This window comes from Molossus molossus, unplaced genomic scaffold (assembly GCF_014108415.1).
Source record: "Molossus molossus isolate mMolMol1 unplaced genomic scaffold, mMolMol1.p scaffold_m16_p_7, whole genome shotgun sequence".
Taxonomy (NCBI): Eukaryota; Metazoa; Chordata; class Mammalia; order Chiroptera; family Molossidae; genus Molossus; species Molossus molossus.
This window is the reverse complement of record NW_023425401.1, coordinates 61,586,807-61,730,985: the sequence shown is the minus strand read 5'-3', so window position 1 is coordinate 61,730,985 and position 144,179 is coordinate 61,586,807. Positions and strand designations below refer to the sequence as shown.

The 144,179-nt window shown below is 38.8% G+C and overlaps 1 protein-coding gene across 1 annotated transcript; it reads left to right on the top strand.

Annotated features, from left to right (window-relative positions):
- Nucleotides 1–26,111: 26,111 nt before the first annotated feature.
- On the top strand, nt 26,112–140,367 carry LAMB4 (laminin subunit beta 4). The gene is given in 47 exon segments (XM_036246316.1): nt 26,112–26,124; nt 26,207–26,250; nt 30,236–30,371; nt 37,844–37,917; nt 39,508–39,634; nt 39,637–39,703; nt 41,017–41,072; nt 41,235–41,267; nt 41,270–41,427; nt 42,713–42,749; nt 42,752–42,832; nt 44,064–44,132; nt 44,135–44,243; nt 49,911–50,020; nt 50,023–50,100; nt 53,226–53,339; nt 55,623–55,716; nt 56,259–56,288; nt 56,290–56,333; nt 56,336–56,406; nt 80,976–81,029; nt 81,031–81,104; nt 81,380–81,628; nt 82,700–82,810; nt 90,181–90,284; nt 90,511–90,588; nt 91,708–91,848; nt 93,866–94,065; nt 94,067–94,095; nt 94,531–94,692; nt 97,029–97,223; nt 97,225–97,253; nt 104,650–104,870; nt 107,001–107,073; nt 110,104–110,275; nt 110,277–110,479; nt 112,974–113,092; nt 127,130–127,274; nt 132,501–132,593; nt 132,596–132,707; nt 135,448–135,472; nt 135,474–135,537; nt 135,540–135,584; nt 138,565–138,672; nt 138,675–138,736; nt 140,190–140,245; nt 140,247–140,367. Coding segments are annotated over 47 exon segments (4,590 nt in total).
- Nucleotides 140,368–144,179: the final 3,812 nt, after the last annotated feature.

Genomic DNA, 144,179 nt, shown 5'->3' with positions numbered 1-144,179 from the left:
TTTAACACTCCATTGATATCAATGGATAGATCTTCCAGACAGAGAATCAACAAGGAAATGGCAGCCTTAACTGACACACTGGATCAAATTGATTTAATTGATATCTTCAGAGCACTTCACTCAAAGCAGTAGAAAAAAATTTTTTCAGGTGCACATGGAAAGGTTTCTAGGATAGACCACAAGTTAAGACACAGAACAAGTCTCAATAAATTTAAGAAGATTGAAATCATATCAAGCATCTTCTCTGACCATAATGCTATGAAACTTGAAATCAATCACAAGAAGAAAACTGAAAAAACACAAACACATGGAGATTAAATAACATGTTACTAAACAAACAAATAGGCTAACAATGAGATCAAGGAAGAAATCAAAAATACCCTGAAACAAATGAAAATGAGAACACAACAAACCAAAATCTGTGGGACACTTGAAAAGCAGTCCTAAGAGAGAAATTGATAGCATTACAGGCCTAGCTCAAAAAACATGAAAGCTCAAATAAGCAATCTAACTTTACACTTAAAGGAACTTGGAAAAGAACAACACACAAAGCCCAAAGTGAATAAAAGGAAGAAAATACTAAATATCAGAGCAAAAATAAATGAAATAGAGTTAAAAACCAATACAAAAGATCAAGAAAACCAAGAGCTGGTTCTTTGAAAATAAAAACAAGATTGACAAACCTTTATCCAGACTCAGCAAGAAAAAAAGAGAGGGAACCCAAATAAAAGCAATCAGAAATAAAGAGGAGACAACTGACACCAAAAAATACAAAGGACTGTAAGAAAATATTATGAACAACTATATGCCAACAAATTGGACAATCTGAATGAAATGGATAAATTTCTAGAAACATACAATCTTTCAAAATTATATCAGGAAGAATCAGAGAATTTGAATTGACAGATTACAACTAGTAAAATTGAAGCAGTAATAGGGAAAAAAAAAAAAAAAAATCCCTCCCAGCAAACAAAAACCCTGGACTACATGGCTTCACAGGTGAATTTTACTAAACATTCAAAGAAGAACTAACAGCTATCTTTCTAAACTATTCCAAAAAATGCAAGAGGTGAGAAGACTCCCAAGCTCATTTTATGAGGCCAACATTATCCTAATTCCAAAAACAGATAAAGACATTACTCAAAGAAATAAAATTATAGGTCAATATCCCTGATGAACATAGATCCTAAAATCCTCAACAAAATATTACAAACCAAATCCAGAAATACATTAAAAATATCATACACAATGATCAAGTGGTATTTATTCCAGGGACGCAAGATTGGTACAATATCTGCAAAACAATAAGTGTGATACACCACATTTAAAAAATGAAGGATAAAAACCTACAGAAAAAACATTTGATAATAGCCAGCACCCATTTATGATTTTACAAAAACTTCTCAGCAAAGTGGGAATACAGGGAACATACCGCAATATAATGACCATATATGACAAACCCACAGCCAACTTTGTACTCAGTGGGCAAAACTACAAATTTTTTTTTTATATCAGGAACAAGACAGGGGTGTCTGCTTTTACCACTCTTATTCAACATAGTACTGGATGTTCTAGCCACAGCAGTCAGACAACAAGAAGACATAAAAGGCATTCAAATTGGAAAAGTAAAAGTAAAACTGTCATATGCAGATGACATGATACTGTCTATAAAGAATCCTAAGGATTCCACCTAAAAATTACTAGAACAGATAAATGAATTCATTAAAGTAGCGGGATATAAAATAAATAATCCAGAAATAAGTTGCATTTTTATACACCAATAATGAACTATCAGAATAAAGAATTAAGAAAACAATCCCATTCATGATTGTTTCAAAAAGAATAAAATACCTAGGAATAAATTTAACCAAGGATGTAAAAGGCCTGTACTCAAAAAATTATAAGACACTGAAGAAAAAAATTGAAGAAGATATAAATATTGTGATAGCATATATTGTGTTCATGGATAGGAAGAATTAACATAATTAAAATGTCCATACTACCCATAGCAGTCTATAGATTCAGTGTAATTCTTGTCAAGATACCAATGGTGAAGATCATGTACCATGACCAAGTGGGATTTATCCCAGGGATGCAAGGCTGGTACAATATTTGCAAATAAATGTGATACATTAACAAAACTAAAGATAAAAATTATATGATCATATCAGTAGATGCAGAAAAGGCATTTGACAAAATCCAGCACCTATTTTTTATAAAAGCTTTCAGCAAAGTGGAAATAGAGGGAACATACCTCAAAATAATAAAGGCCATATATGACAAATCTAAAGCCAACTTTTTACTCAATAAGCAAAAACTGAAAGTATTTCTCTTAAGAATAGGAACAAGTCAGGGATGCCTGCTTTCACCACTCTTTTTTAACATAGTCCTTGAAGGCCTAGTCACAGCAATCAGACAAGAAGAAAATATAAAAGCCATCAAAATGTGAATAGAGGAAGTAAAACCATCATTATTTGCAGATGACATGATATTGTATATAGATAACCCTACAGAATCCACCAAAAATTACTAGAATTAATAAATGAATTAGACAAAGTAGCAAGATACAAAATTAATATCCAGAAATCAATGGCTTTTTATACACCATTAATGATCTCTCTAGACGAGAAACTAAAAAAAAAAAAAAAAAACAGCCTGCCCTAGCCAGTGTGGCTCAATGGTTATATCATTGACCCATGGATCAAAGGGTCATGAGTTTGATTCATGGCCAAGGGCACATACCTGGGTTGCAGGTTTGAGTCCTGGCTCTGGTCAGGGTATATGTGGGAGGCAACTAATCAATCTCTCTCTCTCTCTCTCTCTCTCTCTCTCTCTCTTTCTCCCTCACTTTGGCTCTTTCTACTAATCAATGGAAAAAAAACATCCTTGGGTGAGGATTTTTTTTAAAATCCCTTTTACCATTGCAAAAACAACAACAACAAAAGTTACCTAGGAATAAACTTAAGGAGGCAAAAACCTATACTGAGAAAACTATAGGACATTTTAAAAAGAGAGAGAGGAAGATACAAACAAGTGGAAGAATATACTATGTTCATGGATGAAAGAATTAACATCATTAAAATGTCACATTACCCAAAGCAATCTACAGATTCAATGTAATCCTTATTAAAATACCAGTGGTATATTTCACAGATCTAAAAAAAAAATACCTCAGAAATGTATATGAAGCCTAAAAAGACCCTGAGTAACCACAGCAATCTTGAGAAAGAAGAACAAAGTTGAAGAGATCACAATATGGAAATCAGATTATACTGCAAAGCCACTCTAATCAAAACAGCCTGGTACTGGCACAAGAACAGGCATATAGATCAAAGAAACAAAACAGAGAATCCAGAAATTAACCCAAGACATTATGCTCAACTAGTATTTGACAAAAGAGGTAAGAGCATACAATGGAGTAAAGATAGTCTCTTCAATAAATGGTGTTGCTACATTGGACAGGTACATACAAAAAAATGAAACTAGACCACCAACTTATACCATACACAAGAATAAACTCAAAATGGATGAGACTTGAATGTAAGTTGTGAAACCATAAAAATCCTAGAAGAAAATGTAGGCAGCAAAATCTCAGACATCTTATGTAGCAGAATTTTCACAGATACATCACCTAGGACAGGAGAAACAGAGGAAAAAATTAACAAATGGTACTACATCAAACTAAAAAGCTTCTGCACAGGAAAAGAAACCAGCATCAAACAGAAATGGGAACCTACTCTCTGGGAGAACATATTTGCCACCGATATATGTGATAATGCATTAATTTCCAAAATATATGAAATACTCATACAACTCAACAAAAGAAAGGCAAACAAACCAATTTCAAAAGTGGGCAGAGCACCCTGTCCAGTTTGGCTCAGCAATTAGAGCATCAGCCCACAAACTAATGAGTCGTGGGTTTGATACCAGTCAAGGGCACATACCCTGGTCAGGGTTGTGTGGGAGGTGACCGGTCGATGTGTCCCTCTCACATCGATGTTTCCCTCTGACTCTCTCACTCTTTCTCCCTCCCTCCCACTCCACCTGAAGATAAATGAAAAAATATCCTTAGGTGAGGATTAAAAAAAAAAAATGGAAAGAAGACCTGAATAGACACTTCTCCAAAGAGGACATACAGATGGCCAAGATACATATGAAAAAATGCTCAAAGTCACTATCATTAGAGAGATGCAAATTTAAATGACAATGAGGTACCACCTTCCAGAATGGCTGCCATCAATAAATTAACAAACAAGTGCTAGCGAGGATATGGAGAAAAAGTACACTGCTGGTGGAAACAGAGACTGGTGCAACCACTATAGAAAACAGTATGGAGTTCCCTCAAAAAAATTAATAATTGAACTGCCATTTGACCCTGTATTCCACTTCTAGGAATATATCCTAAGAATCCCAAAACACCAACCAGAAAGAATATATGCACCCCTGTGATCATTGCAGTGCTATTTACAATAACTAAGATCTGGGAACAGTTCAGGTGTCCATCAGTAAATGAGTGGATGAAAGAGCTGTGGTACATATACACAATGGAATACTATGCAGCTGTAAGAAAGGATCAATTACCCTTTGAGACAGCATGAAGGGACCTGGAGAGTATTATGCTAAGTGAAATAAGCCAGTCAGAGAAAGACAAGTACCGTATGATTTCACTCATATGTGGAATCTAATTGACAAACTGAACTAACAAGCAAAACAGAGACAGACTCATCAATAGAGAGCAGGCTAACAGCTTGAAGGGGGTTGTGGGGGCTGGGGTGGAGGGATTAAGTTAAAAAGAAAAAGAATTTGTGGACATGGACAACAGTGTGGTGATTGCTGGGGGGAGGGAAGGGAGGTTGGCAGAGATGGAGGAGGGTATAGAGGGCATAAATGGTGATGAACCCAAAAAGAAAAGAAAAAAAAAAGAATACCCCTATTCAGTGACATGAGAAATTTCATAGGAGAAACTTCATATATGAAAGAAGAAAAACTCTTTTTTACTGACTTTTCCCTAGAAGATATGAACAATATGGAAGCTTCCTTTCTAATAAGAAAATTATTTTTGGATATTGAAGGAATAGGAAAAAAAAGCCCTTCACTGAGCAAGCTCTAAAAAGAATGTGTACAGTCATACAGAAACAGATCTACACACCTGTCCTGCTCACTCCAGTACCACAGCACCACAGCCTGGGTCTGCAGTGTCTAACCCAGGACCACCCAGACCACACAGCTAAGAAAAAATGTGCCACTAAGTAGGGTCTCATTAAGTGTTAGCTGCTGTCCTTAGGAGCAGCAGTATCTCTGACTTTTACAGTGTGGAACTGAGAGTTACTTAGGGCAGTGGTTTATTAAACTTGAACATACTCACATGGCAGGCTTATGAAAGCAGAGTGCTGAGTCACATCTCTAGAGATTCTTAATTAGTAGATCCTTGTCTGGGGTTTGCAAGTTTGCATTTCTAACAAGTTCCCAGGTGACACTGATGCTGCTGGTCCAATAGGGTGACCAACATCTGGATTTTCCCAGAACTCAGAGAGATTCCCAGGACCTGGGGACTTTTAGAGCTAAAATCAGTCAAGTCCCAGGCAAATTTGTCACCTTACTAAGTTCATGAACCACTCTTTGAGAATCAATGTTTAAGGAGATAAGATCAAATTTAGATTTGACAAAACTAAAGACTCACACAGGATGAAAATGAAGGAATGGAAAAAGAATTTTCCAGGCAAAAGGAAATGGAAAAAAAAAAAAAAAGCTTGTGTAGCAATACTCATATCTGATAAGATAGACTTCAAAACTAGGGCCATAATAAGAGACAAAGAAGGTCACTACATAATATTAAAAAGAACAATCCAACAAGAGGATATAACCCTGGTAAACATATGCACCAAACACAGGAGCACCAAAATATGTTCAAAAAGACTTCTGCAGGACTTCAAAGGAGACACCAATAGCAACACAATTATAGTGGGTGACTTTAACACCCCACTGACACCAGTGGATAGAAAAATTAACAGGGACACACAGTCCTTAAATGACCAACTAAATCAGCTGGATTTAATTGATATTTACAGAACATTTCACCCTAAAGCTGCAGAATATACATTCTTCTCAAATGCACATGAGACATTCTCAAAGATAGACCACATGATAGGACACAAAGTAAATCTCCACCAATTTAAGAAAATTGAAATCATATCAAGCATCTTCGCAGATCACAAAGGCCTGAAACTAGAAATCAATTACAACAAGAACATTCAAACACATGGAGTTTAAATAGCATGTTATTAAACAACAAATGGGTTACCAAGGAGATCAAGGAAGAAATTAAAAATTCCTGGAAACCAATGAAAATGAACACACAACAACACAATATCTATGGGACACAGTGAAAGCAGTCCTGAGAGGGAAGTTCACAGCACTACAGGTCTACCACAAGAAACAAGAAAAATTCCTAATTGACTTTCTAACCCTACAACTCAAAGAACTAGGAAGTAAACAAAAGAAAAACCCAGAGAAAGTAGAAGGAAAGAAATAGTGAAGGTCAGAGCAGAAATAAATGACATAGAGACTTAAAAAACAATTCAAAAGATCAATGAAACAAAGAGCTGGTTCTTTGAAAAGATAAACAAGATTGATGTACCCTTAGCCAGACTCACCAAGAAACAGAAAGAGAAGACCCAAATAAACAAAATCAGAAACAAAAGAAGAGAAGTAACAACTGACACCACAGAAATACAAAGAATCATTAAAACATACTATGAACAATTATATGCCAAAAAATTGGACAATCTAGGCAAAATGGACAAATTTCTGGGAACACACAGTCTCCCAAAACTGAACTGGGAGAATATAGAAAACTTGAATAGACCAATAACAACTAGAGAAATTGAAGATGTAATCAAGAAACTCCCAGCAAACAAAAGCTCAGGTCCAAACGACTCCATGGAAGAATTTTACCTAACATTCAAAGAAGATCTAACACCCGCTCTCTTTAAACTATTCCAAAAAATCCAAGACGATGGAAGACTACCAAACTCATTCTATGAGGACAACATAATTCTAATTCCAAAACTGGATAAAGACACTACAAAGAAAAAAACCTACAAGCCAGTATCCCTGATGAACACAGATGCCAACATCCTTAACAAAATATTAGCAAATCAGATTCAGCAATACATCAAAAAAATGATTCATAATGACCAAGTGGGATTCATCCCAGGGATGCAAGGATAGTACAATATCTGCAAATCAATAAATGTGATATACTGTATAAACAAAACGAAAGATAAAAACCATATGATCATATCAGTAGATGCTGAAAAAGCATTTGACAAAATCCAGCACTCATTTTTGATAAAAAAACATTCAGCAATGTGAAAATAGAGGGATCATATCTTGACATAATAAAGGCAATATATGAAAAACCTATAGCCAACATTATACTCATTGGGCAGAAACTATAAGCATTTCCTTTAAGGAACAAGACAGGAATGCCCACTTTCACCACTTTTATTTAACATAGTCCTGGAAGTCTTAGTCACAGCTATTAGACTTAAAGAAAACATAAAAGGAATCTAAATTAGAAAGGAAAAAGTGAAAACGTCATTATTTGCAGATGACATGATACTGTACATAGAAAACCCTAAAGACCCCATCAAAAATCTACTAGATTTAATAAATGAATTTGGCAAAGTAGCAGGATACAAAATTAACGTCAAGAAATTGAAGGCGTTCTTGTACACCAACAACAAACTCAGTGAAAGAGAAACTAAAAAAGCAATCCCATTTACCATTGCAGCAAAAAAATTAAGATACTTAGGAATAAACTTAACTAAAAAAGTAAAGGACCTATTCGCAGAAAACTACAGGTCACTGAAAAAAGAAATGGAGAAAGATATAAAAAAAGTGGAAGTATATAACTTGTTCATTGATTGGAAGAAGTAACATCATTAAAATGTCCATACTACCCAAAGCAATTTATAGATTCCATGCTATTCCCATCAAAATAGCAATGACGTAGTTCATAGAACTAGAACAAATACTCCAAAAGTTTATATGGGGAAAAAAAAAGACCCTGAATAGTTATAGCAATGTTGAAAATGAAGAACAAAGTAGGAAGGATCATACTACCAAATATCAGGTTACACCACAAAGCCAAAAAAGTCTGGTATTGGCACAAGAATAGGCATACAGATCAATGGAACAGAACAGAGAACTCAGAAATTGGCCCAAAATGTTATGTTCAATTAATATTTGACTAAGGTGGCAAGAGCATACAGTGGAGTACAGACAGCTTCTTCAATAAATAGTGTTGGGAAAATTAGACAGCTGCATGCAAAAAAAAATGAAGCTAGACTACCATACACAAAAATAAACTCAAAACGGATAAAAGACTTAAATGTGACAAATAAATCCATAAAAATCCTAGAAGAAAATGTAGTCAACAAAATCTCAGACATCACACACAGCAGAATTTTTACTGACACAATGCCTAAAGCAAGAGAAACAAAAGAAAAAATAATACATGGGACTACATCAAACTGAAAAGCTTCTTCACAGCAAAAGAAACAACCATCAAAGTGGACCGGGAACCCACTATGTGGGAGAACATAATTGCCAATGATACATCAGATGAGGAGCTAATTTCCAAAATATATAGAGTGCTCATACAACTCAACAAAAGGAAGACAAAAAACCCAATTAAAAAATGGGCAGAGGAACTAAATAGACACCTCTCCAAACAGAACATACAAATGGCCAAGAGACATATAAAAAAATGCTCAACATCACTAATCATCAGAGAGATGCAAATTAAAACAACAATGAGTTATCACCTCACACCTACAAGTGCTGGCGAAGGTATGGAGAAAAGGAAACTCTAGTATTCTGCGGGTGGGAATGCAGACTGGTGTAGCCACTATGGAAAACACTATGGTGTTATTTCAGAAAATTAAAAATTGAATTGCCATTTGATCCAGTGATCCCACTTCTAGGAATATATCCTAAGAAGCCTGAAATACCAATCAGAAAGAATATACATACCCCTATGTTCATAGCAGCACTATTTATAATCGCTAAGATCTAGAAACAGTCCAAGTGTCCGTCAATAGATGAGTGGATAAAAAATCTGTGGTACATATACACAATGGAATTCTGTGCAGCCATGAGAAAGAAAGATCTCTTATCCTTTGAGACGACATGGAAGGACCTCAAGAGTATTATCCCAAGCAAAACAAGCCAATCAGAGAAAGACAAATATTAAATGATCTCACTTATTTGTGGAATATAATTAATAAAACAAGCTAAGGAACAAAATAGACCTAGATACATAGACGTGGGGTGCAGATTGACAAACCTCAGAAGAGGTGGATGTAGGAGGAGGGAAGAGATAAACCACAGAACTTTTACACATGTATGTGTAAACAAGGACATAGATAATAATTCTGGGGGTGATGGGTGGGATTGGGAGGAGGGTGTCAATGGGGGGATAAAGGAACATCTGTTACAAAAACAAACAAATTTTTTTTAAAATTTAGATTTGAAGAGTGAGAGGAGGAGGAGGAATAAAGGATGGCACTTAAGGCCTGGCCAGTTTGCTCAGTGGTTAGAGCATTGGCCTGCGGACCAAAGAGTCTCTGGTTTGATTCCAGGACAAGGACATGTACCTTGGTTGCAGGTTTGGTCCTGACCCCAGTCGGGGGTCATGTAGGAGGAAACCAATCAATGTGTCTCTCTCACATCGATGTTTCTCACTCACTCTCTCTCTCCCTCCTTTCCATTATATCTAAAAGTCAGTGAAAAATATCGTTGGCTGATGATTATAAAAAGAAAGAAAAAGAATGACCCTTAAGTTTCTGGCCTAAGCACATTGGTCCATAGTAATGCCAGTGGGTTCCAAACTTTGCTACATATTGGAGTGACCTAGGATCATTAGAACATACTGATGCCAGGACCTCACCTCTAGGTATTCTGATTCAATTGATAGGAATGTACCTGGGTGGCAGGAAGTTTGAGGACCACTAGGTTATGTTGTTCTCTTAGAATGGAATCCAAGAGGAGAGCAGGCATATGGGGCAAATTAATGAGTTTTAGGTGTTGGTGAGCCAACCCTGGCTACATAATTAGAATCCTCTGGGGAGCATCTCCTACCCCCAGTGATTCTGACTGAATTGATCTGGGTTGGGCCTCACCACTGGTAGTTGAAAAATATCCCCAGGTACATACCTTAAAATATTATTCAATTTTAAAAAGGAAAGAATGAAACATGCAGGCAGGAGTTCTGAATCCAGGACAACACCAGGATTTGGGATTTCATGTAATCGAAAGTGTAGCTGGGTAATTGACCGAAGCCATATGCTCTGATCAGGGACAAGGCAACAAGAATGCACCACCTAGAAAAAGTGCTCAGGTTCAGGTGGCCCACACAGAACTGAACTCCTAAGGCTCCATTCTGGATTCTCCTATAGGTTTTCACAAGGTTTTTCATGAGATTACTAGACCAAAATTGCAGATTTTTACAACAGATAGAGCTCATTTTCAGATGGAGATGCTTCTCAAGGACTGCTTCTTAGTTGTTTTCTTATAACATTGACATGTAAAATGACCCCCAGGCTATGTAAAGAGCTTGGATCACAGGATGAGAAATTTGTCTAAAATCAGGCATTTCAAAACACTCTTAAAAGGACTTCATAAGGAGGCTGGTATTTCAGTTTAGGAGGGTGGCATTTGAGGCCAAGGAAACAGCAAGAGAGGAGGGTTCGGCAAGAGGGAAGTGGTATCTGAATGCTGGAGAGCAGGGAACGTGAGATCAGAGGGGAAAAGATGTGGGATTAACAGGATAAACAATTCATTAGGATAAGCTTTAAAGGATAGAATGTCAAAAAATAATTCTCACCTATAAATACATAAAAAATATTTCTATACTCACTACAATTCAAATAAATACATTAAAATAGTAATGATGAGGTACAATTTTTTGCTTTTTAAATTGAAAAAGCTTTCAAAATTTATAATACCCAATATTGGTAAGGGCTCAGGCCAACAGTTGTTCCCACCAGCTGTCAATGAGAGTGTAAATTGGGACAAACTTTCTGACTGACAGTTTGACAGAAAAAGCTTTACACACATACACATACATACATGCAGTGTGTATAAATGTATATATGCTTATGTAGGTGTACTCTTTATGTATACATATACATGCCTGTATACACACACACACACACACACACACACACACACACACTTTGATTCGTTATATCCACTCCATTTAATATATCCTGGGTAATAATTAAAGATATAAACAAAGATTTAGCAAAAATATTTATAACAGGAAAATATTAGAAACAAGGTACACATCAATCTATAGGGAATATGTTAAATAATGTTGATTTCTGCATTCAGAGAAATACTATTGAGTCATTTAAAACTGACACAGAAGAGCATTTCACTTTCTCTCCTCCCAACCCACTGAGATGCATGTACACGTTCGTATATGTTAGAGCTCCCACAACAGCGACTGGGGAGGCCTTTATCCAGAGGGGCATAGCTGAATCCACAAAGTGGGGGACACAGGTTTAGTTTATGAAAGCCCCCATGTGATCCTGATGCCCCCACTAGGTTGAAAATTGCTAATGTGAAATATATTGCCAGTACAATAAAATGTCTGAGATACATGGATTGACCAAAGCATATGATATGATATCATTTTTGGAAAATATTTATATGCAAGGAAAAAATTTAGAAGAACATATAACAAGATATTAACCACTTTTCTTTAGGTGGTAGTACTGTGAATAATTATTTTTCTGATTTTTCTGTTTTCAATAATGAGTACATATTAACTATATAATTTAAATATTTTTCTAAATAATAAGATGGGCAAAAATTGGTTAAAATAAAATATCCATAGGAAATTATATTTGTTCCATAATATTTCCCACAAATGATTGTACTTTGTGATTTCAAAATAGAAAAAATATTTGTAAAAATTGTATATACTCTTATTTTTTAAGGAATTGGGCACTATAGATATTTTGTGTCCCTAAAGGATAAGAATCATCAGAAAATTTTTCAAATCATTGACAATTAATGCAATTATTGAGTTTATTACTGACTGATTTAACCTCCTTTTTTTAACCCAGCAGAATTGCACTTAATCATTTCCTGACAAAAGAATGCAATTTAAACAGGCCTTTCTTTTGCACCTTGGTGAGAATTAGTTGTCAAAAATCAATTTTCTGCTCGTATTAAATTGTTCAAAAATATTTAATAGAAATAGTTTTCAAACATAGTCACCTCTTTTTTTCTATACTGTTATATATTTGCATGGCTCTTTCTGTCAAACAACTAAAATATTTCATTCAAATATGTTTAGTATCCACACATAGCTATTTCTATCACTCTTTAGTGGAATATTATCCTCAGCATTTAAGTAAATGAACTAAGAAACTAAGATACTAAAAAAAATAAAATACTTTCAGATTCATAACTGACAACTATAATGCATCTCAATTTTTTTATTAATTAATTTATTTTTGTTACAGATGTTTCTTCTTTTTCCCCCACTGATTCCCCCCTCCCACTCCCTCCCTGCCCTGTCCCCAGCTTTATTGTCCATGTCCATTGTACAAGTGCACATGCATATAAGTTCTGTGGTTTATCTCTCCCCCACCACCCGCTTTTATGGGGATTGTTTCTGTACCCCACTTCCACATCGCTGGGACTACCCCATTCCTCAGACTGTTTTGTTCATTATATTCCACAAATAAGTGAGATCATATGATACTTGTCTTTCTCTCTTTGGCTTGTTTCGCTTAGGATAATATTTTCCAGGTCCCTACATGTAGTCTCAAAGGATAAGAGATCTTTCTTTCTTACAGCTGCGTAGTACTCCATTGTGTATATGCACCACAGCCTTTTTATCCATTCATCTACTGATGGACACTTGGGCTGTTTCCAGATCTTAGTTATTGTAAATAGTGCTGCTACAAATATGGGGGTACATATATTCTTTCTGATTGGTGTTTCAGGCTTCTTAGGGTTTATTCCTAGAAGTGGGATCACGGGGTCAAATGGAAGTTCAATTTTTAATTTTTTGAGGTAACACCATATTGTTTTCCATAGTGGCTGCACCAGTTTGCATTCCCACCAGCAGTGTACTAGAGTCCCCTTTTCTCCACACCCTCGCCAAAACTTGTTGTTTGATGATTTGTCGATGACAGCCATTCTGACAGGTGTGAGGTGATACCTCATTGTTGTTTTAATGTGCATCTCTCTGATGATTAGTGATGTTGAGCATTTCTTCATATGTCTCTTAGCCATTTGTATGTCCTGTTTGGAGAGGTGTCTACTTAGTTCCTCTGCCCATTTTTTAATTGGGTTCTTTGTCTTCCTTTTATGGAGTTGTATGAGCACTCTATATATATTGGAAATTAACCCCTTATCTGATATATCATTGGCAATTATGCTCTCCCATACAGTGGGTAGCCTTTTCGTTTTGATGATTGTATCTTTCGCTGTGCAGAAGATTTTGAGTTTGATGTAGTCCCATGTGTTCATTTCTCCTTTGTTTCTATTGCCTTAGGTGATGTATCAGTGAAAATTTGCTGCGTATCATGTCTGAAATTTTTTTGCCTACAGTTTCTTCTAGGATTTTTATGGATTCATGAGTCACATTTAAGTCTTTCATCCATTTTGAGTTTATTCTTGTGTAGAGTGTAAGTTGATGGTCTAGTTTCAATTTTCTGCATGTAGCTGTCCAGTTTTCCCAACACCATTTATTAAAGAGGCTGTCCTTACTCCACTGTATGCTCTTGCCACCTTTGTCAAATATTAATTGAGCATATTGCCTTGGGTCCATTTCTGGGTTCTCTGTTCTCTTCCACTGGTCTATATGGCTATTCTTGTGCCAGTACCAGGCTGTTTTGATTACAGTGGCTTTGGAGTATAACCTGAAATCTGGTAATGTGATTCCTCCAACATTGTTGTTCTTTTTCAAGATTGCTGTGGCTATTCGAGGTCTTTTTGGTTCCATATAAACTTTTGAAATACTTGTTCCAATTCTGTGAAGTATGCCATTGGTATTTTGATGGGGATTGCATTGAATCTATAGATTGCTTTGGGTAGTATGGACATTTTAATAATGTTAATTCTTCCGATCTATGAACAGGGTATGTGCTTCCACTTTTTTATATCTTCCTCTATTTTTTTTTTTTCAATGAACTGTAGTTTTCTGCGAATAGGTCCCTTATTTCTTTGGTTAAGTTTATTCCTAGGTATCTTAATTTTTTGCTGCAATAGTAAATGGGATTGTTTTCTTAGTTTCGCTTTCTGTGCATTCATCATCGGTGTATAAGAATGCCATCAATTTCTGGATGTTAATTTTGTATCCTGCTACTTTGTCAAATTCATTTATTAAGTTTAGTAAATTTTTGTTAGAGTCTTTGGGATTTTATACATATAGTATTATGTCATCCGTGAATAATGACAGTTTCACTTCCTCCTTTCCAATTTGGATCCCTTTTATTTTTTCTTTGGATCCCTTTATTTTTGCTGTGGCTAAGATTTCCAGTACTATGTTAAATAAGAGAGGCGAAAGTAGGCATCCTTGCCTTGCTCCTGTTCTTAAGGGAAATGCTTTTAGTTTCTGTCCATTGAGTATGATGTTGCCTGTAGGTCTTTCATATATGGCCTTTATTATGTCTAGATATGATCCCTCTATTCCCACATTGCTGAGCATTTTTATCGGAAATGGATGCTGGATTTTGTCGAAGACTTTTTTGGCATCTATTGATATGATCATGTGGTTTTCTTTCTTCATTTTATTTATGTGGTGTATCATGTTTATTGATTTGCGAATATTGTACCAGCCTTGCATCCCTGGGATGAATCCCACTTGATCATGGTGGATGATTTTTTTGGTGTATTGCTGGATCCGATTTGCTAGTATTTTGTTCAGGATTTTGGCATCTATGATCATCAGGGATATTGGCCTGTAGTTTTCTCTCTTTGTAGTGTCTTTTTCCTAATTCTAATTTGGAATTTGAATTGTGCTGGCTTCATAAAACGAGTTTGGAAGTCTCCTTCTTCTTGAATTTTTTGAAATAGTTTGAGGAGAATGGGTGTTAGTTCTTCTTTGAATGTTCGGTAAAACTCCCCCGTGAAGCTATACAGGCCTGGGCTTTTGTTTGCTGGGAGAGTCTTGATTACATCTGCAATTTCTTCTGTAGTTATTGGTCTGTTCAAGTTTTCTATCTCTTCCTCGTCCAGTTTTGGGAGACTATGTGTTTCTAGAAATTTGTTCATTTTGCTTAGATTGTCAAATTTGTTGCCATATAATTTGTTCATAGTAGTTATTAATGATCTTTTGTATTTTTGTGGTGTCAGTTGTTACTTCTCCTCTTTCATTTCTGATTTTGTGTATTTGGGTCTTCTCTTTGTTTCTTGGTGAGTCTAGCTAAGGGTCCATCAATCTTGTCTATCTTTATGAAAAACCAGCTCTTTGTTTCATTGATCCTTTGAATTGTTTTTTTTGGACTCCATGTCATTTATTTCTGCTCTGATTTTTACTATTTCCTTCCTTCTATTTGCACTGGGGTTTTCTTTTTGTTTGCTCTCCAGTTCTTTAAATTGTGAGGTTAGATAGTCTATTAAAGGTTTTTCTTGTTTTTTGAAGTAAGCCTGTAGTGTTATGAACTTCCCTCTCAGAAGTCCTTTCACTACATCCCACTAATTTTGTGTTGTTGTGTCTTCATTTTCATTGGTTTCCAGGAACTTTTTAATTTCTTCTTGGATCTCCTTGGTAACCCTTTTGTTGTTTAATAACATGCTATTTAGCCTCCATGCGTTCCAATGTCTTTGCATGCTCTTATTGCAGTTGATTTCTAGTTTCATGCATTGTGATCTGAGAAGATGCTTGATATGATTTCCTGAACTTGTAGAGACTTAGTTTGTGTCCTAACATGTGGTCTATCCTTAAGAATGTCCCATGTGCACTTGAGAAGAATGTGAATTCTGTGGTTTTGGGGTGTAATTCTCTGTAGATATCTATTAAATCCATTTGGTCTAGTGCTTCATTTAGAGTCTCTTTTTCCTTGCTAATTTTTTGTCTAGAGGATCTATCCAGTGATGTCAGTGGGTGTTGAAGCCCCCTGCTATTATTGTATTGCTGTTGATTTCTCCTTTGAAGTCCTCCAGAAGATTTTTAATATATTTTGGTGCTCTTATATTGGGTGCATATATGTTTATCAAGGTTATATCTTCCTGTTGAATAGATCCTTTCAATATTATGTTGTGGCCTTCTTTGTCTCTAGATATGGCATTCATTTTGAAATCTATTTTATGAGATATGAGCATTGCTACCCCAGCTTTTTTTTCCTTTCCGTTTGCTTGGAAGATTTTTTTCATTCCTTCACTTTCAACCTACATGAGTCTTTTGTTGTGAGGTGGGTCTCTTGTAAACAACATATAGATGAGTCATACTTTCTTATCCAATCAGTTACTCTGTGTCTTTTTATGGGAGCATTCAATTCATTTACATTTAAGGTGATTATTGATATGTACTTATTTATTGCCATTTTTGTTTAGTGTGGTTATATTTTTCTTCCTATTTTTCCTGCTAAGTACAGCAGTCCTCTTAACAATTCTTGCAGTGCTGGTTTGGTGCTAATGTATTCCCTTAGCCTTTTTTTTTTGTCTGGGAAGCTCTTTATTTGACCTTCTATTTTGAATGATAGCCTTACTGGGTAGAGTAGTCTTGGATTCAGATCCTTGTTTTTCATGACCTTGATTACCTCATGCCATTCCCTTTTGGCCTGTAGTCTTTCTGTTGAGAAGTCAGCTGAGAGCCTTATAGGGTTTCCTTTGTAGGTAACCTGTTGCTTATCTCTTGCTGCTTTTAGGATTCTCTCTTTGTCTTTAATTTTTGGCACTTTGATTACTATATGTCTTGGTGTGGGCCTGTTTGGGTTCTTCTTACTTGGGGCTTCTGTGCTTCTTGAACTTGAATGCCTTCTTCCTTCACCAAATTAGGGAAGTTTTCTGTCACTATTTTTTTTAATATATTCTCTAACCCTTGCTCATTTTCTTCTTCTTCGGGGACTCCTATGATGCGAATGTTATTATGTTTCCAGTTGTCCCACAGTTCTTTTAAGCTGTTTTCCTGTTTTTTAATTATTTTTTTTCTTTTGGTTTTCTGATTGGTTGATTTTTTCTATCATCTTGCAGTTCACTGATCCGGTCCTCCGCTTCCTCTACTCTGCTGTTTAGACCTTCCAATGTGTTTATTTCTGATATGTTATTCTTCACTTGTTCTTGGTGGTTTTTAATTTCCAACTGGTTGATTTTCAACATTTCTGTGTCTTTACTTATGGTGTTCATGTCCTTACACATGGTGTTGAGCTTCCTCAAGATCATGGCTCTGAATTCTGGTTATGTTAACTTGCTTAACTGCACCTCATTTATGTCATCTTCAGTAAGGGTCTCTTGTTCTTTCATTTGGCTTTTTTTTTCTGTTTTTCACCATTTTGGCTATCACAGTGGGCTTTGGAGCCTGCCACATTTTCCCTGTGGGTGTTGGTGTTCTGCTGTTTGTGGCTCCCTCTCCTGGGTTTGGATGAGGCAGGGAGGACCCACTTTAAACACCACTGTCAAGTCTTCACTTTCCTGGTTAGAGTTGCTAGCCCAGGGAATGGTAGTTATCCTCTAGCTTTTTTGCCTGGAGGCTATAGGTAGCTGGTCACCTGCAGAACCTTGGTTTCTGAGTTGCCTGAAAAACTCCTTCAGGTGCTCAGTGTAAGAGGATTTCCAGAGGGTGGGGCAGATGCTGGTTGTTAATGGGCTTCAGTTAGCATTTCAATGGCCACTGGGTGGGGTTGAATCTCCGAGGGAGGGGCTGCCACCTCTCCCCAGGGCCCTGGGCAGGAGTAAAATGACCACAGTCCTGCGTGGCTGCACTCAGTAAAAGCTCTGAGCACCCTCCAAATCCCGAGTGTTCCCACACAGTTTTAGTCCAGTCTGCCCTCCCTCTGCTGGGGCCCAAGGTGAGTGGCTGCTGCCAATTTAGCCTCTGTCCGGGCTCTGCACTATGGAGCCACCTGGGACTTTAACCCGGGGGCGCCACTCCCAGCTAAGGTTGGGCGAGGCTGCGGCAGTTTCCAGTCAAGGGCGTAGCACCCAGCCGAGGCCACAGGTCCCAGCCCAGGGCACAGCTTCCACCTGAGGCCGCTGGTCCCAGCAGAGGCCACTGGTCCCAGCCAAGGCGCTGCAGGTCCCAGCCCAGGCCGCTGCAGACCATGGGCTCCCGGCCCCCTCTTGCGTCCTCACATGCCTACCAGGATTGAATCAGTGTCCCTGGTTATGTGGTCCTCCAAGCTGCTTTTTGGATGCCCCTTCCTGACGATTTGTCTTTATTTTCATTGTAATTCCAGTTTGGTCCTTGGATATGGTCTGTGTAGCTTCCATTCACTCCGCTGCCATGTTTTTTCTCCCACATTTTAATTTTTAAAAATAGCTCTGGTTTGAATGTAGCATTTGTCCCAGTGATGTAGTCTCATGAAGAATTTATAGGCAAAATTCCTTCTTCTAAGTAAGCAGCAGCTCTGAGCTAAAAGGCCAAATTCTCCATGCCTCTGCTGTTTTTAATAAACTGAGAATAATTTACCTTAGTTATAGAAAAGATGTTTCCAACAATTACTTTCTTTGATCCTGAGTTTTCTGTGTCTGTAATAGACTTGCTTTTGGTTACTAAGTACTAACTAAATTGCTTAGAATCTTCTCTTCAAAGATTCATGCTGAATTTCTTCACAGCAGCAAACTTTAAGAATCTTGTCTTTTCGTTGTGCAATTTTTAAACCCTGAGGCAATTTCCCAGTTAGATTTGCTTGTAGTGGAGGACAGAACAGTTCTAGATGGGAAATGATTATATGTTCTATGTTGAAAAGCCAATGGGAACAAAGATGTGTTATGCTGCACCCCCAGGACTATGAAGCTTAGATCTGGCCCCAGAAGGTCAGAGAAGAGTTGTTTAATCTACATCTGGCTTGGATGTTCTCTTTGGGACTAAAGCAGCATTCAAAATTAGAAGCAGCCACTGAAGATGACTGTACCTTTTCCCTAGCCTCAATAGAGCATAATTTACACTTTGCTCAGAGAGTCCTCCTTGAAGAAACCCCTGTCTCTGGAGGCAAGGTCTTCAAAACTAAATTAGCTTGGGCAGAAAAGTTCTTGCTGCAGTACATCTTGGATTTCTAAACCCAAGGTACCCTGATCTAACCCAAATCTCTAGGGTTGCCTGATGTCAGACTACAAACCAGATTAACCCCACATCATCCGCTAGGGCATTTACTGGTTTGTTCAACCATAGGCATTTGGATAAATGCTGGAGAATATTTAAACATTTTGTCTTGCATTCTACGGAAAATAAGAAGAAAGAATAATAAAACATGCATTGGCCCAGGTTTGGAGAACTGGATGCAAAGTGAAATTTTTTTTTAAATCCAAAGTGCAAATCTTATCTAATGTGCATTCTTTGTACTTTTTCTTATCCATAATAAATAATGTGTGAGTACATAAATGCATATTTGCAGCCTCTAAAAATCTGAAGTACATAAAAATATCTCACATGTTTCAGAAAATTATAACAATATACAAAATTACTGAAAGATTTTATAATAATGATTATTTCTAAAAAAAAAAAAAAAAAAAGATCCTTTGTTTTACAGAAAATTTGTTGTGCATTTTATTTAAATGACCAGATCTACATTCATTCTTAATAAAATTCGATCTTTAAGTTATTTGTAACTTTTGAGGAATATGTTGATTTTCTAAAGACATAAACATCTTTATTCTTCATCTTTATTGAATTAGTCCCAACCTATGCTAATGTAATAATCTGGCAGCTGAAATCTTTAGCCCAGAAAAATTAATGCTCAGTTTATCTTCAGGCATGAAGCCTTAACTGCTTATGTTTCTAGCCACGTTTTGCCAAGTATTTTAGACTGTGAGTTTATATTTGCACTTAGAATATTACGCAAATAGTAGTTAACTAAGTCTTGGAATACATTTGTTTCTGAAAAGTATACATGTGATTAAAACAAGTTTGGCCAAGTTAAGTTATAAAAGCAGGTTAAATTTCTAAGGCAACAATTCCAATAAAAGGCTTCATGATGGAACTTGTCTAAAGGGGTAAATCCCTGGAAGGGAAGTCTTAGTTAATCCACAGGTAGCATTAGCAGAGATTTTATACCTGACCTTGTTTCAAAAAGCCTCTGTCTATTTCTGGATGTCAATTCTAGAAAATTAAAGGACATCTGTGTTTGGATTATTGGGTGAATAAAGAGTAAATTCATGTTAACCAATCCAGGATCATTTATTATACAATAAAATAAAAAGTGTACGATGGAACTAAATTTTATGTTGTGCTTTTGTTTTTTTGTTTGTTTTTTATCCTTACCCAAGGACATTTCTCCATTTTTTTTGTTCAGATAGAGTGAGAGGGAGAGAGAGGAAGAGAGAGAGAGGGAGAAACATCAATGTGAAAGGGACACATCGAGTGGCTGCCACCCACATGACCCAACCAGGGCCGAAGACAAACTGCAACCGAGGTACGTGCCCTTAGCGGGAACTGAACCTGGGCCTCTCCGAACCACCAGCCAACGCTTTAACCGCTAAGCCAAATCAGCCAGGGCAAGTTTTAAAATAAGAATCTTGCAGTGAGATTGAAGACAGACAATTCCCTGCTCAAACTGACATTTGGTAACCTGTGGGGAAGTAGACATTATCTATCATATTCTTAGTTGTAGATATCTGTGTATTAAACAGATTAAAAGAATAGTTTATGTGGAAAATGTATGCATAAATGAAAGATGAAAGAACATTCTTTTTTTTTCTTTTTTTTAAATCTTCACCTGAGGATATTTTTCCATTGATTTTCAGATAGAGTGGGAAGAAGGGAGAGAGAGAGAGAGGAACATTGATGTGAGAGAGACATATGGATTGATTGCCTCCCCCACGACTCCAACCAGGCCAGGGATGAACTACAACTGATGTATGCGCCCTTGACCAGAATCGAACTCCAGACTCTGGTCTTTGGGACGATGATCAAACTGCTGAGCCAAACCGGCCAGGATGAAAGAACATTGTTTGTCAAAAGCCTATCTTTTTGAAGGACAAGTTGAAGGAAAGAAATTCATTAGATACAAAACAAATAAATAGCCCTGGCCAGTTTGGTTCAGCTGATTCCTGGTCAAGGGCACATACCTGGATTGCAGGTTTCATCCCCCGCCCCAGTCTGTGTCTTGCTGGAGGCAACCAATCAATGTGTCTTTCTCACATTGATGTTTCTCTCTCTTTCCCTCCCGCTCTCTCTTCCACTCTATCTAAAAATCAATGGAAATATATTCTCGAATGAGGATTAACAAAAAATAATAACATAAAACAAGTAAATAAAAAATACTTTTACAATTGAGAAAACCGAAAAGAAACCAAGCTTAATTCATAAAATGATAATTATTATTATTTTTTTTTATTTTAGGCCAATCCTCTCACTCCTGTCTGTTGAAATGAGGTCTTGGCATAAAATGTCTCAAGGGGAAAGTATATAAGAGCAGCTGGAACAGGTCATGTGTATATTATTCTAGATTGTGGTTTACTTAATTCACCATCCAGCAGCTGATGGGGTGATTTTGAGAAAAGAGAGGATTGTTTGAGTTTTTTACTTTTATTTATTTATTTATTTCTATTAGTTTATTTTTGTTACAGATATGTCTTCTTTTTCCCCCACTGATGCCCTCCTCCCAATCCCATCCAGTCCCCCATGGCGTTGTTGTTTATGTCCACTGGTTATGTATACGTGTACATAAGTTCTTTGTTTATCTCTCCCCCCCAGCCCTCTGCTGAGGTTTGTCAGTCTGTATCCTGCTTCTATGTCTCTGGGTCTATTTTGTTCATCAGTTTACTTTGTTTATTATATTTCATAAATAAGTGTGATCATGTGATATTTGTCTTTCTCTGATTGGCTTGTTTCACTTAGGATAATAATCTCCAGGTCCCTCGAGGTCCTCTCAAAGGATAAGAGATCTTTCTTTCTTACAGCTGCATAGTACTCCATTGTGTATATGTACCACAGCTTTTTTATCCATTCGTCTACTGATGGACACTTGGGCTGTTTCCAGATCTTAGCTATTGTAAATAGTGCTGCTATGAACATCGGCATACATATATTCTTTTTGATTGGTGTTTCAGGCTTCTTAGGATATATTCCTAGAAGTGAGATCACTGGTTCAAATGGCAATTCAATTTTTACTTTTTGAGGTAATACCGTATTGTTTTCCATAGTGGCTGCACCAGTCTGCATTCCCACCAGCAGTGTACTAGAGTCACCTTTTCTCCACACCCTCACCCGCACTCGTTTGATGATTTGTTGATGGCGGCCATTCTGGTAGGCGTGAGGTGATACCTCATAGTCTTTTCATTTTGAATTTCTCTGATGATTAGTGACATTGAACATTTTTTTGTATGTCTCTTGGCCATTTATATGTCCTGTTTGGAGAGGTGTCTATTTAAGTCCTCTGCCCATTTTTCAATTGGATTCTTTGTCTTACTTTTGTTGAGTTATATGAGTTAATTAATAAAATCAGTTAATATGAGTACTCTGCATATTTTGGAAATAAATTGCTTATCTGATGTATTATTGGCAATTATGCTCTCCCATATAGTGGGTTGCCTTTCCGTGTTGATGCTTGCTTTTTTGCTGTGCAGAAGCTTTTTAGTTTTATGTAGTCTCATTTATTAATTTTTTCCTTTGTTTCTCTTGTTCAATTAATATTTGACAAAGGTGGCAAGAGCATACAATGGAGTAAAGATAGCCTCTTTAATAAATGGTGTTAGGAAAATTAGAGAGCTACATGCAAAAAAAAAAAATGAAATTAGATCACCAACTTACACCACAGACAAGAATAATCTCAAAATGGATAAAAGACATAAATGTGACTTGTGAATCCATAAAAATCCTAGAAGAAAATGTAGGCAACAAAATTTTAGACATCATATGCAGCAGAGTTTTCACTGATGCAATTTAAGGGTTTTTCATTTTTAATTTTGAGGTAATTGCAGGTTCTCACACAGTTGTAAGAAATAATACAGAGATGTCCCATATACCTTTCACCCAATTTTCCTCATCTTACGTAACTATAGTACAGTATCACAACAAGGAAATTGACATTGATATATAGTCCATTGAGCTTATTCAAATTTCACCAGTTTTACATGCACTCGTGTGTGTGTGTGTGTGTGTGTGTGTGTGTGAATTCTATGCAATTTTATTCATGTGGCCATAACCACAGTTAAGATATAAAAGAGTTCCTTCACCTCAGGGGTCCCCAGTATTACCCTGTTACCTCCACCCCAATCTCCTTCTCTCCCTGCCTCCTCAACCCCCTGACAATCTGTTCTTCATCTCTATAATTTTGTCATTCAAGAAATTGAGTTATGAAGTATATAACCTTTTGAGATTGGCCTTTTTCACTCAACACAACTCCTTTGAGATTTACTGACATTGCTGCATATTTCAATGATTCACTCCTTTATATTGCTAGGTTCTATTCCATGGTATGGATGTGCCATACTTTGCTTAACCATTTTCCCATTGAAGGAAATCTGGGTTGTTTCCAGTTTTTGACTATTATAAGTAAAGATGCTATAAACATTTGTAGACAGGTTTTTGTGTAAACATAAATGTTCATTTCTCTGGGATAGATATCTAGGAGTACAGTTATTGGACTGTATGATAAGCATATCCTTACCTTTGTAAAAAAAAAAAACAAAAAAAAACACCATACTTTTCCCCAGAGTGGCTGTGCCATTTTGCATTCCCATCAGCAGTGTATGAGTGATCGAGTTTTTCCACATCCTCTTCAGCATCTAATGCTACTGCTCCTTGTTTTTTATTTTAACCATTCTGATAGGTATGTAGTAGTATCTTATTGTGGCTTTTATTTGCATTTCCCTAATGGCTAATGAGGTTGAACATCTTTTCAGGGGTTTATTTACCGTCTGTATGTCTTCAGTGAAATGTCTATTTATGCCACTGCCATTTTCTAGTTGGTTTGGTTTTTTAATGTTGAATTTTTTTGGAAATATATTTTTATTGATTTTTTTAAAGAAAGAGGAAGGGAGAAGGAGAAAGAGATAGAAACATTGACATGAGAGAGAAACATCAATTGGCTGCCTCCTGCATGCACCCTACTGAGAATCGAGCCTGAAACCCTGGGCATGTGTCTTAACTGGGAATCAAACGGTCACCTTTGGTGCACGGGCCGACGCTCATCCACTGAGCCACACTGGCCAGGCTTTAATGTGAATTTTGAGAGCACTTTATGTATTCTAGGTCAAGACCTTTGTCAGATATATGATTTATAATTATATTCTCCCAGTCTGTAGCTTGCCTTTTTACTTCAAAAAGTTTCTAATTTCGGTGAGGTCAAATTTATCCATTTTCTTTTCATGGATCATTGTCCTGTTGTTAATTCTAAAAGTTTTTTTGCATAGCCCTCAGACCCAAAGATTTTCCCCTATGTGTTATAGGAGTTTTATAGCTTTATAGTTTTATATTTTACACTTAATCCATGATCCATTTTGTGTTAATATTTGTATAAGTTGTGAGGTTTGGGTGACAGTTCATTTTATGCCTATGGATGTTCAATTTCTTCATCACTATTTGTTGACAATATTATTCTTTCTTTACTCAATTCCCTTGGCACTTCAAAAATCAGTTGGGCATATTTGTGTGAATCTATTTCTTTATTATCTATTCTGTTCTCTCCCTCCACCAATATTACACTCTCTTGTTTACTGTAGCTATGTAGAAAGCTTTAATATCAAGTAGAGTGATTTTCAAATTTATTTTAATTATTCCAGTTCTGTGTCTTTCAATCTATTTTATCTCTGCAAACTCATGTCTATAATTTGAATTGCAATCAAGAGTAAATTAGTGCCTGGATTTCAGCCTTGAGAATCAAACAGAATTCTAACCCTTTAATTAAATTTTAAAAGATACTATATTGTCTTGTTGAAATACACTTTTAAAAGAATAAATAGAACTATTTCTATAAATAGGTATTAATAAAATATTACAGTCAACTCACGTTGTATCTGCATTAACTGTATATGTGTTAACCTTAGACCTCAGCCCCAGTAAGATTCTACTTTGTTTTCTTCAATCTTCCTGACAATAAACAAATCTGTTAATTTGTATGGGTTGCAAAGTGTAACTTTAACATAATAGAGCAAACCATGCAAGCAAGAAATAGTTCAGATCACACTACCCATCCCACATTCACATAGACAGATTTAACAGTTATCTTAACTCCGAATTTAACATTTTTAAACAAATAGAACTTTAAAAATAGCTTTTAAACTGAGACTTAAGAATATTATCTCAGAGGCTGCACATGAAAAATAGATACTTGAGGTGACAACTGAGATAGAGTTGCCCTTGCAATGATGTATCTCTTGTGACCAGCTCCCTTTAAGACAGATCTGTTGAACAACAGGTGTGAAGGGCTGTGTGCTATACAGACTGAACCCCCAACTCTCACTTTGCCCCAAAGAGGCATCATTTGTTCCACAGCTCATCTTATTCCAACAATCCATGTTATAAAGGGATCAATTGAACTTACACATTTTGGGAGAAAATTCTTTCTCAAGGATTTCTTAAATTCTCCAGTTGATTTTGTACAGGATGGAACAACAGGTGTAAGAGGCAAAATTAGAATTCTCCTTCCTTGTGTCTGTGCATTAGTCTTCATTTTTTGCCCTAAAATGATACATGGAGAATTCCCAGTCCAGAGAAGCTGTCTCATATCAAGCTTCTTAGAAGCAAAGCCTGAGATGGGGATCTGTGTGCACGTGGTTTATTGAAGGAGTGTTCTGAGGAGTGAGGGTGAGAAAAGTGAGGGCAGATGTGGTCTCAGCTGAAGTCAGGTTCCAGGCTCCTCCCAGGGAGAAGTTCTGATCATAATTTGCACAGTGGAGTCTATCCTGGCCTAAGGCAACAGAGCCAGCCTTTGAATTATGTATTTACCAGTCATTGACTACAGGCTGGACCAGGTAGGGACATGTACACAGATGGTATAACCCCCCCGGGTTAAGAGATTTCCATCAGACTGAGGACACCATCAGCATCCAGTACAAGGGTCTTAATGATCAACAGAACTAGACAGAGCCCAGAAATACTGCATCCTCGGCTACCTTGAGGTAGGTTGGTTCTTTGTTTATTTGTTGGGACATTATTTAATCAATGATGTAGATTCTTCCAGGTACCTCTGGGACTGTTCAGACATTAGTAGAGAGGGAGACTACATTCCTTTTGGAACATTGGAGACACAGGTGATACAATTCAAAGCTAAGAAACCTTTATAGATCAGAAATTAGGGAAGATCTGCTTAACTTTAAAATTAGCCAGAAAAGTCTTTTGGGTTCAGTCTTTGAAGAGAATTCCTATAAAACATGAGCGCTTAGAGACTCCATTAGAGTAAACATAATTAACTTTTGTAGTAAAGATAGATAGCCCCTCGGGGCCTCTAGGCCATTATGCTAAACACAAGTTCTCATTCTCCTGCCTTAGAGGCAGAAAGGTGTAGAACTTGGAATTCTCTGTGCAGCTTCCCAATGCCACTTGGAAATTGCCTTGCCTAAAAACCATGAACTCACAATGTGAACATATTTTGCGGCCTATTTTTCCCTTAAAGACAGACTAGTTTATTAGAAGATCAAGTTGCTTTACAGTTTTTTCCTTCCTGTGCTCTGGGAGCAGATCAAGTACCCAAGGTCATCTATGCATCATACCTGCTGAAAAGCCCGAGACAATCACGTCAACACTTCAGTGAGAGGATGTTCAGGAAGGAAGTTGGATACAGGGCTAATGTTAGTGACCCAGGCTTTTCCATGTATTGTTCTTTAAGGCAACTCTTGGAGGTCTCTGGGAAATGCTTTGTGTTTGAATTAGTTTCTAGCAAAAGAGGATGATTAGAAATAACTGGAGATACTACCGGAGTGCTTAGCACTGTTCTAAGTTTGGGAACTACTTGTGTAAGAAAGTAAATTCTCTACATTTGCAAGAAAATGACACTCTAGAAGTTTGCTTAACTCCAGGTCAGGTGGGACGAATGACCCCTCAAGTAACTTTACAAGTCCAAGACCTGTGGACAAAGAAGTGGTTCTCAACTCTAATATTGGAAACTTTCTGACCCAGACATCACCCATCTTGTTCTTCATCCACAGGCATTTACTTACTGTCGTCATAGCCAACCCACGATATACTCAAACAATAATTAGAAATTCATGTTCCTGTATCTTAATTTCACACCACTAAAAACAGAAGTAAATCAAACTTCAGAGGCTGTTTTGTCTAGAGCAGCGGTTCTCAACCTGTGGGTCGTGACCCCTTTGGGGGTCGAACAACCCTTTCACAGGGGTCACCTAAGACATAACAGTAGTAAAATTACAGTTATGGCCCTGGCCAGTTTTGCTCAGCGGTTAGAGCGTCGGCCCACAGACCAGGGAGTCCAAGGTTTAGTTCCTGCTAAGGGCATGTACCTAGATTGCAGTTGTCCCTGGCCCCAGTTGCGGTTGTGTGGGTGGCAACCAGTCAATATGTTTCTCTCACATCAATGTCTCTCTCTCACTCTTCATTCCTCTCTCCCTCCTGCTATGTCTGGAGATAAATGCAAAAAAATGTCCTCGAGTGAGGATAAAAAAAATATTACAGCTATGAAGTAGCAACAAAAATAGTTTTATGGTTGGGGGTCACCACAACATGAGGAACTGTTAAAGGGTCACGGCATTAGAAAGGTTGAGAACCACTGGGAGAATTACAGAAATATTAAAGATCTTAGAGCTGGAAAAAATCTCAAAATATCTTCAGGCTGATAAAGCATCACAGGTGGGGCTATAAGTGCGAATCCATCTAAGTGTCATGCAGACTGGAGGGTGACTTCCCATCTGTTATCTGATAAATTGCTGCCAAGCACAGCTTTCTCCCCAAAAACTTCAAGTCAATATGGACCCACAGTATTACCAAAGTGGGACTCCCGCTTAGTCACTACAACTGAACATCCCCTGTAGCCAGCCCCAGCCTGAAATATTTACAGAAGAATAGCCCACAAGCCCTGAATATTAACATTTCCCCCAGTAATTTGTATAGTATTACTGGAAATACGTTGAAGTCTTGAGACATCTTTTGGCAGAATCACAGGGCTTCTGCTGCTCTTTTAGGACAGGTCTGAGTCAAGCCTCCCCATATACAAAATTAATCTAGCTGCCATTGTTCCTTAATTCCCAAAGTGCATTTTGGCTTTCTTTAGGTAGAAGGCTTTTAATGGCCAGTGATTCTAAAAGGATTATATGGTTCTCTTGAAAGGCTGGTTTATTTTTATAGACTATAGCCAAAATAGTTGTTAAAATCATTATGCATTAACCCTGGCTGGTAGCTCATCTGGTTATGGCATCATCTGATATGCTAAGGTTGTGGGTTTGACCCCAGGTTAGGGTAAAGGCAGGAATCAACCAATGAGTGCATGGATGGGTGGAGTGGTAGGTCGATGTTTTCTCTCTCTCTCTCTCTCTCTCTCTCTCTCTCTCTCTCTCTCTCCCCCTTCCTTTCTCTAAAATCAATTTTTAAAAAAGATATTTTTTAAATATCATCATGCATTGATTCAATAAATTTTATTGAACATCTACTATGTTCCAGACACTATTCTAGGTAAAGAGAATACAGCCATAAATAAACAAAGTCCTTGCCTTCATTCAGATTAGAGTCATGATGGCTCTGCTGGTGTGGCTCAGTGGATTGAGCGTTGTATCATGGACTGAGAGGTCCCGGTTCCATTCTCAGTGAGGGCAATTGCCCAGGTTACGGGCTTGATTTCCAGTAGAAGGAGTGCAAGAGGCAGCTGATGGATTTTTCTTCCTCACATTGATGTTCTAACTCTTTCTTAAAAAAAAAAAAAAAAGTGTAATGATGGCAGCAGACAGTAATTCAGTAACTATAAAATATAGTCTCAAGTAGTGCTAAGGGCTTAGAAAATATTGTCAGGCAGGATAAGGGAAATAAACTGGCAGAGGCTATAGGAGTGAGAGGTGGTGATATTTTAGAAGTCAAGAAAAATTTATCTGAGATTATGACATTTAAGCAGAGACCTATAAGAAGGGAAGGAGCAAGAGATAAAAATATTTGTTGGGGGGGGGGGGGGTCAAGGGGAGCCGAGAACAGCCTGTGTCAAGATTCTGAGGCAGAAGAGTTCTTGGTAAGCTCAAGGAAAAGCAGGAAGTGATTGAACCTAGCGCTGAGTGAATCAGGGAAGACAAGCAAGGAGGTGGCCCTGGTGAGATCATGTAGGCCCTTGTAAGCCATGGTCAGGACATCAACTCAATGTTCACTGTTGTAGGGAATTTCCACCACAGGGGATTATAATAAACAGCTTCTGCTTTCTGAAAGTTTTGCAAAAATTCTCCTCCAGGTCCCACATATTAGCCAGAAAAAACTGCAGGTCACTGGCAGTCTTTCAGAAATCTTTGAGGATTTCTTTAGGAGTTTTAAGTAAGTACAACTATAAGCAGGCATTAAATTAAGTGAACTCCAAGACCAATCTTGGCTGTATAGCCTTTGAAAATCTATCTCAAGCAAAACTAGTTCCAGTTCACTAATAAGACCTTCAAAGGTGGGGTTCTCTGTTGTGAGTTTATGAAAATCTTTGACAAAATCCACTCATGTGTTATAAAGGTTTTGGCATTGGAAGCTTTTCTACCAAAAACTATGTCTGAGAGAGAAAGGATGAAAGTTGCAGATAACCTGGATGTCCACTGTTTTATAGCTTCTTGCCAAATATTCTTTGTCTTTTTTACTAAAGGAAATAAGTCCACTCAAAGACTATATTCTAATTATTTCTCTATAGTTTAAAATAATATTCAGATCATCTGCATCTTGTATGAGAAAAAATTAATTCCACATATTTTTGCTCCAAATATGTAAATTCATAAAAACTCTGTCATACTTTAATTTCAGTTGTTATTGTATTTAAGCACCTATTGATGGAAAATTTGATGTCTTGTTATTTCCTCTGCTTTTTATTTTTAGCCAGATTGAATGACAAATATAGTAAGCACAGCTTGTTTTTAAATTTAGGTCAACAATAAGTAATTACAATTCTTTATTTTAAATTTTAGTGGTGGCATTTTCCAGGGGAAACTAATAGGCTTCATTTGTGACTCCAGATTTCCATATGATCTGCACACCCAATCCAACAGCCACACCACTGAGAATGTGATTACAGGTTTTGAATTGAATAGAGAAAACAAATGGTGGCAATCCAAAAATGGTATGATTGAGTTTCTTTCTAATTTTTTCTTTATAGTTTTAATAAGGTGTCTTAATGTATGATTTGAACAATGTCAGAGCTAGGAGTTATGTTGAAATGGAACAATATCCACCAGAATGTACAGCCCCATATAAAAATAAATTTTCTTTTCATTTTAAGGAAGATTATTTTTTTCTACAGAAATAGAAATGTATTTTAAGCACATAACTCAGAAGGTTTCACTTTTTTCATTTATGAGCAGAAAATATATCTGCATTCTTTTATTATTTGTAAACAAAATAATAAGGAAGTTTATGAGGTATTGGTAAATAAAGACTAATATAAAACACACTAAGTGGGGAAAATGGAGGTGGAGTGAATAGAAGCTACACAGACAATCTCCCAGAACCAAAGTAAAATACAACTAAAATAAAGACAAATCCTCAGAAAAAAGCAACAGAAAAGCAGCAGGAAAGGACCATATAACCAGGGACACTGGTAGGATCTGTGGAGGCGTGAAAGGGTGGTGGGCTGGGAGCCCAAGCACAGCAGCAGTCTTAGCTGTGAGTAGCGCCCTTGGGGAATAAAGACCAAGCCTGCTCCACAGTGCAGAGAGCCAGGACAGAGCTCTAAAATAGCCACAGCCACTCACCTGGGGGCTACAGCAGAGGGAGGGCAGACCGGGCTGGAACTCTGTGGGGACACCTGGGATTTGGAGGGCACTCAGAGATTTTACTGAGTTTCGGCCACAAAGGACAGTGGCCAGTGTGCTCCTTCCCAGAGCTGTGGGGAAAAGCAGCAGCCTCACCCCGACCTGGAAATTCAGCCTTTCCCAGGTGAAGCAAAAACATGCAAATTGAGGCTCATTAACAACCAGCATCTATCCCACCCTCTGAAAATCCTCTTATGCAGAACACCAGGGCTACATTCCAAGGCACTGAGTAACTGAGACTACTAGCCACCAGGAAAAAGCTAGAGGATAACTCAATCTTTCCTGGGCTTGCAAATCTACCCAGAGAAGTAAGACTTGACAGTGCTGTTTAATGTGGGCTGACAGAGACTCATCCAAACGCAGTAAAGGAAGTCACAAACAGCAGAACACCAACGCTCACAGGGAAAATATGGCAGGCTCGAAAACCCACTGAGATAGCCAAAATGGTGAAACAAAGAAACAAATCCCAAAGGAAAGAACAACAGAACTCTACCAAAGATGAGCTAAAAGAAATGCAGTTAAGCAAATTATCAGAGGTAGAGTTCAGAGCCATGATCTTCAGGAAGCTCAACAGCATGAGTAAGGACATCAGCACCATGAGTAAAAATATAGAAACATTTCCACGAAGTGGAAATGAAGAATGACATAGCAGAAATTAAGAACACTTGGAAGGACTAACCAGAAGAGTAGAGGAAGCTGAGGACCAGATCAGTGAATAAGAAGACAGGGTAGAAAAAATCAACCAATCAGAAAAACAAAAGGAAAAACAATTAAAAAACAGGAAGACAGCTTAAGAGAACTGTGGGACAACTGGAAACATAACATTCACATCATAGGAGTTTCTGAAGAAGGAGAAAATGGGCAAAGAATAGAGAATATATTTGATGAAATAGTGACAGAAAATTTTCTAACTTGGTGAAGGAAGAAGGCATTCAAGTTCAAGAAGCACAGAGAGCCCCAAGTAAGAAGAACCAAACAGGCCCACACTAAGACACACAGTAATCAAAGTGCCAAAAATTAAAGACAAAGAGAGAATCCTAACGGCAGCAAGAGATAAGCAATAAGTTACCTACAAAGGAAACCCCATAAGGCTCTCAGCTGACTTCTCACAAGAAACACTACAAGCCAGAAGGGAGTGGCATGAAGTAATCAAGGTCATGAAAAACAAGGATCTGATTTCAAGACTCTATCCAGCAAGGCTATCATTCAAAATACAAGGTCAAATAAAGAGCTTCCCAGACAGAAAAAAAAAAAAAAGCTAAAGGAAGATATTTTCACCAAACCAGTACTACAAGATACTAAAAGAACTGCTGTAATTAGTAGAAAAAAGAAACAGAAAGAAAAATATAACCACATTAAACAAAAATGGCAATAAATAAGTACATAAAAATTATCACCTTAAATGTAAATGGATTGAATGCTCTGATAAAAAGAAATAGAGTAGCTGACTGGATAAGAAAGCATGACTCATATATATGTTGTTTACAAGAGACCCACCTCACAACAAAAGACTCACATAGGTTGAAAAGTGAAGAGATGAAAAAAACCTTTCAAGCAAACAAAAAGAAAAAAAGGCTGGGGTAGCCATACTCATATCTGAAAAAGTAGATTCGAAATGAAGGCAATAACTAGAGACAAAGAAGGCCACTACATAATATTGAAAGGATCTATCCAACAGGAAGATACAGCCTTAATAAACATATATGCACCCAATATAGGAGCACCAAAATATATTTAAAAACTTCTGGAGGACTTCAGACAGCAGAAAGGAGAAATCGACAGCAATACAATCATAGCAGGGAACTTCAACATCCTGTTGATATTACTGGATAGATCATCTAGACAAAATAATAACAAAAAAAACAGAGACTCTAAATGAAGTGCTAGATCAAATGTATTTAATAGATATCTACAGAGAGTTACACCCCTAAACTGCAGAATTCACATTCTTCTCAAGTGCACATGATAAATTCTCAAAGATAGACCACATGTTAGGCCACAAACTATGTCTGTACATGTTGAAGAAGATTGAAATCATATCAAGCATCTTCTCAGATCACAATCGCATGAAACTAGAAGTCAATAGCAACAAGAATATGCAAAGACATTTGAAAACATGGAGGCTAATAGCATGTTATTGAACAATGAATGGGTTACCATGGAGATCAAGGAAGAAATTAAAAACTTCCTGGAAACCAATGAAAATGAACACACAACAACACAAAATCTGTGGGATGCAGTGAAAGCAATTCTGAGAGGGAAGTTCATAGCACTACAAGCCCACCTCAAGAAACAAAAACAAATTCTAATTGACTACCTAACCTCATAACTTAAAGAACTAGAAACCAAACAAAAAGAAAACCCCAGAGCAAGTAGAAGGAAGGAAATAATAAAGGTCAGAACAGAAATAAATGACATGGAGACAAAAAAAAAAAATTCAAAGGATCAATGAAACAAAGAGCTGGTTTTTCATAAAGATAAACAAGATTGATAGGCTCTTAGCTAGATTCACCATGAAACATAGAGAGAGAACCCAAATGCACAAAATCAGAAATGAAAGAGGAGAAGTAATAACTGACACCACAGAAATACAAAGGATCGTTAACAAATACTGTGAACAATTATATGACAACAAATTGGACAATCTAAGCGAAATAGACAAATTTCTAGAAGCACATAGTCTCCCAAAACTGAACCAGGAAGAGATAGAAAACTTGAACAGATCAATAACAACAAAAGAAATTGAAGATGTAATCAAGACTCTCCTAGCAAACAAAAGCCCAGGCCCACTTCATGGGTGAGTTTTACCAAACATTTAAAGAAGAACTAACACCCATTCTTCTTGAACTATTTCAAAAAATTCAAGAAGAAGGAAGACTTCCAAACTCTTTTTATGAGGCCAGCATAATTTTAATTCCAAAACCAGACAAAGACACTACAAAGAGAGTGAACTACGGGCCAATATCCCTGACAAACATAGATGCCAAAATCCTGAACAAAATACTAGCAAATTGGATCCAGCAATACATCAAAAAAATTATTCACCGTGACCAAGTGGGATTCATCCCAGGGATGCAAGGCTGGTACAATATTTGCAAATCAATAAATGTCATACACCACATAAACAAAATGAAAGATAAAAACCATATGATCATATCAATAGATACTGAAAAGGATTCGACAAAAATCATTTCTGATTAAAAAAAAATGGGGGAATAAAGGGATTATATCTCGACATAATAAAGGTCATATATAAAAGACCTACAGCCAACATCATATTCAATGGACAAAAACTAAAAGCATTTTCCTTAAGAACAGGAACAAGACAGAGATGCCCAATTTCGCCACTCTTATTTCACATTGCACTGGAAGTCTTAGCCACAGCAATCAGACATAAAGAAAAAATAAAAGGGATCCAAATTGGAAAGGAGGAAGTGAAACTGTCATTATTTGCAGATGACATGATATTATACATAGAAAACCCTAAAAACTCCATGAAAAATCTACTAGACTTAACAAATGAAATTGGAAACATAGCAGGATACAAAATGAATATCAAGAAATTGACAGCATTCTTATACACTAATGATGAACTCACAGAAAGAGAAACTAAAAATACAATCCCATGTACCATCACAGCAAAAAAATTAAGATACTTAGGAATGAACTTAACCAAAGAAATAAAAGACCTATTTGCAGAAAATTACAGGACATTGAAAAAAGAAATAAAGGAAGATATAAAAAAGTGGAAGCACATACCTTGTTCATGAATTGAAAAAATTAACATCATTAAAATGTTCATACTACCCAAAGCAATCTATAGATTTAATAAAATCCCCATCAAAATACCAATGACATATTTCACAAAACTAGAACAAATACTTCAAAAGTTCATATGAGACCAAAAGAGACCCTGAATAACCACAGCAATCTTGAAAAAGAAGGACAAAGTAGGTGGGATCACAATACTGGATATCAGGTTATACTACAGAGCTCCTATAATCAAAACAGCCTGGTACTGGTACAAGAACAGGCATATAGATCAATGGAATAGAAAAGAGAATCCAGCTCTGGCCAGTTTAGCTCAGCAGTTAGAGAGTTGGCCTGTGGTCCAGAGAGACCCGAGTTCGGTTCCCACTAAGGGTGTTACCTCGGTTGCAGTTTGTCCCCAGCCCTGGTTTGGTTGTGTGGGTGGCAACCACTTGATGTGTCCCTTTCACGTCAATGTCTCTTTCTCTCTCTTCCTCCCACTCTATCTGAACAAAAAATGGAAAAATGTCCTCGGGTGAGGATAAAAAAAAAGAACCCAGAAATTGACCCAAAATATTATGCTCAATTCATATTTGACAAAGGTGGCAAGAGCATACAATGGAGTAAAGACGGCCTCTTTAATAAATGGTGTTGGGAAAATTGGACAGCTACATGCAAAAAAATGAAACTAGACCATCAACTTATACCACACATAAGAATAAACTCGTGGAAAAAGGCAGGAGAGTGGAGGTAGTGGGAAGGAGGGCGTCAATGGGGGGAAAATGAGAAACATTTGTAATACATTCAACAATAAAGATAAAAAAAAAAAAAGAATAAACTCAAAATGGATAAAAGACTTAAATGTGACTCATGAGTCCATAAAAATTTTAGAGGAAAATGTAGGCAACAAAATTTCAGACATCATACGCAGCAGAATTTTCACTGATACATCACCTAAGGCAACAGAAACAAAGGAGAAAATGAACACATGGGACTACATCAAACTCAAAAGCTTCTGCACAGCAAAATAAACAACCATCAAAATGGAACGGGAACCCACTGTATGGGAGAGCATAATTGCCAATGATACATCAGATAAGGGCTAATTTCCAAAATATTTAGAGTGCTCATACAGCTCAACAAAAGGAAGACAAAGAACCCAATTAAAAAATGGGCAGAGGAGCTGAATAGACACCTCTCCAAACAGGACATACAAATGGCTAAGAGACATATGAAGAAATGCTCAACATCACTAATCAGCAGAGAAATGCAAATTAAAACAACAATGAGGTATCACCTCACACCTGTCAGAATGGCTGTGATTAACAAAGCATCAAACAACAAGTGTTGGCGAGGGTGTGGAGAAAATGGGATGCTAGTACACTGCTGGTGGGAATGCAGACTGGTGCAGCCACCATGAAAAACAATATGGTGTTATCTTAAAAAATTAAAAATTGAATTGCAATTTGACCCAATGATTCCACTTCTAGGAATATACCCTAAGAAGCCTGAAACACCAATCAGAAAGAATATATGTGCCCCTATGTTCATAGCAGCACTATTTCCAATCGCTGAGATCTGGAAACAGCCCAAATGTCCATCAGTAGATGAATGGATAAAAAGGCTGTGGTACATATACACAATGGAGTGCTATGCAGCTGTAAGAAAGAAAGATCTCTAATTCTTTGAGATGATATGGAGGGACCTGGAAAGTATTATCCTAAGCAAAACAAGCCAAGCAAAGACAAATATCACATGATCTCACTTATTTGTGGAATATAATGAACATAGTAGTCTGAGGGACAGGGTAGTCCCAGAGACATGGACGTAAAGTATAGACTGACAGTCCTCAGAAGAGGGGTTGGAGGGGAGAGATAAACCACAGAACTTATATGCATGTACGAATAACCAATGAACATGGACGACAAATCTGGGGACGGGGCAGCGAGAGATGAGGAGGAGGGTGTCCTTGGGGGAAAAAGGAGAAACATCTGTAACAAAAATTAATTAATTAATTAATTAATAAAAATATTAACTACATGTTGAAATGAGAATATTTTTTATTTATTGGGCTAAACATATTAAAAATTATTTCACCCGCTTGAATGTGGCTGCCAGAAAATTTTAAATGACACTAGTGAGTCATATTTCTGTTGTACACTCCACTTTAGAGAGATCAGGGCTTCTGTTATGTCCAGATTAGGGCCAATCTTCCATGTCCATGCTAGAGATGATGGGAGCTAATCACCTCAGTGCAGAGTTCTGGCCAGGGTATCTCCATCTTCTCCTTTGTGTCTGAGGTTCCAAGCTGTGTTTTATGCTAACAATCAAACTAGTTCAAATGATTGCTAGCAGCCATTGGAAGAATAGGGTGTGTGGATTTTACCATGCTCTGTCTTGCTAGCTCACATTTGTGCCTAATTAAGATTTGAGTTCAGCCCTGGCCAGTTTGGCTCCGCAGTTAGAGCGTCGGCCTGTGGTCCGGAGAGACCCGGGTTCGGTTCCCGCTAAGGGCACGTACTTCGGTTGCAGTTTGTCCCCGGCCCTGGTTGGTCGTGCGGGTGGCAGCCACTCGATGTGTCCCTTCACGTCGATGTTTCTCTCTCTCTCTCTCTTCCTCTCTCTCCCTCCCACTCTATCTGTACAAAAATGGAAAAATATCCTCGGGTGAGGATTAAAAAAAAAAAAAAAAAAAGATTTGAGTTCAAGAAAATGAGCTCTTTTGTTCCACCTGTGGAAAATGTCCTGGAGCTCCTTTGGTGGTATGTAACACTGCCATGCTATGGCCATATGCACTGCCACCAAAACATGGATGTGAGCACAGTCTTGGTAAACCCTTATTGTTCTCATTGTAGACCTTCTCTTGGGAATGGAATGGCATGAGAAACCACTCTAATAGACTAGGAAAGTGTTGCTCACCAGCCATGTAATTTCAAAGGGTTTTATTATAGACAAGCCATAGGGATGGATTATCATGATAAACAGGGGTCTCTCAAAATCATCGATTTTCTTCTTTCTGGATTTTTTTTAGGTCTTGATCATGTCAACATCAGATTGGACCTGGAGGCATTATTTCAGTTCAGCCACCTTATTCTGACCTTGAAGGTATAGATATGTAGGTTTGCTGCTCCTTTTATCTACTTACCAAATGTTGGGCTTACATGAAATTTTGCTTCCTTGCAGAGAACAAAAAGCTGTGTATACCTAGACTCAAGCTTTGTCATTGGGGTTCTTGTTCTCTAATGAAAACAAAATACCACTGCTCATTAATTAGTAACTTATATAGTCAACAACAATAAAAATGTCTTAAAAATAAAGCAGCCCTGGCCGGTTTGGCTCAGCGGTTGGAGCGTCGGCCTGCGGTCCAGAGAGACCCGGCTTCGGTTCCCGCTAAGGGCACGTACCTCGGTTGCAGTTTGTCCCCAGCCCTGGTTGGGTTGTGCGGGTGGCGACCGCTTGGTGTGTCCCTTTCGCGTCAATGTTTCTCTCTCTCGCCCTCCTACTCGATCTGAACAAAATATCAAAAAAATGTCCTCGGGTGAGGATAAAAAAATAAATAAATAAATAAAGCAAAAGGGAAAACACCACACACTGGGGGATAGAGCCCATGAGAATAAAAATTATACATTCAGAAGAAAAGGGCAGGAACTGGAATTATTAGAAAAATATGGAAAGATTGTGATCAAAAGAGGAAGAGATATTAAAGGGCTTTTGCTAAGGTTAGTGAGATGCAACAGAAAACCCTGTGCTATAGTCGTTTCTAATCATTCATGAAGGTTCTAATTTTTATTTCAGGTCTACTGCTAAGTTGTGGTAATAAAAATAATGAATATAAAATAAAAATTTATAAAAATTGAATTAAAAAAAAACACAAGTCTTTGCCCTCAAAGAGCTCACAGTCTAGTCATGAATACAAACACATATATAAATTTAAAATTATAATACTGGGTGATAGATGCATAGACATATGATTAGAATGCTGGGGATTTCATTGACAAGGCTAGACCTGTTCTGGAGAATCCAGATAAACTTCAGGGTAGATTTTCAAGGATGTATAAGAATTTGCCAGAGGAAAAGCATTCCAGGCCAAACAAAACAAAACAAAAAACCACATGCAAATTGCTAAAAAAAAAATAAATAGCAATTACAATAGCTTTTAAAAAATTAATATGCCGTTTTCCTTCAATTAATGTCACATGGTCATAAACATTTTAAAAATGGAATTAGATTCTAGGGTAAAATATGTGCTCATAAATACTTGCTCACTTTGCCTAGGCTAGTTTGGCTCAGTAGTTAGAGCATTGGCCCGTGGACCAGAGGAACCCGGGTTCGGTTCCCACTAAGGGCACGTACCTCGGTTGCAGTTTGTCCCTGGACCCGATTGGGGTTGTGTGGGTGGAAACCAGTCGATGTGTATCTCTCATATCGATGTTTCTCTCTCTCTTCCTCCCTTTCTCCCTCCTGCTCTATCTGAAGATAAATGCAAAAATGTCCTCAGGTGAGGATAAAAGAACAATTTAAAAAAATTATTTGCCTACTTTTGGAAAGAGATTTGGTACATTCATTGTATAGAGATTTTTAAAAATACAAATAAAGTTTGAAAATATAGAATTAGACAATATAAATAGTTGCTGTGAAGTATGTAATAAAATCTCCCTTTGTGAAGCATTATAAGTTTAACTCATTCTTCCATAGACTTTTCGACCGGCCGCAATGTTAGCTGAACATTCCACAGACTATGGACACACCTGGAAATTGTTTAAATATTTTGCAGAAGATTGTGCTGCCATCTTTCCCAACATCACATCTGGCCAGGCCCAGGGAGGGGAGACTTTGTTTGTGATTCTAAATATTCAGATATGGAACCCTCAACTGATGATGAGGTAGCATTTCCTTTCTTGTATTTCTTTGAAGTAAAACAAACCACTTTTGTTGGTGGTGTTAATGGGGTTAATTTGGATGAAAACAATTTGGGTAGAGTTTGCTGAAAAATAACTTGAACTATTTGGTTTTAAGAATGACAGAGTTTAGTCCGACAGGTGTGGCTCAGTGGTTGAGCGTCGACCAATGCACCAAGAGGTCAACTGGTTCGATTTTGGTCAGGGCACATGCCCAGTCCCCAGTGGGGGGCATGCAGGAGGTGGCCAATCAATGTTTCCTCTCATCGATGTTTCTGTCTTTCTCTCCCTCTCCCTTCTTCTCTTTCCAAAATCAATAAAGAATGGCAGAGTTTAAATTGAAATGAGTGCTGAATTCATCTCAGATAAATATGCAGATAAATAATAAATACATTTTAAGATTTTAAGACACAGTGTCCACCTGAAGATGAGCAGAGGCTAAAATCCAGGGTGGACACCAGGGCATGGGAATCCAGAGGAAGGAATACCTGTTTCTAACCCTAGCAAGGGAGCATATAGGCTAGTGCAGATCTGGATTAGTCATCTCATCTCCCTGCTCTATAACCCACCAGTCAGATGGAATCTGCTAGGAACATCCCTTTGAGCAAAGTTGGTAACTGGCAGAGGGTTAGGGTAGGAGTGGGATTGGCAGGTATTATCTTATCAGGGTAGTAGAAAGAATCGGTGGCAAACAGCAGCTTGAGAATTCCCTGCCAAATTCAAATTAATGATAACTTACTGAATTGTGACCCTATAGCTCCACATCAACCCAGAGCAAGAGCCCTTTTGACCTATGGTATCACAGCTTCTTCCTACATGCACCACATAAAGAGCTAAAATTACTGTTTATAATTTCCATTTTCTTTCTTGGTGCTTTAATTCATATGAAAACGCAATGATAACCTGTATCCTATTCTAGCTGGGAGGCAATAGTTCAGCCTTCTTGTAAGATCAGGATCTCTTCTTTCAGAATATATCATTTAGCAATAAAGTTTTGGGGTAAAATACCTTACATTTATCTACATTTTTTTACAGGTTGTTTTAAAAGTTTTGGATCCCAGCCCTGGCTGGTTTGGCTCAGTGGTTAGAGCGTCGGCCTGAGGTACAGAGAGACCCGGGTTCGGTTCCCGCTAAGGGCACGTACTTCGGTTGCAGTTTGTCCCCGGCCCTGGTTGGTTGTGCGGGTGGTAGCCACTCAATGTGTCCCTTTCACGTCGATGTTTCTCTCTCTCTCTCTTCCTCTCTCTCCCTCCCACTCTATCTGTACAAAAAATGGAAAAATGTCCTCAGATGAGGATAAAAAAAAAAAAGTTTTGGATCCCAGCTTTGAAATAGAAAACCCCTACAGTTCCTACATCTAAAGTATGAATTGCTTTATATTTTTCATATGTTTTCTAAAAATCTCATGTTAGAAATATTCCTTGTCATTACATTTCTATGGTACATTAAGGGGGTGCCAGTCAAAAGGGCACCTTGAACCAATACAACCTAAATGCACTTTGATTTAAATTTTTCTTTCTCTAGACCTTGTTACATTAACAAATCTGAGGACAAACTTTACAAACTTTACTCCCTTGGGGATACTTTGCTTGGAAGGAGGCAAAATGATTCCCTTGATAAATACTACTATGCCCTGTATGAGACAGTGGTTCAGGGCAGCTGTTTTTGCAATGGCCATGCTAGCAAATGTGGCCCAATGCAGAAGACTTCTGGAATGGTGACTTACTTATCCAGAAGAGCAATTGATTGTCCTACCTTTCCTTACTGTCCTGGTGCTCAGTATAGATCAGACTTTCTTTTTTTTTTTATCCTCACCCGAGGACATTTTTGCATTTATCTTCAGATAGAGCAGGAGAGAGAAAGGGGGGAAGAGAGAGAGAGAAACATCGATGTGAGAAAGACACATCGAGTGGTTGCCACCCACATGACCCCAACCAGGTCCAAGGCCAAACTGCAACCAAGGTACGTGCCCTTAGCAGGAACCGAACCTGGGACACTCTGGTCCGTGGGCCGATGCTGTATCCGCTGAGCCAAACCAGTCAGGGCAGGTCATACTTTCTATATAGGGATCAACAAAGTGCCAGCCTGTGTCAGGGCAGGTATGATTCAACCTGGCCTGAGAGAGATTCTTGAGAATTCTGCCACATATGGGTATTATTGAACTCATGACCAAAACTTATAACATAATTTTACAATAGCCCATCTTGCTCTCTTTTTGCTATTTGGTGAGGAGGACCCATAAATTCACATACATCTCTCATGAAAATTTATTGATGGTCTATTGTACTCAGTGCCATGATGTTTGAATAATACCTGATATTGTAAAATGCTCACACCAAGTAACAATCTTACACTATGAATGACTGTGTGTTCATAGTGCAAATCTCTTCCTTTGTTGGGACCAGTCTTAAAGAGTGATGTAGTAGAAGAATTGTATTTTCATGCAGAGTCCTGGGGGTGAATCTACTAAATACTTAAACTATTATTTGAATCAGACAAAGCTTAATGTCAGGCTATTGCACCTTCTTACTAGGCCATCTCCATGTTTCAGTGGGAATAAAACTTCTCCCTTAGAAATTGGGCATTGATGGCATTTTGTGGAGAATCACACACCTTTCTCCAGTTTCTTTCTGTTTTCTAATTTCCTCTTTTCCCTTATGCTTCTAAACCACCCTGGACACACACACACACACACACACACACACACACACACCCCATCTTAACCCTCACTTTGCTGAGGGCTGCAATGTGCTGCCCTGACACTAGTGTTGAGAAATACCAAAAAATGTATTGTAAGTGTTTACTAAACATTTTACATTTTTTCATTGTAAAGGCTATTTAAGCAAATAATAAAAGGTAGTCCAGATTGGTATTGTAACTAACATATGGGAACATAAAGATTCAGAGAGGCCTGTGGCCTGATAATTCACTTTCTGTTTAAAGAACTACAGCATCCTCAAGGATGAGCCCTCTCTTAACAGTTTGTTTATCACACAGTGCAGGTTCATGGCCGATGTGCCTGTCAGCACAATATAGATGGTCACACTGTGAGCGATGCAAGGACTTCTTCCAGCATGCTCCTTGGAGGCCAGCTGCAGGCCTCCAGGACAGCACTTGCAGACGTGAGTGGAGAAGAGGTCTCAGCACAGACCAAGTGTGCTCTGTGTTTCCTTACTTTGAAGAACATTTGTTCACTTGCACTGCAGCAAAATGTGGTGAACCTGCAGCTTCCAGCTTCAACTGTGTGATATGCTGATGTCTCCCAATATCTCACATGGAAGAATCACCAACGTCTCAAGCCTTCACACCAAAAGTTAAGATTAATTTGAAAAATGAAACAGTATGATTGTTGGGTGGCCCCTTTCTTGGAGAGAGAAAGAGCCATGTAATATCAGCAGGGATGGTGCCAATGCAGGAATTGGGTGAGCACTAGATTTGGTACAGAGATCCCTACTCTTTTTCTGGATAGTCATACAGTCCATGAACGTGACCTTAAATCCATATGTCAGATAATAGGAGAAATGAGGTCTAGGCTGAGTTTGACAGGCTATTGTAGTTATTATGAAATATTTAGGCTAATAAGGTGCAGGGGGTTTTTTTGTAATGTATTTGCTGCCTCTAAATTTTGATGAACTTCCAAACAAACTTGTTATTCAGTTTTTTTCCCCAGACTTGGGAAAAATAAGATTTGAGGGAGGTCACTAGAAGAGCTCACGAAAAAGCCCCATCCATGAGTCACAGTATACAAGATCCAGCAAATGTTTATAGGGGGAAAAAACAAACACAAGACCAAAGCATAGACATTACCATGAAGACAAACAAATTCCTCCAAACAGACTGCCTTTCCCTGTATTGCTCTGGCTAAGCCCTGAGGGGGATGAAAATGACCGGCAGCCACCCTTCTAGCTCTCCTGCCCCCTGAGGAGAGGTGGGGTGAGGTCCAGTTTTAACATCCTACCCAAGAATCCCAGTGCCTACAGAACATATGATGTAAAAAATTCAAATTTACAAAGCATATCAATAAAAGTATTCTTTACCAAACGACAATAAAAATATTGCTCTTTAGGGCTTCTAGATCACCCAAAGGATTCATTTTTGTTTAATTGATTTTTAAAAAATACCTAAATGTTAAACATTTGAGAACACCTTTCATAGAGAATACATAAGCAGAATAAGAGTCCTAGAAAGACTTTCGAAAGCACCTGATTTAATTGTGTGTGTGTGTGGTGAGTCCAGAAAAAGAAGGTAAAGTGGCTGAAGAGAGAGGAGCAGAGGGTAGGGACCAGTGTGTGGAATGCCAGCTCGGATATTCCTGAGACCTGGAATCTCTCAATAACTCCTCTGCAGTCCCAGTTTGTAGCTGTAACAGCCACTCTGACTGCTGTCACTTCAACATGACTGTGTACCTGGCCGGTGGCAGGGTCAGGGGAGCGTGTGGGAAGACTGCCCGCATAACACCCAGGGACATCATTGCCATCACTGCAGACCCCTTTTCTACAGGGACCCCCTCAAGGCCATGTCGGATCCACACGTGTGGCTTTGTGAGTCCCCAGTCTCTGACTGCATCCTTTCCACTGGTTTGAGCAAATGCTGATGGAGCAGGTCTCACTTGGGCAGCATCTCCAAACTGCCCTCTTAGGGTGAGTGGCGTTTTGCAAAACCATTTCACCTTTAAGAGTGTTTCTTTCTCTTAATAAATTGGGCCAGATAATCCAGGTCCATCCTGGCAGTCTTGCAGCAGTGGCTCATACTGGAGAGTCAGGAAACTATTCTGGATTCAACCAGGAGGGGATAGATGGTTTCAGAAGATGCTGTAGTCACCTGGAGTTTCTGGGAGGACAGCTCCAGCAAGTAACTAGCTACTGAAATTAGCTACATTTGACTGGCTATGGATGATTCAATTTTGTTGTTAAAATGCCTGACCTATTATCTTGCTTCTTGTTTAACCTTTAAAAAGTTTTATTTTGCCCTGGTCAGTTTTACTTAGTGGTTACAGCTTTGGCCCAAGCACCAAAGGGTCTCGGGTTGGATTCCAGTCAAAAGCACATACCTCAGTTGCAGTTCAGTCCTCCGCCCTGGTCTGGGTTGTACAGGGGGTAACCAATTGATGTCTCTCTCTCTTTCTTTCCCTCTCTCACTCTATCTGAAGATAAATATCCTTGGGTGAAGATTTAAAATTTTAAAAAGTTCTATTTTATTTTTAATCTCAACTTCTAAAAATGAACTATTTTAAGCATATACAAAATAACAGAGAATAATATAGTTAACACCCTTATAACCACCACCAGCTTTGTCAAAACATAGTATCTTACCCTATTATCTTCCAGACTTTAATAGAACACTACAGGTTCTAGTGATGTCCTAGGAGCACATCTGTCCCATTTGCCTACCCTTCTTTCTAGGGATAAACTCTAACAATATATTTGCAGTTATCATCATGCTTATTCTCACACTTTTATATATGTTTTTATCTACAACAATATATATTGGCATATTTGGAAACTTAGATAAATAATATTATGCTGTATGTATTCTTGAGTATTTAATTCAACATTATATTTTTAAGATTTGTCCTTTTCAGGTGGGCCTAGTTCTCCAATTTTAATTTATCTGTACAATTCCTTTCTTCCTATAAAAACAACAAAATCTATTTGTCTAGTTGTCTTTTGATGTGGCAATAACCATATATGTAGCCTTGTACACATGCACAAAGACTGTCCTCAAGAGTCATGCTAGGGGTGGAATTACTGGGACAAAATATGAACTTCTTTAAATTGTTTAGATAATGCTGAATTGTCCCTAAGTGGGTCTACCAGTTAACAGCCTCACCAACACTGTATGAGCATTCATGTGGCTCCATATATGCTGGCCAACACTCGGTTTTATCACATTTTGATTTTTGCTATTCAAATAGTATCTGACCATTATTTTAATTTACATTTCCCAGCAGGGATAAGATTAGAGCGAGGCAAACAAATCACCTAGGCTCCAAAATTTAAGGAAGCCATGTAAGCATAGGGAGGACACTAGCCACTTGCACTAACTTGACAGTGAGTGCCTCCTTAAATTCTGTGCCCTCAGCACCTTGCTTGCCTCTCTCTAGTCCCAGCACTGCTGTCAATTATAGCATAAATACTCCAACCTGATTTCAAACACACAGTGCCTGTTACTGGGTCTGAGATCTTAACTGTACTGCAGACTAACAAGTTAACCATTATTGTTTCATGGATGCTGGTGGAGAGCATGAAACTTCTAAGTCAAAGACAAAGGACTTTATTACTCATGGCACAGTAAGCAACAAGATGTTTGTATTAGTCTGAGTTCTCAAGTCCCTAAGCCCCAAGTTCCATGGGACAACTCAAAGGATACTGAGTGGTTTCTGTACAGCTAAAGAGTTTATTTCATAGCCAAGGAACACTGAGCAGAAGATTCATTGCTTTTATATCAATGGAAGCAAGCTTGTTCTTTGCGGGGAAAGGTTTCCTCATTCCTTAAGGTAGCTTACTACAAACACAATCTTGAGGTATGGCCTAGATAAAGAGCAGTAACGGCCTTGCATTTTTGGCACACTCAGCAAAAACATTCAGATGTCCAGGATCCATGGAAGATTGTCTCTCTCAATACCCAGAAATCCTGCTACTTAGGCTACCTCATCAATATAATGTTTTATCAGATTGGGTGCTTGCTATGAAACTACAACTTCGAACTTTACATAACCATAATACACAAAATAAAGTCTTATTTAAAAAAATGAAATTTTATACAAAGTAATTTAGTAGCTACCAGAATACATACAATATTCTAGATTTCAAACTTTAAATTATCGCAATGTAAAAAAAAAAAGTTAATTAATTAATTTTTTTTTGCTCAGATTACTCAGTAGGTGCCTGATTACATGAAATTTTACCTTATATGGCCTGTTTAAAATTGATACAAAAAACTGGATTCTCAGAAAAAAAATCTTTTTAAGTCAGTATCCTAAGTGCCATACATTTTTTACCAGAATCCATAACCACCCCCCCACACACACCCCATTTATCCATATTTTAAAAACTATGTATTTATGAAAGAAGATAAAATTGCTCTCTTAGGTAGAATCAGTAAAATATAATTTTTAAAAGAGATAATGTAAGAATATAAAATGAGGTTGGCAATAACTAAACCAAATGTTTTGAACACATTGAATAAAGTCTTGTTCCTTCAGAACTACTATTAACTAGATGGTGCATTTAAAGGAAACCTGAGAACCCTGGCCGGTTTGGCTCAGCGGTTAGAGCGTCAGCCTGTGGTCCAGAGAGACCTGGGTTCGGTTCCTACTAAGGGCACGCACCTCGGTTGCAGTTTGTCCCCGGCCCTGATTGGGTTGTGCGGGTAGCAGCCACTCAGTGTGTCTCTTTCACGTCAATGTTTCTCTCTCTCTCTTCCTCTCTCTCCCTCCCGCTCTACCTGAACCAAAAATGGAAAAATGTCTTCAGGTGAGGATAAAAAAATTAAAAAAAAAAAAAAAAAAAAAAGGAGACCAAGGAAAGAATGCTAGCCCCCTGATATCAAATTAAGAAGTCATTTTCTGTAAACAAGTTGTTTCTCAAGGAAAGGCAGATGAGGAGCTTGTAAAAACTACCATCATAAGACTCTCCAGTTTCTTTCAGTTTACCTAAATACATGTTTATATGTGCATAAGTGTTTATACACAAATGACGTGTATTAAGACTAGCAGCATTCTCATATAAATTTTCTCTAAGTTGTTTTTGTTTGACCCTAAATATTTATACAATCTGATTTCAGGCATAAGAGTTGACTAATTTTAAGTCTTCTATGATTAAAACACAGTTAGCCTGGATGGTGTGGCTCAGTTGGCTGAGCATCATCTCATGCACCCGGAGGTCAATGTTTCGATACCCAGTCAGAGCACATGCCTGGATTTCGGGCTTGATGCCTAGTAGAGGGTATATAGGAGAGAGCGATTGATGTTTCTCTCTCTCTTTTTCTCTCCCTCTCAATAAAAGCATATTTTAAAAAACAACCACAGTCAAATATGATACAAAATAAAACAAACATTTGATAGACTCAACCACTGATGATAAAAGTTTGTTAGAATTAGGCTTCCATCAGCAAATCTTCAAACAATAAGTGCTGGCAAGGTATGGAGAAAAGGGGACTCTAGTACACTGCTGGTGGGAATGCAGACTGGTGCAGCCACTATGGAAAACAATATGATGTTACCACAAAAAACAAAAAATGGAACTGCCATTTGACCCAGTGATCCCACTTCTAGGAATATATCCTAAGAAGCCTGAAACACAGTCAGAAAGAATATATGTACCCCTCTGTTCATAGCAGCACTATTCACAATTGCTAAGATCTAGAAACAGCCTAAGTGTCCATCAATAGATGAGTGGATAAAAAAGCTGTGGTACATGTACACAATGGAGTACTATGCAGCTGTAAGAAAGAAAGATCTCTTATCCTTTGAGACAACATGGAGGGAACTGAAACGTATTATGCTAAGCAAAACAAGCCAATCAGAGAAAGATATCACATGATCTCACTTATTTGTGAAATATAATGAACAAAACAAGCTGATGAACAAAATAGACCCAGAGACATAGAAGCAGGTACAGACTGACAAACCTCAGAGGAGGGGCAGAGGGGAGGTAAGAGATAAACCAAAGAACTTATATGGATATATGCATAACCAATGGACATAGACAACAGTGCCATGGTGGGAGGGGGTGGGATCGGGAGGAGGGTGTCTATGGGGAGAAAGAAGAAACATCTGTAATAAAAATAAATTAATTTAAAAAAATAGTTTGTTAGAATTAAATTGTGTGGAACCAAGGGATTTTATTGAAATTCTATCTTAAAGGCCATGACATAGGGTTATTTCAAAGTGAAGTTACTACCCACTCACCCAAAGGATGCTTCTGTTTATAATTAAATTATACTCTGGAACTCAGTGCTGACCCTTTGTAGTGGCTCCCAAATAAAGCTGAGCTTTTTCCTTTTGGCTACTTCTATAATGAATCCAGTTTGTTCCTTTCTTTCTAGAAGCAACTGGCTTTAATTAGAAGAAAATTGTGGATTTTCCAAACTAAATAGAGCCCAATGCTATTTTTCCATATTAAAATTTTCTCATTAGTCATAATCCAATTGCAAGCAATTAAAATCAAAAAGTTCTGTCAGACAACAGATTGCTTCAAGGGCACCAAACAACAGGTTTAACTAATTTTTTTCACTAAACTCACTAATTGTTATTATGTAAATATAGCCTTAGACCTGGAGTGTTATTTTTATTATTCTAAAGCAAACATGTATAAATGTGAATATAATTGTTCCTTAGAATTGGGATATTTGTTTTTTAATTTTTATTGTACTCCTTAAAAGTGGAATCCCTTGAAAACACAGCACCACAAAGATACAAGAGAGCTTGGTGATCATCTAACGTCTACCAGTGCACTTGTCCTCTAAACCAAAGCCATAAATGGTATTTTAGCCTCTGCCTGGACACCTCTGCTGATGAGGGGGTCACTACTCTTTTGAGCAGCCCTAACTCTTAGAGAGTTCTTCCTTTTACTCTGTCAGGTTTTACTTTTATAACTTCTATCCTCTGGAATTCTTCACACTATCAGCATCTTTTATCATATAACATTCCTTCCTTCAGCTGTTCAAGTGTCAACTGAAAAAAGTGGAGAAGAGGAAGTTGGAACTTTAATTGCTCCTTTGCTACAGGGGATTATCTCATTTTCCAGAATCTCTTCAAAGTTTTGCCCCACTAGCAGATATCCAAAAAGAAAACAAGGATATGAACATTTCTTGCTCTTTCCCCTTCTTTCTTGTAGGTGCTCCTTCCAGCAACAATTCAGAGTCACAGTGCTATGCAACCACCCTCACTACCTAGCTCCAAAACATTTTCAAGACCCCCAAAGTAATCAATTTATTCTTAACATTCAGTTTTCATAATAGTCGTCTTCCTCTGGTCCTCTTACTTTAGAATCACTTAAAAGTCTTTTTCTTTATTTAATATATGGAATTTTTCAATATTTTCCAAGACTAGAAATCTGGGAGATGTTTCTGAGCAGCCCTTGCCTACTTGTCTAATTATTTAAACATACTTAATGCTTTAGAAAAATATAATAGTTATATCATGAGTAAAATTCCATGCTTACATTTCAGGTTTCCCACAATTTACAGTTAACTAAGATAATGCATATCTGTGTCCTCTGCTTATGAATGTGACCCAGATGGGACCATATCAAGTAGCATTTGTGTGAGCCACTCTGATCCTGCCTTGGGGTCTGTGGCTGGCCCGTGCCTGTGGAAGGAGCCAAGTGCAACCAGTGCAAGTCCAACCACAACAGACTGGACCCCACTGATGCTATGGGCTGCCAGGGTAAGTTAATAGCGCTGGGCAACCAGCCAGGGTGTTTTAAAGCTTGGGGCTGTCTCTGTCAGTTCTAAACTTTGATCATTATAAATACCCAAAGTCCTGCCTGCCTCTCAAGGTATTTTTTTGTTTGTTTGTTTGTTTTGTTTTTTGCTACCAGAGTTATTTTATTCTTTTTCTCTCTTTTTATGAACTTTAATGGGGTGACACTGGTTAACAAAATTATACAGGTTCAGGTGCACAATTCTACATCATTTGTACACTGTATTGTTTGTTCACCACCCCAAGTCAAGTCTTCGTCCATCATCATTTATTCCCTCTCCACCCTCCTCCAACTCCTCCCAATCCTCCTACCCATCAATCACCACATTGTTGTCTACAGCCTCTCTGTTTTTAAATCTAATACAAAAACTCCCATAAATTGTACTTAGTTTAGTTCTCAGTGTTTTGCTGAGTTTGTCATAAGGGACCAGCAGGGGGCACTCACATTTTTTATGCTGGAACAAACAGTGGAAATGCCAAGAAATTTAATGCCAAGTTGTGAAGTCTTTAGAAAAACGCCCTCCTCTAGGGCTCACCTATACAGATTTGTTTAAATCACATTACACATTTCTGAAAAGAAGACTGATGAGTTCTTGGGCAATTTTCATGTGATGGTGTCTTTTTATTTTTTAAAATTACTTTTCTCTTTTTTCTCACATTCCTCCTATTACTTTTATGTTCTCTGACAAAGAAAAGAAAAAAATTAAAAAGCCAGGAGAGGGAATGCAGGGAAATAGAAAGAACCTTAGAGTATTTTTAGGAGGGCCAAATAAAGAGACCCTTGGATTTCAGATCACACACGTTTAGAGCTGCCTGAGGTCTCAACCAGGCAGAATCCTCAAGAATCTGGGCAAATAATGTCCCTTCTTTCACAGCATCATACTGTATATTTTTTCCATATAAAGAACTGTACATTATTTACATGTTTAGAGAGCAGTGTGCTGAATCTTTCTGTAATAAAAATTTCATCTTGAGTTTAATGGCAAAATTAAATTTCAAGATAATAAATTATACAGTCAAGCCAATTTCTCATCACACTTTGCAGCACTCCAGACATTTCCCCTGGTTCACTGACTAAATTATGCTCTCCAAGAATAGGCCAAGTAGTGGTTTTTGTTTGGTCTTTTTCTTTTGTAACAACTTTAGTGAAGTATATTTTACATACTGTGCAATTTACCTTTTAAAGTGTACAATTCAGCCCTGCAGATTTGGCTCAGGAGTTAGAGCATCAGCCCGCGGATGGGAGAGGCCCGGGTTTGGAGTGAGGGGGAGATTTGCAAGGTACCGAATGCTCCAGATCTCTGGACACAGTCTCATTTATTTGCAGGCTGGTACCACCAGGTTACAAGAGGATTTAAGTAAATTATTTCCTTAAGATGGCATTACTGCATACACCCTAGCTTTGTCTCTTGCTTTTTACGGGAAGAGACCTTGAAGCCAAAAGATAACAAACCATTATTCACACACCTGGTGGGGCCGGGTCCCCCTCCCCGTCGCCCCCACCACTAGGATTCCGAGAATGCATTAACACAAGGTTGAGAGTGTTTAACACAAGGTTAAAAAATGTCCATCTTCCAACCCCCCAACTCCACATGATGGAATAGTATTCAGCCTTAGAAAGGAAGGAAATTATGATTCATGCTACAACATGAATGAACTTGAAACAGTATGCTAAATGAAATAAGCCAGAACACACACACACAAAAAACAAATATTGTATAATTCTACTTATTTGAAGTACCTAGAAGAGTCAAATCTATACAAACAGAACATTGCCAAGTGCTGGAGGGGAGGAAGAAATGGTGGGAGATGGTTTTTAATGGGTATAGAGCAGCAGTTTTACAAGATGAAGACTTCTGGAGATTGGTTATGCAACATTGTGAGTTACTAACCGTACTGAAGTATAGAATGGTGAAGATGGTAAATTCGATGTTAAATGTATTCTACTACAAAAAAAAGAAAGAAAAAAACCAACCCATACTCTTTATCTCCTACCTCCCTATCCTCCCATTCCCCCAGCCCTTAGTAGCTATAATCAACTTTCTGTTTCTACAGATTTGCCTATTGTGAACATTTTATAAGCTGGAATCCCATAATTTATGGTCTTTTATGACTGGCTTCTTTCCTTAGCATAATGTTTTCAAGATTCATCCATGTTGTAGCATGAATCAGTACTTCATTTTTTTTTTTTTTGTTACTGAATAATATTCCATTGTATGAATATATCACACTTCATTTATCCATTTATCAATTGATGAGCATTTGGGTTTTTTCATGATCACTGTATTTTTCCCCATGGAAACTATGTGTCTTGTTCTGGTAACATAATTTCTTAGCCTTCATAACATAAGCAGAACTCAGAAATGTCTATGGGTGGAAGAGAAGGAGGAGGAGGAGAATGAAAAGAAAATGTAGCAAGGCAGTAAGAAAGAGGGGAAAGAGATAAGGAAATGATAGATGCACCTGCCAGAGAAGGTGCCATCAGTAATAACCATGATACTCAGAAACCCTTGTGCCTAGTCCACAGCCCAGCCAGCATCACTCAGGATTACAGTGCCAGGTACTCAGCTTGCCTAACTTCCTCCACATTTTTGACTCCTCCTAACTGCCATCCAGTAGGTCTACACGAGGGCTCTGGGCGTGTTTGGCACTGGATTTCCAGTGCAGGGTTGTGAGCAGTACAATAATCATGCAGCCAGGCAGACAATACGCTTCATAGGCCTGGCTGTTCTATGCTCTTGTTGCCACGTGTTTTTTGTTTGTTTGTTTTGTTTTTGGGTTTTTTTTTTTGTACAGATAGAGTGGAAGGGAGAGAGAGGAAGGGAGAGAGAGAGAGAAATATCGACGTGAAGGGACACATTGAGTGGCTGCCACCCGCACGACCAACCAGGGCCGGGGACAAACTGCAACCAAAGTATGTGCCCTTAGCGGGAACAGAACCCGGGTCTCTCCGGACCGCAGGCCGACACTCCAACCGCTGAGCCAAACCGGCCAGGGCGTTGCCACGTGTTTTGCTCAGTGTGAGCTATTAAGGACATTTACAAATGTGGGGAAACAGAAATGAATGACTGTGTATGCTGTGCTTTCAGCCTGCAACTGTAACCCTTTGGGGAGTCTGCCACTCTCGACCTGTCATGTGGACATAGACCAGTGCCTGGGCCAGCCCTCTGCCACCAGACCACACTGTGAGGAGTGTGCTATATGTATTTGCTTACAATTTCCCTTGTAGGTAATGATGCAGATTTCTACTGCCATTGTGTAAGAGAAACTTGGTCTTATTCATTGCTTTCCTTGTCCTATTGTATTTCAATACTCCTGTGCTAAAAATATTTACACTACAGAAATCAGCAAACACTGGAAATCAGCTCCACCCTCCCACAGAGAGCTGTCTGTTAAACATTTACCAGCACACCGTTACCAGGTTGGACTGAACAGACCCAGGCACCCGTCAGTATTTTTTGTTTGTTTCATTTTATTGTGTTTTGCTTTATTGATCTTCACAGATGTTCCTGGTTTATAAAATTGTATTTTTAATAATACCTGACATACAATATTATATTAGTTTCAGATATAAAAAATAGTGATTTGATATTTATATACTTTACAAAATTATTACCACAATTAGTACAGCATAAGGAACATAGCTCATGTCAATAGTTTTATCCTTTGTCTACCTAAAAGTGCCAAGCAGAATATAAGAGCATTTCGCTGTCCCCTCTTTAGGCTCACCAGATCATTGGGTCTCTTCTTCTGTCTACTGCCCATAGTCCCTTTACCACCCCTATCATTCCTTGCCTAAAAATATTTTGGACCAGTTCATTAAAAATAAACAAACAAACAAAAAGCTGGATTTAAATATATTGTTGATTCCTGTGGGAAATAAACTCTTGGATTTCTCATAGACTTCACTAAACATATGAGCATATATGTCTAAAATTAGTCAAATAAAACATTTTTACTTCGTAAGGAATGCATTATGCAATTAGGGAGTTCAAAACCTCTCTTTCCTTTGTTCTGCAATCTTGGCAGCCACCATGACATTTTAGAAAGAAAAAACAAAAACTTAACCTAATAAAAGAACAGTGACCTTGATGCATCTGAAGAAATGTAGCTGATAAATATGAAACATATGCCTATTAGGACATAGTTTTATGCTAATATTTTAAGTAATTTTACTGAAAACATATGAGGATGGCACAGAGGAGGTGGGGAGAGAAAGCATGGAAGGAAGTATAAAAAAGGCACTCTGTGCGATGGCTAGACTGCTCAAAGTTTTACTTAGCAACGTGAGCCACGCCAAGCTCAGTGACCGTGTGTAGGTAACACAAAAAAGCATGCAGATCTGTTTAACAGGCTCCAGAAAGACACCACATCAGCTCATTCCAATATACCTTAGACTCAGGCTGACATTTTGTTGTTGACAACATGACAACAAAATGTTTGCAGTTAACTTGATTGTGTTTGCAGGAGGAAAATAACTGAGCAGTGGGACTTGTGCAGTGTGGCTGAGCCTATGCATCTGCCGGATGCCCCACATCCACATCTGCCCTATGGTGCCCTAGACCTGCATTGAGGTGGCCACATGACAGCATACCCTGCCCAGAGGGGTTTCACAACCACATCCAAGTGAAGTAGTCCATTTCACATTGTTTGTGCTTAAACTGAAATTTGGTTTTGGGAAAAATATCAAAAGTCCTTTGCTGCATTTTGTAACAAATTACATCAACTTTTAATGTTTAAAATAAATCTTTTCGAGTAAAATTTGGCATAAAATTTTACCAAGATAAAAAAAAGTATGGATATTTAAAAAAACCATTTGAAACAATAGTTCCATGCCTAGTAAGAGCTTAATTTTATCTGAGCATGTTTAATTGAGATTTGAGGGGAAAGTATTTTTCTGAGCATTTCATAGTATATCTTAACAGATTTAAGAAATCATTCTTTATTTTTCAGCAGTTGTTTATACTGAATAAAGGTCAAGATGTTGCAACGATGAAAAGTCTTAAATGACAGAGCTGACTCAGGGAGAGAGATTGTTACGCCAGAACAACTTTATTCATAAACAAGTGAGTCTACAAACTGTGATATTCATATAAGAGCTCAAAAATCACCTTAATTTATTTTTTTACCCCAAATTGTTTCAAAATCCCTAGAAATTTTGCAGTTAGGGAATCCCTTGGTTTTATAAAAAGAAGTTGAAGAAATTCTCTTGACTTAAACAACCCAGCTTAAGGCTAAATTGGTTCCATCAGAGGATCTGTGTGGTTTCCATTGCATTTCCACGGGGAGCAATACACAGACAGCTGTCCTGTCCCCTTCATGTCAAGTCATTGGAATGGGAGATAAGTGTCACTGAAGATCATTACGCTACTGTGCTACTGTGTGATTGTTCAGGCTGTGTGGCCATTTGATAGGCGTCAATTGAATTGTAGTGCTTTCAATATTATACGTCAAAGCAGCAAATATCTTCACACATAAATCAACAGCATTTTCTCTGCAGTTTGGATACTGGGGAGTGGGTAATCATCTCCATGCATGTTCTCCCAGTGACTGTGATATTGGAGGTGCTTGTTCTGATGTGTAAGTCAGTAAAATGAATGACAAAGTTCTCTAGCAATATTGCTCATCATTTATCCACATAAAAGCACTTTTTTTTTTTCTGATATGCTTATCATCATAGGTGAAGAAGTTAATTCATGACAAGCAAAGGACATTGAGAAGTGATGATCTGGAGACATTAACCAATTGATTTATTTTACTTGAAATATTTTCAAGGGTGAGATGACAATTCTACTGCCTGGGTCTCCCATGAGATAATGGGATGTCTGCAAATGAGTGAACTGGCCTGCCTAAAACATTTTTTGCCATCCTGTTAAGAGAGATCCTACACTCCTCCTTTTTCTGGTTTTAGAGCAGAATCAGAGCCCTTTGTTTCATGAATCTGGATTTGCTCTCAAGACCAGACTTGTAGAGCACATGGCCTCTTATCCTCCTCCCTAGGACAGTTGATTGAACAAGTCAAAGAATAGATCCAATTTGGGGTAAAGGTAGCCTCCCACTTTCATACTTTCATTTTACACTTGCACTTTCCTTGTTTTTCAGGTGGATTTGTTTTCCCTCAGGTGTTTTTCCAAGAATGGGCAGTGAAAATGCCCCACATGTCACTGGCCTCAGATGCACTGAACCCGCCCCTGGCTACTTTTTGCTTCTTTGAATTTCTATCTCTATGAGGCCGAGAAAGCCGTGCCACTCCACGGACTCGCCCCTTTGGTTTGTATTTCATTTACTTCCCTTACAGACTTCATCTGATGGAATGTCAGTAAATACATACAGCACACTCTTGAGATCATGAGTAAGGTGCCTGGAAAAGAATGATTTTGCCCACAAATGCAGGTCAGAGTAGAGTTTCTTCTGTCATGCAGATTATATAGACTCTTGAAGGCAGAGTCTGCATTTCATTATTTGTGTGTTGTGGGTGGTGGGAATGACACCTGGTGTTAGACTGGTGGGATCAGACTGGACCTGGATTCAGCAACCTTGGTACTTGAGTTCTGGATAGGAAAGAATACAGAGCTAAGACTCAAACTATAAGATAACATTTATTTGGAAAATCACAGAGGTAGAAGTAATGTGCTGAAGAAATGGGCTTAGGAAAAAAGTTATATAGGTAAAGGAAGGGCCCTTGGAATTTCGAAGTGAGAAGGTAATGGTAATGCACCTGGGGGGATAAGGAGAGGGTGGAGAAACAGAAAGGCACTCCCTGGAAGGAGAATGAGCTGGGTCATCCATCCTAAGGGTTTTAAGGGTGGAGATTTTAGGAGAGGTCCCAGGGGAAGATCTCAATAGAATATTCAGCAGCTTTCCAGGTGTGTCCTTTCAGGATGGGGGTCTCCACTGATTCATTGATCAGCACCAGAGCAGGGGGTCATTAATCAATGCAGCTGGTCCTGAGGTCAGCCATGGCATGCTTGTCTGGTTTTGTTGCTTTTCTGGGCCTGGAGCTGAAATACAACTGAGGCCTCTATGGAGGCAAGGTCAGGGGGTACAAACCACAAGACCAGCGATATGCTAGGGGAGAAAAGATCACCCTGGGGACAAAATCCCACACTACACTTGTCCTTTGCTAGGTACCCATGGCTTTTCATGCTGGTTACCTTCTTTGCCTGGCCTATCTTCCTTGCTCTGTTTATGTTTGTTTAACTGCCTATCACATGTGTATCTCAGTTCTAACCCAGAGTCTGGGACATAAGTGTAAATTGGATTAAGTTGTGATAAAACGGACTTGACTTCTGCTCTTTCATCAGATAGAATGTGTTTATTGAGCATCTACTTGTCTGTCTCCCGCGCGACACTATAAACCCAGGACAGGGAAGAGAGGATGTGTGTCCCATTCACCATTGTTGCTCTAGTGCCTGTCACATAAAAAGAACCTGATAGATATTTGCTAATGAATGCAGGAATCAATGAATGAATGAATGAATGAATAAGGTACATGAAAGAAGTATAAATGTGCTCTCTGGACTCCTGAAGCTGCTCTGGAATTAGCTGTTGTCACTAAAGTCAGTGATGTTCACAGGAGCAAGTTATTGCAAGTATCACTTGCTGGTCTACTTCATTTCCCACAAGTCACATTCCTGTGGAATATGTCAACCTGTAAGAATTTTAATGAGTTTATTTGGGCCAAACTGACAATTGCTTGGAAGCAAAATCTCATTGGATTGAGAAAATGTTCCAGAAAATGGCAGTTTTATCACTTAATTTAGACATCAGATTCAAAGGAGAAGACATAGGAGATTACGTGAAATCCATTGGTGATAGATTAGGGAGGTGGGAGAAGCAAAGTGGGGAGATCTCTGGAATTGGATGAAAAGTAAAATGAATAGACACATACTTCTTTTCCTTAGGTGGGTCTAGGATAGTTAACAGCTAACAATTAACCCAGTAACAGTAACTATGCGGGGGTTTCCTGGTCTTACATGCGCTCTGGTGGGAGACTGTGCCTTGAGGGGTCTGGAAAAAGAAGATTATTCTGACATTCCAAAGGTATGTTATCCTAGATGCAAAAAGACAATAGACAGGTTCAGTTGAGGCAAACATTGACCTTTGTCAGGGAAGATGCTGGCCTAGAACATGACTATCCACCATGACCTGCTTTTAGTTAGAAAGTTTTAATTCAGACCATCCTATGTGGTTACTTTGGTCCCTAAATTTGTAAGGCCACCATGAAGGCCTCCCCTGAACTTGTAAGGCTATGTATGTGGTTCCTTTTTGGTCTACAGATATTTTCCCTAAAAACATTTTTCTTAAAGTCTTGTTAGAGACAAAGACACACATATGCCAAATTATTAGAAAAAATACAAATTAGACATCCATAACATTTCTCAAGCATGTGACTCCAGCCATGGACAGGAATATGACAAAGGGAAAGGTAATGTAAGGTGAAAGTCTTCCATGAGAAAAATCATGTGAAAGTTGATTCTGAAGACAGGGCTTGGACAGAAAACAGGGGGAACTCATTCCAGCTTCCAGGGACTAAGTCATTTCCTGACATCTCTTCCTTTTCTGAACACTGATAGAAATTCAAAGACATACAAACTCATAAGAGATAAAAAATGCTACTATGAGTCTTAGAATTTGCTCTTTTAGTGACTGGAAATGGGGCAGCAACAGGAGGCTTTCATTGTCTCTACTTAGACTTACAACTGTGTTGAGTGGAATCAAAATGAAATATTCTATGTCTGCATTCTTACTTATGGTTTTTAACATTGCATCTTTATAATGGTGATAAAAAAAACTTTGAAAAGGAATGTTGATATTTATAGTTAGGCTATATCTATCGTGAAATAATACAGAAATATATGTATATATTTGTCTTGGCCCTGGCTCCTGACACAGAGTGCCTAACTCCTTTGTAATTTCTAAGTGATAAGAGTGCTTAGAACATCTTTTGTTCCAATATTTGGTCTTTGACCTGGCTCCTGATGCAGAGCTCCTAAATCCTTTGGAATTTCCTGAGTGATAGAAGGAGATAGGAGTGTCCTTTGTTCTAGTGAGGCAACTCTTGATGGGCTCCTGGGCAGTTTTGGGATGGGGACTGGTCACCTGAAAAACCAAGCCATTTAATTAGAAGCTTGAGACTTTCAGCCCCACCCTACATCTTCCAGGAAGGGGAGGGGGCTGGATATTGAGTTAATACCTGTATAATAAAGTCTCCATAACAATCTCAAAAGTACTAGATTCAGAGACCTTCCCATGTTGATGAACACATCCATGTGCTGGGAGCATGCTGTACCTCAACTCCAATAGCACAGAAGCTCCTATGTTTGAGACCTTGCCAGTTCTCATCCTATGTAGCTCTTCATCTGATTGTTTATCTGTATATTTTATCATGTCCTTTATTATATAATACACCAGTAATTATAAGTATTTCCCTGAGTTCTGTGAGCAATGCTAGCAAATTGTTAAACCCAAGGAAGGGGTCACAAAAACCCCATTTGTAGCCAGTAGGTCAGACATACAGGTAACAACCTCTACTGCTGATTGGCATCTGGAAGGGGGGAGGGAGGCAGTCATATGGGACTGATTTCATGTTAATGTTATGTGTGGAAGTGGAGTTCTTGGGGTGCCACAGGGAAAAGAATTTCCTTAGGCCCCCATGGGAGGATGGGTTTTGTGGAAAGCTTTATTGATGATGCAAAATTAAGGGGTTTGCCCTCCAAGGTTCCATCTCTGTCCGTCTCGCCATGGAAGAAGTCCAATCTTGTCTTTAGCAGGGCTAGAATTAAGACCACTGTCCAGAGTTTCTGCTCCATATTAAAGTACAGTCTATTCCAGCATCTGGCTAGCTTAGCTTGTGTTCCCACCTACAGTCCATTGTATGTGGGGTCCATATAGCCATGGGCCATGTGGCTCCTTAAGGCCACATGGCAAGTGAGCAGGCAGGTGATGGAGCAAGAGAGAGCAAGAAGAAGGGAAGGGGACCCTTTGTCTGGGGAATTTTAACTTTTCAAGATTTCATGTGTTTGCAGTGGCTTCACCCTTCTAGCCAATGATCTTGTTCTCCAGGCTAGACTGACAGGCAAGTACCTTCCCTATGTCACCCCCAGTTCACTGCACATGTGCCCATCTCCTCCTTTGTCAGATGCCTTCCCCCAATGATCTGCAGGGAATGGACCAGTAGTTTCCTGGGGAGCATAAAGCTGTAGCTTCCTGGTGAAGCTGCCCAGATGACCATGCCTATAATGTCTGGTCTCCCCCTTTCTCTCTTCCCTAATGTTAACATTAATTACAATGATAACACTAACTCCAGGTAGATAGTGTCAGAACTAAATTAAATTGTAGGATAGCCAGCTGGTGTCAGAGATTTGATGGGTATAAGAATACACCCACACATCTGATGTCAAGAGTGTTGTGAGTATGGTAATAGTGTGAGAGTACAGATGAAACACAAGAGTGTTTGTCCTATACAACAATAAATAAAATAGTTCCAATTTTCCAGGTAAGAAGACACAAAACAAACATGATTATTTAAAAGAGATGGACTGTTATTTAACATTTATTCAGTATGCACCATGTGGTAGGTGTTGACAAGCAATTAAATAGGGTCATATCACATATGCTAACACAGCTCCAACTGTGAATAGAGTGACTCACAAGATTCTTTACTCCTCTCTCCACAGTTTAAAGAAAAATATTGAAGATACAGAATATATTTATTTATTATGATTCTCTAACTTTCTTTTTTTAATTAATTAATTTATTTTTGTTAACAGATGTTCGGTAGAATTTTCCTGTGAAGCCTTCTGGGCCTGGGCTTCTGTTTGCTGGGAGAGTCTTGATTACATCTTCAATTTCTTTTGTTGTTATTGGTCTGTTCAAGTTTTCTATCTCTTGTGGGTTCAGTTTGGGGAGACTATGTGTTTCTAGAACTTTGTCCATTTTGCTTAGACTGTCAAATTTGTTGCCGTATAATTGTTCATAATATTTGTTAACAATCCTTTGTATTACTGTGGTGTCATTATTTCTCCTCTTTTTATTTCTGATTTTGTGTATTTGGGTTCTCTCTCTTTGTTTTTTTGTGAGTCTAGCTAAGGGAACTTTAATCTTGTTTATCTTTCAAAGAGCCAGTTTTTTGTTTCAGTGATCCTTTGAATTGTTTTTTGTTTTTGTTTGTTTTTGTTTTTTTGGTCTCTGTGTCATTTATTTCTGCTCTGATCTTTACTATTTCCTTTCTTTTGCTTGCTCTGGGGTTTTCTTTTTGTTTGCTTTCTAGTTCTTTAAGTTGTGAGGTTAGATAGTCTATTAGGAATTTTTCTTGCTTCTTGACGTAGGCCTGTAGTGCTATGAACTTCCCTCTCTGAACTGCTTTCGCTGCATCACAGGGGTTTTGTGTTGTTGTGTGTTCATTTTCATTTGTTTCCATGAAGTTTTTAATTCCTTCCTTGATCTCCATGGTAACCCAATGAAAGTTGAATAACATGCTATTTAGCCTCCAAGTTTTCAAATGTCTTTGCATGTTCTTGTTGCAATTGATTTCTAGTTGCATGCCACTGATCTGAAAAGATGCTTGATATGATTTCAATCTTCTTGAACTTGTGGAGACTTAGTTTGTGCCCTAACATGTGGTCTATCTTTGAGAACGTCTCAAATGCACTTGAGAAGAATGTTCACATTCTGCAGATTTGGGGTGTAATTCTCTATAGATATCTATTAAATCCATTTGATCTAGCGCTTCATTTGGAGTCTGTGTTTCCTTGTTAATTTTTTGTCTCGAAGATCTATCCAGTGATGTCAGTGGGGTGTTGAAGTCCCCTGCTATGATTGTATTGCTGTCAATTTCTCCTTTGAAGTCCTCCAGAAGATTTTTAATATATTTTGGTGCTTCTGTATTGGGTGCATATATGTTTGCCAAGGTTATATCTTCCTGTTGGATAGATCCTTTCAATATTATGTAGTGGCCTTCTTTGTCTCTAGTTATGGCTTTCATTTTGAAATCTACTTTATCAGATATGTACATTGCTACCCCAGCTTTTTTTTGCTTTTCATTTGCTTGAAAGATTTTTTTCCATCCCTTCACTTTAAACCTATGTGAGTCTTTTGTTGTGAAGTGGGTTTCTTGTAAACAACATATATGTGAGTCATGATTTCTTATCCCGTCAGCTACTCTGTGTCTTTTTATTGGAGCATTCAAACAATTCACATTTAAAATGATAATTGATATGTACTTATTTATTGCCATTTTTGTTTATTGTGGTTATATTTTTCTTCCTATTTCTTCTACTAATTACAGCAGTCCTTTTAGCATATCTTGCAGTGCTCCTTTGGTGTTAATATAGTCCCTTAATCTTTTTTTGTCTGGAAAGCTCTTTATTTGATCTATTTTGAATGATAGCCTTGCTGGGTAGAGTAGTCTTAGATTCAGATTCTTGTTTTTCATGACCTTGATTACTTCATGCCACTCCCTTCTGGCCTGCAGTGTTTCTGTTGAGAAGTCAGCTGAGAGCCTTATGGGGTTTCCTTTGTACGTAACCTGTTGCTTATCTCTTGCTGCCTTTAGGATTCTCTCTTTGTCCTTAATTTTTGGCATTTCAATTACTGTTTTTCTTGGTGTGGGCCTATTTTGGTTTTTCTTACTTGGGGCTATCGGTGCTTCTTGAACTTGAATGCCTTCTTCCTTCACCAAGTTAAGGAAGTTTTCTGTCACTATTTCTTCAAATATATTCTCTAACCCTTGCCCATTTTCTTCCTCTTTGGGGACTCCTATGATGCAAACGTTATTACATTTCCAGTTGTTCCACAGTTCTCTTAAGCTATCTTCCTGTTTTTTACTTTTGTTTTTATGATTGGTTGATTTTTTTCTACCCTGTCTTCTAATTCACTGATCTGGTCCTCAGCACCCTCTATTCTGCTGGTTAGTCCTTCCAATGTGTTTTTCATTTCTGCTACGTCATTCTTCATTTCCACTTGGTTGGTTTTCAATGTTTCTATATCTTTAGTCAGGGTGCTGATGTTCTTACTCATGCTGTTAAGCTTCCTCGAGATCATGGCTCTGAACTCTACCTCTGATAATTTGCTTAGCTGCATTTCATTGATCTCATCTTTGATGGAGTTCTCTTGTTCTTTCATTTGGAATTTGTTTCTTTGTTTCACCATTTTGGCTATCTCAGTTTGTTTTGGAGCCTGCCAAATTTTTCCTGTGGGTGTTCGTGTCTTGATGTTTGTGGCTCCCTCTACTGGATTTGGATAAGTCTGGGTGGGCCCACGTTAAACACCAATGTCAAGCCTTACTTTCATGGGTATATTTGCAAGCCCAAGAAAGGTTCATTTATCCTCTAGCTTTTTCCTGGTGGCTGGTAGTCTCAGATAACCAGTGCCTTGGAATGTAGCCCTGGTGTTCTGCATAAGAGGATTTCCAGAGGGTGGGATTGATGCTGGTTATTAATGAGTCTCAATTTGCATTTCTTTGCCTCACCTGGGAAAGGCTGAATGTCTAGTGGGGTGCAGGGGGCAGGGGCTTCTGCTTTTCCCCACAGCTCGGTGAAGGTGCACACTGGCCACCATCCTTTGTGGCCGAAACTCAGCCAAAACTCTGAGTTTCCTCCAAATCCTGGGTGTCCCCAGAGAGTTCCAGCCCAGTCTGTTCTCCCTCTGCTGTAGCCCCCAGGTGAGTGTCTGTGGCTATTTTAGGGCTCTGTCCTGCCTCTCTGCACTGTGGAGCGGGCTTAGTCTTTATTCCCCAAGGGTGCTGCTCACAGCTAAGACTGCTGCTGTCTATGGGCTGCCAGCCCGCCACCCCCTCATGCCTCTGCAGATTCTACCAGTGTCCCGGGTTATATGGTCCTGTCCTGCTACTCTTCTGTTGCTTTTTTCTGAGGATTTGTCTTTATTTTAGTTGTAATTCCCGTTTGGTCCTTGGATATCATCTGTGTAGCTTATATTCACTCCACCTCCATTTTCACATCCTCTATGCCTATCTTTTGTGCAGCTGGGTCGCACAGGCCTCTCTGGTGTTTCAGCACCCAGCAGGTCCCACCAGTAACTGGATGGTACAGTCCCTGCTGGGTCGCACAGGCCTCTCTGGTGCCCCTGCACCCTCTCTGGTCCCACATGCGGGCAGCTGGATCACACCAGTCTCTCTGGGACTCCAGCTTCCGATTGCTCTTGTGAGCTACTGGATGCACAGGCCTCTGTGGAGCCCCAGGTTCTGCAGCTGGTATCTGGGGAGTGCTGCTGCCCCATGGGGCTCAACTCCTGCTCAGCTTTTGCTGTAATTTTGGGGGATGGGTCTCAGCTGCTGGTCTGTGCTCCTGTTGCCTGGGGATGGATATCTGCTCCCCAGCCTCTGTTGCTGGGGGTATATCTCGACTCTGATCAGGCTGCTACTGTGGGGGATGGTGCTGGGCTGTGGTCTGTCTGTGGCTTCTGCGACCAGCACCTTGGGAGCTCCACTACTGTGCACTGATCTGTGTTGACATAGAATGTCCACTGGTCTTATGGTGCCAGGTGTGCTGGTGGGCTCAGGTTGCTGGGCCCTAGCTGCTCCCACTGCCTCCTCCCAGGGAAGACCCAGGATCTTCCAAAATGGTGAGACCTCCCAGTGTCACAGGAATAAGTGCCCTGAAGGGCCGCTTATCAAGGTAGCCAGCTGCTCCCATCCACAGCACAGGAACTTTCTGCTCCATGGCTCTACACTGCTCGGGTTTGGTCGTCCACTTTCACATCCACTCAGTCTCTCACACACTTGCTCACTGTCTCACACACTCACCTTCCCTCTAGTCCTGCCTGCCACCATCTTCTGAAGATACAGAATGTTTTTAAAAGGCAAGAAAAATTGCTTAAAGGTTTGGAAAGTAATACCAATGACAAAGGAAAGGAAATTAAAGGTGGGATCAACATTAAGTGTTTAAAGGTTAATAACATAAATAATTTTTCCCATCATGAATAAAACGACCTTTAATTGTAGTATAAAGGATTTAAGTTACACACCATTTAATTATTTATACATTCATTTAATAAATATGTATTGTGTGCTACTATATAAATAAAACTTCCACTGATTTAATGCTCTATGCTTTGCACTTTATATGCATTATCTTATGCAACTTTCCAAATACATCCTAGGTATTATCATCTGTAATTTCTAGATGAGGAAAAATATTAGAGGTTAAGAAGCTTGCCCAAAGTCACACAGCTGGTGGATAGTGGGGGCTGGATTAAAACCCAAGTGTGTCTGCTTTCAAAATTTTCTCTGAAACCATCAATATGTTGCTCATCCACATACATGATGCTGAGCTCCAGGCTAAGGGTGGCATTGAAAGGGAATAGTTAGAGACCCTGCCCTCCTGGAGTTTTTAACTATAGCTACCACATTTACATAGATTATTCAGGATTGAGGCAGTACCAAATGAAAAGGAGAGTATATAAGTGCATTAGGATGTGGAGCCTTGAGTGATCCTTTATGAACAGGCTTAACACACAGGAAGAATAATTTGGCCAGAGACTTGTAAACAATAAGGGTTTCAATCAGCAGACTAGAGAGAAGGCAGTCCAGCCAGGTAATGGCTCAGAGGAAAAACAATGTAGTTGTAGAACAGGACATTTATATAGGGAGGAAGTATCAGAAAGGAATTAGATTCTCCTATTAAAGAGGCTAAATTAAACGCAGTCTAACCCAAGAGAAGCCTGGGATGGAGGGAGAGCAGTCTGCAGTAGTCTAAGTTAAGAGGTAGCAGGCCAAAGACAAATAATGGAGATGGAGATATGAAAGGGTGTAAATCCTGGATCACATGTTATGAGTAATTGTTGTAATGCTTAAATCAGTGAACTAAGAATGACAACTCTCTTGGTGGGTCTTCAAAAGATTATATGCAGGCATACCTTGAAGATGTTGCAGGTTTGGTTCCAGACATTAGCAATAAAGCAAGTCATAATCTTTTTGATGGTAGAGGGTCTTGCCTTTGATTTGTGTTAAAAAAAAAAGAAAAAAAAGAAAGCAACATCTGAGAAGCGCAGTAAAGGGAAGCACAATGAAACAAGGTATGCCTATAAATATATATTTGTCTTAATCCATTTAGGCTGCTATAACAAAAATACTATAGACTAGGTGGCTTATAAACAACAAAAATACAGTTCTCACAGTTCTGGAAGCTGGGAAGTCACTGGCAGGTTCAGTGTCTGCTGAGAGTCCATTTCCTGGTTCATAGACATCTGTCTGTTTGCTGACTCCTCAGATGGCAGAAGGGGCAAAAGAGCTCTCTGGGGCTGCTTTGATAAGGGCTCTAATCCCATTTTTGAGGGCTCCACCCTCATGATCTTATCACCTCCCAGAGACCCCCATCTCCAAATATATCACATTGAATTTTGGGGGGAGGATACAAACATTCAGTCTATGGCAACATCCTTTCTACTCAAACTGTGGTCTGTAGATCATCAATATTGGCATCACCTGGGAGTTCATTAGCTTCAGAGAATCTCAAGCCCCACCTCAGACCCACTGAATCAGGTCTGCAGCTTAACGAGATCCCCAGGTGATTCATATGCAGCTGAGAAGCACTGGTTTGTTTTCCTATAGAAACTAACTGTGGCTCTGGCCGGTTTGGCTCAGCGGCTGGAGTGTTGGCCTGCGGTACAGAGAGACCCGGGTTCGGTTTCCACTAAGGGCACATACTTCGGTTGCAGTTTGTCCCCAACCATGGTTGGTTGTGCGGGTGGCAGCCACTCGATGTGTCCCTTCACATTGATGTCTCTCTCTCTCTCTCTCTTCCTCTCTCTCCCTCCTGCTCTATCTGAATAAAAAATGGAAAAAATGTCCTTAGGTGAGGATAAAAAGAAACTACCTGTGGTCACAAAAGTTAATATTGATTGAATTTAACATAGCATATAGAATTTAATATGGTATAGTATATAGTTAATTCCATAATGTGTTTTCTGTGTAAAATTAGTTAAACAGTTTATAAGTTTGTGTTACTAGATGAAGACAATTGGTGAGAAAAAGAAAAAATAGAAGAGGACCAATTAATATAATCTCAGTGTTGTTTATCCAAAGGGTCCCCCTCACAGAGGAATAGAGGAGCTGGTAAGAGAGTATGGCTGAGACTCTGAACAATAAACACTAGAATAAAAGGTTTTGCCCAGCCTGTGTGGCTCAGTGGTTGAGCGTTGACCCATGCACCAAGAGATCACCGGTTCGATTCCTGGTCAGGACACATGCCCAGGTTGTGGGCCAAATACCCAATGGGGGGCATATAGGAGCTGGATAGTTCATGTTCTCTCTCATCAATGTTTCTATCTCTCTCTCCTTCTCTCTTCCTCTCTAAAAATCAATAAAGAAAAAAAATTTTTAGTTGACCTCAGGGCTGCATGTCCATGAGGAGCCACAAGGGCACCTGTGAGATTAAAAATCTTGTTTATAAAACAAACAATGAAACATCAACAGAGCAAACACCAATGTCCAGGATATAGTGAAAATTTGTAAATACCAATTAGAAATTCCAAGTGGGTTGGCAGCTGAGTGACTAAGGAGAAGATATAAAAGAGAAGCCCACAAAACCAGAATTTTAAGGAAACCAGTTGCATAAATGTAATTCCTCTGCCTCAATCTGACTGGTGCAATCTGGCTATCCTGGTATAACCTCTTATGGGAATTTACAAGGCCGAGTCCTATAAACTGTGAGAACTAAGAGGAATTGGTCTGGAGTGTGTCAAAAATTACAATAGCCAATTAATCTTTGAATCTTTGTTCCATGCCTATTGTGCATTTTCTACAACTTTCTTCTTGAGATTTCATGTTAAAACATAGCATTTGTACATTTTCTTAAACACCATGAAACCAGTAGATGAGCATAAATATTTTCCCAGTTTAGAATTTCACTAGTATAGCATCTTTTAAAAAGAAACCCCAACACATGGTCTTAGGACCATCAAAAATGTTTTGTTTTCACAGAAAAGCAAAAAATTATAAACTGCCTCCATGATTGCATCCTGAGGCTGTTAAATGAGAGTCATTACTACCTTTTTAATTATGGAATAATCTGAAATTCTTGAACTATGATATAATTGAATCTTTTATCGCTTCTTTTGCTGTCATTTCTTTCCTTTTTAAGATATTAGCAACAACTTTGCCTACATGTAATGTGTATTTGCGGCAACAAGGAAAGGACTTCATAACTGACAAAGGAAGTATAATACTGAAGAGAAATCAGAAATAGAGCATTCATGCTGACGAGCAGGGCGAGGTAAGCCATTTCTTCATGGCCATTGCCTGTCGTGCCATAAATAACTAACCCAGGTGATGCACCTGGAGCTGTGCCTGGCCCATGTAAGTACTTAGTCAATATAAACTCATGATGCTCAAGAACAGAATTGAAGAAAGGAAGAAGCAAGTTCCAAGTAATTAGAGCCCCTGTGGAAAACTTTGATAGCTTTATTTCTTTCCACAACAAAAATTTCTGAAAAGCTGAATTCTGAAGGGTTAGGGAGTCAGGTACTGTGAATTCACAATTTCTTGTCATCTTAGTAAAAAAAGGTACAGGTCTGAGGAATGGCTTTCCTCCTAATTTGAGGGGGGAAAAAAGTGCTGATGTCCTTGGGGATGGTGCATGGCTGTCCCTTGATTCCAAGGTGGTTGTAATTGGTCATGCTGGAGTGAGTGCCAGGATGATGCCACCTCCTCAGGGCCCTGCCTCCAATGGCTTCAGAAGGCTGGAGGAAACCTGAGGACCTACCAGGACCTCACAGTTGGGACTGCTTTAGGCCCATGTTGTTCGTTCATTCATTGCACTGGGGTCTTTACTGAGAGTTCCTGTGTGCATGTGCATATGAGCATGTTGGAAAGGCACACAAGAACAGACATTGGCTGTCTTGTTTACAATCTAGCACCTGAAACAGTTCATTTCATATAAGATACCTTTTTATGTGAATGAAATGGTTAAATGAATGGCAACAGAAATATTTAACCATGGAACCTGTCCTTAAGATTTTTGTTGGGAAATGAACCATGTACACAAACAACTCACGTGTGCCAGGTAGGCCAAGTACCTAAAAGAGGGCACATATGTGATATGGACTTCAGGTTAGGGAGAAGTACCTCCTGCCCACAGGGTCAGTGAAGGCTTTGTGGTCATGGTCCTCCTTCTGCAACCCTGCACACCAGTCACGGGGACTTTGCTCTTTCTCCTGTTTCTCTTGCCATGCTGCATGCCCACAAAGCCTTCTCTGGCTCTCTGGGCTTCTCAATCTGAAGTCCACCTGAATGAGAAGAATGAGGAAGGAGTCACTGCTCTCCTCCCGTGTTCCCTGTGACACAGATCAGTCAGCCTCAAGTATTACTGTGTGTAAGTATCACCCTGGGAGTTCTTTTCGAATGCATATTTTAGGACAGGGGTAGGGAACTCTGGCCTGTGGGCTGTATAAGGCCCACAAAATCATTTGATCTGGCCCTGCCAAGGCAACCACAGGTGGGACTCAAAATTCAATAAATCTAGGAGCTTTTTTCATAGCAACATGAATTTATATTTAATGAGTCATAATAATAACATAAATTTTGAGGGACAAGCAAGGAATGTCCATTACGGGATAGACAGGACACATGAGTACATGACAGGACAGACACACGTGCCTCTCGTCAGCTACCCACAGCCGTTCTGCCTGTATTTCGGTGACTCAGAGGACAGTCAGTGCCAGCCAGACTGGAAGTGTAGATGTTGCAAAAGTGTTAACACACTGTGTGAAAACTATGGCGATCCGGTGATGATGAAACAAGATGCAATGAGTTGATTCCTCTAGACATCGATGACCTTGCCTCTAATTATTGAAGACAATGTTGTCATCACAGGTGATAGCTCCAGTCCAGCCTTTATCCACACTTCCACGATCAACAATCCTTGCAGAAACTGAATGTCAGATGAAGGTTAAGAAAATTTCCGTGCACAGAAAAGACCTCAAGAGTTGATGACACAAATGTTGGATATGTTCCAAATCCAAGATACAAGTTTAGAACAGTGATCAAAGCAAAATAATCATGTCACTGGTAACACACACACTGGAATGTTAGTAAAACTTAAGTGGTGCGACATCCTACAAATGGTGACGACAAAGAAAAGTTGATGCAGAGTGTCAGTCTGTCCAAGAGAAATGGACAAATGATTATTTTTTTGTTGAAGTCAACAGCAAAGCTCTGTGCCTAATTTGTGGCGATGCATTAGCAGTAATAAAAAAAGCCAATCTGGAGTGTTGTTACAGCTCAAAACTTGCTAAAACCCAACGACTTGGGTGGCCAAATGCGTCTGGATAAAGTCAATGCTCTTCAGCAGAATGTTATCACAACAAGCCGCTTTCACTAGGCCTTGTGACAGAGAACATTATTCAGACGAATTATGTAGTGAGCAAGCTAATCACAAAGCTGAGGCCTCATGTACAGGCAGAGTTCATGAAAGAGTGCACGAGTCATTAGCACCAGACAAAGTAAAATTTTGTCAGAGTGTTAGTTTGTCTCAGAGAACCGCCTCAGATTGGATTACTGACTTAGCACACGATATCGAAAAAACACTGAAGGATTCTGCAGGAGATTTCTAATTTTTCTCTCTGGCTGTGACAAGACAACAGACATGACAAATACTGCCCAACTGACCATTTTTGTTCTTGGGATAACTGCAGAGTTTGACACGGGAGAAGAACTGCTGTCACTGGAAGTCATGCGTGGCATTATAAGAGGTGAGGACTTGTTTGAGAAACTTGTTTTATCCATGAGAAAACTTGAGCTAATATTTGAAAAATTATGTGGCCTTACTACAGATGGAGCTCCAGCCATGGTTGGCTCGAAAAAGGGTTAATTGCATTTGTCAAGAAAGAATCGAATCGTCTCAGTCTTGATCCAGGTGATTTAACTATATGCCTCAACCTCATATACCAAGAAAGTCTCTGTGCACAGTCATTGCAGCTCAACAATGTGATGTCAACAGTAGTGTCATGCATAAATTTTGCCAAAAGCAGAGGGTTTAACAGCCATCATTTAAGGATTTACTGAATGATCTTGACACTGAGTACAGTGATCTTGTTTATCATTGTGACGTGTGGTGGATGAGTCATGGGAACATGCTCATGAGGTTTTCCAAACTGTGGGATGAAGTCAAGCAGTTCATGGAGGTGAAGGGAAAACCTGTCAGGGAACTCAATGATAGCAAGTGGCTGTGTAATTTAGCATTCATGGTGGACATTACCAAGTACCTCTCAGAGCTGAACATCAAGCTGCACGACCCCAACCAGCTTCTCAGCTTCCTGCTTTCAAAACATAAAATTATTTGAAGCTAAATTAAAGCTGTGAAAAGTGCAAGTCAAAAGGAATAACGTGGATTTTGTCCCCACTCTGGAAGGACAAAATCCTTCTACGACACTCAAATATGCTGGCGAATGTGCAAAACTAACTGAGATATTACTGAAAGATTCAGGGAAGTGTAAAGTTAACAAATGGAATTGAACAACTTTTGTACACCACTCAATGTGGAACCAGCTGATGTGCCTTATAACTTACAACATGAAGTCATTCAGCTGCAAAGCGATGATGAGCTGAAAACTAGGTACAACAACCCCCACTGCTTGAGTTCTATAAATGTTACATAAGCAATGATGAATTTCCCACTTTGAGGAGACATGCATTGAAATATGCATCTGTGGCCCTGGCCGTTTTTCTCAGTGGTTAGAGCATCGGCCTGTGGTCCAGAGAGACCTGGGTTCGGTTCCCGCTAAGGGCATGTACCTCAGTTGCAGTTTGTCCCTGGCCTTGGTTGGGTTGTGCGGGTGGCAACCACTTGATGTGTCCCTTTCACATCGATATTTCTCTCTCTCTCTCTCCCTCCCACTCTGAACAAAAAATGGAAAAATGTCCTCGGGTGAGGATAAAAAAAAAATCCTCACCCGAGGATAAAAAAAAAAAGAAATATGCATCTGTGTTTAGAAAAATTTACTGCTGGGAGCAGTTCTTTCGAAACTTACCATTGCAAAGACTTGACTGCACTCCAGACTGACTGATGCAAACCTGGAAAAGCAGGTGCGAGTAACAACATCACCAATACCAACTAATGTCACGCACCTCACCAAAGAGAAGCAGTTCCATCACATTAGGGGTGAGTTAATTAAAGGTTTGACTGAATATAGTAGGCTAATTTTTTGTTTTTTATCCTCACCCGAGAACATTTTTCCATTTTTGTTCAGATAGAGTGGGAGGGTAAGAGAGAGAGAGAAACATTGACGCAAAAGGGACACATTGACTGGCTGCCTCCCTCACATCCCCAACCAGGGCTGGGGACAAATTGCAACTGAGGTATGTGCCCTTGAGCAGAATCGAACCCTCAATTCATTGGTCCGTGGGCTGGTGCTCTAACCACTGAGCCAAACCGGCCAGGGAAGCAGGCTAATTTTTAAGTTGATAATTTTGTATAGCCCATGAATGATGTTATAAATATCCAACTGGCCCTTGGCAGAAAAAAGTTCCCACTCCTGTTCTAGGACCTTACCTTTGAGATACTGAACCAGGGAATCTGAAACTGGTCAAGAAATCTACGTTTTCGCCAAGCACCCCAAAGTGATTCTGCCATGACGGTCCATGACAGCACTCTGAGAAGCACTCCTCTAAGCCTTCATAAGCTGCTCTCCTCACTCTTGACTGATTTGCAGACATTCTATCCATCCCCCTAAGAACCAATTCATATTTATCTTTCTCTGACATTCCCTACCATGACATCTAGACATAATTAATTGCTTCCATCTCTGGGTCCTATAGATCAATAATTTTCAAACTGTAGGTCATGCCTATTAGTTAGTAGGTGATTAAATCAATGAACAGGGTCAGTTTAGCACAATAGAAGAATACAAAACAAGGGCATATTTTTTGTGTAAAGTTTGTTTCATTTTTATGTAAATGTGTGCGTGTGTGTGCTTGCTGATTTATTGTTTTAGGTTGGGTTCCCTAGAAGCAGGGATTACAACAGAGATTTAGGTGAATGTGCTTCACTGAGGGAGCACTCATCAGGAGAAACCTGCAAGAGAGCAAGGGCAGTAGGCTGGGGAGGGGGAAAGTGAGTCAAGATGGGGTCTGGTGTAGTCTAACCTGGGCCTGGTCCCCTGGGGAAACTCAGAAGCATAAATTGGCACCACAGAGCTATCCTCCCTCTAGGTCCGAGGGCTGGCCTGTCTCATTCCCGTGTCAGTCATGGCTGTGGACTGCCAGGGCAGATGCAGGTAACCACTCAGGTGGGGTGGGTCTCATTAGCCAAGGGCAATTCTCAAGAGAAGGGAGCAGCAGTGAGTGATAGCCACCAACAGTCACAGGAGCTGGTGGTGGATAGTGGCATCAACTGAAGTTCACTCCTTGGATGTTCAGAGCCACATACAGGCCCAGAGAAAATAGAAATGCAGGGCTCCTTCTTCAGAAATTAGGAGAAAAGGCACTGAAGGTAGTAAAATATAAAGCTATTTACTTTCTTCTATAGTATCTCTCATCAAAATGTTTTTTATTTGCTATTTAATGTTCTATGTAAAGAAATATTAAACATTTTAATAACATGATTTATAATATCCATCTCTATATTATGTAATACTAATTGATCTGCAAGTATAAGAGCATTTAACTCATATGCATCATCACTGAAATTACATAATTTGTAGTTTGTAGTTATGTATGCATTTGTATTTGTATTCCTCCCAGAACAAGGGGAATGCTACACAAAGCTGACTCAACAGTTTTTATTTCACTTCTCAATATGTGTTCTACCAGCACTCTCTTCCTTCATCTTACTGATGAGTACGGAAGGACTGAAAGCAAGAAACTATGAGTTGCCCCATCTTTCTCTCCTTCTAATTATCATGTTCAGTGTAAGTAGTTAGCTAATACAGGGAAGTAAAATGAATAATGTGTTTCTTGGAATACCTTTGCCTTCTTTCCACTTTCAAGTTCTGGTTGAAACAGAAAGCTTGGCTTCTTGGAGCTGTCAGTGCCCCTTCTTACTCAGTCACAGATATAACATGCTTTCTTTGTACTCACTTTGAGTCTCACTGAATAGCTGTGTATAGTAGGTCCACTTGAATCATATGCTCATGGGCATCACATGCACTGTGTGCAAATGGAGCAGCAAGCAAGCAGACACATACTGTGCTTGTCTCCTTCTCCTGAGCTCCATTGTCCTAAGAGATTCCACTTAAACACAACTTGAAAGATAAAATTATTATTTAAAATGATGGTGACAATAAGGCATTAAGCCAAGCGTGGGCCCTTGAGAGTGGGGCCCTGTGCAACTACACAGGTTGCATGCCCTGAGGTGGACCATGTCCATTTGCTTCTTCTGTTATGTTCACTCCATGTAGGCATAGCTTCTCCAGGATTCTCACTGGTCACAATTCCTGGGGAAATTTACAAAAAGGAGATTAGCCTCCCACTGCTACAGTTGATCCCAAGGATGTAACTGATACTCACTGTCTCCCTCCCTCTTCACCACCCATTCTAGACTCCCCTCCTTCTCAACTAACATTGTTGGGTGGGATGACCCAGACCCTCATCCCTCCAGGGTTTGAGGCCCAGGTTACCATGCCCTCATCAGGCCAAATGTATAGGAGCTCAAAAGGTGCTTCAGTGGCTCACCTCAGTACCATACATATTTCTTGTACCCCATTATACAGCAACAGCCCTACCAATTATGGGTATTACTTACATGCCTGCTAGTCAATAGGCATGAGGAGCCCAAGTAACCATGGAGCAGTCATAGCTTTAAGGTCAGTGAAATTCTTTGTCCCTGGCCAAGAATCAAGATATCTAGACCCATAGAACTTAATGTTGCAAGGACAAGAAGCCCACATTGTCGTGGTCACTCCTCTTTGGTTCCCAAACCCATGTTTTCTCCCATTTGGGGACACAGAATCATATAAAGGCCATTGATTCAAGAAGTAAATAACATTCTAAAGAATACTGCCTCATCTCACAGGGTGCCATTTCCAAGCTAGTGAAGCTGATGCATCTTTAAGGGCCCCATTCCACTGCCATTTCAGTCAGCATCTTCTGGATGGCATGGTTTGTGTAGGAGTAGTGGCTCCCAAAGTCAGGTGACTACTGGTACACTTCTTTTGCTATAAATTGGGTCCCTTGAGCGAAGGAGATGTTATGTTTCCCTACATTGGTGTATCAGATACTCTGTGAGCCCTCAGAGAGTGCTGCTGACCAAGTCCATGAGTGTCTGATTCCTAGACCACATAACATCACCATGAACCAAGGGATCCACTTCACTATCCCCCATTATAGAGGATCAGTGTACAGTAAACCCTAGATTTTGTGGCCCTCAATTTAACAGACTTCGGATATAACAGATAAAACTTCTAGTACATATGTCATATGTGAAAATCAATACCCTGTTCATTTAAAAATGCTCTTGACCAAGACTTGCTTATAATTAAATTAACAGGTTATTTTTTTGTTATTAATTCACTGTTATTTTTAACAAATTTTAGTTAATAGACACTGTAGTAATTTCACCAACATAAATACATATTACATCTCTACAACGGTAGTCTACATATTTAAATCCAAGGGCCACCGCTTATAAACAATGTTTCGTAAATGATTAGCAAGTGATTACACCCCATTGAGCATGGCAATTGGTTCTGTTGTCATGTGTCAGGACTTTCTGCAGCAGTTTTAACACCAACCAGTGTATATTCGAATGTGCGCTAAGCCATGTCCTAGGCATGTGCATTTGTTTACTTGTGGTCTGGTGAATGCACACATTTACTAGACCTATTCAGTGTAAATTTAAAATTACAGTAATACATATAGAAAACTTTTCTGTAAAGTTAGACTTTTCATACATACTTAATTTTAATTACACAAACATGTAAGCTAACTAATATTGTCAATTTCTCAGCCTACACATTCAGAAAACCTACTTTATTATATAACAGACCTTCAGCTTTAACAGACATCCCCTTGCCTGAATCAGTCCATTATATTGAAGTTTTACTCTACTATTTTGCAGACTGGACAGTCCATATCCTTTTGCGCTATACTGCTACAGAGAGCAGGAGAATTAATAGCCTTCGTGCAAAACTGAATAAACATGACAACACATTCCAAGTAAATACCAATTGTTTCTGTTCCTTCTACTTCATGGGGATGAAAAAGAACATATTTTGCATTTCAATAGCTGCATATCATAGATCAGGGTGGTGTTAATCTACTCTGACAAAGATACTCCATCTAGCACAACAGATACAAACAGGGCTACAACTTGGTTATGTTTGTGTTAAGTTTGTAAGGGGAATATAATTGAAACCACCACCAAGTCTTGCATGTTAGGGTTGCTGGAGACATGGGCTGTGGAAGAATTCACAAAGAAGAAATGCCAGTGAGGAAATTTATTTTACTTTCCAAGATAGAAAAGGGCCAAGCATTTATAGGACAATACCGGTGGTGAAGAAAGAGTGGCTTGTACTTTTAAAGAGCAAGCAGCTGCTGTTGCTAAGCAACAAGAAAGGGAGGGGCTGGGTTAAGTTAGCCAGATGCTGAGAGTTGCCTTGAAAAAGTTTGTTTGCTTTCCAGGAGGTGTTCAGGCAGATGTGCAGAGGACATGCCATATCAGCATCTTCTCATCTCTGTAAAACAAGCTTAGAACAAAAGTTATAAAGAGTTCAAAGGGGAGAAACCTGTTTGGAAAGAAAGGGAAAGGATGGGGGAGCTGACAAGGAGGAATTCTAATTCAACTTCTTGCTAACCAGCCTGAAACTGCTAAAACAGCAGGAGGGGGGGGGGGGGGGGGGGAAGAGTGCAGCCATATCTTATCCTGCTGTTTGAACAGAGGAGCCAACAATCTTGGGGTTTAATTACCAGCTGCTTCTCATAAATTATGGAAAAGCCACAGCAAAGAGGAGAGTCCTGTTTTCTGTCCTTTCATTGAGAGTGGCACTTTGCCTCTGATTTGCAATATTGTTTGTTATTTGCTATCTTGGTTGGTATGGGGTGGATGTAGGTTGGGCATGTTACAAGCTTATAGTTGGCATTTCCTACTATAAGAGCTTTTACTGTACAGGTCAAGGGACCAATGTCCACTGCTAAGCAAGTCCATTCCAATTATTTATTCAGGAATTGGAGGAAACGATCAGTGTGTGGTTCAGTAAACCCAAGGAACCTACTGTGAAAAGGACCCGGGCCAGGACTTCGTTTATCACCTGACTTTTATATTCTAATAAGGGGGCCATGGTGGCACTTCAGGTACCTGATTGTCAGCATCAGCTCTGATCCTGTATCTACCAACCCTTAAAAATTCTAGATATTTTCCCTTCCCCAGTTGCTTCAAGTAAATAACCACAGATCTCTTTGGGAAGTTAGTGAGAGAATTACACTTACTGTGGTGTTGAAGACTTGGACTCTCATTCAGCCACTGGGTTCTGGATCTGAGAAGTGGCTCACACCTAGAAGCTTGGCAAAGGATCATGTATTTACATTACGGCAGCTGACCCCAGTCTTCTGCTATTTCATATTTGATCACTTTGGATTATGTATATTAAGCAATACTTTTGTTGACTGCTCATCTATCTTGCTCCTAGGAACACCATGTTCTATTAATCATCTCCACAAAAAGATTCTTGTGGGTCAGGCCCCCTTGTCTCCCATTCCAACCTTGCTGCCCATGTAATTATACTCACCTTGCTTTTGAGAGTTAGGTGCTACCCAGCCTTTGATAGTCTGAGGTCCTCTTCACCACCTTAATACAAAGGAGCTCAGGTTTGTACTGGTTTATCCTACCAGCCTGTGAAGGATGCCCAATACTCAGCTCCTCAGTGATGCTGGTGCCTCCTCTCACCATTTCATTACTTACTGTCTTGATAAATGGAATGTCCTCCCAAAACATAGTCAGTTGGTAGGTTTTCCAGTCTTGTATCTTAGATCCATTCTAGCATGCCTACTTTTTTTTTTAATTTGAGAGAGACAGATTTTTTAATTTGAGAGAGATTGTTTCACTATTGCACTTTATGTATGCATTTATTGGTTGATTCTTGCATGTGCCCTGATGGGGAATGAAACCAGAAACCATGGCCTATTGGGACAGCACTCTAACCAACTGAGCTACCCAGCCAGAATTCATGCCTACTTCTTTGAGCCTTATATTCTTTCCTCCACAGCCTGATACAGCAGTTCTGGCACCTCTACTTCTTTAGTCTGTGCCACAATTTTTGCCAAGATTCTAAGAGTTACTCTAGCAACATATTAGATCTATTTCCCAGGGCTCCAGGGCCCTTGCCAGGGTGTTAAATCCTAGCTCACTGGTGACTCATGATCAACAAACTCTCCTTACCTAGTTTCATATTTTGTCACCTTGGTTTAGAACCCTCAGGATCTGTACCCAGCCGTTCTTTCCCACTTGCTACGGGTAGATATTATCCATGTCCCTCTCAGAGATCCAGCACTTGCCTAGTTAGATCATGCTGAAACTTGACCCTAGTTGTCAGGCAAGTGGTCAGAAGGAGTAATACAGGCAGATCCTGAAGATGGTACACATTTTTTTTAGAACACCTGCAATCATTTTAGGTTTTTGCATTGTCTTCACATGTGTGAGGAATTGAGCAGGGCTTTCTCCATTTTCCAATAAGAGTAAGTGGATTACTTCTACAGTCCAAGGGTGCTCAGAACATTAGGGTTCAAGGTTCTCTTGTGTATCACCCATGTCTCAAGATCCCACTACTTACCTGTGAAGGTCCTGACTTTGGGATAGGTGACTTACTTAAGCTGAGAATTCAGCCTTCTCTGAAGTTCTACAAATCTTACAGTTAAGTCTTATGCCTGGTCTTCATTTCTTTTCTCCTCTAGCTAAACGAGATGAGAATCTCTTTAAATGCCTCTAAGGAGGCCATCTGATTCTCATACTTCGCTCTAAATTAGTGATTGATTGCCCTGAGCTTGTCATTTTCTTTCATCAAAGCATCTATGACCTCCAACAATGGGTATCCAATACACTCCTTATAATTACTATTTCCCCCATATCTCTCAATGCCAGAAATATTACTTATGTCAGTGCCTCCCATACCCTTTATGCTGCCCAGGTTCTCCAGAGATGAGGGTTTTAGCAGTTGCTCAGCTACTGCACAACAGGGATCATCAGTTGTGTTACTCACGGGGGTTCTCATTGCCAGCTGAACAGTCAATGAGCCACCTCCAGAACTGCATCTTAGAGTCACTTTTAGGTAAATTGATACCAACTTTTTCATGTCAGGTGCCATGAAAACAGAGCCTAAGACTGAATTCTGGTGCATGTGATTTTTTAAGAAAATGTTTTTCAGGAAAACTTTTTTAAAAAATTATTTTGGAGAGAAGAAGAGAGGGAGAGAGAGACAGAGAGAGAGATATTGATCCATTGTTTCACTTTATTTAGGCATTCTTTGGTTAATACCTATGCTCTGACCGGGGATCAAACCCACAACCTTGGTCTATGGGTTTGAGACAATGCTCTAACCAACTGAGCTACCAGGCCAGGGCTTCAGAAATACTCTTTAAGAGAGTAAATAAAACAAGAAAGAGAGGAAATAAGAGTAAGATGTGGTCTCAGGTGAAACAAACCTTGGGTTGATCCACAGGGCACTCAGAAGTACACACTGTAGACACAGTTGTCCTGCTCCTGCAGACAACCAGGCCAGCCTTTGGGAGTAAAAGTGGGAGCTAATGGGGAGTGTGGGAGGGCAATTCTCCAGAGAAAGGGGACAACACACATAGCAATTGGTTGTTGGGTACACCAGCCAGGTAAAGGGGATCCCAGAGAGGTACTTATGGCATCTCCTGCAATTGTGATTGTTTTTATAATGTTTGAAAAATGTTACATATAGATGAGTTTACATATACCACTGTCTATAGAAACTTGGGGGTATAATTTCTTATTCACATTTCTGTCTCCAGTGCAAGATCCTAAACTGCTCTGTGGCAGGGACTCTGTCCTACTCATCCTTGCATTCCTAATTCAGAGGCTGACATTGAATTGTTATTAAATAAACATTTATCAAATGAAGAGGAGTTTGAGGTAGAACACAGAGCAAGTTGAACTCCAGGCTAAGTAATTTGGGCGTGATTCTGTTGGCAGATAGAAAGAGTTTGAAATGCTTGTTGGCAGTGGCGTGTAATGTGTATTGGACTTGGAAGAGAATGGAGAGAACAGCCAAGAGACTGTTGCAGCAATACACGCAAAAGCCATAGGAGGTTGAATTCCTGTGGAGGCGGTGAGTGTGGAGAGGCAGATGCAAAAGCCATTAAAGAAAAATTATCTGCAGTATCCAGATGGCCCTAGGCTGACTTCTAATATAGAGTCTTTCAGGGAGTTAATTAATCAAGTGAGTTAGTTTTGTACTTATCTGCCCCCAAGCAGATAGAAAACCATTTCTCATGTTTGCATGGAAAAAAATATCTAAATAATAAATCCATGTGGGTTTTCTTATTGTCATCATTCACATTTAGGCAAAATCCATGAAGTAGTCATAGGAATCTTTTCTTTCTCTCCATATTTTGGCCAGGATCCTACAGTTATATCTGAGAAAACCCAAGGTCATTAATGTGGAATTTGCACAATTCATTAGCACATGGAATACTTAAAATTAAGGTGGTTTCCAGGGACATTGATTTCAAATTAATCACTCTGTACATAACATATGTTCCAAAGCTGCAGACTGAGCACATTCTTGGTTGTATTCTGGACAGAATAATTTATCCATGACTCAAATGGATGATATATGCATCAGGAAATGCGTGGGTTTTTCCTTTTTCTCTGAACTCTTTCGGGCCTTGATTGTTGGCAAACCTTATGTATATTTCTCTCTGATTTTAGAGCTCAGTGACTTTTGGCCCCGTGCCTGCTGTTCACATTGTTTTCTGAAAGCCATTTCCCTGGGATGCTTGTTACATGGACTGGACCTGGATTTGCCAGTGTTCTCCCTGGGGCTGGCTTAAGATTTGCTGGCCCTGGCCGTTTTGGCTCAGCGGTTAGAGAGTCAGCCTGCGGTCCAGAGAGACCAGGGTTTGGTTCCCGCTAAGGGCATGTACCTTGGTTGCAATTTGTCCCTGGCCCTGGTTGGGTCGTGCGGGTGGCACCACTCGATTTGTCTCTTTCACATCGATGTCTCTCTCTCTCTCTCTCTCTCCCCCGCCCCCCCTCCCCCCCATCTGAACAAAACAACAAAAAAACAAAAAAATGTCCTCAGGTGAGGATTTAAAAAAAAAAAAAAAGATTGGCTGTCACAAAATTCCTTCTCCCATGGACTTTACCATGGCCATTTGCTATGAAACTCAGGTAACATTTAAGTCCAACACTTTCAGTCATAAAAAGCTGAAATACATTCTTGCACCAAATGTTTCCATCCCAGTCTTGCTAGATATGTTTATCATAAAATTATTTGCAAAAAGTAGAACATCTGGAGACCATTACACACCCAAGTGTTTCCTAAAGATATTAAAGCAACATAATGAGGAGCCATTTGCTACGTGCTTTATTCCAGGGAGAGAAGCTAAAGTTGGAGTTATATATTTAAGATACTAGGTCTAAGGAAGTGGTGATGGAATGTTTGTATAAGAATAATAAATAACTAAAATAACACAAATCTTGCCTCTCCTGGGATTTTTTTTCTAAAAACTTAATAAACTAACATGTGCAGAGATTCAGACTCAAGGGATGCAGAAGAGGTATTTATTTTCATTTGAATTTTCCCTGAAGAAGAGAAAAACTAAAAGCAGGCTACTCTCTTGCCTCCCACTGCCTTACTACCCTTCCTCAGCCTTTTGAGAAATATCTAAAATAGAAGAGAAAACAAATTAGAAAAATCCTTGATCTAGAGCAGTAGTTCCTAATCTTTTCTTTATGTAAACTTTTATTTGGTAATCTGAAAGCCCACAGACCATTTCTACTGAAAAATATTTTCTATAGCTCGGGGGGAAGGCACTCCCAAAGTCCCTCTAGGGACCACATTCTGTAAGTGCTCACTGTGTGTTACATGACCAGAGCTGCTGATTCATTTTGAAACTCTTGATATGATATAATTCTCTATTTCCCCCTTACAAATGAAAGCCATTTTGTTTATCTATCAATAATTTGTATCCAGAAGCTAAGCATGAGAAGAGATGTATTAGAAGACTAAAGAATATTCCTTTCCCATTCTCTCTTTAGTCTTGAAATGTGAGAAAATGAAATGCTATAAGAATAAGATTTGTGGCAAAATAAAACAGAGACCCTGTAGATATTAGTATGGCAGATAAGATGAAGGTCATTTGCATTATCTTTTTCCCACAGTACTCATGACAACCCATAGCCAATAGTTTCTAAGGCTTTGCTATTTGCAAAGTGCAACCTATGGAAGAGCCATTGGAATGTGAGCATTTACTTACCATCCAGTCCACCTAGACCTTACCTCTGCTCCACAGCGGAACCCACATCACAGCAGAGGCAGAACACTACCAAACACTGTGGTCACTTTGGTTATATAACTGTACTTTTTGGTCACTGAATTTTTGCTTTATTTCTTTTAACACAGAATTTTTGCTTTATTTCTTTTAACACAGAATTCTCACACCTATCTGTTTAGAACCAGATGTATAACATTATATAGATGTCTATTTTTCCCAGCCTTTGGAAGGAGGGTCTCACGCTCATTCACACATCCTTGTTGATTCTGTAAGTATCACAGAGCTTTGTGGATGCTTCCTTCTAAACTGAGCTCCATTATAATTCTACTTTTTTTACCCTCACCCGAGGACATTTTTTTCCATTTTTTGTTCAGATAGATGGGGAGGGAGAGAGAGGAAGAGAGAGAGAGAGAGAAACATTGACACGAAAGGGACACATCGAGTGACTGCCACCCGCACGACCCCACACGACCTATCAGGGTCGGGGACAAACTGCAACTGAGGTACGCGCCCTTAGCGGGAATCAAACCCGGGTCTCTCTGGACCGCAGGCCGATGCTGTAACCGCTGAACCAAACCTGTCAGGGCTATAATTCTACTTTTAAACTCTCTGGTGAAATGTGTCTTGAGAAGTGTAAATGTATTTGTGTCATTATAGAAGTCACCTATTCTCTATAAAAGTTACCTGATAACAATTGCAAATCTTACAGAATGACAGCATGTGCCAGTTAATGATTTGAAGTGTTTTATATATTTGATTATTTAGTCCGATGGAGCCAACAACTCTATAAGGTAAGTACTATTTTTATCTTCATTTGTAGATGACAGAACAGAGGCACAGGGTCACAGAGCTAGTAGTGAGGAGTCTGGAATCAGAGCTAAGCTGCTCGGTTCCAGCGCACTTGCTCTGAGCCATGACAGCATATTGGCATTACCAAGAGTTTAGAGTAAAGTCCTACCACTTTAATTATTAGTCCTTGCAAGTTCCCATTTATACATATTATGCTTTTATATTGTAATCAGAGTGCTCATAGAAGTCTGTATTATGGACATTTTTCACTTCACATTATATCATAAGCATTTTATGTTTATGTAGTCTTATTTTTAGAAACAAAGAATAGTATTTCTTTGAGTGACTTTTTAAATTTTATTTTTCAACTACAGTTTACACTTAATATATTTTTGTATTAGTTTCAGGAGTGCAGCATAGTGGTTACACAATCATATACTTTACAAAGTGATCCCTAAATATTTCCAGTACCCCCTGGCACCATACAGAGTTATTACAATATTATTGACTATATTCCCTATGCTGTATTTTACACCTCCATGACTATTTTTTTTAATCCCCACATGAGGACACTTTTGCATTCATCTTCAGATAGAGCGAGAAGGAGAGAGGGAGGGAGAGAGAGAGAGAAACATCGATGTGAAAGAGACACATCGACTGGCTGCCACCCACACGATCCCAACCGGGGCCAGGGACAAACTGCAACCGAGGTACGTGACCTTAGTGGGAATTGAACCCAGGTCTCTGGACCATGGGCCAACGCTCTAACCGCTGAGCCCAGGGCCCCATGACTATTTTTTAACTATCAGTTTGTACTTCTTAATCTCTTTACCTTTGTTACCTAGTCCTTCAACACCCCTCCTCTCCAGCAACTATCAATCTGTTCTCTGTGTCTATGAGTATGTTTCTATTTTGTTTTTGTTTTTTGTTTATTTTGAGTGACTTCTTTCAGGATCTTTCTCCCACAGAGTTGAACCACAGACAGGCCTTCCAAACATCTCACTCTGTGCACAACTTCAGACCCAGACTTGTTACTGGGCAAAGTTTGGCATTGAGTAAATTTATATAATTTAATTATCCATTCCTCTACCTATGAAATAGTTGCTTCTATTTTTCACTATGTATAATTGGTGCATATTTTTCAATATTTTAAAATATAGTCCTATTGGCCCGGTCAGTGTGGCTCAGTGGTTTGAGCATCGTCCCATGGACTGAGAGGTCCTGGTTCAAATGCCTGGTCAGGACACCTGCCTGGGTTGCAAGCTCTATCCCCAGCAGGAGGCGTGCGGGAGGCAGCCAATCAGTATTTCTCACATCGATGTTTCTATCTCTCTCTCACTTCCTCTCTCTAAAAAAAAATCAATAAAAACATATTTTAAAGGTTCTATGGTTCTTGAAATAACTTATCAAATTTATTTCTGGAAGCTATTCTCCAATTAATTTTCAGGATTATCAGTAATGTATAAAAGTACCAGTTTCGCCCTGACTGATTTGGTTCAGCAGTTAGAGCGTTGGCCTGTGATCCAGAGAGACCTGGGTTCAGTTCCCGCTAAGGGCATGTACCTCAATTGTAGTTTGTCCCTGGCCCTGGTTGGTCGTGCGGGTGGCAACCACTCGATGTGTCCCTTTCACCTCTCTCTCTCTCTCTCTCTCTCTCTCTCTCTCTTCCACTCTATCTGAACAAAAAAATGGAAAAATGTCCTCAAGTGAGGACAAAAAAAAAAATTTTTTTTTAAAGTACCAGTTTCATCCATTTTCAGCAGAATTGTATAGAATTGTTTGGGATATCTTTAAAAGTAATTTTGCATATAAAAATCAAATTGCTTTCTTTAAATTGTATTTTTAAATATTTATGAGAATCTTCTAATATCTTGATTTAATTGACAAGCAACAAACTACAAATTATATTGGAACACAGACATGTCCTTTGGTTTACATATTATCCATGTCTGCTTTCAAGCCAGAAAGGCAGAGCTGAGTAGTTATAACAGAGATCTTAGGGCCTCAAAGCCAAAAATACTTACTCTCTGGCCTTTTATAGGGGGTTATAGATTATTTAATTAGCTGTGTATCCATATTTTGTGAATTGTGCCTTCAAAGTTCAATTTTTCACCATTGAACATTTCAAATTTATACCCTGGAACTTTATTATTTCATCATCTACTATAAAATTCAATATGAGGCAGATATAGCTTTAGTTTTATTCAACAAATTCAGCTATTATAACATTTAAAAAGCCATTGTTTTAAGATTATTTTACCAAATGTATATTGCAAGATTTATCAAAAAAAAAAAAAAAAAAATGGAAGGAGGGAAGGGAGGGAGGGAGGGAAGGAGGGAGAGAGGAAGGAAAGAAACAGGACACCCAGTTAAATTCAGTGTGGTATTAAATATGTCCCAAATATTCCCTCAAACATTACATGACACATACTATTCTAAATAAAAATTATTCATTGTTTCCCTGAAATTACTTTTTAACTAGGTCATTTTTATTTTATATGGCAGTTTTAACCAAAGGTGGTCTAAAGCCTACACCTGGGGGGTGGGAGGCATAGAATATTGTGTTGAAGGTCTACCATATTATGGTAGAAATGAAGTAGAAAGTAAAAAAAAAAAAAAAAAAAAAACCCTCTTGAATGGGAAATTTAAACTATCATGGTCCCCCTAGCCACACAATTTATATTCTCTAATGGGGAGCTTTAAATAGAACTGTGCTCATGAACGAACATATGAGTTACAAAGAAAAAAAATCATATCCAACAGGTTTAATTCAAGGGGAAAAAAGCTAAAAGTTGGGAACTCAGGCAGAGTAAAGAAAGTTACAGGAAGAAAATAAATCACAAAGGGATGTTATTATTAATAATAATAGTCATGAAATTCAAATTTATAAGAGCCAACTCCTCACTTTAAATCCATATCCTAAATATTTCTGAACTTTGTAAACTCCAGAGATTATCAGTTGATGCTGTGTTAAATGCTTGCATCCAAATTATACATTCCTCACCTATCCACTGAGTGTGTATGGGCCAGGCCCTGTGCTGGTCCCTGGGGTGTAAAATATGATGATTCTTGCCCTCTAAGGGTTCTCAGCCTGATACAGATGATAGCGTGTAAACAAAATCATGGCAGTGATGTTTGATAGATATATAAATAGATTATATTGAAATTACCTTAATATATCCATTTGATCTGTTTTCAAGCAATTATTCTCTTATATAAATATGAAAATCCCAAAACCTAAATAAAAATTAAGAGAGTAAGCCAATCTTGGCAAACTGTCAGAAATCTCAGAAGAGGCCGTAGGTCGTGTTCTATGTCAGATTCCTTAGAAGCAGAAGCTGAAACAGGAACTCAGGCACACCTGATTTATTGAGGGCATGTGGGTGGACAGGAAAGGACCAAAGCAAGGATGTGGTCTCCACTGAAGTGTAGCTGCAGCCTGATCCCACAAGGAGCTCTGGATTACACCACAGAATTGTTCCAACTAGAGGCACAGTGGTGGGTCTGTGTGTACCCGAATCATTGGCTACAGGCTCACCACCCCAGCCCCCTGGCCCCCAGTGAGTTCATTAACTTCTGGACAAGGTGGCAGACTCCAGTTTTCTGGAGAAAGGGACAGCTATGAGCTATTCAATACCATAGCAGCTGGCAGGCAGGAAGATCTGAGCATGGTACAGTGTGCCTGACCCGGGATGTCCAGTAGGAGAAAACTGGTACACAGTTTATGATTACAGCCCAATGTAGTTATTTCCACACCACCAATTTTGCTGCTTGGGAAGATACTTGACTGCTTGGGTCTTGGTCCTTTCAAAGTTTATTATTCTCTGCAGCCAGATTCACATTTGCAGCAAAACTAAAATGGATTACCAAGAAGACCAGATGAAAGTTCTATTCATCCCTGGAGGCTCCTTCAACATAAATTCCTTTTGTTTGGCAAGCATAGTGAGACAGTTAGATTTTTTTTAGTCTCCCTGATTACATGATATGTTCTTTTATAAAAGTGTGTTTAGAGCCAAAAGTATATTAGGTATCCTAGAGTACAAAACTGCTATTCTTCTTTTAAACTGTGGAATGGACCGTACTTGTAAATATAAAGTGCTTAGAAGTTTCTAGAAGTGAGTCATGGCTTTACAAAATGCTACAGCTGACAAGGACTCTTGTTATTTGGTCCATCTGTTTGATGCCAAGAATGGCCAACTCTAAACTGGCTCAGACCAATAACTTTGAATAATGAACCCCTAGTTGGCTGCCCTGATCCCCAACCCTAGCCCATATGGCCTCCTTCTGCATCTCTCCCCCCTTGGTTTGTGTTTGGAGAAAGTAGAGTTATTTAAGTATCAACTTAAAGATACAATACTAGAAATATACATATATTTCCTATTGAACAAATTTGTATGCAGCACATACTATAAATTAGACACTGTGGTAAGCACAAGTATGAACAAAACAAGCACCTTCCCTGCCAGGCCGGGGCTTACTCTCTAAAGAGGAGATGCGGACAGTAACAGGACATGACATGGTGTCGGAGGCGCTGGGAGTTGTGAGAGGGCTTGAAACTGAAAAGTTCATGTGGTTCAAGCATTGGTTCTCAATGTCACCTGACCCAGCCTCTTCTTTTTTATTACAAATATTTTACAACACTCTTCACTATCCTGAATGAAATTCATAGGCAGTATAGCCTACCTGCACACAGATCTTCCAAGAATATCAATGTTATAATGCAAATACAAAGGAGAAATAAAAGCAAAGTTATTTATAAAGCAATAGTATGTACTGTAATATGTGTATGTACAAGCATGAATGCACAGAAAGCACAATGAAGTCCATGATGCTCACACATGTAGAATTATTATGTACATGACAGCCATGAAAGCAAGTGTGTTATAAACATGTTTAATGTGTTTTAAAAACATAGAGTAAGGCTTTCAACTCATAATTATAATCAAGGATTTCTTCTTCATGGATTTTCAGTGGAACATTTAAAACCTACTGTATAAGGCAGAAATGATTCTTCTTTTTGTGAGAATGTATAGCATTTTTTACCCCCCTCCCCCCCACTAGATGCTAGTAACACACCTCACCCAACTGTGGTGACATCCAAACCACTCCTTGGAATTTCCAAAATGCTCCCTAGGGTTCTTCCGTATTGCGAATTATGGAGCTGAAAGGAATGCATGCATGAATGAATGGATGGATGGATACGAAGCTTGGATTTTATCCTGAGGCAATGGGGATTATCTTGACAAATTGCCTTTTAAAGGATCACTATGACTGTGCAGTAGAATATTGATGGGGAAGGGAGGACAAGAGTAGAAGATGAGACATCTGTTGGGACATCTATTGAGCTGCCAACTATTGGATAATCTAGGTGCCCCAATTAGAAAAGTGACATGGGAACAAAGAGCAATAAATACATCCTAGACACACTTAAGGAGTCAGATTGACCAAGCTTGTGATGGAGTAAGAAACAATAACATATGCTGAGAGTACAGGAAAACCAAGGTTAGAGTTGGAGGAGCAGAGACGCTTTGAAATAGTCGTGCAGGGTTAAATTCCACCCTCAGGTGTGTCAACAGACAAATAGAGAAGGACTGGAGAGGGTTAAAGTTAAAGGACCATGGAATGCAGTTTCAGTATGGACAAAGAAAAAGATCAGAGGAGATTTACTTGTGCTACCAGGTTCATTCTCCTAACACAACCTGCTGAATTAAAACTTATTTTCAACACTGTTTTTCATTCATTTAAAATGACCAACTTGGTGAGATTAATCTTCTATACCAACACATTCTCTACTATATCATTTAAGCTGTAAATTAACTTTTCAACTAATATTAGGCTATAACTTAGATAAAATATTCTAAAAAAAATGTAATTGGAAAGCTTTTCTTCACATAGATGTTATAAGTGATCTCTCTTTGAGAATAAACTTATAATGCATTTGCCCCCATAATAACTGTATGAGCTAAGCCAGCAATTCCCAAAATGCATCTTGGATTGATTCTATGAGATGTTAGTATTATTTGAATATAGGACCAAATGGTTAAATAAGTTTGAAAATACTGAGTTTAAAGAGTATCTCTCTTGCAGGACTTCTCAGAGCCTTTAATATGTTAATCTGTTTTGTGAATTTCCAAGAGGCAGATATAGTTTGATGTAGACCACTTTCATAGGTAATTGAAAAAGACAAACTTTTAAAGAAGAATTCAGTGGAATTAGAGTTCCACAGTAGCACTATGGAATGCCCTAAGTCATAATTTCTTATTACAAGTAGCCTAGTTAAAAGTCTTTCAAATTTAAGACAAATTTATTAGCAAGCTAAAAATATAGTAATAGCCCTGGCCGGTTTGGCTCAGCGATTGGAGCATTGGCCCGCGGACCAGAGAGTCCCAGGTTCAGTTCCCCCTACGAGCACATACCTTGGTTGCAGTTTGTCCCCGCCCGGTTGGGGTCCTGTGGGTGGCAACCACTCTATGTGTCTCTCTCACATCGATGTTTCTCTCTGTCTCTTCCTTCTTTTCTCCCTCCCACTCTATCTGAAGATAGATGCAAAGGTGTCCTCAGGTGAGAATTAAATATATATATATACACACACACACACATAGTCATATAGTAATAAGGACAATAAAAAGAAACAGGCCCATTTATTTTCTTTGCCATTGGTCAATAAATAAAAATATTTAGATGAAGACTTCTTAAATAAGTTGAAAATCTTAAAATATTTAGTCATAAGCAATTCAAAGAACTGACTTCAGTCCCTTTTCAACCATTATTCGCATATATGGACCTGATTTTTTATAACTGGAATCTGAACAGTTATGAACATGTCTTTTTTTCTCATTATTTTAAAAACTTGGTCTTCTTCCCCAAATCAGTGCATTGCAGGGTTTCTGCAGCAAGCAAGATTTAGATGAATACCAGCTGCACACCTGTGTTGAAATTGCCTCGGGCCCTGGCCAGTTTGGCTCAGTGGTTAGAGCGTTTGGCCTGTGGTCCCGAGAGACCCAGGTTCGGTTCCCGATAAGGGCGCATACCTCGATTGCAGTTTGTCCCCGGCCCTGATTGGTCGTGTGGGTGGCAGTCACTCAATGTGTCCCTTTCACATCGATGTTTCTCTCTCTCTCTCTCTCTCTCTCTCTCTTAAAAAAAAAAAAGAAAGAAAGAAATTGCCTCGGAACCAGGGGCTCAAGTGCTCCCTGATGCATGTGAATGGCTTATAGTCAGCATGTCTGCCAGGCTGCACAATGCACAGTGAGTGAGTATCCATTTAGTAGGCGCTACTGAAGCACTGCACCTATAAAAATTCTTTTGGAGACATGAGTAAATTGACTTAATTTATTTTCATATCTATTCCAGACAAGCAATAATTTGCCCAATGATTAGGTACACTGAGCGGTCTGTTGATGTGTTGGGATCCGAATGTGCAATACAGGACCTATATAGAAAGAGGAGCCTTGCAGTAGCATTAAGATGCTAGATTGCTGGAACAATAGTCCTAAAAATTTTATATAGAATCCTGGGATTTTAGGTCTGAAATAAACTCTAAACAATTTCTTTCATCCTCAAACCTTCATTTAATACATGAGACAATTAGGGTCCAAATATATTAGGTAACTTGCCCATTGCACTAAGCTGTAGAGAAGCACTGTTTCTCACCCTCAGCAGTTTCCAAATTTTGGCCTGCATAATACTTTGTTGTGGGGATGGGGGTGGGGTCTGTCCTGTGCATTATAAGATGTTTAGCAACATCCCTACCGTCTCGCCACCTGATACCAATAACCCCTCTGCCCTGGTTGTGACATCCAAAAATGTCTCCAAACTGTGTCAAATGTCCCCTGGGGGAAAAATTCCCCCCAGTTGAGAACCACTGCTATAGAGTGACAGTTGCAATGGGAGCCTGGTCTTCCTAAATTCTGGGCAAGTGCTTTTTCCACCAAACTGAAGGACTATGGCTTTAGGGTTTCCACAATCTTATGAAAAATATGGAATAAGAAAAACCAAAAGTATAGTCCAGCATCAACATAGATCATCAGGAATTAAACTAATAATATCAATAATAATTAAATTCAAACAATTAATTATTAAAACATTTATTTTAAGCCTTTCAGTTAGGTAATGTTTATTGTGGTTTATATTTAAGTAATATTTATTGAGCACTTACTACATGCTAAACGTTATTCTAAGTACTTCACAGGCATTATTATCTTTAATCCTTATAATCCCATAATGTAGATCCTATATTATCCCCCTTTAACAGATAAGGGATTAAGGACTGGAGAGGAAGCAAATGAAAGAGAGGTGAACTAAAGCTACTAAGAGGATGAGGTGTTTCTCTGTCATTTCCTTCACCTCTACCTTCCTTGTTTTATTCTGTGGAGGCTGCAAGTGTCACCCCTAGGGGTCGGTCGAAACCAGCTGCAGTGCACTTGGAGGCCAGTGCCAGTGTAAGCCTCATGGTGTGTGCCGTTGTGACAGGTAAGCAACAGGAAGCTACCGTTTGGGGCATCATGGCTGTCACTGTGTGTAACAAAAAAACAGATGGCGGAAATGCTCCTATGCACAACCTTGGAGTTTCAAAGGTAGGAAAGTAGTGTGGGGAGTCTACAAGAGGAGTGGATTGGGAATTTGACTACATTACTCAAACTGTCTATATAGATAAAACGTACCGAAATTTTTTCTACCGTCCTTTATTCACCCATTCACTGGGCACTGACTGTGCAGAGTTTGTTAGGAAGGGTGAGTAACAATCAAATCATGGTCCATGCTGCTGGGATTTGCAGTCTCTATCAGATATGTGGCAGTCCAGGTAGGCTGTGGGAACATCATGAAGAGAGCTGGCTGTGCAAACCCACCTGTGTGATCTGGCCCGTAAGCCCCAGGACTGAAAAGGCCAACAGAATGATGGACTGGGAAGTTAAGAAAGGGGCCAACACTATGACCAGGACATTATGCTTTCTGATGCTGGGGTCATAAAGTCTCAGAACTCATTTTATAAGTCACCCGTTAATAAGGTCTTTGTCCGATGGCCTGGGGAACTGGCACCAGGCAAAGTGCTCGACCATTGTCTCCTTGCTCAGCCTTGTCTCCCACCCTGAACGGCCTGCCTCTAGGCTATAGATTAACTCCCATCTTATCTATTCATATTCCAGAGGCTCCATGCATAACCCCCGCAGGGCCAAACCCTAAGGGACAAATTCCAGCTGCAACAGGCAGATATAAAAGACACAAGCCCCTACATTGAGCACGGCTTCTAGGCTTCTAGGACTCGACCCCGGAGTCTGTGAACCCGCCCGGAGTGCACCCAATAAAGCCTAATCCCTGTTTATTCAGCTGATTGGCTTTCCAGTCTCTTCTCTGTTTTATTCGGCGGCGCCCCCGATTCCTTACAGTCTTAGATGGGGCTTCATCCACAGCTATCAATCCAGTTTTCATGCTGTCATGTCAGGGTATATAGTTTTCTGTTCATGATGTAAAGCATTATTGAAAACACTGTTCCCCAAAGAAACCTGCTTTAGGACTATAAAAACCACCAGGTACATTAATTCTCCATTCAGGTAGGAAAACATACCTTTTCAGTCATGATTCAGATAGATGGCACACCTTCCTAGTCATTGCCTATCAATAGCCCACCAAACAGCTTAGGTTCATCATCACTTTTCCTTTTTCCTTTTCTTTAAAAAAAAAAATTATGAAGTGCTTGAGATACACGAAGGGATAAACATAAAAGAGCAAACATTTCTTCCATGTAGCACCCTGTCAAACAAACAAGCATCACTTTTCTTTTCTTTTCTTTTCTTTTTTTTTTTTTTTTTTTTGTATAGGGAAGATCAGCTCAAAGAATTTAAGAATTTAACAGAAAAGAATTGAGCGCTTACCATTTTGTCCAGGAAAAAGAAAAATCTAACCATCTTGAGGGGTGCTGGGTCTTAGATTTTTTTTATAGTCTTGAAGTTTGACTCCCAACATACATGAAAGTTCATTGTTAAAGACACATTACTTGCCCTGGGTGGTTTTGCTCAGTGGTTAGAGCATCAGCCTGCGGACCAATGAGTCTCGGGTTCAATTCCAGTCAAGGGCATGTACTTCAGTTGCTGTTTGTCCCCGGCCCTGGCCAGGTCATGTGACATGGTGGCAGCCAGTCGATGTGGCTCTATCACATCAATGTTTCTCTCTGTCTCTCTCTCCCTCTCTCCCTCCCTCCCACTCTATCTGATGATAAATAGAAAAATATCCTCAGGTGAGGATTAAACAAAAAAAAACAAAAAAAAGACACATTACTTGTTCAGTTCCTCTGTATAAACATTTATCAGACCCAATTGTTCACATATTACTGTTTGTAGTTGATGAATTACTATTTAATGAACTTCTCATGGTACTAGCTATATGCCAGGCTCTGCTCTAGGCACTGTAGAGACTCACTCTGTCCTCCTTGACTGGGATCAGACGGTAAGGTAGAGACTACGAAATTAGAACTATGCCTCTTTCACCAGCATGCCACTTCCCCCCGCACAACATGCTACTCTTTGCTTCATCTAGCATGTCACTGCCATCCTCAAGACTCAAAGGGCACTGTATGTGACCAAATAACAGGACAGTGCCTCTTCTGGGAAGCAGTGGCTGGCCACCGTTGTGATGGGTGCCTGCAAGGCTCTTGTGGAGTTCCCAATTGCCGCCCTTGCATTTGCCATGCCTTTGCTGAGCTTTGTGATCTGGAAGCAGGATCATGCTTCAACTAGTTGTGAGGGGTTTACAACTGGAAGAAGCTGAAAGGTATAGAATTCATATGTTCATTTATTTATTTATTTTTTCTTTTGTTCTGATCTCATAGCACTCTCCAAAGGACCACCAAATAGAAACTCAACAGCAGAATGATTGCTTTGGGTGGGGAAGAAGGAGTGTCATTTCATTATCCTCTAAATCCTGTTATAAGCCAGGCAATGCCTGATTAAACCACTAACAAGCATTTGCCTTGTACCTTGCTTTTTATATTCCTGAAATAAGATATATAAATTAAGTGCTATTACATTGAGTTTAATGACTATACCATGGAACATTCCATAGTCAAAAATCCTTTTCCAGAGCAAATAAGCATCTTCTAAAATATTGAGTTTTCAGAGCTTCATGGTCCTAATGCATAGCAAATACATATTGACTAACATGCAAGCTTTGCCTGAGAACACTTTGGTGAAAAGAAATTGCATTGACAGATGCATCAATGGTTACTATGGAAATCCTTCTTCAGGACAATCCTGCTGTCCTTGCCCATGTCCAGATGTTCCCTCGAGTAATCAGTATTTTGCCCATTCCTGTTATCAGAATCCCTGGAACTCAGATGTAATCTGCAGTTGTTCTCAAGGTTATACAGATAGGCAGAATACTTCATAATGGTTTTTTTCCTTCTATTTCACACTGCAATCTGAAAAAATAATCATATATTAATCATTTATCTGCTTTGGCCAAGTGAGCATTTCAGAATATAAGTTAATGGTAAGAAGACACAATTTGATAAATTGCTACCTTATAAACAAAGAATTTGAATTATTCAGAAACCAATGACAATTTTTTTTTATCCTCACCTGAGGACATTTTTCTATTTTTTGTTCAGATAAAGTGGGAGGGAGAGAGAGGGGGAGAGAGAGAGAGAGAGAGATAGAGAAACATCGATATGAAAGGGACACATTGAGTGGCTGCCTCCCACACTACCCAACCAGGGCCGGGGACAAACTGTAACCAAGGTATGTGCCCCTGGTGGGAACCAAACTTGGGTCTCTCTGGACCGAGGGCCAATGCTGTAACCACTGAGCCAAACTGGCCAGGACACCAATGACAATTTCAAACCCATCCCACTGAGCTATAAATGTAGTACTGTCTGGAAAACTAACTGACCAAATAAGCTTAAAACAAATTAATTTCTTTAAGATAAAATCATCACATGTAAGATATATATGTGGTTAAGTAAATTTATGAGATATACATTACATATAACATAAGCAATTAAAAAGTAAAAGGATTTAACCAGTCAAATATTTTCTTTGTATAATTCTGAGCAATCAATTTGACTGGTATTTCACAAATACAATAAATTTTTTCAGAAGTCTGGAAGCACTGATTCAGGCATTGAATTGTGGGAGACTTTTTGCATGGCATCCATTTTGTTAAAATCTGCTCTGCCATCTCCTGCCCCAAGGCAGGATATCTCTGCATTCTGCATTTCTTTATCTCTGCATTTTGCATTTCTTTAAGTAACCATTTACTCAACAAGCCAGTCTTTGCTGACCTTTTGTTCCTCTTGTGGTATTTCCTGGAATTGCTTCGGGCAGTGGTGCTTGACAAAAGGTGCTCCCTGTTTTTCTTGCCCTATATATTGTGTGAATTTCCCTTGAATAAATGAGACTTGATCAGAATCCTGTCTTGTCTCCATTTCTCATGTCTCTTGTCCCTCCTCATCCTCACTCCCCCTCTAGAGTCCTCGTTGCTCGACCTGCGGGACGGGTCATTGAATAGAGACTGCATCAGTCCATTCAATATTTGTATCTGTTGCGCAATCAAAATTTTTATTTTTCATAGTTTAAGCATGAGTATAAATATGTTATGTAAACAAGGGGGAAAACTTATGAAGTTCACTTGATTTAATCACACTTAGAAATACGGTGCTCTTATTTTCTTCAGTGATAACGACCATCATGATAATAAATTACCTGGCTACCTGGCCAGTGTGTCTTAGTGGATTGAGCATGTCCCATGGACTGAGGCATCTCTTTCGATTCCTGGTCAGGGCACATGCCCAGGTTGCTGGCTTGATCTCCAGTAGGGGGTGTGCAGGATGCATCCGATCCATGTTTCTCTCTCACATCAATGTTTCTATCTCTCTCTCCCTTTATCTCTCTCTAAAACAATCAATAAAATTATTTACAAAATAATAATAAAAATTAAAAATAAGTTACATGGCTAATACTTTTAATATTTGTTACCTCTAAGATTACACATGTCTCTAGTCACCTCTTTTATAGTCTCTTCTCCCTGTTTACACTTTGGCATGGTTGACCAGTTTTTAAGAACTGAGACCATGATTGGGCTGCTAGAGCATTTCTAAATGGGATGAACCAAAGTGTGGCGAGTGGACCCACCGTTTGGGCACCTACACAAGTGCTGCTTCCTCATGGCTGGAAGGGTAAAGAGTATAGAAGAGAAGGGATGGTTTCTTTATACAGTGCTTAATAACAACACTGTCTTGGGCTCATACATCAAGGAAACTACTCTCAGCCATCTTCGCTTCTAGAAATATATGTCAGGCTGCTGCTCTTTCACCTCTAGAATTAGATGAGGGTTTGACCCTGGAGAGAAGAGGGGCTGAAATAAACTATAGTCCTGGAGTACACTTGAGCGACCCTAGTTCTATAAGAACCCAAGGGTCCAGTACCCATAACTCTAGGTTTTTAAGAAAGATTAGAATCCATTCTTCACCAAGGACAATTTAGCTCTGAATAATCATTTTATCCTCTGAATAAATAATAAATTAAGATAAATGTTTTGTTTTAAATTAGAACACATTTCCTTATTCAGCCTCAATGGGTGACCTCTCATTACTCCTAGAGGACCCCAATTATTCTCTGTTTATACCAATCTCCATCTCCCCTCTGCCAACACACAGACATACACACATCCCTCATCCCATTCCCTTTTTCTTTCTCCATCTTTTAGGTAAGCAGTGTGGAGAAGGCTCTGCTGGTTTCTGTGGAAATCCAAGAATTTCTGGAGCACTGTGCCAGCCATGTGCCTACAACAACAACATTGATGTTACCGATCCAGAGTCCTGCAGCCTAGTAACAGGGGAGTGTCTTAAATGTCTGCACAGTACTCAGGGGCCCAACTTCCAGTTCTGCACACCTGGTCACTGGATCAGCCCTCAATCAAACCTGCAGAAATAAGTATGCAAGGCTCCTGGGGTGGGGGTGGGGGGAATATGGAAGCTCTCCTCTGCTCATTTCAGTTAGGGCAGGAGGGTCAGCACCCACTGGGTTATGGGCTGGGGCACTGAACTCATAAGCAGAAATGGGTGCAGCTACAATATACTCACTGGTGTTATTAGTTTGCCTTTTCTGGCTGTTGCTCTAGTGGATTTTGAGCATTGCTTCTCAGTGTATGGTCCAAGGTACAGTGTACCAGAGTCATCTGAGATGGGAATGAGGTATTAAAATGCAGATTCCTGGACAATACCTCAGATCTATGGAACTGAATCTCTGAAAGTGGGGCCCAGGAATCTGCACTGTGACAAGCTCATCAAGTGACTTGAGATCATAAATACAAGAATCATTGATGTACAAGTAGATACAAGGTAATTCTTTTTTTATATATAATTTTGTAAATTAATTATTTTTGTAACAGATGTTTTTCCTTTTTCCCCCACTGATTCCCCCCTCCCTGCCCTCACTGCTCTATCCGCAGCTTTGTTGTCCATGTCCACTGTTCATACATATCTGCATATAAGTTCTGTGGTTTATCTACTCCCCACCCCTTCTTTTGGAGATTGTCAGTCTGTATCCCACTTCCACGTCTCTGGGACTACCCCATTCCTCAGACTGTTATGTTCATTATATTGAAAAAATAAATGAGATCTTATGATACTTGTCTTTCTCTATTTGGCTGTTTTCGCTTAGGATAATACCTTCCATGTCCCTCCATGTAATCTGAAAGGATAAAAGATCTTTCTTACAGCTGCATAGTACTCCACCATGTATATGTGCCACAACTTTTTTTATCCATTCGTCCACTGATGGACACTTGGGCTGTTTCCAGATCTTAGCTATTGTAAATAGTGCTGCTACAAACATGGGGGTACATATATTTTTTCTGATTGCTGTTTCAGGCTTCTTAGGGTATATTCCTAGCAGTGGGATCACTGGGTCAAATGGGAGTTCAATTCTCAATTTTTTGAGGTAACACCATATTGTTTTCCATAGTGACTGCACCAGTCTGCATTCCCACCAGGAGCGTACTAGAGTCCCCTTTTCTCCACACCCTCGTCAACACTTGTTGTTTGATAATTTGTTGATGGCAGCAATTCTGACAGGTATGAGGTGATACTTCATGGTTGTTTTAATTTGCATCTCTCTGATGATTAGTGATGTTGAGCATTTCTTCATATGTCTCTTAGTCATTTGTATGTCTTGTTTGGAGAGATGTTTATTCAGGTCCTCTGCCCATTTTTTAATTGGGTTCTTTGTCTTCCTTTTGTGGAGTTGTAAGAACACTCTATATATATTGGAAATTAACCCCTTATCGGATATATCGTAGGCAATTATGCTCTCCCATAGAGTGGGATGCCTTTTTATTTTGGTGGTTGTTTCTTTTCCTGTGCAGAAGCTTTTGAGTTTGATGTAGTCCCATGTGTTCATTTTCTGCTTTGCTTCTCTTGCCTTAGGTGATGTATCAGTGAAAATTCTGCTGCATATGAAGTCTGAAATTTTGTTGCCTACATTTCCTTCTAGAATTTTTATGGATTCATGAGTCACATTCAAGGCTTTTATCCATTTGAGTTTATTCTTGCGTGTGGTGGAAGTTCATGGTCTAGTTTCATTTTTTTGCATGTAGCTGTCCAATTTTCCCAACACCATTTATTAAAGAGGCTGTCCTTACTTCACTGTATGCTCTTGCCACCTTTGTCAAATATTAATTGAGCATATTGTCTTGGGTCTATTTCTGGGTTCTCTATTCTGTTCCATTGATCTATCTGCCTGTTCTTGTGCCAGTACCAGGCTGTTTTGATTAAAGTGGCTTTGTAGTATAACCTGAAATCTGGTAAAATGATCCTTCCAACTTTGTCCTTCTTTTTCTAGATTGCTGTGGCTATTCAAGGTCTTCTTTGACTCCATATGAACTTTTGAAGTATTTGTTCTAGTTCTGTGAAGTATGTCATTGGTATTTTGGTGGAGATTGCATTGAATCTATAAATTGCTTTGGGTAGTATGGACATTTTAATGGTGTTAATTCTTGCAATCCATGAACAAGTTATGTGCTTCCACTTTTTTATATCTTCCTCTATTTCTTTTTTCAATATTCTGTAGTTTTCAGCAAATAGGTCCTTTATTTCTTTGGTTAAGTTTATTCCTAGGTATCTTAATTTTTTTGCTGCAATGGTAAATGGGATTGTTTTTTTAGTTTCTCTTTCTGTGAGTTCATCATTGGTGTATAGGAATGCCATCAATTTCTTGACGTTAATTTTGTATCCTGCTACTTTGCCAAATTCATTTATTAAGTCTAGTAAATTTTGATGGAGTCTTTGGGGTTTTCTACGTATAGTAAGTATCATGTCATCTGCAAATAATGAGATTTTCACTTCCTGCTTTCCAATTTGGATCCCTTTTATTTTTTCTTCCTGTCTGATTGCTGCAGCTAAGACTTCCATTACTATGTTAAATAAGAGTGGTGAAAATAGGCATTCTTGTCTTGTTCCTGTTCTTAAGGAAATGCTTTTAGTTTTTGCCCATTGAGTATGAGGTTGGCTGTAGGTCTTTCATATATGGCCTTTATTATGATGAGATATGATCCCTCTATTCCCAGATTGCTGAGCATTTTTATCAGAAATGGGTGCTGGATTTTGTCGAATGCTTTTTCAGTGTCTATAGATATGATCATGTGGTTTTTATTCTTCATTTTGTTTATGTGGTGTATCACATTTATTGATTTGCAAATATTGTACCAGCCTTGCATCCCTGGGATGAATCCCAGTTGTTTATGGTGAATAATTTTTTGATGTATTATTGAATTCGATTTGCTAGTATTTTTTTCAGGATTTTGTCATCTATGTTCATCAGGGATATTGGTCTGTAGTTTTCTTTCTTTGTAGTGTCTTTTTCTAGTTTTGAAATGAGAATTATTCTGGCCTCATAAAATGAGTTTGGAAGTCTTTCTTCTTAAATTTTTTTATATAGTTTGAGGAGAATGGGTATTAGTTCTCCTAATTACATGTTCGGTAAAATTCCCCCATGAAGCTGTACGGGCCTGGGCTTTTGTTTGCTGGAAGAGTCTTGATTACATCTTCAATTTCTTCTGTTGTTATTGGTCTGTTCAAGTTTTCTATCTCTTTCTAGTCCAGTTTTGGGAGACTATGTGTTTCTAGAAATTTATCCATTTTGCTTAGATTGTCAAATTTGTTGCCATATAATTGTTCATAATATTTGTTACCAATCCTTTGTATTTCTGTGGTGTCAGATATTATTTCTCCTCTTTCACTTCTGATTTTGTGTATTTGAGTTCTCTCTCTTTGTTTCTAGGTGAGTCTAGCTAAGGGTCCATCAATCTTGTTTATCTTTTCAAAGAACCAGCTCTTTGTTTCATTGATTCTTTGAATTGTTTTTTTTGGTCTCCATGTCATTTATTTCTGCTCTAATCTTAACTATTTCCTTCCTTCTACTTGCTCTGGGGTTGTCTTTTTGTTTGCTTTCTAGTTCTTTAAGTTGTGAGGTTAGATAGTCTATTAGAAATTTTTCTTGCTTCTTGAGGTAGGCCTGTACTGCTATGAACTTCCCTCTCAGAACTGCCTTCTCAGCATCCCATAGATGTTGTGTTGTTGTGTGTTCATTTTCATTGGTTTCCAGGAAGTTTTTAATTTCTTCCTTGATCTCCATGGTAACCCATTCATTGTTCAATAACATGCTATTTAGCCTCCATGTTTTCAAATGTCTTTGCATGTTCTTGTTGCAATTGATTTCTAGTTGCATGCCATTGTGATCTGAGAAGATGCTTGATATGATTTTAATTTCTTGAACTTGTGGAGGCTTAGTCTGTGCACTAACATGGTCTATCTTTGAGAATGTCCCATGTGCACTTGAGAAGAATGTGAATTCTGCCATTTTGGGGTGTAATTCTCTGTAGATATCTATTAAATCCATTTGATCTAGCCCTTCATTTAGAGTCTGTGTTTCCTTGTTAATTTATTGTCTAGAAGATCTATCCAGTGATGTCAGCAGGGTGTTGAAGTCTCCAGCTATGATTGTATTGCTGTCACTTTATCCTTTGAAGTCCTCTAGATTTTTAATATATTTTGGTACTTCTATATTGGGTGCATATATGTTTACCAAGGTTATATCTTCCTGTTGGATAAATCCTTTCAATATTATGTCGTGGCCTTCTTTGTCTTTAGTTATCGTCTTCATTTTGAAATCTACTTTATCAGATATGAGTATTGCTACCCCAGCTTTTTTTTTCTTTTCGTTTGCTTGAAAGATTTTTTCCATCCCTTCACTTTCAACCTATGTGAGTCTTTTGTTGTGAGGTGGGTCTCTTGTAAACAACCTATATGTGAGTCATGCTTTCTTAACCAGTCAGCTACTCTGTCTTCTTATCAGAGCATTCAAACCATTCACATTTAAGGTGATACTTGATATGTACTTATTCATTGCCATTTCTATTTGTGTGGTTCTATTTTTCTTCCTGTTTCTTTTACTAATAACAGCAGTCCTTTTAGCATATCTTGCGGTGCTGGTTTGGTGTTAATATATTCCCTTAGCCTTTTTTGTCTGGAAAACTCTTTATTTGATCTTTTATTTTGAATGATAGCCTACCTAGCTGGATAGAGTAGTCTTGGATTGAGATCTTTGTTTTTCATGACCTTGATTACTTCATGCCACTCCCTCTGGCCTGCAGTGTTTCTGTTGAGAAGTCAGCTGAGGGCCTTATGGAGTTTCTTATGTAGGTAACCTGTTGCTTATCTCTTGCTGCCTTTAGGATTCTCTCTTTGTCTTTCAATTTTGGCCTTTTAATTACTATGTGTCTTGGTGTGGGCCTGTTTGGGTTCTTCTTACTTGAGGCTCTGTGTGCTTCTTGAACTTGAATCCCTTCTTCCTTCACCAAATTAGGGAAGTTTTCTGTCACTATTTCTTCAAATATATTCTCTAACCCTTGCCCATTTTCTTCCTCTTCGGGGATTCCTATGATGCAAATGTTATTACATTTCCAGTTGTCCCACAGTTCTCTTAAGCTATCTTCCTGTTTTTTAATTGTTTTTTTCTTTTGTTTTTCTGATTGGTTGATTTTTTCTACCCTGTCTTCTAATTCACTAATCACCATGGTCCTCAGCTTCCTCTTCTCTGCTGGGTAGTCTTTCCAATGTGCTCTTTATTTCTGCTATGTCATTCTTCATTTCCATTTGGTTGGGTTTCCATGTTTCTATATCTTTACTCATGGTGCTGATGTCCTTACTCATGCTGTTGGGCTTCCTCAAGATCATGGCTCTGAACTATACCTCTAATAATTTGCTTAACTGCATTTCATTGATCTCATCTTAGATAGAGTTCTCTTGTTCTTTCATTTGGGATTTGTTTCTTTGTTTCACTGTTTTGGCCATCTCGGTGGTTTTGGAGCCTGCCAATGTTTCCCTGTGAGTGTTGGTGTTCTGCTGTTTGTGGCTCCCTGTACTGGGTTTAAATGAGCCTAGGTGGACCCACGTTAAACACCACTGTCAAGTCTTACTTTCCTGGGTAGATTTTCAAGGCCAGGAAAGTTTCATTTACCCTCTAGCTTTTTGCCTGGCGGCTATTAGTATCAGTTATTTATGGCCCTATTAGTATCCGTTATTTATGGCCTTGGAATGTAGCCCTGGTGTTCTGCATAAGAGGATTTCCAGAGGGTGGGATAGATGCTGGTTGTTAATGAGCCTCAATTTGAATTTCTTTGCCTCACCTGGGAAAGGCTGAATCTCCAAGGTGGGGAGGGGGTTGCTGCTTTTCCCCACAGCTCTGGGAAGGAGCACACTGGCCATCGTCCTTTGTGGCCACAACTCAGCAAAAACTCTGAGTGCCCTCCAAATCCCGGGTGTCCCCACAGAGTTCCAGCCCAGTCTGCCCTCCCTCTGCCGTAGCCCCCAGGTGAGTGCCTATGGCTATTTTAGTGCTCTGTCCTGGCTTTCTGTGCTGTGGAGCGGGCTTGGTCTTTATTTTCCAAGGGTGCTGCTCACAGCTAAGACTGCTGCTGTCCATGGGCTCCCAGCCCGCCACCCTCTCACTCCTCCACAGATTCTACCAGTGTCCCTGGTTACATGGTCCTGTCCTGCTGCTTTTCTGTTGCTTTTTTCTGAGAATTTGGTCTTTATTTTAGTTGTAATTCCCATTTGGTCCTGAGAGATGTCTGTGTAGCTTCCATTCACTCCGCCTCCATTTTCACATTCTCTCTGCCATTCTTGTGTTCAGCTGGGTTGCACAGGTCTCTCTAGTGCCCCCACACCCTGAAGTTCTTGTCGGCAGGCAGCTGGATCATAGCAGTCCCTCTTGGACTCTGGCTTCCCACTGCTCTTGTAAGCTGCTAGACAGCACAGGCCTCTGTGGAGCCCCAGGTCCCGCTGCTGTTGGCTGGGGAGTGCTGCTGCCCCATGCGGCTCAACTCCTGCTCAGCTTTGCTCAGCTTTTTGTTTGTTTGTTTATCCTCCCTGAAGACATTTTCCCCTTTTCTGTTTAGATAGAGGTGGAGGGAGGGAGGGAGGGAGGGAGAGAGAGAGAGAGAGAGAGAGAGAGAGAGATGAAAGAGACACATCAAGTGGCTGGCTCCTGCATGACCCAACCAGGGCTGGGGACAAACTGCAACCAAGGTACGTGCCCTTAGCGGGAACCGAACCCCAGTCTCTCTGGACTGCAGGCCAATGCTCTAACCAGTGAGCATAACTGGCCAGGGCTCCTGCTCAGCTTTTGCTGTAGTTTTGGGGGATGGGTCTCAGCTGCTGGTCTGTGCTTCTGTTGCCTGGGGATGGATGTCTGCTCCCTAGCCTCTGTTCCTGGGGGTATATCTCGACTCTGATCGTGCTGCTACTATGGGGGATGGTGCTGGGCTCCTGGCTGTCCATGGCTTCCATGACCGTCACCTTGGGAGCTCCACTACTATGCACTGGTCTGTGTTGACACAGAGTGTCCACTGGTCCAATGGTGCCAGGTGTACTTGACATGAGGTAATTCTCAGAAAGGGGATAAATAAATTGCTCTTCTTTAGGAGATATCTTAACTATTTCAGTTCCCCCCAAGTCAATTTAGTAAACCATTTGTTTTCAGATCTTTTACATAAATGGAACTTTGGTGAAGAGCATGAGGGAAAAAGTGAAACTCAAAATCTTTCTCATTGTGAACTCTTCGAACATTGTAGGCACAACCATATAAAACTGCTGTTTGGGGAGATCAACAACAGTTGAATGGGTTCAATCTATTTAATCCTTTGATAAATTCTGTACTATTGTAAGGTGTTCAGCCCTTTGGAGAAATTATACATCCAGGTCTAAGAAGCTGTTTGCATGTTATAAAAGCCAGTGTCATCACTAAATTTACCTTCTATTATCTCAGGATGCTCCTGTCATCCTTCCGGTGTGAATACCGCTGAGTGTCCCCCTAGTTGGGGAGCTTGCATCTGTGACCCGACCACTGGCACAAGCCCTTGTCTGCCCAATGTCACAGGGCATACCTGTGACCATTGTACTGACAGATGTTGGTACTTGGTCCCCAGCAGAGGATGTCAGCCATGTGACTATGACCTCTGGACCTCTCATGGTAGCCTCAGTGACCAGGCAAGATACTTTAAAGTTACTAAGCTCATCTTGTCTTTTTCCTACCCCTTTTCTAGAATCAGCCATTTCAAGGAGTGTTATTTCCTTTTATTGGAGAATTATATTAGAAACCAAGATCTGGGTACCAGGTAACCATACTTTTTCTATCGCTCCCCTCCACTTATGCCTCCAACCACCAACCATGGAACAAAGTGGTAGATCTCACATGACTTCTTGGCTTCCTAATTCATGAGAAACTCCTAATGCTCATGACATCACTTTCTGGCATGCTTCTTAGACATTTGGGAAAGCATATTTTTAGTAGCACTCAACAAAGAGCACATTTCAATCATGGAGACTGAGGGAACCCTGTGAAGCTGAAAATCAGATGGCACTGGTTTAACCAAAGAGCCCCTTATGACATGAAGATTTGGGGTTGTCTGACTCAGGGAATTCCTAGGCGGAAGGCTGCTGTTTACAGTTGGGAAACACTTCCATTGGAGTACAGAGGAGACATGTGGACATTTAGATACTCAGCTGTTTACTATGATAAATGTCTCTATCTCAGCCAGTAGGTGGTCCCCAGTATATTCTTTCAGTGCTCTAAATGTGCCATCCAATATATCATCAACAGTTTAGGATGAAGTTGGAGAAACAGGCAGATATTTGTAAAGTTGTAAGCTAATGTGACAAAGAACAACAGACAAGTATCCTCACAGGCTGTCTTGTTGTCTTGAAACAAGATGAGATGTTAATAGGATACAAGCCAAATTTTGCAATTGTTTAAAAAATTTACATAAATAGAGGATGGGACTAATAACTTGGCAGCAGCTCATGTGAAAAACATCTGAGGATTTTCATGTGTGCTTCAAGTAAGCCAGCTTTGTGGATGGGTTGTCAAGGAGGTGATGCCCATTTAGGCTGGAGCACGGGGAGGACCATACCCAGGTGCAGGGCAGTTGTTGTCCTGTTGTCCTCTGTACTAGCCAGATGGCTCCATGAGCACTATTGCAGTTTCTGAGTACCACACTTTAAACATTATATTGACAAACTAATATGTGTCCAAAAGAAGACAACCAGGATAGTGGATAGAACCATGCTATTCTGTGATGAAGGCTTGAAGGAATTGGGGTGGTCACTCTGAAGAAGAGCAGCAAACACAAGTTGAGAATGACTATCTATAGTTGGGAAGAGGACTGTAAGAGAAAAGCAAGAGGCTGCCTGTTTTGTGCATCCTATAAGATAGGCCTCTGAACAATGGTAACAAGTTACAGGTAGTGAATTCTGCATCAGGATAATAAAGCATTGCCTAACAATCAAAGACAACCAGCAATATAATAGCCCTCAAGGGCAACAAGAGCCCTATATCTCTATATTTGAACAAAAGCTAGTGGTTACTCCAAAGATGGATAGCAATGTAATAGATGTAGTCACTTTTTGAATCAAGCTACTTATTCATTGGAAGCACACTGGTAGAGTTGTTGTTTAAGCAGATTTGGTCAAGTATAACCTAGGACCACTACAATAGTAATTTACTTTTTTTTTTCTTGTTAATTTTGCAATCTCCTGAGTTTTCAAAAAAAGCTGGTCAAGAATCTAGATGGGAGGGTACAAAAAAGTTCAACCCTGTCCCAAAAACACAGTTAAATAATTGTCATAAAATGATCAAACTTCAAGTACAAAAAAAAAAATTTTGTTGAGCAAAACACTGGCCCAACTGGGAGAAACTCCATCAGACATTCCATCATGGAAACATTATTTGCCAAATTAACTGATGAATGTTACTCCAGAACTTTATTCTGTCTGTGTTTGGGGAAAACTCCCATAACTAGAGAGGAAAAGAATGTGGCCTGTTTCCAATAATGTGTTTTGTTTTCATTTACATCTGTCTATGTTTCCCAATTTGGGGCCACCTGTCCTTGAACAGCTGGAAGCAGGCGGTATATTCAAGAGCCCTAAGCCAAAACACATTAACTCCTGATCCTTGATATTGTCAGGGTTGGTTGCTGGCCGTGGGAATCATCCTTCCTCTGACTTTGCACAGTTGTATGTTCTAAATCACTGGAGGGAAAACTGTTCTGTATTAAAATGCATTATTTTTTCTTTAGAATAGAAAGCTTGTCAATTCGTCACCCATGAATGTTTTCACAGGTTACAGGCCAGTGTCCGTGTAAATTAGGTTACGGTGGGAAATACTACAGTAAGTGCCAGAAAAATTGTTATGGCGATTCCCTGGGGTGACCGGAAGTATTGGTATTTCTGAAAACATGAGTACAGTCAAGCTGGTCCTACCACAAGCACGCTATGAAACAACTGAATTTCAAACTCCTTTATTTGGTAGAAAACTCACAAAGTTTAATTCCAGTTTTGAAAATAGTACTTTTTGTAGCCCTATAAAAATATCTTTTCTCCTGTATTAAAACTTTAGGCTATATTAAATGTTATCTTATATTCAAACTTGTAGCCTATATTAACATTTCTCAAAGTCATTAAAATGGAACAGACCCCTGAGGTCATGACTTATAGCTAATTTTCTGCTATTTGGAAGCATGTGAACAAAAATAGCTACTCTGAATTGAGATACAGGCTGGGAGACGGCTCACAGGAAGCCAGCAGAGGCTTCCTCAACATGGCCCTCTCATAACTCGGGGTCTATCACATATTCACTTATTCACTTACTTTAAAACATTCATAGAGTGCCTACTGAGTACTTTAGGCAGCGAATATATAAGACAAGGCCCCTAACCTCAAAGAGTTTGTGTTCTAGTGATTCTCATGCCTCCCTCTTAGCACTGTTTGTAGGATTTGGAGATGCGATGTCCAACAGAACCTTCTGTAGAGATAGAAATGCTGTGTGGGGCAGGAGCCACTAGCCACATGTAGCTGTTGAACATTTGCAATGTGGCTGGTGCAAATGAGAAAAAGAATGGTTTATTTTATTTTATTTGTTTAAATCTAAATAGCCACGTGTGGTTAGTAGCTACCATATTGGACAGCACAGGTTTAATATCTGGGCTCGATTCTAGAAAAAAGGATTTTTGCAACTCTATTTCAAGTCAGCTTTTAAAAGAAGTCAATCCAAAGAAATAACAGACATGATTGGCTTATCGTTATGGTCACCTCTATTTACATTGTAACTCTTTCTTTCTTTATAATTGTGCTTTTGTGGAAAAAAAAAAAAAATTCCTTTGCTTCTTTGTCCCACTCAAATATATATTCTGAATGGTTTTTCCCAGTCGCACTCAGTTTTCTAAGTGGAACTGCTATTTTATAGGCCAGGGAGGAATTCTGGCTTTTGGAAAATCTGTCTTAGAGAGCTTCTTTCTTTGTATCCCTCTAATATTTCAATAATCTCATTTTTTAAAATTATTTTATCTTTTATAGAGAAGACTTTGCAAATGGTCAACTCAGGCCACAGACCCCACTAAAACTCCTGGAAAAGAGCAGCTCACAAGGGGGAACCATGGCTTCCAGCAGGTGAAGGGACATATTGCCACCCCCAAGCAATTCCTGCTGAGACCTCTGGACAGATGTCTAGTTGAAGAGCCTAATATGTTAATTAGTTTTATTTGTAGTTGGCATTATTTTTATTCAAGCTGTCAAATGCATTTTTAAATCACTGTTCTCTGCAATTAGTCCAATTACATAGGCTAGTGATTCCCTGGCCTTTTGGAAATTGAAGTAATTTCAATGGCTCTCCCATCCTCTATGCTGAGGCTTAATCAAAAACCTGCTTAATTAAAGTGCATGTAGCATGGTTTTGTTTTTTTTTGTTTTTTTTATTAAGGCAAAATAAATTTAATTTTCTCCCTTTTAAAAAAGACTATTTTTAGAGCAATTTTAGGTTCACAGCAAAATTGAGAAGGTACAGAAATTTCCCATATACCTCCTGCCCCCATAGATACACAGCCTCCCCCATTATCAGCATCCCAAGTGAGTGGTACATTTGTTACAGTATATTAACCTACACTGAAGCATTATAATCACCACAGTTCATAATTTACATTACAGTCCACTTTTGGCATTGTCCATTCCATGGGTTTGGACAAATGTATAATGACATGCATCCATCATTATAGTAGCACACAGAATATTTCCACTGCCCCCAAATTTCTCTGTGCTCAGTCTATTCTACCTACCCCTCCCCATCCCTGGCAACCACAATTCTTTTTATTGTCTTTATAGTTTTGCCTCTAGAATGTCCTATAGTTGGAATCATACAATATATAGTCTTTTCAAATTGCATTCAAGTTTCCTCCATATCTTTTGATGCCTTGAAGCTCATTTGTTTTTAACACTGAATAATATTTTTATTGTGTAACTATACCACAGTTTATTTATCCATTCACCTACTAAAGGACATGTTGGTTACTTTCAAGTTTTGGCAATTATGAATAAAGTTGCTAAAGCACTTGTGTGCAGATTTTTGTGTGGACACAACTTTTCACTCCTTTGGGTAAATATCAAGTAGCAATCCCCCAAAACCCCTTTTTTTAAGAATGGGCCAGTTTTGCCCTGGCCGGTTTGGCTCAGCGGTTAGAGCATCAGCCCGCGGTCCAGAGAGACCCAGGTTCAGTTCCCGCTAAGGGCATATACCTCAGTTGCTATTTGTCTCTGGCCCTGTTTAGGTCGCACAGGTGGCAACCACTCGATGTGTCCCTTTCACGTCACTGTTTCTCTCTCTCTCTCTCTCTCTCTCTCTCTCTCTCTCTTTCTCTCTCTCTCTTTCTCTTCCTCTCTCTCCAAACAAAAACGAAAAATGTCCTCGGGTGAGGATAAAAAGAAAAAAAGAATGGGCTAGTTCTCCTTATGTAATGGAGGACACCATGAGTCAAGCACACCCAAACTGGGTTTTACTGAGAAAAGGTGTGGTCATGGGAATTCTTAGAGTCTTTGACATGGCTGAGTCACCCTTGCGGACACACTAGCAGTGGTCACTAGTGTGCTATCAATCATCATATTCATGTTTCTCATTGAAATAGATTTTTTAAAAATTACACACAAACACACAATTTAAAAAAAACTAATATTTTCTATAGCAAAACAATAACTCATTTGTTAGTGGAATGAAAAGAAGAATACTGTATTTTAATGACCAGTGCAAAGATGTCTGAAATTTTACTGGTTTTAAATGCTCACCTGAGAAATGGGACTTGGGGAATTCTCAGGAGAGCGGAGAGGTCTTTATTCTTGACCTAGTCATAGACAAAAGAGCAGGTGATAACATTTGTGTTCCTTCTCTCTTCCTCTTTAGCATGTGATTGCAACAGGGAGAGGACCCAGAAGCCCGTCTGTGACCTGGACACTGGCATGTGTCACTGCCGCGAAGGTGTCAGTGGCCAGCGATGTGATCACTGCACAAAGGGTCATGGCCAGCAATTCCCTGCTTGTCTTTGGAGTCACTCGTGCTTTGATCAATGGGACCATTTCTTTCCTCTCCAGAGCAGTGCAAGGGTTAATTAGACTGGCTGCTAACATGGAAGATAAAAGAGAGACCTTGCCTGTCTGTGAGGCTGACTTCAAAGGCCTCCAAGAGAACATGTCTGAAATAGAAAGGATTTTAAAACATCCTGTTTTCTCATCTGCGGAGTTCTTAAAAGTCAAGGATTATCATGATTCTGTTCAGCAAGATTTGTGCTCAAGCAACCGATAGTGAAGTTCCTGATTTATCTTAACTTCTACAAAGTTTTAACAGACTTCAGTTTAGAAATGTACTTAAATGTATGTTGACATTAGTGAAATAATAATTTTCTAGTTAATAGTCAGGCTGGTGATTATGTTTGTCTGTCTCTTTTTTAAAATAATTTTTATACTTTAATATACAATATTATATTAGTTTCAGGTGTCCAACCCAGTGGTTAGACAGTTATATACCTTACTAAGTGATCACCCTGATAAATCTAGTACCCATCTGACACAATATATAGTTATTACAATATTATTTACTATCTTCTCTATGCTATATTTGACATTCCAGTGACTGTTCTGTAACCACCAATTTTTATTTCTAAATCCCTTCACCTTTTTTACCCAGTCCCCTAACCCCATTTCATCTGACAACTGTCAAAATGTTCTCTGTATAAGTCTGTTTCTGTTCTGCTTGTTTGTTTATTTTGTTTTTCAGATTCCACATAAAAGTAAAATCAAATGGTATTTGTCTGACTTATTTCATTCAGCATAATACTCTTTAGGTTCATCCATGTTGTTGCAGATGGCAAGATTTCATTCCTTCTTTTTTTTTTTAATGGCTGAGTCATATTCCATTGTATATATGCACCACTTCTTTATTCACTTGTCTATTGATGGAAACTTAGGTTGCTTCCCTATCTTGGCTATTGTAAATAATGCTGCAATAAACATATGAATGCCTATGCCTTTTCAATTTAGTGTTTTGGATTTCTTCAGATAAATACCCAAAAGTGAATTGCTTGGTCATTCTCTGTCTCCTTATAGTAGTCTTTGTTTTAAAATCTATTTTATCTGGTATAAGTATTGCTACCCCAGCTTTTTTAAATTTCCATTTTCATAAAATATCCCTTTTTCTATCCCCTTTCTTTCAGACTCTATGTGTATTTCAATCTGAAGTGAGTCTGTTATAGACAACATATGTAAAGGTCTTGTTTTTTTATCCATTCAGCCACTGTATGTCTTTGATTGGAGTATTTAATCCATTTGCATTTAAAGGAATTGTTGAGTCCTGGCAGGTTGGGCTCAGCAGTTAGAGCATCAATCCAAGGGCATGTACCTGGGTGGCAGGTTTGATCCCTAGCGCATCAGGTTTGTGCTGGAGGCAGCCAATCAATGTTCCCCACCCCCCTTTGCCCCCCCCCCCCCCACTATATCTAAAAATCAATGGAAAAATACCCTCAGGTGAGAATTAACAACAACAACAAACTAATTGTTGATAGATATGTAATTACTGCCATTTTATTATTCATATTTTTTCTTTTCTTTTTCTTCCTCTTAAAGAAGACCCTTTATCATTTCCTATAACACTGTTTGATAGTGATGAACTCCTTTAGTTTTTTCTTGTTTGGGAAGCTTTTTATATACTCTTCAATTCTAAATAGCTTTGCCAGATAGAGTAATATTGGTTGTAGGTCCTTGCTTTTCATTACTTTGAGTATTTCATGCTAGTCCCTTCTGGCCTGCAGTTTCTGTTGAAAAAACAGCTGATAATTTTATGGGAGCTCCCTTGTAGGTAACTAATTGCTTTTCTCTTATTGCTTTTAAGATTTTCTCTTTGTCTTTAACCTTTTGCATTTTAATTATGATGTGTCTTGGTGTGGGGCTCTTTGGGTTCATCTTGGTTTGCAGCATCATATAAGAAGGTGATGGTGAATGAATATACTCACCAACAAGGATCATCCTTGTCATTTGTGGGAACTGAATGTTAAAACTGTACAGAAGTAGCACTGAAAGTAACCTTGCTGGAAGCAAATTTATTCTTTCTTTTTTTTTTTTTTTTCTTTATTGACTTTAGAGAGAGAAGAAGGGAGAGGGAGAGAGAGATAAAAACACTAATGAGAGAGAATCGATTGGCTCTTTCCTGCACGCCCCCCACTGAGGATTTGGCCCACAACCTGGGCATACACCCTGACTAGGAATCAAACTGGTGACCTTTTGGTGTGTGGTTTGATGCTCAACCATTGAGCCACATTGGCCGAGCTGGAAGCCAATTTATTCTAAATGAAAAACTCATCTTGACCTTAGGCTGGACAGGAGTTCTGTGTTGAGAGCTGAATGTAGATTGGCTCTCTTAGACTCATGTAAATGAGCCATGTCTGAATACATGTTTTGAAAACCCAAAGCAAAGGGAGACAGAGAATGTAAACAGTCGATATTGAAAAGATTCAAAAACTTTTATTCTACTAGACTATGTATGCTAATTATATTTGAAATGAGTGATGAAATATTCCAGAAAGCCCAATTAACAAGAAAGAAATAAGCCATAAACAGAATTATAAACTGACAAATGAAAAATGGAGGGTGGGGCAATCCATTGTAATTATGAGGTAATTGCCCTAATAATGAGGACAGTTTTCTTACGTGTGTTTTTCCACCAATCTATCAAATGTAATACAAACTTCACTATGTTTACTCTCATTTTCCCCTATGGGAAACAAATCATGCAGCTAAGTGAGCAACTGAAAACAGTGAGTGAATTTCAAGATCTAAAGGAAACAGTAGTAAAAGTGAGGAGTGAATCAGACCTCTTATTTGAAAATCTTCAAGAAGAAATTGCACTCCACTGCCCATAATGCAAGCATCATAGATAAGAGAGAAAATACACTTAACTGCCTGTTTCTGGACAAAAGTTTATAAAATCCATAATACATACCATTAGTGAGTCACCCTGTGCTCACTGACATAGCACCCAAGCACTTCAGAACATAAAACACACCCATTGAAGGTATTATTTGTACATGAATATTTCAACTTTTTAAACATTGTAGAATCTAGATAGCATTTGCTCAAAATAATGAATATAGCTAACAATGTCTGATACTAAACAAATCTCAAATAACCTTCTAAAGCCAAACCATACAAGTGGTCTTGTGAAATCAGCAACTTAGAAATTCTAACATGTATAAGGAAATAAGAGTCATCCTGAGTATAAGCCACTCCATTTTCAGCACCCATAAATGCAAAGAAATAAGAAGCAAAAAGGGCTTTCTTATAAGAATTTTGTAAGGGGTTGGAGTCATATAACATACTAGAAGCCCATAATTCATATTGCATAGTTCTCAAAAGTGAATGGGAGCTATACCAAAGCCAAGATCAACTTGAAGGAGAAATGGAACTCTGAAGCAAAACTTGGATTAGCTCTTCTCCTGATCTCTGATGAGATCTCTGTTACATTCGGAAACAGAAAACTTGATACTACAAGGAGAGGTAGCACTGAACTTATTTACATCTAACCCATCTATTGAGAGGTAAAGCAAAAATATACATGAAACCTACCTCAAGGCCAAAAACACTGTCTGCTTTTCTTTTCCCTATGTGTATGTTCTTGTTTTTCATCTGATCTTGACCTACAAAAGAAAAAAAAAAAATACATGACAGTTATGACTCTAAAGGAAGACCTAAGTTTATTTAAATGACCATTGATGATACTCAATAAATGCTATGTCAAGAGTGAGAAATTTGCTCTGATTCCTAATCTGGAAGACGGTTCCCAAATGAAAGAACTAAAAAATCTACCAGTAGTCAGCTAAGCCAGGTAGAAGAACGGAAATCTGCCCTCATGCTAAGCCTCTCAAACTTAGTCCAATAGCAGTTGCTGAGCTTTTTCTGCATGCCTGACACTGTGCTGGGGACTTGAATGCTGCAAGTCCTTTCCCTTAAGTTGTTCCAATCTAGTGGGAAGACAAGCATATAAACAATCACAAACAAAAAGACTAAATTAGAGCATCTTCAATTGCTTTAGGAACAGAGTAGTGAAAACACGAAAATGGAATTTCTTCTGAGTTATTAGGAAAGGCTTCAGGGAGTAGGTGACAATTGAATTGGGCTTCCCAGAATGAAACTATATTTTCCAGATAATGGAATGAAATTACTCCAAGCAATAGGAACATGGTTTGGTTTGGTTTCATGACACGTGAAAATCATGTATGTTAAGAATATGTTAGTGTAAGAACTAGGAAGTTTCAAAAGATAAGGTATGGTTGGTGCCTGGATTATGGCTATGTAGGAAGTAAAGAGTAGGACTCTTTCCTAAAATATGGAGTTATAGCTCAAAGCACAAATATACCACCACTTATATTAAAACATACCATATTGCCCTGGCTGGTTTTGCTCAGTGGTTAGAGCATCGGCCTGTGGACCAGAGAATCTCAGGTTCAGTTCCCACTAAGGGCATGCACCTTGGTTGCAGTTTGTCCCCAGCCCTGATTTAGGGTCATGTGGGTGGCAGCCAGTCGATGTGTCTCTCTCACATCAATGTTTCTCCCTCTCTCTTTTCTTCCCTCTATCCCTCCTGCTCTATCTGAAGATAAATGCAAAAATGTCCTCAGGTGAGGATTAAAATATATATATATATATACACCATTTTATTTTCATGAATTTGCATTTTAATAAAAATATGGAAAATATAGAGAAGTGCTTAAGGACATAGGTTCTATAATCAAACTACCTGGCTTCATTTCTTACTAGTAGTGAGACCTCAGGCAAATAGCTTATACCTCATCAGAGTCTTGTTTACTCACTTGTAAAATGAGAGTGATCATACTAATGCACACCTTACAGTGTTTTCTGCAGATTAAGGAAGGAAATCGATAGGAAGTACAGGCATATAGGAAGTACTCAACAAATGTGAGCTATTGTAATCAAGCTAACATCAGAGGTCAGTAAAAGATAGTCTACCAGAAAGTACTACCCACAGATTGTTTTGGGGAATAAAGTTTCATTCAAAGACAACCTCACCTATATATGTATTGTCTTCTGCTGCTTTCACACAACAATGACAGAGTTGCATCGTCGTAACAGAAACATTATGGCTGGCAAACCTAAAACATTTATCCCCTGGTTCTTTGCAGAATAAGTATGTCTACTTCCATTATATAATTTTGTTGGCTTATCATATTAAGGTTCATAATTAATCTGTAATTAATACATTTGTGGAACACTTTACAAAATATTTTCATATCTTATTTAATCCTTACAAATTATTATCACCAACTTACAGATAAGGAAACACAATCTAATACAGCGGTTCTCAACCTGTGGGTCGCGACCCCTTTGGGGGTCAAATGACCCTTTCACAGGGGTCACCTAAGACCATCAGAAAACACATATTTCCGATGGTCTTAGGAACCAAGACACTGTTCCTCTATCCATCTCCAGGCGGGTCTGCCCACATGCAGATATGCCCACATACAGATATGCCCAAATATGAGTACCCGGCGTGATGATATCATGGTGCCAACACCATCATATACACCTTGTACCAATAAAGGTGTATGTGACAGGGTTGGTGCCATAATGTACTTATGCAGACCAGTCACACATGTGTAGAGAGCAGCTATTCTGCTAAAATCAGCTACTGTGTTGAAAGCAGGAGTATTGGAGGTAAAACGACACTTCATAAATTATTATTACTGAGTAAATGTAAAATCATGTACTATAAAAGCATCAACTACTGCAAAAAAAAAAAAAAAAAAATCTGTACCATGGGAACTTAATCTGGATGCTGATCAGTCTTTTATATTCAGCTGTGGTTGATGTGAATACTGCCCCCTTGTGTTACATAGTAACAGGTATGTAAAAAAACAACACAGAGAATGGTAAATCATAGGAAACTTTAATGAAATGTATTGACCAAACTATGCCATGTATCATCTTTTGCATTAAAGCTATTGTTATATATTATTTTCATTAGCAAACCATCCCATGACAATGGATTGTGTAGAGAAGAACATTAAGAAAAGAAAATATAGTGAGGATTTTTTACAGTATGGTTTTACCTCAATAATTACAGCAGGAATTGAGAAACCACAATATGTCATTTGCTGTGAAGTTCTATCAGCTGAATCTATGAAGCCGAACAAACTAATATGTGATTTTGATAACAAGCATCCAAGCTTTGCCAGCAAGGATACCAACTATTTTAGAAGCAAAGCTGATGAACTCAAGACAGCCAGACTTGACACTGGTGGCAAGTACCACAAACAAAAGGTAGCAGCTATTGAAGCTTCATATTTGGTGGCACTCAGAATCGCCAGAGCTATGAAACTTCACACAACTACTGAGGATTTACTGTTGCCCGCAGCCAAAGATATTGTTCAAGTTATGATTGGAGATGAATTTGTTACAAAACTGAGTGCAATTTCCTTTTCTAATGACATTGTCTGCAGAAGAATCTATGACATGTCTGCTGATTTTCTTCATCAGGTAATCCAGGAAATTAACTCTGCTCCACTTCCAATATTTAGCATCCAGCTTGATGAATGTACAGACGTTGCAAACTGTTCACAGTTACTGATTTACATGAGGTAGATTAATGATGGCAACTTTAAGATGAGTTTCTTTTTTGCAAACCTGTTTAATCAACAACTACTGCACGTGATGTATTTGACACAGTTGGTTCATTTCTGAAAGAGCATAAGATCTCTTTGGAAAAGATTTGTGGTGTTTGCACAAATGGTGCTCCAGCTGTGCTAGGATGTCGATCTGGATTTCAACTTTTGGTACTGAATGAGTCACCAAAAGTCGTCAGAACTCACTGTTCATCGGCAAATATTAGAAACGAAGATGTTGCCACAAGAGTTACAAGAAGTAATGAAAAGCCTCATAAGTTCTGTCAATTTTGTAAAGGAAAACACTTTAAACAGTCAACTATTGTCACATCTGTGCAACGAGTGCGATGTGCTGAGCAATGCTCTGCTATTTCACACTGAAGTAAGATAGTTGTTGACAAGAAAAGTTTAAAAACGTGTTTTTGAGCTTGTGATAAACTCAAAACTTTTTCTAATCAGAAAGCAAGACTGCAGTTTGAAGTACTTTTCAGCGATAAAAGTAAACTGCAGAAAATAGCTTACTTGGTTGACATCTTTGCCATCTTGAATGAATTAAATTTATCACTGCAAGGACCAAATGCAACATGCCTCAATTTGTCTGAAAAGATCTGATCATTCCAAATAAAACTTCAGCTTTGGCAAAAAATATTGGATGAAAATAAAATTTACATGTTGCCTACCTTATCTGCTTTCTTTGAGGAACATGACATTGAACAAGACAAAAGGATTATGATGATAATTCCTGTGAAAGAACACTTCCACATGCTTGCAGACAAAATTTCATCGTACTTTCCAAATCTACCTGACAACCCATTTGCACTTGCCAGAAGTCCATTCACAGTCAAAGTTGAAGATGTTCCTGACACAGCCCAAGAGGAGTTCATCAAACTTTTTTTTTTAATCCTCACCCAAAGACGTTTTTATATTTTTTGTTCAGATAGAGTAGAAGGAAGAGAGAGAGAGAGAAATGTCAACATGAAAGGTACACATCGAGTGGCTGCCACCCCCCACGACCCAACCAGGGCCAGGGACAAACTGCAACTGAGGAATGTGCCCTTAGCAGGAACCGAACCCAGGTCTCTCTGGACCACAGGCTGATGCTCTAACTGCTGAGCCAAACCAGCCAGGGCTCATCAAACTTATTAATAGCAATGCAGCAAGAACTGATTTCTCTACAATGCCAGTTACAAAATTCTGAATCAAGTGTTTGTAGTCATATCCTGTTCTGTCTAAGACTGTATTGTGCCTTCTTCCATTTCCAACAACATATCTTTGTGAAATAGAGTTTTCCAGCTGGTTGGTTATCAAGTCTAAATACAGAAGTAGACTTATTGTGGAAGATGATCTTTGTTGTGCTCTTGCAAGACTGCCCTGAGAATTTCTGATCTGGTGAGAAAGAAGCAATCTCAACCTTTGCACTGACATTAGCTTTTTATGCATACCGTCCCAAAATACAGCTGTGTAGTTTACTGTTGTTATAGTAAGACTGTTACCCATGCTACACCATGCTTCAAGACAAAATTTCATTGCTTTGTAATTAGAAATAAATATTTCACAATGTATAATTACATATTGTTTTTCGATTAATCACTATGCTTTAATTCTGTTCAATTTGTATCAATGAAAATACATTCTGCATGTATTACAGTTATGAAGTAGCAACAAAAATAATTTTATAGTTGGGGGTCACTACAACATGAGGAACTGTATTAAAGGGTCCTGGCATTCGGAAGGTTGAGAACCACTGATCTAAGAGATTAACCAATTTGCTCAAGGACGTATTCAGATAGTAAAAGGTGAACCAACACTCAAACCCATGGTTGCAGACTTAAATCTCAATGTTCTATATTTATTATATTTATATTTATTATACTACATCTAATCTTTCCTTATGAAGTGCAAATTCAAGAAACAGAATGTTGAATTTTTGTATTGTCATTAAGTCAAAGATAGTGGTCAAATTATGAAACGAACATCTTGATAACCAATCTATAATTTCATTTGTTTTTACAACACTTATCTAAATTTGTGTTTATATAAATTTTTCAGAGAACATGAAGTATTATCACAAATCATCATCAGCTGAAAGAAAAAATTAGTGGAACTGCTTCCTTCTTAAATAACCGGAAAAAAAAACAGGATTGACTTACTATTTTAGATATACTAACTTCAAATGAAAACTTGTCTTTGGAAAAATTAAAACAGATTAAGATACCAGATATCCAAATATCAAAGATAAAGGTAGGAGAAAAATGGCGGCGGAGTGAATGGAAGCTACATAGACTGTCTCCCAGAACCAAACTGGAATTACAACTATAACACAGACAAATCGACGGAAAAACCAACAGAAAAGCAGCTTGCGAGGACCATACAACGAGGGACACTGACTCCATCCTGGTAGGCTTGCGAAGGCGTGAGACGGGGGCTGGGAGCCCACGGTCGGCAGCTCGGCAGCAGCCTTAGCTGGGAGCAGCGCCCTCGGGTCACACTCCCAGGCGGCTCCACAGCGCAGAGCCGGGACAGAGGCTAAAACAGCCACAGCCACTCACCTTGGGCTCCGGTAGAGGGAGGGCAGACTGGACTGGAACTGTGTCGGGACACTCGGGATTTGGAGGGCGCTCAGAGCTTTTGCTGAGTGCAGCCACACAGGACAGTGGCCATATTGCTCCTTCCCAGGGCTTTGAGGAGAGGCAGCAGCCCCTCCCTCGGAGATCCAACCCCACCCTGTGGGCCATTGAAGTGCTAATTGTGGCTCACTAACAACCAGCATCTGTCCCACCCTCGGGAAATCCCCTTGTGCTGAGCACCTGAGGGAGATTTTCAATCAACTGACAACCCACAACTCATCAAGTAACCTAGACTGCTAGCCTCCAGGCAAAAAGCTAGAGGATAACAGTACCTTTCCTGGGCTGGCAACTTTAACCAGGAAAGTAAGACTTGACAGTGGTGTTCAACGTGGGTCCTCCCTCGTTCATCTAAACACAGGAGAGGGAGCCACAAACAGCAGAACACCAACACCCACAGGGAAAACTTGACAGGCTCCAAAGCCCACAGTGATGGCCAAAATGGTGAAACACAGAAACAGAAGCCAAATGAAAGAGCAAGAGACCTCCACCGAAGATGAGATCAATGTGGAGCAATTAGGCATGTTAACAGAGCTAGAATTCAGAGCCATGATCTTGAGGAAGCTGAACAGCATGAGTAAGGACATAGAGACACTGAAAATAAGCCAATTGGAAATTAAAAACCATCAAGAAGAGATAAAAAATGACATATCAGAAATGAAAAACACATTGGAAGGTTTAAAAAGCAGAGTAGAGGAAGCTGAGGACCGGATCAGTGAATTAGAAGACAGGGTAGAAAAAATCAACCAATCAGAAAAACAAAAGGAAAAAACTATTAAAAAACAGGAAGACAGCTTAAGAGAACTCTGGGACAACTGGAAACGTAATAATATTCGCATCATAGGAGTCCCCGAAGAAGAAGAAAATGAGCAAGGGATAGAAAATATATTCAAAAAAATAGTGAGAGAAAACTTCCCTAATTTGGTGAAGGAAGAAGGCATTCAAGTTCAAGAAGCACAGAGAGTCCCAAGTAAGAAGAACCCAAACAGGCCCACACCAAGACACATAGTAATTAAAATGCCACAAATTAAAGACAAAGAGAGAATCCTAAAAGCAGCAAGAGATAAGCAACAGATTACCTACAAAGGGAACCCCATAAGGCTCTCAGCTGACTTCTCACAAGAAACACTACAGGCCAGAAGAGAATGGCATGAAGTAATCAAAGTCATGAAAAACAAGAATCTGAATCCAAGGCTACTCTACCCAGCAAGGCTATCATTCAAAATAGAAGACCAAATAAAGAGCTTCCCAGACAAAAAAAGGCTAAGGGAATACATTAGCACCGAACCAGCAAGAAATGTTAAAAGGACTGCTGTAATTAGCAGTAGAAATGGGAAGAAAAATAGAACCACACTAAACAAAAATGGCAATAAATAAGTACATATCAATAATCACCTTAAACGTAAATGGATTGAATGCTCCCATAAAAATACACAGAGTAGCTGATTGGATAAGAAAGCATGACTCATCTATATGTTGTTTACAAGAGACCCACCTCACAACAAAGGACGCACATAGGTTGAAAGTGAAGGGATGGAAAAAAATGTTCCAAGCAAATGGAAAGGAAAAAAAAAAGCTGGGGTAGCAATACTTATAGCTGATAAAATAGATTTCAAAATGAAGAACGTAACTAGAGACAAAGAAGGCCACTACATAATATTGAAAGGATCTATCCAACAGGAAGATATAACCTTGATAAACATACATGCACTCAATATAGGAGCACCAAAATATATTTAAAATCTTCTGAAGGACTTCCAAGGAGAAATCGACAACAATACAATCATAGCAGGGGACTTCAACCCCGTTGACAGCACTGGATAGATCCTCTAGGCAAAAAATTAGCAAGGAAACAGAGACTCTAAATGAAGCACTAGACCATATGGATTTAATAGATATCTACAGAGAATTACACCCCAAAACTACAGAATCTACATTCTTCTCAAGTGCACATGGGACATTCTCAAAGATAGACCACATGATAGGACACAAACTAAATCTCTACAAGTTCAAGAAGATTGAAATCATATCAAGCATCTTCTCAGATCACAATGGCATGAAACTAGAAATCAATTGCAACAAGAACATGCAAAGGCATTTCAACACATGGAGGCTAAATAGCATGTTATTAAACAATGAATGGGTCACCAAGGAGATCAAGGAAGAAATTAAAAACTTCCTGGAAACCAATGAAAATGAACACACAACAACACAAAATCTATGGGATGCAGCGAAAGCAGTTCTGAGAGGGAAGTTCATAGCACTACAGGCCTACCTCAAAAAACAAGAAAAATTTCTAATTGACTGTCTAACCTCACAGCTTAAAGAATTAGAAAGCAAACAAAAAGAAAACCCCAGAGCAAGTAGAAGGAAGGAAATAGTAAAGATCAGAGCAGAAATAAATGACATAGAGACCAAAAAAACAATTCAAAGGATCAATGAAACAAAGAGCTGGTTTTTCGAAAAGATAAACAAGATAGATGGACCCTTAGCTAGACTCACCAAGAAACAAAGAGAGAGAACCCAAATACACAAAATCAGAAATGAAAGAGGAGAAGTAACAACCAACACCACGGAAATACAAAAGATCGTTAACAACTACTATGAACAACTATATGGCAACAAATTCGACAATCTCAGCGAAATGGACAAATTTCTAGAAACACACAGTCTCCCAAAACTATTCCCGGAAGAGATAGAAAACTTGAACAGACCAATAACAACTAAGGAAATTGAAGAGGTAATCAAGACTCTCCCAGCAAACAAAAGCCCAGGCCCAGATGGTTTCACAGGGGAGTTTTACCGAACATTCAAAAAAGAATTAACACCCATTCTCCTCAAACTATTTCAAAAAATTCAAGAAGAAGGAAGACTTCCAAACTTGTTTTATGAAGCCAGCATAATTCTAATTCCAAAACCAGGAAAAGACAGTACAAGGAAAGAAAACAACAGACCAATATCCCTGATGAACATAGATGACAAAATCCTGAACAAAATACTAGCAAATTGGATCCAGCAATACACCAAAAAATTATTCACCATGACCAAGTGGGATTCATCCCAGGGATACAAGGCTGGTACAATATTCACAAATCAATAAACATGTTATACCACATAAACAAAATGAAGAATAAAAAACACATGATCATATTAATAGACACTGAAAAAGCATTTGACAAAATCCAGCATTCATTTCTGATAAAATTGCTCAGCAATGTGGTAATAGAGGGATCATATCTTGACATAATAAAGGCCATATATGAAAGACCTACAGCCAACATCATACTCAAAGGGCAAAAACTAAAAGCATTTCCCTTAAGAACGGGAACAAGGCAAAGATGCCCACTTTCGCCACTCTTATTTAAAATAGTACTGGAAGTCTTAGCCACAGGAATCAGACGGGAAGTAAAAATAAAAGGATCCAAATGAGAAAGGAGGAAGTGAAATTCTCATTATTTGCAGATCACATGATACTATACGTAGAAAACCTCAAAGACTCCATCAAAATTTACTAGACTTAATAAATGAAATTGGCAAAGTAAGCAGGATACAAAATTAATGTCAAGAAATCAATGGCATTCTTATACACCAATGATGAACTCACAGAAAGAGAAACTAAGAAAACAGTCCCATTTACCATTGCGGCAAAAAAATTAAGATACCTAGGAATAAACTTAACCAAAGAAATAAAGGACCTATTCACAGAAAACTACAGGTCATTGAAAAAAGAAATAGAGAAAGATATAAAAAAGTGGAAGCAATATACCTTGTTCATGGATGGAAAGAATGAACATCATTAAAATGTCAATACTACCCAAAGCAATCTATAGATTCAATGCAATCCCCATCAAAATACCAATGACATACTTTCCAGAATTAGAATAAATAATTCAAAAGTTCATATGGAATCAAAAAACACCTCGAATAGCTACAGCAATCTTGAAAAAGAAGAAGAAAGTAGGAGGGATCACATTATCAGATTTCAGGTTATACTGCAAAGCCACTGTAATCAAAACAGCCTGGTACTGGCACAAGAACAGGCATATAGACCAGAGGAACAGAACAGAGAACCCAGAAATGTACCCAAGGCAATATGCTCAATTAATATTTGACAAAGGTGGCAAGAGCATACAATGGAGTAAAGACAGCCTCTTTAATAAATGGTGCTGGGAAAATTGGACAGCTACATGCAGAAAAAATGAAACTAGACCATCAACTTACACCCTACACAAGAATTAACTCAAAATGGATGAAAGACTTAAATGTGACTCATGAATCCATAAAAATCCTAGAAGAAACTGTAGGCAACAAAATTTCAAACATCATACGCAGCAGAATTTTCACTGATACATCACCTAAGCAACAGAAACAAAGGAGAAAATGGACACATGGGACTACATCAAACTCAAATCTCCTGCACAGGGAAAGATACAATCACCAAAATGGAAAGGCTACCCACTGTATGGGAGAGCATAATTGCCAATGATATATCAGATAAGGGGTTAATTTCCAATATATATAGAGTGCTTATACAACTCAACAAAAGGAAGACAAAGAACCCAATTAAAAAATCGACAGAGAGCCCCTGGCCGGTTTGGCTCAGCGGTTAGAGTGTCGGCCTGAGGTCCTGAGAGACCCCGGTTCGGTTCCCGCTAAGGGCATGTACCTCGGTTGCAGTTTGTCTCCGGCCCTGGTCGGTTGTGTGGGCGGCAGCCACTCGATGTGTCCCTTTCACATCGATGTTTCTCTCTCTCTCTCTCTGTTCCTCCCCCCCCCCCCCCAACTCTACCTGAACAAAAAATGGAAAAATGTCCTCGGGTGAGGATTAAAAAAAAAAAAAATGGACAGAGTAACTAAATAGACACCTCTCCAAACAGGACATACAAATGACTAAGAGACATATGAAGTAATGCTCAAAATCACTAATCATCAGACTGATGCAAATTAAAACAACAATGTGGTATCACCTCACACCTGTCAGGATGGCTGCCATCAACAAATCATCAAACATCAAATGTTGGTGTGGTTGTGGAGAAAAGGGTACTCTAGAATACACAGCTGGTGGGATAGCAGTCTGGTGCAGCCACTATGGAAAACAATATGGTGTTACCTCAAAAAATTCAAAATTGAACTGCCATTTCACCCAGTGATCCCACTTCTAGGAATATATCCTAAGAAGCCTGAAACACCAATCAGAAAGAATATATTTACCCCCATGTTTGTAGCAGCACTATTTACAATAGCTAAGATCTGGAAACAGCCCAAATGTCCCATCAGTAGACGAATAGATAAAAAAGCCATGGTACATGCCCTGGCTTGTTTGGCTCAGCAGTTAGAGCATTGGCCTGCAGTCCCGAGAGACCTGGGTTAGGTTCCCACTAAGGGCATGTGCCTCTATTGCTGTTTGTCTCCAGCCCTGGTTGGGTTGTGCGGGTGGCAGCCACTCGACGTGTCCCTTTCACTTTGATCTCTGTCCCTCTCTCTCTCTCCCTCTCTCTCTCTCTCTCCCTTCCTCTCTATCTGAAGAACAAAATGGAAAGGAGTTCTCAGGTAAGGATAAAAAAAAAGTGTGGTACATATATACAATGCAGTACTATGCAGCTGTAAGAAAGAAAGATCTCTTATCCTTTGAGACAACATGAGGGACCTGGAAAGTATCATCCTAAGCGAAACAGGCCAAATAGAGAAAGGCAAGTATCTTATGATCTCACTTATTTGTGGAATATAATGAACAAAACAGTCTGAGGAATGGGGTAGTCCCAGAGACGTGGAAGTGGGGTATAGACTAACAATCCCCAGAAAAGGGGGTGATGGGGGAGAGATAAACCACAGAACTTATATGCATGTGCACTAGAACAATGGACATGGACTACAAAGCTGGGGACAGGGAAGGGAGTGGGAGGGGGGAATCAGTGGAGGGAAAAGGAGAAACATCTGTAACAAAAATAAATTAATTAATTAAAAAAGAAATAAGAAATACAGCAGTTTGTATAACAAATGCAAATCTTGATCTTGTATCCCAGTGGTTAAAACAATCCTTAACCATTTAATGTAAGTTTAAAATGTTATATTAACCCTTCGTAAAATAAAAACAGAAATTTCTGACCATTTAAACAAGTCTCATTAAATATACATTAAATATACTTTTAAACTATACTTTTGAAAGATAGCCCCTGAAGTACATGTTAGCAGAATCTGGCTTAATCAGCACATAACGAGAGAACTGGCAAAGGGTTGTCATGCTGATAAAATGGTGTACTATTTTCCTCTTGATTAGGAGGGGGAAGAATGCCAGAGAGATTGTGAGAGAATTCTCAGGAGTCAGTTGTGACAGAGGATGGATTGCAGAGAGATGTTTTGAGAGTGAAGTAATTTAGCAATCTCTTCCTTTCTGAATATGGCATCAACCAATCTCTGCTGAAATTTCTTCAGTATAATTTGGTGTTCTCCTGGCCAGCGTATTTATTTCTGTAATTCTCATTTTACTGTTACGCATTCTTACTTACTGCTATCCATTTTTTTATATTGAGATACAATCCACATATAACATTGTATTTGTTTTAGATGTACAACATAATGACTGGATATTGCTAAATGATTAGCACAATAAGTTTAGTTAACATCACCACACAGTTACATTTTTTTCTTTGTGAGAACTTTTAAGATCTACTCTCTTAGCAACTGCTATCTATTTTAAAGTTTAAAAAGTTCTAAAGCATCAGGGAACAACTCAAAAAACTTAAGATACATATTTTTAATCAGCTAAATATACTTTGTTTCATCATTTGCCAAGGATATAATTAAATCCTTTTTCACAAAGTATGTATGGCTCAATTAAGCAAGCTTCATTTGGGGGAAATAAAGGGAGATCCCCCCACATTATGTTTGGTCCTAATTAGCCCTACCTCTGTCACAATATATTCAACACAGCTCAACTGTTGGTGATATTGTCCTTTTGCTTTATGTTTTTTCTTTTCCTCAAATTTGTTGGAATACCAAGAAAAAGTCCATGACCTTTCTCAAATCATACATTTAATAATTTACATTTCTAGGTTGCAAGACTTTTAGTCTTATCATTCCTCCATCAAATGTATAAAGTGTTTGGCATATACGTATCTTTGTAGCCTGCACTGAGTTCAAACTCATTTCTTAATAGAAGGAATGCTTTCTTTTCAGCTTTTAAAGAAAGTACATTATTTGAATTTAAGGAAGGTTTAGAAGAATATTTTATAATCTATGTAAAATAAAATGTTCTCACCTTATTGCACATAATGGCCACTTTAGGTAAATAGTCCTAAGTAATTTTTATGAAATTTGTTGATATGATGGAATGCTAAAGTCTCATTAAAACAAAATTTGTTTCAGGACAAGTCATTTGTATTAGGTCACTATTGTTTTCGAATAATGATTTTGAATACTAATAATGTTTTAGGAGATAAATTTACATTATTAAGAAAACATGATAATGAAAGTATCTTTTTTAAAGAGTTCTTTAAAATGTTTTTAAATTGTTTAATTATTTACCCTTCTATTTCATTTTTGGTGACAGTTTTATTTGGTCCAGCTAAGCAGTTAAACATCACAGAACATGCCTAATCATTGTGTGTTTTCTTCATTGTCGGTTTATTTCTTATTGTAGATAAAAAATATAAATAAACTGGCAGAAGTTTCCAAAAACAATGCCTTACAGTTAAGTGAGAAACTGTGGAACATGAAAAACCAAAGTGAATCTGAAGAAGGAAACATAAATCTTTTCATTAAAAAACTGGAAAAGTTTCTATTAGGTAATTTCTTTTGAAAAATTAGGACTAGTTTTGGGGGTTTTTTTTGTTTTTGTTTTTTATATATACTCAAACATCACAACCAATTCCAAAAAACATTAATTGGAAATGACATGCCTAATCCAGGAACATAATAAACCCCTTGATTTAAAAGTTGGTTTTTTTTTATCTTTATTGTTGAATGTATTACAGATGTTCCACATTTTTCCCCCATTGACCCCCTCCTCCACACTCCCGCCCCCCTCCCACCTTTTCCCACACTATTGTCTGTGTCCATTGGTTATGCATATAAGTTCTTTGGTTTATTTCTTCCCAACCCCCAACCCCCTTCTCTTTGAGGTTTGTCAGTCTAGCAACCAATTTGTTCTTCTTAATCCCTTCACCTTTTTCATCCATTCCCTCAACCCCCCTCCCATCTGGGAACCAACAAAATGTTCTCTGTATCTATGAGAATGATTCTGTTCTGCCTATTCATTTTGTTTGTAGATTCCATTGTTGATAGATATGTGTTCATTGCCATTTTGTTTGTTCATATATTTTATCTTTTCCTTCAAAAAGACCCTTCAACATTTCATATAATAACGGTTTGGTGGTGATGAACTCCTTTAACTTTTTCTTGTTTGGGAAACTCTTTATATGGCCATCGATTCTAAATGACAGTTTTGCAGGATAGAGTAATCTTGGTTGAAGGTTCTTGCTTTTCATCACTCTGAATATTTCTTGCCACTCCTTTCTGGCCTGTAACATTTCTTTTGTGAAATCAGCTGACAGTCTTATGGGAACTCCCTTGAAGGTAACTAACTGCTTTTCTCTTGCTGCTTTTAAGCTTCTCTCTTTGTCTTGAACCTTTTGCATTTTGATGATGATGTGTCTTGGTGTGGGCCTCTTGGGGTTCATCTTGTTTGGGACTCTCTGTGCTTCTCTGTTTCCTTCACCAAGTTAGGGAAGTTTTCTGCCATTATTGTTTCAAATAGGTTTTCGATTTCTTGTTCTCTCTCTTCTCTTTCCGGCACCCCCAAGATGCGAATGTTGACACGCTTGAAGTTGTCCCAGAGACTCCTTACACTATCCTCATTTTTTTGGATTCTTTTTTGTTTTTGCTGTTCTGATTGGGTGTTTTTTGCTTCCTTGTATTCCAAATCAATGGTTTGGTTCTTCGCTTTACCTACTCTACTATTGAATCTGTGTAAATTATTCTTGATTTCAGTTAGTGCCTCCTTCATTTCTGACTGTTTTTTTTTTAATGCTCTTGAGGCCCTCACTAAGTTTATTGAGCATCTTTATAAGCAGTATTTTGAACTCAGCATGTGTTAGGTTGCTTATCTCCATTTTGCTTAGTTCTTTTCCTGGAGTTTTGTTCTATTCTTTTATTTGGGACCTGTTTCTTTGTCTCCTCATTTTGGCTGCCTCTCTGTGTTTGTTTTGGTGTTTTACTTAATGAGAGGTATGGGGCTATCTGAGACCAGATGCTGCTTGTTTGAAAGAATTTAGGAAAACATGAGGCAGGATCCAAGACAGGCCAATCCTATGGTTAAGCAAGTGGCAACAGCTTGTGTGGGCCTAAAAGTTGGTTGGTGTGGGGCCTCAGGGAATTACCAGGGTGGGGCAAACAGTGAGCCAGGTTGCTGGAGTCCCAGATATGGCATCTGTCTGCTGCCCCAGGGAAGCGCTCACCAAAGGAACAAAGGCCTCCGACAGCACATCTGTCCTGGAGAAGGCCACCTCTCCAGCCCTTGCTCCAATGCCAAACAGCTCAGTTCTTCCCTGTATGTTTCCGGCGCCCCTCTAGCTGCCTCCCTTCCAAGCGTAGAGGGAGCAAGTCCGAGTAAGTCTGTGCGCGGGCACTTTAAGAGGAGCTGCCTGGGGCTCCAGCCACCTCAGCCTCCCTGAGCCTCAGTTCCCGCTGGTTTTTCCAGCCAGAAGTTATGGGGACTTCTCTTCCTGGCACTGGAACCCTGAGCGGGATGCCTGGTGTGGGATGTGGACCCCTCAGTCCTCAGAGAGGACCTTTCCAGCTGAGGTATCCCTCCTGATTTTTATCTGCCACACGTGGGTGTGGGACCAACCTGTCCGCCTCCACCCCTCCTACCAGTCTCGATGTGGCTGCTTCTTTAATTCCGTAGTTGTAGGACTTCCATTCAGCTTGATTTCAGGCAGTTTTGAATGATGGTTGTTCTGTAGTTTAGTTGTAACTTTGATGTGGTTGTGGGAGGATGCATACCGCTTTTACCTACGCCGCCATCTTGACCGGAAGTCCTGATTTAAAAGTTCTTAATGAAAATAATCTCAAAATATTAAATCTGTACCAAAAAACAAACAAAAATGAAACAAAACATGGCTTTCTGTATAAGATTAATTTAGTAATAAATACTAGAATTTAGTCAAAAAAATTCCAGAAAATGAACTTGGTGTTTAAAGTTATTTTATTTTATTTTATTTTATTTTATTTTTTTAAAAAAGGAATGTCCAACATGATGCCTATATCAGATTCCCTAATATTAGGATTTTATCATTTTCTCTGTTGACAGAGTTTATGAGATCAAGGTATGCTAAATTTTAGTTAGTAAAACAAATATTATAGTTAGGTAGCATCTAAAACATTGGCTATTAATGGTTATTGACTATGTCCCAAGTCTCATATTGCTCTCTATGACTGGCCAGAAGGAGCTCTTTCATTCATTATCATTATGAATTATTATTCACTTATTCCCCATTGTGTCTAATTTTGAGAGAGGCTTATTTTAAACTCTGGAGAATTGTTAGTTGAAGATAAAAATCAAATAATACAGCTGGAAATTGACATAGAACTTTTTCTTTTCTTTAGGTTAATTAAAGTAAAAATTTTATTAGAAATTTATTCAGCATCAATGAGCAATAGGATTAGTATGGGAATAAGCTCTATGACCCAGTGAACTAGGAACTGCATCTCAAATGATGCAGTTTGGGTACAACACTATGGAATTAATTGCAAGAGGCAATGTTTTCTGTGGTTATCTTCCAAATTTAATAATTTAACACTCTGTACATGAATTAATTGACAATTAGGATGTCTGTTACAATCTGGACAATCACTTCATTAATCTGTTTAATACTTATAAGAGGCCCCATGTGGCCAACCAAGTATTTTTTCCAACTCAATATTTCCAGAAATTGTATCAGCAGCTTTTAGTCCTGATTTGCAAGATAAGAAAAATATTAGGCAGTAAAAAGGATCAATAAAAGTGATCAAAATAATCAGTAAAAATGAAAAGGGGTGGAATCTATTGACTGGATATTGTGTTTGTTCAAAAGAAAATTTTCAATAAGTTAGGAACTCATTGATATTGAGGAACACGTTAGCTACCTCTGCAAATACCAGTTAATTTGGCACAAATTAAAACTGCCAGACCAGTTGTATAAAAATAGTGGAATACCGTCCCAAGCCCCAGCAATGGTTCAGAAAGTAATTTCTTGCTTTCTACCTAGTTCACTGGGTCATAGAGCTTATTCCCATACTAATCCTATTGCTCATTGCTGCTGAATAAATTTCTAATAAAATTTTTACTTTAATTAACCTAAAGAATTTTTTTTTAAAGTGTCCAGATTGTTACAATAAAAATTTAACTAGTCAAAGAGAAAAATACTAGTCAATAAAAAAAATTCTCTGATCAGGGTCCCAAGACCCTGGGCCACCAAGAAGCAGTGTGTTTCACCCACCCATTTCTTTTCTTTTCCTTGCTATAAAGCCCAAATAAAATCATCATTAGACTTTATGGTGGCCCCACTAGTCAGTTCTTCTTTGACCATTTTATTTTCCTTGTGGTCTGAATTTCTTATGAACTAAGTTATGTATCATTTCTCCTGAAAGTCCCATATGAAAATTTGAACTTATGATCTCATAATAAAAGTCAACAAATGTTTGATGACTGAATATGTGGTTAAATTAAAACTACTTTTATTGTAACATTTTTACAAAGAGAATTACTATTTTTAAAGAGCCAACTCCCTGATTCCATGTAAAATATTATTTTAATTTATTCATAAAAATGCTTATCACGTTTTTTCCAAAAACATTATAGGAAGTAAAAAATTCCTTTTATATTAAACAAAATAGTTAAAGCAAAAATGATTGCAAAGAGGATATCATTTGTGTCATGCCACTCAAATGCTAAAAATCATTTATGGCTGCCACTGCTTCCTCAACAAAGTTCAAGTTACTTTAGGGACTTCTGTAATCTGCCCCTCCAATTTTAGACACCCACTCTCCCCCCAAGAGTGAGCTGTGGACTGTTTCCTGTGAGCTCCCTCAACTAAGATGCCTTTTACCCCTTCTCACTTCTTCACAGGCTTCATCTCTGCTGTCCTCCAAGACCCGGTTTAAATGTCTTTTTGAAATTCTTTCCGAAGTATTTTCTGCTCCCTCTGGATCCCATATCATTTTGTCTTACATTCATCTCTTCTTTTCTTACATGGTTAGTATTTATATAGAATGACTTATATTTCCCCACCTGATGGTAAACTTCTTGAGGATCAGATCTGTATCCAATTCATTTCTATCCCTGTTGTGCCACAATAAGGAGCCAGACAGGGACAATAGTTATTACCCCAAACACTAACAGTCCCCCTTCCACTTTAGGCCTAAAAGAGGGCCAATTTTATTTTCCTGAAAAGCAGAGCAGAGATGTATTTAAAAGTTTCTTTATGATATATTATTCACATGGTACTTTACTCTGTGTTGTCACATTCCCTTCTCAAAATAGGCCTTTGAGTTGTAGCATCAGTTATAATTACCCAATTATATAAATGAGCAAAACTTGTGAGCCTTTTTAATGTCATGGAGGATTAGAATCCAGTTTTGTTGGGTCCAAACCCAATGCTTCTCCATTGTCTCATTCATTGTGTTTGAATCTTAATGATAGGCATCTAAACATTTTAACTGCTTTTGTCTCTGTGCTTATAATAATCAATATTTGTGAGGACATTTTGTAGAACATACAAATATTCCAAGTCAGTAGTATTTTACTTTTCCAATAAGCATTTGTGAATCATGTATTCAGCCCTACATTAGCAGTATTACTTTCAGAGCAAAGAGAAAATTAAGCATGAAGAAGAATCTAGTATGTAAATAATCTAATTTGTATTCTAGGGACACACAATCAAATGCAAGTGAATTTGATTTAGAATTCATTTTGGCTATACTTAAAAGATACAGTGTTTGATAAGGACCTAAAACCCACATTTTTATTTAAGAGAAAAATGTGCCTCCAGAGGACATAGAGAAGGTTGCAAATTATGTACTTGACATCCACCTGCCAATGACATCACAAAATCCAACCCATAAACCTAACAAATACAGAAATGTATGTAACTCTGTAAGGACTATGAGACAGATGAGGACAAGCTAAATAAAGCAGCAAACGGAGCTCAAAAGATTTTGGTGAAGGCAAAAGCAACTGAGTAAGTATAGTATTAATATTCTCATTTTGCCCTGCCTGAGTGGCTCAGTTGGTTGGAGCATCATCCTGTACACCAAAAAGGATGCAGGTTTGTTTCCCAGTCAGGGCACATACCTAGGCTGTGGGTTTGATACCCAGTCAGGATGCATACAACCCATCATTGTTTCTTTCTCTTTCTCTCTCTTTTCCTTCCTCTCTCTATAATCAATAGACATATCTTTGGGTGAGGAGATATATATATATTTTTTCCTCATCTTTTTCTAATAGGCCAGCTGCTAAAAGGCCATCTAAAAATATTTGCCTAAAAAGCTATAACATTCAAATGAAATTACCTTCCAATAATTTGGTGTCCAAATTGAGAGCTAAGCTGTCTGTGGGGGGCCCCAGAAAGCTGGGAAAATGGAAGGCAGTGTGCAAGGATGTCTTTTTCCCATTCTCCTTAAACTCGGAATGCCTTTCCAATGGTCTGTTACCTCTTTATACCAATGTATACCAATAAATGCCACATGCTAATTATATGCCAATATCTGAACAGGGGGTGGGAATATCAGAGTATTTTTCCCTTGTTTACCTATTTTTGGTACTTTCTAAATTTATGATAGTAAGCAGTACATACTTTGAATATCTAAGTTAAAAAAAGACATTAATAAAAAGATATGATGTTGACTTAGTCAAGCAAAAAGGAAAAGTTATCTTGATGTGTTTTATGGGCATGGGGTGCTGTGGGTCAAGGTCTTAGGGTCAATTGGATGGTGGTAACATCATCAACATCCACCACCATTTGGATGCCCAGCAGACTAGAGACCTGAGCTGCCTTCTCTCTCTCATAATCCACTTATATAAATGAAATGTACCAGACTCAACTGTACATCTAACCCCATGTAGTTTCAATATTTAAAGCTAGAAATAGCAAGTATTGGTAGTAGAATCACATAGCTATTAAAATTGATGTGGATAAAGGATTATATTACAGTATAATGTTAATGCATTTAAAAGAAAATAACAGCCCTGACTGCTGTGGCTCCAGAAGGTCTCAGGTTTGATTCCTGGTCAGGGCACTGCCTGGGTTGTGGGTGGATCCCCTGTTGGGGTGTGGAAGAGGCAACCGATCAATGTGTCTCTTCCATATAATCTCCCTATCTAAAATCAAAATTTTTAAAAGCTTTATAAAAAAAATAAAAGAAGGTAACAGATATATATGGAAGAGGTTCTCAATTATGAAAAGAAAAATTTTTGTAAAATTTTTCAAAAATGCTAGAATATGCCAGTATTTTAAAAGGTGGTAAGATTATTGGTAAATTGTTCTCTTCCTGACTTTTTTCTTCTTCCTTCTCTTCCTTCCCCCTCCCCCCTTCTTCTTCTTCACTTTTTACTTTCTAAATTTACCATAATGAGCAGTGAATTGAAAATCTAAAGGAAAGAACCTACAATAAAAAGATACGGTATTTGTGTGTGGAAAGTGCTCTGAGAAGGGAAGGTTCCTGAACCCCCACTGTAACAACAGGAAAAAAATATATAAACGGGAAGGCTACATCCTGTGTGATTCCAACTACAGAACATTCTGGAAAAGGCAAAACTATAAGGACAGTAAAAAAGATCAATGGTTGCCAGGGATTGAGGGGAGGGATGAATAGGTAGAGCACGAATGAATTTTAAGGCAGTGAAAATACTCTGTATGACACTATAATGATGGATACATGTAATTGTACATCTGTCCAAGTACATAGAATGTACAGCACCAAGAGTGAACCCTAATGTAAACCGCAGACTTTGAGTGATTATAATGTATCAACATAGGTTTGTCAATTATAACAAATATGCCCTCTGGCGAGGCATGTTGATAGTAGGGCGGTGGAGGGGGAGGATGGATGTGCACGCCTGTGTGTGTGTATGTATGTGTGTGTGTGTGTAGGGGTAATAGGAAACCTCTGTACCTTCTTCTAAGTTTCACTGCAAACCTAAAACTGCTCTTGAAAGAAAAGCCTTTTTTTTTAAAGGAAAGGATGGTTTGGATGGGGGAGGGTATGTTTTGTAATTTAGCCCTTTTTGCTTGGGGCACAAGCAGTTCTAATTATGCCACTGCAAAGGTCTGTCTAATATTTCACTCGGTACATTCTTCCAAAGGTGGTTGCAAGGCCATAGATCTAAGTAGATGATGAATGTTGACTTGAGGTGAGCTCATTTCTAGAAAATCACCTATCACTTGGAATGCTTGTGATTTTAACCTCTGACTGGGCCCCTGGGCAGCTGGAATGTCAGTGAAGCTTAAATAAACCTGAATAAACACAGACTGAAAATGTGGGGCCTTTGGTTCTCTTTGCTCTCTGTGGAACCTCTTGACTCTCTCACCTCGACTCCAATAAAGAGTTAGAAACTGTTGCTGAAGTTTGAGAAATTACAGAACAGGATTTGGCTGAGGATAGTTTTTTATTCAAAGCTTTGCAGTTAGGTACCCCAAACATCTCTGCTTATGACAAATTAAGAAAAAATAAGATCTGTAGCCTTGATGTCCCTATCTGGTGAAATCTGTTTCTGCACATGCATATGTATGTGTTTTTATTGGCATTTAATATGCCTCTTTCTCAAAATAAAGACTCCAGCACTTTACCTTGCTTAAGAGTTTATATTTACTTTATAAATATTTCAGTACAATTTTTTGGTTGAGTCGAATGAATTCTCAAGGTAAAATTTATGAATAACTGCATATTTACTTAATCCTATATGTTAATATTTTACCTTAGGAAAGCAGCAAATGGTCTACAAAATCCTGAAAAAAATGTTGAATAAGTTGCAAAAAATTCAAATCACTCAAGGACGGACAAATTCTACTATCATACATTGACTGCCAAGATGACAAAAATAAAAAAGAATGCACTGCATATTTCTCTACTTTCTTTTAAACTAACCTGAAATAGATTTTGGGTGTGAAAACAGCCCAGTTTTGCATATACCAATGTCACACTTGCCTTACTTGTCTGGAGATTATTATAAGGATAAAATAAGATAATGGTAACTACACATTTAATGCTCTACAGAGCTCTCCCAGCATCATTTCATTTCATTGTTGACCAATCCTAGGGGATAAAGCAGGTGCTACTGCCAGCTTATAAATGAGAAATTAAGAATCAGGGAGGTTAAGTGACTTGCCTAAAGCCACACAGATTATTAAAGGTAGATTTGAGGCCAGAGTTTATTCCTTCTGATTCCAGAGATAAAAAAAATAGACTATTGCCCTGGCCAGTTTGGCTCAGCGGTTAGAGCGTCGGCCTGTGGTCCAGAGAGACCCGGGTTCGGTTCCCGCTAAGGGCATGTACCTCGGTTGCAGTTTGTCCCCGGCCCTGGTTGGTCGTGCGGGTGGCAGCCACTCGATGTGTCCCTTCACATCGATGTTTCTCTCTCTCTCTCTTCCTCTATCTCCTTCCCACTCTAGCTGAACAAAAAATGGAAAAATGTCCTCGGGTGAGGATAAAAAAAAAAAAAAAAAATAGACTATGTATTTATTTATTTATTCATTCATTCATTCATTTATTATTTTAATCTTCACCGAGGATATCTTTTTTTTATTTTAGAGAAAGGCAAGAGAGAGAGAAAACCATCAATGTGAGAGAGAAACATTGATCAGTTGCCTCCCATACGTAGCCCCAATCAGGGATTGAACCCCCAACATTTTGGTGTATGGGATGATGCTCCAACTAACTGAGCCAACCTGACCAGGGCATACACTCTTTAAAGCTCACAAACCAAAGAAATAAAGTTAATTGTTGCCAGCTGTTTATAACTAAATGTGCATAAAATCTCATCAGAGTATTCTTAAACTAGAAGAATACCTTACCCAAAAGAAAGGGTTCCATCCAGTTTGGAGGGAGCAAGACCATGGTTTAACACATGTAGTGGATCTAGTAGAGGAAGCCTGGCAACTGGATGACAGAACAGGACCTAGTCCCAGGGTGTGTGAAGTCTCTTTCTCCAACCTCCATCCTAGTACATCCCCTTCCCAGCAGATTGCAAGTTACTCAGTCTCTGTTCTTCAGCTGTGTTTTATAGCTCTCAATACAGGCATCTTGAAAAGAGAAGCAGAAAGCAACAGAACAAGAAGTAGTGCACCAGAAAATGGAAGGGTTGAATATGAAGAGGTTACATACACAGGGTAACAAAAGAATTAAGAAGACCTGCAGGTTTTCCTCCTTCTAGGCATATTCTCTACAACAGGGGTGAACAAAATATAGCTCCTGGGCCAAATCGGCACACCAAGTGTTTCTGTCTCCAAAATTACAAAGTTTTATTGGAATACAGCCACATGTGGTCTATGGCTATTTTTGTGGCACAGAATTGAATAGGTGCAATAGAGATTTATGAATTAGAAAGTGTAAAATATTTACTATTTGGCCCTTTACAAAAAAAAAAAAAAAAAAATTGCAGATACCTGATCTAGAGAAACTCTGACATATGCTCAAGGGCACAGGAAGGGACTTCTATTTCTAAAAATATGGTAGACCAGTACCCCAGTGAACCCTCCTAGTAGGAAAACAAAAATGTTAGATGGGATATTTAAAAAAAAATTTTAAATGCATAGCTGAATTAGTAAAAAACAAAGGAAATCCTCCGGCACCAAAAATGACAGGAAAACATGAATACAGAAAGGTAATTAAGCATGAACCGGACAGCAGAGGGCATCTGCTAATCTCTGGTGTATTAGAGCTGTTAGTTTCAATAGTCATCATGCGTAATAAACAGAAAATGAAGCCCACAGAAGGAGGGAATAAGCCCCCTGTATAGAGCTGAGGCCTCAAAAGGTAAAATCTTCAGTGAGCTGTTAAAGTAGAGAGAGAGAGAGAGAGAGAGAGATCAATAAAGGCACTTGCCTCTTGCCTCTGGGTGGAGGAGGAAAGTCTTCACTAAAAATTACTAACCACAAGCTAGCTCTCACAGGAGTTTGGGCCTAAGATTCACACTACTGGGGTGGCCCCAACAACCAAAGCTAAAAATGTCATTCAAAGTGGTCCTGGATTGGTAGTGCCTTCAAATGCCCAACAGAGACAAACAGAAAATCCCTTCCAAAGAAATGCATCTTATAACCAAGCCTCAAAGAATTCCCCCACAAAATGTATTGCCTTAAACAAGACAGCAAACAGCAGAATCTAAATGCAACAGACTAGAGCTACTACCCTTATTCAGTACAGCATACGAAGTAAGAACATTTACTATGTTTAAGAAAATCAAATAAGGTATGACCAAAGAACAACAGACAAGAGATAACAAATGACCGGTTAGATTTGAGAAATATTTAAAAAGGACTTCTTGATATGAGAAGTATAGTCATTAAAATAAGAAACAAGTATAACATGTTCATTATTATTTGTAAGGGAGGGGAATTAGAAGCCACCTGCATCAACTGAAAAATAATTAGAAGATAAAAATATAGTAAAATAATTATATATTTGCATAAAGTTAAAAATACAGAATATTGTATATTATTAGAAATGCTGCATAGGATTATAGTAAAAAGCATTTAGAAGGACATGAAAGGATAAATATTAGTTTCCGATTAGTGGTTGCCTTTAATGGGAGAGGAGATATGACAAGGAGATATGACTGAGGACCTTGGCTCACTGGCCATGTTTTATTCTTAAACTGACTGGTGGATGTGTGAATATGTATTATATTTTCTTTTAGATTCTTGTATGTCTGAAATATTTTATCATAGCATTTTTCTTTTGTAAATGGAACAGAAAATTCAAAAGAATGATTTTCTTTCCCTTTATGCCTAGCTTATTTTCTAAAGGGTAATTACATTATTTATTTTCTTGTTTGCTTCTTGTTACATAAAGAGATGTTCTCCTGGTCTTTAACTCAACAACAGACTGAAAATAAAGCCAAGGAGACTAAGAATGAACTGGACTCAACAAAGCAACAGTCAGCACTGGAGGATGGGCTTTCCTGGTTGCAAATCAAGTCGCAAAGGAATCAGGAGCCATCCATGTGAAAGCCCAGGCCAAACTGGCTCAACACCAGGCTGGGGGCCTTGAGGAGGTCATTAGTCTTACCATTGCCACCAATAGCAAACAGTGCTTCTTTAAAGGCTAATCTTTTTTTTTTTTTTTATCCTCGCTCGAGGAAACTTTTTCCATTTTTTTGTTCAGATAGAGTGGGAGGGAGAGAAGAGAGAGAGAGAGAGAGAGAGAGAAACATCGATGTGAAAGGGACAAACTGCAACCGAGATACGTGCCCTTAGCAGGAACTGAACCCGGGTCTCTCTGGACCACAGGCCGACGCTCTAACTGCTGAGCCAAACTGGCCAGGGCAAGGCTAATCTTTTAACCCTAGATTTTTGTGCCATTTATCAGCATTTCCAGTACTGCTTGGTTCATGCTCAGTGAAGTGTGTTTGTAGGGATCCCGACGGGCATGAAGACAGTGGCGGACTTCTCTGGAGAAGGCAGAAGTCCTCTGGCCAAGTCATGTTGGAGTGTTGACTCCCCATCTACTCATCCATGTTCTTAAGGATCTCCTAGTCAAAGTTTCCTTGAGCTTCCAAACTCTCATGATTTATGTCACTACATTGTATGTATTTGCCCCTTACTCTCATGAAATCACAGAACATATAAGGAAAACAAGAGGTGAAAGTCACCTGCCAGAGAATAGATAATGTTGCAAAAATCTGAGTGAGTTAATTAAACAGTGTGGAAAGTGGCCCATTAATTTAGGTTGTTGAAAGAACCTATCAACTCATTTTCTTAGCAGGATATCTTTGGTTGGTAGCATTAACATGGTAGTTTAAATAAAAGAAAAATGTTAGTGTTTTTACAATTGCTCTGTTATTTGCCTTTAATCCTTTATGTGCTGGGTAATATTTCTTCTAGGAGTTGAGAATATTTTCTATGGAACAGAGGTTGAGAACGTACTTCCTGCCCACCCTCTTCCCACTTCCATATTCCGTTTCTGGATTTGGCCTTTACTCATCTATTTAACATCCTAAGCTGTCAACCACACAGGCTGACCCCAAAGACTGCCTTTTCAATTCTGAGCGAGGTCTTCATAGTAACACTTCTACCTCCCTTCCTGACTCTCTACCTCATTTCCCTCTCGCCTTTTCACCAACCGAATACTGTGTTCTGGCTGCAGATCTTCACCACTTGCTCTGCCTGCATCATGTTCAACCCAACTGCAGATTGTCAAGGGCAGGACTGGGTCATGCTCTTCTCTGTATCTCTCACCTTAGCACAGCTCAGGACAAACAATTGGTACTTCATAAATAGCTTCCTTTACATGGAGTAATCGTTAATACTTGTTAACAAAGTTGTATTTTTAATTAACTAAAGCTGAGATTTTTTTCAACCTCTTGAAAATATCAGAGTAATTCAAGCATATTGACTGGATTATGGTTTCTTCTTATTCCTTTTATAAACAGTATAAGGCAAATATCGTGTTTGTGTATACATGCTTTATAAATATTTTCTGATGATGGGAGTGTTGCTCTGTTACAGGAGTGTGTTGCACTGAAAAATCAATATGCTACTCTTCAACATAAGTATGGCAGCACTGACAAAGGAAACATTAGGAAAAGTGAAACAGTTAAAAGATGCAGCAGAAAAATTGGCTGGAGATACAGAGGACAAGATAAGAAGAATAACAAGTATCTCTTCTTTTCTCCCGCTTTATTGAAGTATAATGACAAGTAGAATTGTATATATTTGAACTGTATGATATGCCAATTTGCTAGATGTGTACATTGTGAAATTATTACCACAATTAAGTTAATTAACATATCACCTCACATGGTTACCTTTTTCTTTTTGCTATCTTTGAGAATGCGTAAGATCTACTCATATACACAATACACTATTATTAGCTATAATCAGCACCATCCTGTACATTAGAGTCTCAGAACTTACTTATAACTGAAAACTTGTATCCTTTGACCAACATTTCCCCATTTCCCCCACCACCACCACCCCCCCCCCCCCGCCCCTGGCAGACACCATTCCATTCTACTCAGTTTCTATAAGTTCAACTCTTCTTCTTTTTTTTCTTTTTTTTTTTAATTCTACATATGAATGGAATAAGTGAGATCATACAGTATTTGTCTTTTTCTGTCTGGCTTATTTCACTCAGCATAATGTCCTCCAGATTCATCCATGTTGTTGCAAATGGCTGAAATATAAATATATATATAATTTTCTTTATCCAGCCATTTGTTGACAGACACTCAGGCTGTTCCATACCTTGTCTATTATGATAAATGCTGCAGTGAACATGGGGATGCAGATATCTCTTCAAGATACTGGTTTTGCTTACTTTGAATACACACCCAGAAGTGAGATTGCTGGATCATATGGCATTTATTTATTCTTTCACCCACTCCATCAATTTTATAATAGCACTGTTATACTCCAGCAGGAGGTATAATTTTTACCAATATCAATGTATCACTGACACAGTTTAACCACATATGAGTCCACTAAGGAGAAGAAGTAGAAATTGGGAACTTGTGAAGCCAGACCTGGTTTGGGGGCAAAGGATAAATAAACTCTACTTCTTGATGGGAGAAACTACAAAGAATGCACAGAAATTAAGGGCAACAACCAAGGGTCTGAAGGTTCTGGGTGACGGCAGCAATGAGAAGCCATTAGCGTTTCTGGGCCTGAAGGAGCAGGGGAAGTGGGCCTGTGAACGCTGGGATAGAAGGGAAGAGGTCATGGTTTTACTTCACAGGATATTAATCAGCAGTCACTCTGTGTTAATCAGAACAAACTGAGATTTGGTCACCTTGAAACACACTTTCCTTAACCCAGTGGTTCTCAACCAAGGGTGATTTTTATCTCATTCTCTGGGGACAAAAATGTCTAAAACTAGCATCTAGTGGATAGAGGCCAGGCATGTTGTTAAACCCCCTATAATGCACAGGATACCCTTGCCCGTGACAAACAATTCTTCTGCCCAAAGTATCAATGGTATTGAGGTTGAGAAACCTTGTTCTAACCTATGCTGCTTATTTTCTCCCCATGTGCAAATCACTTTTTTGGAATCAGTATGATCTAGATTATGGGGCTCTAGGTCACCTAGCAAGGTCTGTAGGTAGCAAACTAGAAGGAATCATATTCTGGACAAGAATTTTGATTAAAATGGAAAATTTGGTGCACACAACTAGAATGCATACAGTGGAAAGTTCATTAGGGTTTTTGCTTTCCACAACTGATACTCATTATTTTTCTGGGCAATCATCGTGTCCTTAACTACCTCTAAATCATCAAGAAATAGCAAATGATGAGTGATCTAGTTTTACCTTTGGTTGTATGTATTGTCTCAGAAAATGTTTAAATAATCATATTCATTTGTAATATAAGTAACTCTCAAAGTTTTAAAATAACCTAAATCCTCACTTTTAAAGTTTCTTTGTTATAAAGTAAGTCTTAGGCCTTACAACCACTTATATAATCACTATGACAAAAAAAGAAAAGAGAAGAGAGGAGAGGAGAGGAGAGGAGAGGAGAGGAGAGGAGAGGAGAGGAGAGGAGAGGAGAGGAGAGGAGAGGAGAGGAGAGGAGAAAAGAAGAGAAAAGAAGAGAAAAGAAGAGAAAAGAAGAGAAAAGAAAAGAAAAGAAAAGAGAAAAGAAAAGAAAAGAAAAGAAAAGAAAAGAAAAGAAAAGAAAAGAAAAGAAAAGAAAAGAAAAGAAAAGAAAAGAAAAGAAAAGAAAAGAAAAAGCAACATTAGTGTGGCCCAAAGCAAAGAAAAATATATACCAAGCGGTTAACATTAGCTATCTCTGGGGAGGGGAGAGTGAAGAGGAAAATACACTTTTTACATTTATATATTGTGGCTTTTGTTTGTTTGTTTGTTTTTGTTTTTTTATTTTTTTATTGTTAAAGTATTTCAAATGTCCCCCTTTTTTCCACACTGACCCCCTCCTCCCCACTCCCACCCCCCTCTTGCTTTCCCCAATCTAATGTCTGTGTCAATTGGTTGTGCATATATGTATATAAGTATCTTTTTGCACCCCTCCAACTCCCTGTCCCTCTGAGGTTTATTAGTCTGTTCCATACTTCCATGACTAGATCTATTTTGGTCAATAGCTTATTTTGTTCATGATGTTCCCTAAATAAGTGAGATCATGTGATATTTGTCTTTCTCTGACTGGCTTATTTCGCTTGGCATAATACTCTCCAGGTCCCTCCATGTCATCTCAAAAGGTAAGAGATCTTTCTTTCTTAAAGCTGCATAGTATTCCATTCTGTAAATGTACAACATCTTTTTTATCCACTCATCTACTGATGGACACTTGGGTTGTTTCCAGATCTTAGCTACTTTAAATAGCACTGCTGTGAACATAGGGGTGCATATATTCTTTCTTCTTAAGATATATTCCTAGAAGTGGAATCACTGGGACAAATCGCAATTCCATTATTAATTTTTTGAGGAAGCACCAACTTGTATCTCATAGTGGCTGCACCACCAGCAGTGTGCTAGATTGAGTACCCTTTTCTCCACACCCTCGCCAGCACTTGCTGTTTGAAGATTTGTTGATGGCAGCCATTCTGGCAGGTGTGAGGTGATATCTCTTAGTTGTTTTAATTTGCATCTCTCTGATGATTAGTGATGTTGAGCATTTTTTCATATGTCTCCTGGCTATTTGTATAACCCATCTGAAGAAGTGTCTATTCAGGTCCTCTGCCCATTTCTCAATTGGATTGTCATCCTTTTGCTGAGTTGTATGAGTACTCTATATATTCTGGATATTACCCCCTTATCTGATGTATCATTGGCAAATACGTTCTCCCAGAGAGTGGGTTCCCTTTTCATCTTGATGCTGGTTTCTTCTGCTGTGCAGAAGCTTTGTAGGTTGATGTAGTCCCATTTATTTATTTTTTTCCTTTGTTTCTCTCGTCTTAGGCATTATATCGGGGAAAATTCTACTGTGTGTGATGTCTGAGATTTTTCTGCCCACACTTTCTTCTAGGATTTTTATGGCTTCACGAGTTACATTTAAGTCTTTTATCCATTTTAAGTTTATTCTTGTGTATGGTGTAAGTTGGTGATCTAGTTTCTTTTTTTTTTTTTATGTACCTGTCCAATTTTCTCAACACCATTTGTTGGAAGAGACTGTCTTTTCTCCATTGTATGCTCTTGCCTCCTTTGTTAGATAGTATTTGTGCATACTGTCTTGGGTCGATTTCTGGGTTCTCTGTTCTGCTCCATTGATCTATATGCCTGTTCTTGTGTTCATACCAGGCTGTTTTGATCATGATGATATTGTAGTATAAATTGATATCTGGTATTGTGATCTTTCTCATTTTGTTCTTTGCTAAGGTTGCTGCTGCTATTTGGGGTCTTTTTTAGTTCCATATAAACTTTTGGAGTATTTGTTCTAGATCTGTGAAATATGCCATTGGTACTTTAATAGGGATTGCATTGAATCTGTAGATTACTTTGGGTAGTATGGATATTTTAATGATGTTGATTTTTCCAGTCCATGAAC